Raw genomic sequence first — 144,179 nt, forward strand, 5'->3', positions numbered from 1 at the left:
AGCAAAGGATGGGGCTCTTAATAAAAAGAGATATCACCCATGTGATAAAGAAAGTCTTAGCACCATACCTGGATGGGACCATATGTGGCCAGTCTTCTCCCACTTTACTCCAATATTCCTTTCACATTTTTGGTATTATGATTCTTTATCTTATTTATGAATACTTTATAAATACTTAATTTTTCTCTTTTCTTCATATAATCTCTCCTGGTGCTTTTATGAGACCCACCCCTCTCTGACATTAGCCAGAACCACCTAAATGTTCTGCGAGTTGAGGGTATTTAGCAGCAATTACTTCTTTAAAAACATTGCTGTTGTTTCCTACAAACACATTTCTAAATTCCTCTGTATCCTACTGCATCATCTCCTTCGATGATTGTATTAGCACAGAGAGGATGCCTCTAAATATTTTTCAAGTCTAAGGTATCCAAAATAGTCCTTTGATTTTTATCCAAACATATTCACCAGTCTTGATCTGTAGGGAACAGTCAGCTCACTGCTGCTCCACAGATGTGAAAGAACAAGTTATGCCAGAGAAATCTCCATGCTAGTCCATATGGAGCTAAATGTAAACATAAAGTCTATGTTTCATAACATCTCCTTCCAATCACATGACGAACTTGGATCTGGATGTAACATGTGAGCAGCAAGCATTGAACAAATCCTGATGGCCTGTTTGGCAGTCATCATTCTGGATAAAGTTTGGGAGGGAAAACAGGCCATGAGGAAGCTGTACTGTGTCAGAGCTTAGCCCACCCCTTAATCAAGGCCCATGCCAAGCCATGCAACCGCTTTCAAAGAGTGAGCCTGGTCCTGCAAAGAATCTGGAATATCTTGATTTGGAATGTATTCATGCCTCTGCACTAGGTACGTTTTTATCAGTATGACTGAGGATGAAACCATGTTAAAGGTGAGATAAATCCTAAGATTTATGGTTTTCCCACAGCCTTTTGGAGCCACCAACTGTAGTCACCATATTATCTGATCAGACCAGGAACTAACAGTGAGTTAAAGGAATGGGGCAACATATAATTTTTGAAATAGCTTTCTTTTGTAGAAGTGTAGGAAACACTGTGAAGAGAAAGAAAAACTTTACATGGTAAATGCCAGCCACTTCCCTGTAAACGCATTTTGTGTGTATTTGAGTGTCTTTTACAGAAAAGGACTCTTCCAGCTAGCATGGCTGCATGACAGACTACCCAATAAAGCAACAATCATATCATTAGGCTCATCCATTCTGTGAGTCAGGAATTTGGAAAGAGCAGAGTGAGACATTGTGTTTCTTTGATACTTGGGACTTCAACTTTGAATCTCCAAAGGCTGGGGGTGACTTGATGGCCGGGAGCTTAAATCATCAACAGGCTCACTTACTCACCTGTCTGGTGGCTAATGTGAGCTCTCAACAGGCTTATTGGCCTGAAGCACCTACACAGGTGCCCTTCATGTGGCTGCTTGTTGGGCTTTCTCACAGCATAGTGGTTGTGTTCCAAGAACAGGTACCCAAAAAGATCCAGGCAGAACCTGTATCACTTCTTATGAACTAGCATTGGAAGTCACCTTGCTTTACTTTGGTCAAAGTCACAAGCCACATTTAAGGAGAAGAAATGTAGAATCCCACTTCTCAATGGGAGGAGGGTAGAAGTCTCGCTGTAAGAGTATGTGAGATAGAAAATATTTTTCTGTGATCTTTGGAAAATGCAATTTGTCATAAAAATTATCACAGATCTCTGAATCAGACTTTTTGCCATTTGGTTGATTTACTTCTCTTAAGATTGGGACTGCTTTATTGTAGCATGACATGTCTCATTCTGAAGATAGGATCTTTATTTCTACATGTTAAATTGTTTTGGAGGACATAGTTACAATTCTAAAAAAAATACATACTGGATGTAAGAAGGTGGATCTTAATGGAAGAAGAGAAGAGCCTATTTTGAGTAGGAGCAAAGAGGAAGTTGACTTATTTCTATGGCTCAAAAATGAAAACCTCCATGATTTTTCTGGACCTGTGGCCCATCAACCTTATCTTGAATTAAGTGGAAAAGCATAGGTAAGATGAAGAGGTCAGGTTGAAAACTGCTTTGACTGCCCTGCTGCTAATGGTTGAAAGAAGAATACTTCATGATCAAAGCAATTATAAAACTAGAAATGGGTCCATTTGTGCCCATCTGTTCCATTCTCTGATTAGCGTGGATATTTCATAGAAACTGGACAAATAAATCATGAGAGGTTGCCTAGTGACCCTGGGCAAGTCTATGGCTACTGCCCATTTGAAGATATTCCTTAATGCCCCAAGTTTCTAATGACTTTGAATTTGGGGTTCCTGAGTACAGGCTTTGGTCTCATTTGCATCTTTTTCCATCTTCCCCTACTCTACTGATAATTCTAAAGCTCCTCACCTTTCTGTGAACTTTATTAAAATGAATGTGCAAGAGTGAGCTGGGCCCCTTTCCTGAGTTGCCCTCTCCTCTTTCAGCTGCCTTGGAGATGAGACAATGGGTTAATTGAGGTAGCTACCTGTATTTGGGCCCTGTACAAACCTATCTCTGTGTTGTTTTTGGAGAGTAGTCTAAGCAAACTGCCTCCAAAATATTTTTTCAGAAACTTTTGCCAATATTGCAATTTTCCACCAAAGCTTTTGAGGAAAAAAGAAAGCCTTAGTGGATTGTTTATAAAAAAGCAAAAGTAATGCACCAGGCCCTTTATATATTGTATTTTATAATATGCTTATTTATTATGTGTTATGTGGAGATAATTTATAATTATGCAATAATTATACTTTTTCTCTTCTCCCATTAAGATATACCCTCTAACATCTAATGTGTACCTTGTGAAATCTTAATGCCTATGTTCCAATGCAATAGAGGTGTAAGAAGTAAGGGTCCTAGGGGCGCCTGGGTGGCTCAGTTGGTTAGGTGACCAACTTTGGCTCAGGTCATGATCTCACAGTTTGTGAGTTCAAGCCCCACGTTGGGCTTTGTCCTGACAGCTCAGAGCCTAGAGCCTGCGTTGGGTTCTGTGTCTCCTCCTCTCTCTGCCCCTCCCCTGCTCACATTCTGTGTCTCTCTGTCTCTCAATAATAAATAAACATTAAAAAAATTTTAATAAAGAAGTAAGCATCCTATCTCCATAGTGGGACATGTCATGCTACAGTAAAGCAATCCCAGTCTTTATTTATTTCTATACATGCCATAAGGAGAGGTGAATAACATGCTCCTCCATGATAGCATTAAAGTTACTTCAAGGAGAAACTGTTTGGCAAGGAAAACTAACTTCTTCCTTGTCCCATAGAACAACTATTTTAAGGCATTCATTTATGGACATTGGATGATGTCTTTGCTTTCTTTCATCTTTAATGAAGGGTGAACAGTTGGATTGGGGTCTTGAGGACATAAATACTTCTATTGTTAGAGCAGAGTTTTTAAGATTTAGGGTATATCAAAATCACTCCAGTGCTTATTAAAATGCACATTGCCTCCAGGGAGCCCACACTCAGAACCACTGCTCTTCAGCTTTACTCTCAAAGTGTGCAGTGTGGGCCAGCAGCATTAGTAATAACCTGGGAGCTTATTGAAACACAAAACCCCAGGCTGTAGTCTAGACACAGAAAATCAGAATCTCTAGTTTAACAAGATCCCCAAGTGATCTGCATACACATTTAAGATGGAGAAGGAGAAACACTCTGCTAGAATAGTAGTTTGTAGCCATTCTCTGCTATTATTATTTATAAGTGTAATACAAGCCCTTGATCATACCTAATGTTAAAATTAATTTCCAGATGGGGCGCCTGGGTGGCTCAGTTGGTTAAGCGTCTGACTTCTGCTTGGGTCATGATCTTGTGGTTTGTGGGTTCGAGCCCTACACAGCTCAGAGCCTGGAGCCTGCTTTGGATTCTGTGTCTCCCTCCCACTCTGCCCCTCCCCTGCTCCCACTCTGTCTTTTTCTCTCTCTCAAAAGTAAATAAACATAAAAAATTTTTAAATAAAAATTTAAAAATGTAATTTCCAGGCAATTTCAATTGCTCTCCTCTTTTTTTTTTCTTAAAGATTATGTACTGTTTAAAAATAATCTCTAAAGCTAATGTGGGGCTTAAACTCATGAACCTGAGATCAAGAGTCACATGCTCTTCCAACTGAGTCAGCCAGGTGCCCCTCAATTATACCCCTCTTAAAAAGGCAAAGCAAGTCTGTTCTTAAGCTACAAATTTAATGACACTATTATATGGATAACTATTCTAATTTTCAAAAATAATTGTTCTAATATTATGACAAATATTATGACTGGTAGTCATTTCCAATACCAGAGTCAAAACCTATAAGAGGTCCAAAGCTTTTTTTGTCCCAAATAAGAATTGGAAAATGAGTATGGATAGTACTGATTTATAAGTTGTACTCAGAATAAGAATTTACAAAAATAAATGGTCAATAAGTAAATCTCAGAAATATCTGGACAGAAGAGTATGAGTTCTATGTAGATCACATCAATCTAATCATGGAGAAAGTGAGCATCATTATCCTTACTTCTCCATTAGATGGAATGACCAATAATGTGACATGGCTAACTTAGCTTAAAATACCAAAATCATTATCATCCTCATCGTCGTCATCATCATCATCATCATCATCATCATCAAGGTTTAGTTTCCTGAGACAATTTGGAATTATTAGTCAAAATCTAAAAAGCTTTTAATCAAAATTCTTTTGCCTGAATATGATCTGGAATTTTAAGGAGAGTTTCAGTATAAATTCAACACAACTGATATATATATAAAATCAATATTAACTAGACAAGGTAGCATATAATTCTAAAATTATTGCTTTAGGAACTAAAAAGAACATTATTTGATTGCATTGACTTTACTGGATTTAATATATTTAGAAGACTTCTGATTCCAGATGGCTGCTGGACTCTCATGTATATTCCTTCTTTCACATATCCCATTAATATTATAAAAATAAGTTATTAAATAAAAGTTTTAGGAAATAGAGACTCTGAAATATCTAAGAAGTTGAGAAAAATTTATACAATGCATGTGAAATCAGATGACAAGCAATATCTCATAGGACTAAAAATCTGCAATCCCATATAGATTTTAAAAGTGCATTTTCCTAGAAAAATCCCATGGAGGGGATTCAAGAATAGATCTGAGATAGCAAAGACAGAGCAGAAGAGAAAGTGCTGAGGGACAATTGGACCACAGACTCCATTCTGCTATGGAAGTTTTTCTTTCTAGTAGAAAATTAAGAGAACCATTCTCTAAGTCAAGTTTCTCTGTACTAACATTTCTCAGCTTTTATGTCCATGTGAATCAGCTGAAGGTTTGTGGAAAGAGAACGTCTGATTGACTAGGTGCAGAGTGATGCTAGGGGTTGGGACTTTCTAAGAATTTTCCAGGTGATGTTGATGCTGCTCACCAAGGTCTGTACCACAAAGATGTACACCAGCAACAACCAAGTAGAAATTATAATAGAAAAAAAATGCCATTCAGAATAACAAAGCTCCAGAGTGTCTGGAATAAGTCTAAAAATAATTTTTAAAAAGAGATATTTAAAACTTTCACTTTAGTATTGTAAAAGAAAATTTGCATAAATGGAGACAGAGCAAAACATGCTGATGTGTGGGACAAGGGAAAAAGTGCTAATTTTGTTGATAAGACCCTATACCTCTGCACTCAATGACTTAAATCTCTCATCTGGGCTGAAAAATGCTCTAAATGGTTCTTTGGTGCTATTAAAACAAAGCAACAGAAAACCCTTAGGGGAAAGAGGGGAAATTTAAGAAATAATTTCCCCATAATTTAAATTAGAATATAATTTCTTCCAGGCTATATGGGTTATGTGACATGATAGTGTTCTGAAAAACTTAAGCATTTCCACCTTACATGTAACTTTCTGGATGCTAATTATCAACAATCAGTGGGTATCTCAAGAACACAGACATGGTGCTTAGCAGTATGGAAAAACACTGACTCCGATTCAAAGGATGAACATTTGCGGAATTCACAAAATATTTGTGAAAGGGCTCTCATTCCTCTTCTCAGCAACCTATCTGTATCTGGCACTGAAGACTGAAAAAATTAACTCTACAAGTTCAGAAAGTAGACCAACTTTCAAGTGTTCTGAATAAAAATATGGAAAGCCAAGGGGAAGAAGGTAATATCGGAAGAGAAGCATGACCAAGAGCCATGACCAGAAGCCATGAAAATCTTCTATGGTGTTATGAATTGAAAGTTTATCTCCCTCCCAAGCTCATAGACTGACATCCTAAACCTAGTATGACGGTATTAGGAGGTGGGCCTTTGGGAGATAATTAGGCCGTGAAGTTAGAATCCCCATGAATGGGACTAATGCCTTTATAAAATGGATCCTAGAGAGTTCTCTTATCCTCTTTCCAGCATTGGGAGGTACAGCAGGAAGTAGACATTCTGAAACCTGCTGGAGGGTACTCACCAGTATCTGACCAGGCTGGCACCCTGATCTTGAACTCCTGGTCTCCAGAACCAGGAGAAATAAATTTTTTTGTAGCAGCCTGAACTAAGAAGTATGGGGTTCCTACCTTCCTATTCCCTCAGAGGCTCTGAAGGAATTGGCATCTGGTCATATTTTTGTTTGGATCCTCCTTATTTTTATATCCATAAGCTCCACGTAAAGCAAAGGATTCACCATGAATAGAAGCTATGTTAGCTTGGAAGGACTGTGCTATAAAATCAACATGTTGTCAGCCACTTCTTCTCTACTAATCCATGCCTTCAGTTTATTATAAGTCTAAAACTCAAAGGAAACTTCTTCCAACCTAATTACTGTGATCACAGGAAACCTTTAGAATGGTACTGTATAATTTACAAAGCACTCTTGTGCTGCGTGTGTGTGTGTGTTTTCATTTGATTCATAAAGGCAAAGTCTTTGGAGTTATCTTACGAAATACTGAGGAGGGGAAGTGAGACATTGAAATAGGGACACTACCTTTTTTTCAAGGAACTCATTCATTGAAGTAGGAAAGGCAAGTACTGCATTAGTGTCTTTGGCAACTGACTTCTGCTCTTTGAACTGGTCTCTCTGTTGCATTTGTATTACTTACTATCCCCTTTCACCCTCACACTCTTCACCCCCTATTGCTGAGATTATCTCCTCCAAGGACTCCTACCTCAGTTCTCTCTTCTGGCTCGTATCCTGTATGTGGATTTGTGTGTGTGACTCACTTTTCTTTGCCCAGGATGAAATGTTAGTGTTGCCCAGGTCATCACAGAAATATTTCATGATCCAGTATTCCAAAGAATGGTCAGATTAAAGATTTATATACTTTTGTCTTAAATCCATAAAAATGCATGTTGATGGTTGGAAAAGAGGTGGTTGTTAATGTCTTGACTTGGGCCTCTGTACCTCAGTTTCCTCAAATAGTGATGCAAATAATATTACTTCATATGGATGCTGTAAGGATTATAGAAGTATTCACTAGGTACTTAAAAGAGTTCATAGTTTGTAAAGAGTGTGTGTAAGTAGTCACAATTATTGTAGAGCATAAAAGACTGAACTCAGAACTGTCATAGGTAGAATAGGTCAGCTGCAATGTCAAATTCACAAAGAAAGGGGGAAAAACATCAAGTTTAATGAGCCCTACAAGCAGCAGTTACAGAAGGACTGGTCATAGGGACAGAATTTGAGAAATACAAATAACAGAGTGACCTTATCTACTTCATTGGTACGAGACTAATACGTCTGACAGCATACCTTTAACTATGAAGCATACTGTTAGACACAACCAGCCTTTCAAACACTAAGGCAGAATTCAGTTCTTAATCAAGCTTATTCATGCCTAGAGGCTTTCTACAGACAGTCTAGTTCTTCCCATAGAAAGTCCAGGAATTTATTTTCAAAGCAGGTGTCCAGCTTCTGCTAATCATTTTACAGTGACTAGACTATAACCTCTAAAAGAAAATAAAACACCGTGGGCTTAATGTCAGCTGCCACACAAATGTTTTCTTCATGTTCCAATGACAAGTTATTGCACCTCGTCCCATCATATAATACACAGCTGCTATGGGAATAGATGTGTGAATTCCCAAGGAGAAGCTGAGAACAAGGACATGAGGTGTTGTGTAATAATAGTAGGTGGACAAGACATCTTAAGGACAAATCATTGAAGAAATTTTTTAGGGTATCAGAAGTTACATTATATTGTAACATGCCATCCTTATATGTCTGGTTCTCTTCCCTCAAATTCATCCATAGTAGTGATGTTAAGCGGGAAGATATATGGAGCCCTTTCCTCTCCTCCAATATATGCATCACAATATATCCAAAATAGCAGGCCATCCCTGTGTGGAAATAGGTTTAACAAGAAATGCATTTTCTTTTTGGTTTGATGACCACTTATATCAAAATGCTAAAATGACTTTTTTGTGTTTATGTCTAGTTAAAATTTATAGGGCAGTTGGTCTAAGTTAGAAAGTCCTACAAATTTAATGAGTATATTTATAAAATGTACATATTGGGACAGTCTTTTATGGGAATGAGGACTGGTCAAAAAGTGGCCCCATGTAAACTTGAAGAGGAGTGGAGTTTGGGAACTTACTCCCATGCCTGTTCAAGACTAGGGAGAGGTCACAGCAAAACCAAGGCTATAAAATGTTTTTCTTATTTCCAGGAATGCACGGGAGCCTTCATTTTTGTAAGTGAGCTACTAAGAGCCAGCATGTATTTGCTTTTTTACTTACCTTTTTTTCTTTCAAAATACTTGATTGTCAGCCTTCCCTGATTTTATCTCTTTTTTATTCATCTGGCTTGTAGAGGAAAAAAAAGGTCTTTTTTTTAAATTTTTTTTTTAACGTTTATTTATTTTTGGGACAGAGAGAGACAGAGCATGAATGGGGGAGGGGCAGAGAGAGAGGGAGACACAGAATCGGAAGCAGGCTCCAGGCTCTGAGCCATCAGCCCAGAGCCCGACACAGGGCTCGAACTCACGAACCGTGAGATCGTGACCTGAGCCGAAGTCGGTCGCTCAACCGACTGAGCCACCCAGGCGCCCCGAAAAGATCTTTTTAAAAAAAGTCATTTGATACCTACATTACCAAAAGAATGCTGTATTTGACTTCAAGCATTCTATAAAATCTGTTAATTTTTGTGGAAATAACATTTCAGAATTAGGAGACAATATAAAGGAGACCAAATAATAGATTTGAGCTATGCATTTGATGAAACAGGTACACCCCACTCATTTTCATAGGTGAGGCTTTGCCCCTATACCACCTTAAAAATGGCTCACTATATATGCTAGAAGCCAAGACAGAAAATATGGTTACAAGAAATAGACAAAAAAAGAGAGTTTGTGGCATCAAGACCCTTACCCAAGAGAGGAAAAAAATTAAATTTTGAAATTGCATATACTACTGTTATTATATTAATGTTAATATTTATATATGAACAATAGCCATAGGTAAACTATAGAAGCAATAATTAATAGGTTTTCTGAATTAGAAAATTAATTATTGCTATTGCAATTTTAATAGGCAATGACACTTCTGATTCTTTTTTAAAATGTTTATTTACTTATTTTGAGAGATAGATAGATAGATAGAGAGAGAGAGATAGCAGGGGAGGAGCAGAGGGAGAGGGAGAGACAGAATCCCAAGCAGGCTCCATGCCATCAGCACAGAGCCCAACGCAGGGCTCAATCTCATGAACTATGAGATCATGACCTGAGCTGAAATCAAGAGTTAGGTTTAACAGACTGAGCCACCCAGGCACCCCAACATTTCTGATTCTAAACTGAACAGAAATAATGCTTAGACAGAATATCACCAACTGAGCTATAGATATAATGTTTTAAAATTTCTGTCTGAATTTTTTCTGAAGAACCTGCTAAGGGAAAATAATGTTATCAATACTATTATATTGGTATAAATATAATTATTATATACCTATAATATTAATACTTGTACCGATTATATCATGTTCATATTTTAGTCATTCCTATGGGGAAGGGAATTGGGAGAGTAAATGATAGGTAGCTACAGAACCAACTGAAGACTGAAGAAGGCATTTCCAAGGTAATTTGGTCTATTCACACTGAAATGGATTTGGGGGAAAATGAACTGTGAATAAACCAGTTTGTCCATTGGAAAGTCATTGAGATTTACATCCTTCCATGAGCCAGATTCTCTGTCCTTACCTAATCAAACTGTATACAGAAAAACACAAGAAAATTCATTCCCTCAGAGACCATTGGTTCCACCTTGAATGTGATTGCTGTGAACTTCCTGCGACACTGTCAGTCTTCCAGGGACATACTTAATCTCTGCTCGAGATTTTACCTGACTTTATTCTGACTTTCTAGGAAATGCTCTGCTTTTACTCTTTGAACAAACCAGTAAATCTCAGATAATACCATGGGACTCAGATTGACAAATTACACAGTGTTCCTTATGATAAGTGTAGTCTTAACGCCCATCACCTGTTTTACCCATCCCCCACCTACTTCCCCTCTGGTAACCACCAGTTCTTTTTTTTTTTTAACTTGTTTTATTTTTTATTTTTTTAAATTTACATCCAAATTAGTTAGTATATATTGCAACAATGATTTCAGGAGTAGATTCCTTAGTGCCCCTTACCCATTTAGCCCATCCCCCCTTTCCACAACCCTTCCCATAACCCTCAGTTTGTTCTCCATAGTTATGAGTCTCTTCTGTTTTGCTCCTCTCCCTGTTTGTATATTATTTTTGTTTCCCTTCCCTTATGTTCATCTCTTTTGTCTCTTTTGACATCTCAGAAGTCATATGATTTTTATCTTTCTCTGACTAATTTCACTTAGCATAATACCCTCCAGTTCCATCCATGTTGTTGCAAATTGCAAGATTTCATTCTTTTTGATTGCTGAGTAATAATACTCCATTGTATATATATACAGCATCTTCTTTATCCATTCATCCCTCGATGGACATTTGGGCTCTTTCCATACTTTGGCTATTGTTGATAGGGCTACTATAAACATGGGGGTGCATGTGTCCCTTCGAAACAGCACACCTGTATCCCTTGAATAAATGCCTAGTAGTGAAATTGCTGGGTCACAGGGTAGTTCTATTTTTAGTTTTTTGAGGAACCTCCATACTGTTTTCCAGAGTGGCTGCACCAGCTTGCATTGCCACCAACAATGCAAAAGAGATCCTCTTTCTCTGCATCCTTGCCAACATCTGTTGTTGCCTGAGTTGTTAATGTTAGCCATTCTGACAGGTGTAACATGGTATCTCATTGTGGTTTTGATTTGTATTTCCCTGATGATGAGTGATGTTGAGCATTTTTTCATGAGTCAGTTGCCCATCTGGATGTCTTCTTTGGAGAAGTGTCTATTCATGTCTTTTGCCCATCTCTTCACTGGATTATTTGTTTTTTGGGTGTTGAGTTTGATAAGTTCTTTATAGATTTTGGATACTAACCTTTTATCTGATATGTTGTTTGCAAATATCTTCTCCCATTCCATTGGTTGCCTTTTAGCTTTGCTGATTGTTTCCTTCGCTGTGCAGAAGCTTTTTATTTTGATGAGGTCCCAGTAGTTCATTTTTGCTTTTGTTTCCCTTGCCTCCAGAGATGTGTTGAGTAAGAAGTTGCTGCGGCCAAGATCAAAGAGGTTTTTGTCTGGTTTCTCCTCGAGGATTTTGATGGCTTCCTGTATTACATTTAGGTCTTTCATCCATTTTGAGTTTATTTTTGTGTATGTTGTAAGAAACTGGTTCAGGTTCATTCTTCTGCATGTCCCTGTCCAGTTTTCCCAGCACCACTTGCTAAAGAGACTGTCTTTATTCCATTGGATATTCTTTTCTGCTCTGTGTAAGATTAGTTAGCCATACGTTTGTGGGTCCATTTCTGGGTTCTCTATTCTGTTCCATTGATCTGAGTGTCTGTTCTCGTGCCAGTACCATACTGTCTTGATGATTACAGCTTTGTAGTACAGCTTGAAGTCTGGGATTGTGATATGTCCTACTTTGGTTTTCTTTTTCAAGATCGCTTTCAAGATCTTTTTCAAGATCGGGGTCTTTCTGGTTCCATACAAATTTTAGGATTCTTTGTTCTAGCTCTGTGAAGAATGCTGGTGTTATTTTGATAGGGACTGCATTGAATATGTAGATTGCTTTGGGTAGTATCAACATTTTAACAATATTTGTTCTTCCTATCCAGGAACATGGAATCTTTTTCCATTTTTTGTGTGTCTTCTTCAATTTCTTTCATAAGCTTTCTATAGTTTTCAGTGTATAGATTTTTCACCTCTTTGGTTAGATTTATTCCGAGGTATTTTATGGTTTTTTTGTGCAGCTATAAATGGGATCGATTCCTTGATTTCTCTGTCGCTTCATTGTTAGTGTATAGGAATGCAACCAATTTCTGTGCGTTGACTTTATATCCTGCAAATTTGCTGAATTTATGAATAAATTCTAGCAGTTTTTTGGTGGACTCCTTTGGGTTTTCCATATAGACTATCATGTCATCTGCAAAGAGTGAAAATTTGACCTCCTCCTGGCCGATTTGGATGCCTTTTATTTCTTTCTGTTGTCCGACTGCAGAGGCTAAGACTTCCAATACTATGTTGAATGACAGTGGTGAGAGTGGACATCACTGTCTTGTTCCTGACCTTTGGGGGAAACCTCTCAGTCTTTCCCCATTGAGAATGATATTAGCGTTGGGTCATTCATATATGGCTTTTATGATCTCAAGTTATGCTCCTTCTATCCCTACTTTCTTGAGGGTTTTTATCAAGAAAGAATGCTGTATTTTGTCAAATGCTTTCTCTGCATCTATTGAGAGAATCATGTGGTTCTTGTCCTTTCTTTTATTAATGTGATGAATCACATTAATTGTTTCACAGATATTGAACCAGCCCTGCTTCCCAGGTATAAATCCCACTTGGTTGTGGTGAATAATTTTTTTAATGTATTGTTGGATCCAGTTGGCTAATATCTTGTTGAGGATTTTTCCATCCATATTCATCAGGGAAATTGGTCTATAGTTCTCCTGCTTAGTGGGGTCTCTGTCTGGTTTTGGAATCAGGGTAATGCTGGCTTCATAGAAAGAGTTTGGAAGTTTTCCTTCCATTTCTATTTTTTGGAACACCTTCAAGAGGATAGATGTTAACTCTTCCTTAAATGTTTGGTAGAATTCCCCCTGGAAACCTATCTGGCTCTGGACTCTTGTTTTTTGGCAGATTTTTGATTACTAATTCAATTGCCTTACTGGCTATGGGTCTGTTCAAATTTTCTATTTCTTCCTGTTTCAGTTTTGGTAGTGTATATGTTTCTAGAAATTTGTCCATTTCTTCCAGATTGCACATTTTATTGACATATAATTGCTCATAATATTCTCTTATTATTGTTTGTATTTCTGCTGTGTTGGTTGTGATCTTTCATTCTTGATTTTATTTATTTGGGTCCTTTCCTTTTTCTTTTTGATCAAACTGGCTAGTGGTTTATCAATTTTGTTAATTCTTTCTAAGAACCAGCTTCTGGTTTCATTAATCTGTTCTATTGTTTTGTTTTTTTTTTTTTTGGTTTCGGTAGCATTAATTTCTGCTCTAATATTTATTATTTCCTGCCTTCTGCTGATTTGAGGTTTTATTTGCTATTCTTTTTCCAGCTCCTTGAGGTATAAGGTTAGGTTGTGTATCTGAAATCTTTCTTCCTTCTTTAGGAAGGCCTGGATTGCTATATACTTTCCTCTTATGACCGCCTTTGCTGCCTTCCAGAGGTCTTGGTTTGTGGTGTTATCATTTTCATTGACTTCCATATACTTTTTAATTTCCTCTTTAACTTCTTGGTTAGCCTATTCATCCTTTAGTAGGATGTTCTTCAGTCTCCCAAGTATTTGTTACCTTTCCAAATTTTTTCTTGTGGTTGATTTCGAGTTTCATAGCATTGTGGCCTGAAAATATGCACGGTATGATCTCGATCTTAGGGCTGATTTGTGTCCCAGTATATGGTCTATTCTGGAGAACGTTCCATGTGCACTGGAGAAGAATGTATATTCTGCTGCTTTAGGATGAAATGTTCTGAATATATCTGTTAAATCCATCTGGTCCTGTGTGTCAAAGCCATTGTTTCCTTGTTGATTTTTGATTAGATGATCTGTCCATTGCTGTGAGCGGGGTGTTGAAGTCTCCTACTATTATGGTATTACTATCAATGAGTTTCTTTATGTTTGTGATTAATTGATTTATGTATTTGGGTGCTCTCACATTTGGCACATCATTGTTTACAATTGTTAGGTCTTCTTGGTGGATAGACCCCTTGATTATGATATAATGCCCTTCTGCATCTCTTGATACAGTCTTTATTTTAAAGTCTAGGTTGTCTGATATAAGTATGGCTACTCGGGCTTTCTTTTGTTGACCATTAGCATGATAGATGGTTCTCCATCCCCTTATTTTCAACCTGAAGGTTTCTTTAGGTCTAAAGTGGGTCTGTTGTAAACAGCATATAGATGGGTCTTGTTTTCTTATCCATTCTGTTACCCTATGTCTTTTGATTGGAGCATTGAGTCCACTGACGTTTTGAGTGAGTACTGAAAGATAGGAATTTATTGTCATGATGCTTGTAGAGTTGGAGTTTCCGGTGGTGTTCTCTGGTCCTTTCTAATCTTTGTTCCTTTTGGTATTTATATATATATATATTTATATATATTTATATATATTTATATGTAATATAAATATATACATTATAAATAATAAATATATAATATATTTATAATTATATTTATAAATTATATTTATAATATATAATTACATATTTATATATAAATATATAAAAATATATAAATATATATAATTATATTATATATAATATATATAATTATATATAATATATAAATTATTATATTTACATATTATATTTATAATATATAAATATATAATATATATATATAATTTGTATATATGTATATATATATTTATATATATATTTATGTACATATATAAAGGACTGCGGCTTTGACCTGTTCTTCCCCTCTGCAAGAGGGTCTCACCGAGCAATGGCCAAAAGTTGGCCGCACCCAGGAATGCTTGCAGGACCCTGCTGCTGCCGGTGCCCCAAGACTGCGGCCAGGTGCCAGCCCACCCCAGAAAAAGTTCAAGAGATGGATAGTGTGTGTGTGTGTGTGTGTGTGTGTGTGTGTGTATACATATATATTACATATATATATATTTTTTCATCTTTTCTCCCCTCAGAGAGTCCCCCTTAAAATTTCTTGCAGGGCTGGTTTAGTGGTCACAAATTCCTTTAATTTTTGTTTGCCTGGGAAGCTTTTATCTCTCCTTCTATTTTGAATGACAGCCTTGCTGGATAAAGAATTCTTGGCTGCATATTTTTCTGATTCAGCACATTGAATATATCCTGCCACTCCTTGCTGGCCTGCCAAGTTTCTGTGGATAGGTCTGCTGCAATCCTGATCTGTCTTTCCTTGTAGGTTAGGGACTTTATCCCTTGCTGCTTTCATGATTCTCTCCTTACCTGAGTACTTTGTGAATTTGACTATGATATGCCTTGTGGATGGTCGGTTTTTGTTGAATCTAATGGGGGTCCTCTGTGCTTCCTGGATTTTGATGTCTGTGTCTTTCCCCAGGTTAAAGTTTTCTGTTATGATTTGCTCACATAACCCTTCTACCCCTATTTCTCTCTCTTCCTTTTCTGGAACCCCTATAATTCTGATGTTGTTCCTTTTTTATGAGTCACTGATTTCTCTAATTCTTAAACCATGCTCTTTTGCCTTAATCTCTCTCTTTTTTTCTGTTTCATTATTCTGTATAAGTTTGTCCCCTATATTGCTGATTCTCTGTTCTCCCTCATCCATCCTTGCCGCTGATGCATCCATCCGTGATTGTGGCTCAGTTATAGAATTTTTAATTTCATTCTATTTTTTACTTCTTTTATCTCTGTAGAAAGGGATTCTAATCTGTTTTCGACTCCAGCTAGTATTTTTATTATCGTGATTCTAAATTCTGGTTCAGACATCTTGCTTGTATTTGTGTTGGTTAAATCCCTAGCTGTTGTTTCTTCGTGCTCTTTCTTTTGGGGTGAATTCCTTCGTTTTGTCATTTTGAAGTCAGAAAAGGAATTAATGAGGTAGAAAAAGTAAAATTAAAAATATTAAAATTAAAAAAATATTAAAATTAAAAAATTAAACACACAAACAGACACACACACAAAATCTAGTAAGTGATGCTTGATCCTAGGTGTGTTTTGGTCTGGGTTTGAAAGTGGTTAGAGAAAAAAAGGGGGAAAAAAAAGGAAAACATTTGAGGATTTGAAAAAATGAATACACTGAAGTAGATTAAATGAGATGATGGGAGTAAAATAGAATTTGAAAAAGTTTACACAAAAGTGAAGAATATAGTAGAAAAAAATTAAAGAAAAATATTTTAATAAAAATTAAATATAAAAATGAATTTTTTCTCTTTCTGTATTCAAGAAAAAGAAAAGAAAAAGAAAAATAGAGAAAATAAGGAAATTGTTTGAAAATTTGAAAAAGTGAATACACTGTAGTAGACTAAAATAAAATGATGAAAGTAAAATCGAATTTGAAAAAATTTACATAAAAGCAAAAAATATAGTAGAAAATATAAAGAAAAATATTTTTAATAAAAATTGAAAATAAAAATGGATTTTTTCTCTTTCTGTATTCAAGAAAAAGAAGACTAGTGTAAAAGAGAAAAAAAAAGAAAATTGAATAGATGGACCTGCTAACAGATTGAAATAGGACTGAAATTACTTCATTTTCCCCTAGAAGTCAGACTATGTAGTGCTTTATAGCCCATAAACTAAGTAGGCGGTGAGACTTCTGTTCTTAAAGAGCGAGGTTGGCCCAGTTGGGCAGGGCTCAGTGTAATGGCTCCGTTCTTCACTAGATGGCGCTGCTAGCCTACTGGGGTGGATTGTTGTGGCGCTCATAGGTGCGTATGTGCATGCACGGGAGTGGTGAAAATGGTGAAAATTGCATCACCCAGCTACCCAGTCTCTAGTATCAGAACTCTGTTCTCCCTGATCAGCAATCGCACACCCGTCCTCTCTGTCTTCAGCTTTGTTTAACTCCCCGCTTCTTCACTGTCCATGACCAAGCCCCAGGCAGTACCTCTCTCCCAAGTTTTGTCTCAGATGTGGCTGTTTTCCCTGGCCCCTTTCTTCTGAAGGATTGCGGCTTTGACCCATTCCACCCTTCTGCAAGAGGGTCTCACCGAGCAATGGCCAAATGTCGGCTGTACCCAGGAATGCTTGCCGGACCCTGCTGCCGCCAGTGCACCGAGACTGCGGCCAGGTGCCAGCCCGCCCCAGAAAAAGTTCGCGAGATAGTGTAGCAGCAGCTTTTCAGGGATTATGGAAAATCACAGCACACATCTGGCACCAGGCTTCACCCTTAACGACTTTGTTCCAGCACCAGTGAATGTGGCCGTTTTCTGGGGTCTGCTGGGACCAGGTGGCTTCAACAGTCTCTACCAAATATCCTTCCAGCAGTGGAGCTGCTTTTCCCCATGTGACCCAAGAACCTCCTGGACCCCACTCTGTTCCTGGGGATTCACGCTTCCCACCAGAGCACTGCCAAGTATCGAGCTGCAGAGTTGCAGACTTTGTGCTCCCCTTGATTACAGTCGTAATGGAATTTAAACCCTCTCCTTTCTCCCTTTTCAGTTTAGTCCCTGTGGCTGTTTCCAATTTTCCACTTTCTCTCCAGCTGCTTTTGGGGAGGGGTGCTTTTCCCATATTCTCCCTCCCCCTTACCCCCAGTTTCCATCCTCTCTCCGCCTGCAAAAGCGGCTCCCTGCCTGCTGCCGGCTTCTCTCTCCCCAAGTTCACCTCTCCGCACCATGTACCTGCTGAATTCTGTGGTTCAGATTGTGCAGATTGTTGTTGTTAATCCTCCAGTCGGTTTTCTAGGTGTGTAGGATGGTTTAGTGTTGGTCTGGCTGTTTTTCATGGACATGAGACACAAAACACTTCCATGCTGTTCCGCCATCTTGACTCCTCCTCCCCCACCAGTTTGTTCTGTATAGCTAACAATCTGATGATTTGGTTTGCCTTTTTTTTTCATTTTTTCCCCCTTGAATTACACACATGAGTGAAATCATATGGTATTTGCCTTTTTCTGACATTTTTCACTTAGTATTATACTGACTAGATCCATCTATGTTGTTGTAAATGGCAAGATTTCATTCTTTTTTATGGCTGAGTAATATTCCATTATATATATATATGTGTGTGTGTGTGTGTGTGTGTGTGTATGTCTTATATGTATGTGTGTATACATATATTTACACATGTATGTGAATATAGATATATATACACATGTATGTGTATACACACACACATACATACCACATCTTTATCCATTCATCTATCAATGAACACTTGGGGCTACTTCCATAATTTGGCTATCATAATGCTACAATAAACATAGGGGTGCATATATATTTTCAAATTAGTGTTTTTTGTATTCTTGGGATCAATAGCCAGTATGGAATTACTGGATCATATGGCAGTTTTACTTTTAATATTTTGAGGAACGTGCATATTGTTTTCCACTATGGCTCCACAAGGTTGCATTCCCACCAATAGTGCATGAGGGTTCCTTTTTCTCCATATCCTCACAAACACTTTTTGTTTCTTGTGTTTTTTTTAATTTTAGCCATTCTAACAGGTAGGAAGTGGTATCTCATTGTAGTTTTGATTTGTATTTCCCTGATTGTCAATGATGTTGAGCATCTTTTCATGTGTTTTTTGGCCATTTGTATGTCTTCTTTGGAGAAATGTCTATGTTCTCTGCACGCTTTTTTTTTTTTACTTGAGAGAGTGGGAGGGGGGAGATAAAGAGGGAGGGAGGGAGGGAGAGAAAGAGAGAGAAAGAGACAGAATTTTAAGCAGGCTCCATGCTCAGTGCAGAGCTCAATGTGGGACTCGATCCCACAACCCTAGGATAGTGACCTGAGCCGAAATCAAGATTTGGACAATCAACTGACTGAACCATCCAGGTGCCCCTCCTCTATGCAGTTTTTAATTGTTTTAATTAGATTATTTTTTGGTGTTGAGTTGTATAAATTCTTTACATATTTTGGATACTAACCCTTCATTAGATATGTCATTTCCAAATATCTTTTCCCATTCAGTAAGTTATCTTTTAGTTTTGTTGATTATTTCCTTTGCTGTGAAGAACGTTTTTATTTTGTTATAGTCCAAATAGTTTATATTTGCTTTTGTTTCCCTTGCCTCAGAAGACATATCTGGAAAATGTTGCTACCGCTGATGTCACAGTCTCTACCAAATGTCCTTTGGTAGAGAACACAGCCTGTGTTCTCTTCTTTTTTTTTAAGTTGATTTATTTTATTTATTTTTCTTTGGAGCAGGGAAGGGGCAGAGAGAGATGGAGAGAGAGAATCCCAAGCAGGCTCTGTGCTGTCAGCACTGAGCCTGATATGGGGGCTCAAACTCACAGAACTGTGAGATCATGACCTGAGCCAGAATCAAGAGTTGCACACTTAACTGACTGAGCCACGCATTCTTATTTTTGTGCTAGAAAGTGGTCAGGTTTCATTCTTTGTATATAGTTGTCCAGTTTTCCCAACACCGTTTGTTAAAGAGACTATTTTTCTGATTGATATTCTTGCCTCCTTTCTTAAAGATTAATCGACCACATAATCTTGGGTTTATTTGTGGGCTCTTTGTTTTGTTCTTTTGATCTATGTGTCTGTTTTTCTGCCAGTACCATACTGTTTTTAGTCCTCCAGCTTTGTAGTATATCATAAAATCTGGGATTGTGATACCACCAGTTTTGTTCTTCCTTTTCAAGAATACTTTGGCTATTTGGGTGTTTTGTGGTTCCATTCAAATGTTAGGACTATTTGTTCTAGTTCTGTGAAAAATACTGTTGGTATTTTGATAGGGATTGCATTAATTCTGTAGATTGATATGGGTGGTGTGGACATTTTAACAATATTTGTTCTTCCAATCCATGAGCATGGAATATCTTCCCATTTGTTTGCATCATCTTCAATTTCTTTCATCACTGGTTTATAGTTTTCAGAGTGCATGTCTTTCACCTCCTTGATGAAGTTTGTTCCTAAATATTTTATTATTTTTGGTACAATAATAAAGGAGATTGTTTTCCTAATTTCTCTTTCTGCTGCTTTATTATTATTGTATAGATATGCAGTGGATTTCTATGTATTGATTTTTGTATCCTAAAACCTTATTGAATACATTTATCAGTTCTAGTAATTTTTTTGTGGAGTCTTTTAAGTTTTCTATATATAGTATAATGTCATCTGCAAACAGTGAAAGTTTTACTTCTTCCTTACTGATATGGATGCCTTTTATTTCTTATTCTTATCTGATTGCTATAGTTACAATTTTCAGTACTATGTTGAACAAGAGTGGTGAGACTGGACATCCTTGTCTTGTTCCTGATCTTAGGGGCAAAGCTTTCAGTTTTTAACCACGGAGTATGATGATAGCTGTGGTTTTTCATATATGGCCTTTTTATGTTAGGTCTCTTCACTAAACCTACTTTGTTGAGGGTTTTTATCATGACTGGATGTTGTACTTTGTCAGATGCCTTTTCTGCATCTATTGAAATGATCATAGGGTTTTTATCCTTTCTTTTATTGATGTGATGTATCACATTGATTGATTTGTGAACATTGAACTACTCTTGTATCCCTGGAATAAATCCCACTTAAAAGTGGTGAATGATTTTTTTTAGTGTATTGTTGGGTTCAGTTTGCTATTATTTTATTGAGGGCTTTTGGATCTATATTCATCAGAGATGTTGGCCTGTAGTTCTCTTATTTTGTAGTGTCTGTATCTTATTTTGATATCAAGGTAAGGCTGGTATCATAGAATGAATTTGGAAGTTTTCCTCCCTCTTCTACTTTTTGGAATAATTTGAGAAGAATAGGTATTAACTCTTCTTTAAACGTTAGGTAGAATTTGCCTGTGAAGCTGTCTGGTCTTGGACTTCTATTTGTTGGGAATTTTTTTTTATTGATTCCATTTCATTGTTGGAAATCACTCTGTCCAAACTTTCTATTCCTTCCTGATTCATTTTTGAAGAGTTATGTTTCTAGGAATTTATCCATTTATTCTAGGTTGTCCAATTTGTTGGCATAATTTTTTCATAATATTTTCTTACAATCTGTTGTGTTTCTGTGATGTTGATTGTTATTTATCCTCTTTCATTTCTGATTTGTTTATTTGAGTCTTCTCTGTCTCTTTCTTTCTTTTGATGAATTTGGCTAAAAGTTTATCAATTTTGTTAATGTTTTCAAAGAAACAGTTCCTGATTTCATTGATGTATTGTTTTTTGTTTGTTGTTTTAGTTTTGTATTTCTGCTCTACTTTTTATTATTTCCTTCCTTCTACTAATATTGGGTTTTGTTTGTCCTTGTTTTTCTAGCTCCTTTAGGTATAAGGTTAGGTGGTTTATTGGAGATTTTTTTTTTTTTTTTGCCTCTGTAGGTAGGCCTGTATTGCTATAAACTTTCTCTCAGAAAAGTTTTGCTCCATTCCAAAAATTTGAACCATTATATTTTCATTTTTCTTCATGTATTTTTTAATTTCCTCTTTGATGTATTGATTGACCCATTAATTATTTAGTAGCATATTACATAACCTCCACATATTTGTGTTCTTTCCAGACTTTTTCTTGTGGTTGATTTCTAGTTTCATGCCTTGTGGTCAGGAAAGATGCATGGTATGATTTTAATCTTTTTGAATTTGTTGACACTTGTTTTGTGGCCTAATATGTGGTCTATTCTGGAGAATGTTCCATATGCACTTGAAAAGAATGTGTATTGTGCTGTTTTATGATCTAAATATATCTGTTAGATCCATCTGGTCCAATGTGTCATTCAAAGCCACTGTGTCTTTGTTTTCCGTTTGGATCATCTATCCTTTGATGTAAGTGGACTGTTAAAATCCCCTACTTCTGTTGTATTGCTATCACTTACTTCCTTTATGTTCCTTTACCTGCTTTATGTATTTGGGTGCTATCATGTTAGGTGCATAAATATTTATAATTGTTATACCTTCGTGTTGGATTATTCCCTTTATGAAACATAGTGTCCTCCTTTGTCTCTTGTTACAGTCTGTCTTAAAGTCTATTTTTTCTTATATAAGTATTGCTACCTTGGCTTTCTTCTCACTTCCATTTGCATGATACATTCTTTTCCATCCCTTCACTTTCAATCTTCATGTGTCTTTAGGTCTAAAATGATTCTCTTGTAGGTAGCATATAGATGGGTCTTTTTTGTACACTCTGTCACCCTATGTCTTTTGATTAGAACATTTAGTCCATTCACATTCAAAGTAATTATTATAGGTATGTACTTATTGCCATTTTGTTACTTTTTTGTGGTTGTTTTTGTAGTTCTTCTCTCTTCCTCTCTTCTCTTCATCTCTTCTCTCATGATTTGTTGACTTTCTTTAGTGATGTACTTGGATTCCTTTCTCTTTATTTTATGCATATCTATTACTGGTTTTTGATTTGTGATTGCCATTAGGCTTATATGTAACAACTTACGTATATAGCAGCCTATATTAAGTTGATAGTCACTTAAATTTGAACCCATTCTTTATTCCTCTCCCCTCCACATTTTAGGTATAAGGTGTCATACTTTACATCCTTTTATTTTGTAAATCCCTTAACTGATTTTTATAGATATACTTAATTTTACTGCTGTTGTGCTTCCTACTTTTCTTATTCCTGCTTGTGGTCTTTCTTTTCTACTCAGAACCCCCTTGATATACTTGTTACAGGGCTGGTTTAGTGGTCATGAATTCCTTTAATTTTTGTTTGTCTGGGAAACTCTTTACCTCTCCTTCTATTCTGAATGATAGTGGTGCTAGATAGAGTATTCTTGGCTGCAGGTTTTTTTTTTCTTTCAGTACTTTGAATATATCATGCCACTCCCTTCTCGCCTGCAAAGTTTCTGCTGCAAAATCAGTTAATAGCATTGTGGGGGTTCTCTCTTGCTACTTTTACACTTTATCATTGCTCTTTTCCATTTTAATTACTATATGTTTTAGTGTGAACCTCCTTGGGTTGATTTTGTTGGGGGCACTTTGTGCCTCCTGGATCTGGATTTCTGTTTCCTTCTACAGATTAGGGAAGTTTTCAACTATTATTTCAAGTAAATTTTATGCCCCCCTTTTATTTTTCTGGGATTCCTATAATGCAAATGTCATTACACTTGATAGTGTCACCAAGTTCCCTGTGTCTATTTTTGCTTTTTATTCTCATTTTTTTCTCAATCTTGTTCAGCTTGATTACTTTCCATTACTTTGTCCTCCAGGCCACTGATCCATTCATTTGCTTCCACTAGTCTACTGTTTCCTCTGGTGTATTTTTAGTTTCAGTTTTGAGTTCTTCATCTCTGATTGGTTCTTTTTTAAGTTCTCTATCTCTTTGTTAATGGTCTCATTGAGGTCCTCCACTCTTTTCTCAAGCCCAGTGAGTATCGTTATGACCATTAATTTAAATTCTCTACCAAGCATATTATTTATCTCTATTTTGTTTAGCTGTCTTGTGGTTTTTCCTGTTTTTGGTTTGTTTTTGTTTTTTTTTTTCCATTTGGGATATATTCCTCTGTCTTTTATTTTGTCTCTCTGTTTCTGTTTCTATGTATTAGGAAAGATGGCTGTGTTTCCTGCTCTTGAAAGTAGTGGTCTTATGAAGAAGAGGTCCTATAATGCCCTGCAGTGCAATGTCCCCTGTTCATAAGAACCCAATGCATCAGGGTGTTTCCTATGTATGTTGCATGTGTCCTGCTTTTGTGGCTAAGCTGGGTTTGCCTTCAATCCAGTCTTCTGCAATGGTTCTTTTTGCCTGTTGTAGAGTTTGGTCCCTGTGTTGTTAGCGGGCCAGTTTGGGACCACCTTGGTCTTGAGTCAAGACCATGTGTTTGCCAGAGATACAGTAGCACCAACCTGTAGGTCACTTTCCCTGTGTTGTCCACTACAAAGTTTTTGTTGGTGGGCAGGGCCTTCAGTGAAACCAAATGTCTGCTCCAGCCCACTGCTGGGCTGCAAACTGGTCTTCTCCTCTCCCTGAGGCAGGAGTCACTTTGGAGTGGTGCTGGCCTGTCTTGGGATTGCTTGTACACTGCCAGGCTTGTGACACCACTTTGGATGTGCTCTGGCCCAGGGAATATTGGAGGGAGTGGATCCACAGAAGTGCACAGGGGCAGAGTGTATAGTGTTAGCACAGTCTACACTGGTCCACTGCAGAAGGAGACCTACAGTAACACAAAACTGAGGTCAGCCATGTTGGAGGGGTAGATCCACAGAAGCACTCAGGGCCAGGATGTGTGGTGTTAGCTATTGTTTGCACTGGTCTGCTGTGGGAGGAGACTTGGAACTGAACCCTCACTGGAGGAGATATGTCTACAGGAGAACACAGGGGCAGGGTGCACTGTTAGCAAGGTAGGTGGAGACTGTTGGCACTGCACTGGTTCCCACAGGTATCCATGTGTCTAGGTCGGGAGGGCAGGGAAGGGAAATGATGATTGCCAACTCCTTTGTTCCTGGAGAAGTCTCCCCACAATCTGTGCCTCTCTCTGTAACATGCTCTGAGATTCGTAAGCAAATTTCCCTCTCGTATACCCCAGGCATTTTTCAAAGTGCTACTTCTATGCTGTATCTCAGCGGGGCTGTTTCTTGTTTCTGAGAGTGGGACTCAGTTTCCTCTCACCCTCCTGGCTCTCCCAGAGTTGAGCCTGCTGATTTTTAAAGTTCCAAGTGTTAAGCCCTACTGTGTATAAGAACTCATGAAATTCAGTCCCTCTGGTTTTCAAAGCCAAATGTTATATGGGGATTTGTCTTCCATGTGAGGGTGCTTGGCATGAAGGTCTATTTCTCTCCCCTCTCCTTGCCTGAGGTGTCCCTCCTTCCCAGGACAGTCCCACAGCTCCATTTATCTCCTGACCACCTCTCAATCCTTCCACCCTCTTCTTCTTCTCTATATTTAGCTGCAGAGTCTGTTCTGGCAGGACTTGGGTCATTTTCTGGGTTATTCACACTGATGTGGGTGTTATCTAGATATATCTGTGGGACACGGACACAGTGAGCTTAGGGTCCTATTTTGCCATCTTCCCCAGAGGTCTCCCAAGGACTTCGCTGTTTTCGAATCATCAGGGACAAAGAAATTTTGAGTTGGAAAGAACTATTCACTTCAGTTCTACTTAATTAAACAATTATTGTGTACCACCTGTATGTCAGAAAAATCTTCTAGGTTCTTGGAATGTGGGAATAATCAAGCAGACATGATCCATCACGGATTTAAAAATGTACATCAACTTAAATATTATGTTCAATATTCTCATTATTTTACACAGAGAACTAGAATTCAGATAGCTTAACTATCTTTTTATAATTCTCTATCAAGTGCTTTTATTGGCTATCATTAGGAAATAATTGTCTCAAGTGGGAAAGAAAACCAGAAATCAAAACCTATCAATCAGAGATCCAGATATATTGCAGGATAAAAGAACTTTGAACTTGCTAGATCCCACTCTCTGGTAGTTAGGCTAATGGGCTCACAAAGATGTTTACATCCCTAATCCCATGAACCTGTGATTGTGTCACCTTACATGACAAAAGGGATTTTATACATGTGATTAAATTAAGGCACTTGAGATGGGAAGATTAGTCTGGGGGATCTGAGTTGGCCCAATGTAATCACAGAGGGTCTAATAAGAGGGAGGCGTGGGAGAAATGGACTGAGGACAACTATCTCTACTGAGGTGTGGCCCTGCATACTTGCTGTGGGTCTTTATTTCATCATCTGAGAAAAAAAAAATTAAAAAAACCTCATGGCCTTTAAGATCTCCAGAAGTCAAATAACTACTATTTCTTAACTTGGAACCCATGGAAAGAGGCCTGGAGACATGGATGGGGAAAAAAATCTTTATTTTTACTAAACTCTAATTGAAATATAACATTTCCTTCAATTATGAATGTAAGTAATAGACTATAATGGTAACAGCAGAAACTGTTACTTAGTCATCAATAGAAACCACAGATATTTTTCTATTACATTACAGTTATGACAGATGTCTTTCAATATCATTTACACTCTTCACTACTTTAAAATTATGATAGTAATTAGATGCACCACTGGATCCTTATTATACAATGTGGGTAATACAAAAATATATTACTTTATCACCAACTTATGTTTTTAAATTTTTATGACTATCTTTCAAAATTTTGTTTTTCAGTGTGTGGGCGTGTGTGTGTGTGTATAATATAATATATACATAATATATACATATATATGTATTATATATATATTAAAATCCTTATATATATCCTTATATATAAAATCCATATATATATAGATAGATATAGATATATTAAAATCCTTTTCTGAGAAACATTTTATAGGCTCCATCACAATGCCCAAAAGATTCATTGCAAGAAAACTAATGACAAACCCTTGATATAATTTGTGCCTCATAACATGATATGATATAAATAAAACAGGTATCCTTCTAACACACTTTTAAATAATGAAACAGAGAAAAGGAAAGTAAAATCTCATTTAATGTCATATACATTAACCCTCAGACCTCTTTTAAGTTTTCTCACACATCCACCTGAGCGTCTCTGACACCAGGTGCCAAACTGGTACCTTGTCACATGTCTTTAAAGTCCCACTTTGTTTTTGAATTATACTAATCTATACATCTCAAAAACTTGAGGAACAGACTTTAAATAAATACCTTGAGAACCAGGCTATGCCAAATTTCTGTACTTCCTCAGTTGCACTGGCTTCAAAGTCAATTAATGATTTGTATAATCCCACAGAATAAGCTTACCTCTCAGTTAACGATGAGGGAGAAAGGGAAACAGCAAAGTCTAACGTACGCAATACAACAATTGAAAAAGAAAGCTTTGAAATAGGATACAATCCTCTGAACAGCTTCCCACAGTGTATTTGTTCCTATCATACTATATGGTTTGAGGGAACTTTGAAGTCCACATTTAAAACTGCAACTGTTTGAATGTGGTGCAACAAGATATTCTATGAAATTAGGGTAGATGGATGCATTAGTCTCATGGATACCCAATGATAGATGAACCATGTATGCTTGCGAGTTCAGAATTAGTTCATATGAGCCTCCAAAATGTTATCTGTTCATCCAGAACTTATCCACACAATCTGAATTTCTTCACCATCCAAAATCCAGCTGACATTCATGTGAGGATTTACTTTCCCATGAGATCTCTCTTTCTACTCTCAGCCAGAAATACTCCACACACTTTCTCAAGGTCACACAGCTGACAGGTCCCAAATGGACTGGAAAACAAAAACAGATGCAAAAGTAAATAGCAGTAAATTCAATATGGAATCTAGTTGTGGAGGATTAACTTTCTACGTGAATACTGCAGGTCTCTGTTAACATCTGTGAGGGATGGCTACAGGTGTGATTACTTTAATGTGCTAGTACTAGAGAATAATAAGGCCTTACTCATTTTCATTGCATTGTCTAAAATCTAGAGTCTACCATGAAATAGCAAAATGGGAGAGGTAGAGCAGTAAGAAGAAAGAGCTGCAAAAGTGATTCAGGTCTAAGGATGTAAATCTAGAAGGAAAGATTCAGAGAACAAGGAAGAAGGAAAAAAAAAAGAGGGTAGCTGAGAAACATGATACATTAGAATAAATGAAATAAACAAAGATGAAAAAATATCCCAGGCAAGGATAGAGATCAACTGTGGTTCACTTACTCTGAGATCAAAACCAAAGGAAAACATTGTAGCTGATCTGAGAAAAATACTTACTTTCAGCTTGCTCAGTTTCAAGGGGAATTACTATGGGAAAGTGTGTAATCTCCTTTCTGAAAATCTTGATTGAAATATTATTCTCTAACATCATTCCAGTGTCTCTGTCTTGATTTAATAAGAAGAGGGACAATAAGATATTGTCAAACTCTTTTCCTGTTAATGAATCCTGATATTCTCTGCATTATCCTATGATGAGACTAAATGCAGTCATCAAGAAACTGCTTATAGAAATTGTCATGTTCAAAGAGGTACTCTACTGAGAAGTTATGATATTTAATGGGTATCCCCACTAGTGATGGCTGGAAACTTTTGGACCAGGAAAGGGAGAAAGTGGCCCCCCAAATCATATCTCAGATCCACGTTCGAATTTGCTGAAGTTCTCCATAACTTTTAGTTTTAATATAAAATGTGATATACCCTCCATATCCCTGCCTTATTGAGAGACTTTAAAGATGACATCGGAGTTGTGATATAGCAGTGATAGTTAATGTTCTTCTGTTACCCAAATATCTATGAGCTTCTTCATATTTCATAGCCCCCATTGCTCTTCCATTGGGCCATGTGGCTGATACTGGTCAAAAAGACCTATGAGTAATTTTGTATCCTTTGGGCAAATACCTAGTAATGCAACTGCTGAGTCTAGGGTAGTTCTATTTTTAACATTTTGAGGAACCTCCGTACTGTCTTCCACAATGGCTGCACCAGTTTGCATTTCCACTATCAGTGTAAGAGGGTTCTTCTTTCTCTGCATCCTCACCAAAACCTTGTTGTTTCCTGCGTTGTTAATTAACCAGGTGTTTACAGTGGCATTAACAATAGCCAAATTATGGAAAGAGCCCAAATGTCCATCCACTGATGAATGGATAAAGAAAATGTGGTATCTATATTCAATAAAATATTATTCACCTATAAAAAGGAATGAAATCTTGCCATTTGCAATGCCGTGGATGGAGGTAGAGAGTATTATGTTAAGCAAAATCAAGGAGCTGCTGTTTTTTCGGATCATGGGAACTTGAAATCACCTATCAGTCAAAGCCCTACACTGATTATACCAACCACAGAGATTTTTTTTGTAATTTTTAAAAATTAAAAAAAATCACATTATACATTTAAATACAAGAAAGGGGTCCATATGAAAACACACACAAACACACACAATATACATATAGATTCCTAAATTTACCTAGTATTAAGGAAATCGTTAATACTGTTTTTAGCATTTTTTCTATTTATGGGTTGTATAACCTCATTTACACACAGAATTAGGGTGTATGTGTGTACACACAATCATTAGTTAGGGATTCTATTACTTTATATAACAATCATTTGTATAGGCCTTACTATGGAACTAAAAGAATGGATTTTTTTTGGCCATAATAGAAAAAAATATTTAAGCTTTCTGAGCCTTATTTTTCTGGAATAAATAATATTCAGGGAACTGGGAAGCACTAAGACTCTGCTTAAACAAACTAACATGCACATAAGAGTTTTATAAACAAAGCACTCACCACCACCACTTTAGCTCTTTGCCTCCCAATTTCTTGAGGTGGATATCTTTATTATCACTTTATAACAGATAAAATAAAGCTTGAGCAGCAAGAAAAAAATGAAATTAGAACTTAAACTTAGATCTCCATCCTTTATTTATGGTGTACATCCACCAAGCACGAAAATGTTTCCTTATCATGTCATCTGGATCCTAATGGAAGGTCAGGGAGGGTTCCAATAGAGATAAGGTAAATAGAGGAAAGCTCAAATGAAGCTTAATGAATTGACTCTTTGAGGATACAGTGTGGTTAAAGGAAACCACAGGGGTGATGAAGCACCCAGGAGCTTGAAAGAGCAGAGAAGGCTTGACAACCATTTGACATGAAGGGACAAAGGAGGAAAGCGGTCATAGGGACCCAGCAAAAGCCCTTAGCTGTAACGAGGACTGTCCTATATCACTTGTGGTCTTCAATAAGAGAATGACAACCACTAACCTGTGTTTTCTTCTCATTTAAGAGTCCTTGCTTGTGGATTCCATTGACCAAACCCAACTAAGGCCAGGAAGCAAGGAAACCTGGTTTATGCAGTCTATTTAGGGCACAGACTAAGGGTGGAGAAAGAGGGACAGTGGACCTGGAAAGGCAAAGAGAGATTATCCTGCCCATGTGCCAATCACTTCTACAGGTGGAGAAGCCACTTGGACACACCTGTATTGGGAAGAAACTTAAAATGCTGTTAAAAATGGAATTGAGTCAGTGATAAAGTACCATTTCCTAGGCAAGGGGTTTTCCCATGTTAGTCAGAAAGAGAACACTTCTGAATGTGCGTAGGTGTGCTTTCTGGTGAGGACAGAGATATGAGTCAAGAAAAACAGCTGAATAAAAGAAAAATGATTAAGGAGGAGGTAAGGGATTGAAGCAGAGTTTGGTTGCATGATGTGAGAAAGACAGACTAGTGGCTGCCACCATCATAATAGAATGACCTCTGGAGATAAGACCTAGTTAATAATCAGTGCACAAACAAATTTTACTTTAATTGTTATTCACAGGTTTCCAGAAAAAAAAAAAAAAGTCTATCTATTAACCATAATAGAGCATCTGGCTTTTTAAATGATAATGAATTCTGAGTGAATGAAATGAATGAATACAGTTAAGATAGAAGTGGGCAAAAATTCTGTTACTCACATTGGCTCTTTTCTCTTTTTCTTTAATACAGCCCTATTCTATTTGCAAGAGTATATAATGAGATCAAAGATCTTGTTTTAAAAAGCAGAAACAGACCCATAAACTGAGAGAACAAACTGATGGTTGCCAGAGGGGAGGGGGTGGGAAGATGGGCAAAATGTGTGAAGGGAAGAGGGAGGTACAGGCTCCCAGTTATGGAATGGTTAAGCTGCAGAGATGAAAGGTACAGCAAAGGGAATATAGTCAATGGTATTGTAATAGCCTTGTATGGTGACACATGGTAGCTGCACTTGCGAGCGTAACATCACTATGTTGTACGTCTAAAACCAGTGTAACATTTTGCATCAATTATACTTCAATTAAAAAAACAACCTTTGAGGGCAAAAAGTCATTCTCTTTCCTTCTAGTGAAAAACAAATCTTGTTAGAGAGAAAGAGAGACTGAAAGAGACAGGGATATCCCTTCAGCAAAAATCTGGGGAATATAAAGATGAATACAATCTTTCACTCAGTTGCCTACCTGCAAACTACAGGCAGAAAATCTGACAAATTACTTGATCATTTAAGCACCTTCAGAACAGAATCAATTTGAACTAAGCCAATATTTCCAGACTAGGGCTAGTTCTGGGTTCTTAGCCCTTTGCCTTTAAAAACTAACCACTATACCTCTTTGTTACATCAAAAATAAATCACCATACATGCTTGCAAGTTCTGTGTTAGTTCAGATGTTAGCCCAAACATTTATTTACCTGTTTGTCCAAATCATGTTAAAATGATCAGAATTTTGTCAGCTATCTCAAATCCCCCAGACTAACCAACACATCATACCTTCTTCCGAATGCTGATGGGCATTCTCCTAATAAGTGATCCTGGTGGCTTTAGTTGTAGTTGTGATCCTCCTCTTCTTCCTCCTCCTTCTTTTTCTTTCTTTTCTTATCTTTTATTTCTTCCTTCCTTCCTTTTCTTTTTTTTTTCTTTTTTCTTTTTCTTTTCTTTTTGAGGTAAAACTCTGGAAAGGTACAACTTTCAAGAGTTTAGTTTAACCAGAGAGCTTTCCTTCTCATGTCAATGTCTTTAGCCATCCTCTGCAAGGAAGAAAGTATTTTGAATCACGGTACACTCAGAAGAGCCATGGATGGAAGAGTTAGAAAGGAAGTGCTGAAAACTAGTCCCATTCCCCAGTTTGGTTAATGGTTTGTTGAATGTTCTAGCAGCAGCCTCTGCAAGGCAGACTTTACAACCCAGAAGTAAGTAAGGTTCGGCCTTTAGACATAGTTACTTGGCACAAAGAGTGTTTTAAAAGAATTGCAACTTGGTCAATTACTCTAAAAATTGGGCAGCTTCCTATCAAACCCTCATTGCCAGCTTTTCTTAATAAGTTGGTAGATTTTGCAGAAGTGGACCAGCATCCCTGGGAGAAATTTAGGTTGCTGAACCTTATTTTTAATGTTTTAATGTTTATTTTTGAGACAGAGAGAGAGAGAGAGAGAGCACAAAGGGGGAAGGGCAGTGGGGTGGGGGGCGGGACACAGATTCTGAAGCAAGCTCCAGGCTCTGAGTTGTCAGCACAGAGCCCAATGTGGGGATCTCCATGAACCGTGAGATCATGACCTGAGCTGAAGCTGGATGCTTAATCGACTGAGCCACCCAGGCGCCCCTGCTGTACTTTTTAGGTGGTTCATGTTCTCTACTATAGTCTCAGCCCTTCAATATTAATGGCTTATTCTGTTCATGTTCAGTTCAATTTCCTGCCTGATACCTAATGACAGTTGATTTTGTCGACAGGGATTAGTTTGTTAAAATGTGTGGTGTGTAGTGTATCATAATCACATATTATATTATGGACACACTCATACTTTTAGGGAATCCATACAGGGTTCTGCATAGAGAATCTACACCAGAGTTCTATAAGATTCCAATTAAGACTTAAGTAAACAAATTGCAGTGTTGCCCAACAATTTCAATGACCTACACAGGAAAAGGCAGGCACAGTGGCCTCAGTTATTGTTATTTTTTAATTTTTATTTTTTACTAATACTTGTTTGGTTCAGTATACCACTGAAGTAATCTGAACATGGAGTTCCCTTTGAAACCAATGGATGATCCAAGGACAGATGAATTTATGTGTGAAATGGGCCAGTTTTTCTCTGTGTAAGTGGTATTACCAAATAATGTTTTCTGTTCCCAAATAATTGCTACCCAATTAAGCATCAAGCTGACAATAGCCATTTGGCTGTCATTTGCTTTCCAGAATCATCTGGCACTGTGTTTGTTCATTGTGTCTGGGTGTTCCTGTCACCCTGACATCAAGGCCAGCCCTAAAGTTGCACAACACAAATTGAGGAAGTAAAAGAACCTCTACTTAAATTAGTCCATTCAGATTTCTCCTTAACCATTCTGGCTTTTTGTTAGGATTTTCCATGGCCTGGGATCTCTTTGCTTGGACTTGACCACTGACCAGGATTGTATGACTGCCCTGAAAAATAAATTTAGTTTCTCTATCAGTAGCCACATTATAGGCTATCAAGAGTTCTTAACCTTTTTTGGTGCCATGGCCCCATGCCATTGGTTAAAGCCTATGTAACTATCTTAGGATAATTTTTTAATGAGTGAAATGAAGTACAAAGAATTACAAAGGAAACAATTATACTGAAATGTAGTCATCAGGATAGTAAAATGTGATATATATGCTTATTTATGAGTTCATTGAATATAAGCATTTTAAATATATTATCATAACTATCATAATTTCAAGGTCTGGGTGTGCTGAAGTAATGCTGAGATAGCTGCAGCAACCTTTCTATGGTTTGACAGAATCAGGGGTCCTCTTAATATGCACTTTGCTACCTATGTTAAAATAATTGAAGGATGTGCTTAAGTTTCAGTTAGATTCTAGTGAAAATAAGGCTGTAATTTTTTTTCTATTCAGGTTCGTAGAAACCTTAAATTCCTTTCACAGACCCTTTTGAGGTCCATGAACCCCAGGTTAACAATAGTCCAGTCTAGGCTAATGCTGTAAAAATTAAACACCTCTGCTGTACAAGTTCATTTTGGTGAGAACAGAAGACGGATGTGGGGTAATTTTGGAAAACAGCTCAATCCACTGAGCCATGTAGGGGATTAAAACATACGTTAAATATATTAAACTATATTATTAAACTATAATATTGAGCATCCTGTTATCTATATAGGCAAGACAAAGAACTACTTAAACCTGTCATTTCCCAGTTAGTTGACTGATCTTCCTTCCACTGAACTGGCCAATGTCTTGGTCTCAAAGAAATAGAAGCCTGGCTTCCTAAATAGGGCTCACCGACTGGCTTACAGAATAAGCGTTAACCTAGCAACAGGTTGAACAAGGCTCCATCTGTCCAGCAAGCAGTCTTCATGTGTTCACAAACAGCTGACACACTGTAGTGACATCGATGTACATTAGTGCTCTTCACCTGATTTGGGAGACAATTATGAACAGGAACTGCAGTTGGTCATTCCCTCTAGCCTTGCTTGCCCTTCACAAATCTGCCATGTCTGAGCTTTCTCTTAGCTACTTCCAGACGAATCATGACAGACATGGGATAAGGTGAAGCGGCAGGGAGAACCCTGGTAGGAGAGCAGTATGTTTATGTTTTGTTTTGTTTTGTTTTGTTTTGTTTTGAGAGAGCACTCATGAGCGAGTGGGGACGGGCAGAGAGAAAGAGAGAATTCCACACTGTCAGCGTGGAGCCTGACATGGGGCTTGATCCCACAAACTGGGAGATCATGACCTGAGCTGAAACCAAGTCAGGCGTTCAACCAACTGAGCCACCCATGTGTCCCAGAGAGCAGTACTTTTTATTTTGCTTATGACCCATACAAATAAATTGTATACTATTTAATAGCCCATAAAAGAATTAGAAACCCTTATGGAAAAGAAGAAACCTAAATAGGTGTTTTTGAGTAAGATTCTTTCAAACAAAACATTTTTAGAACAGTTACTCACCATATCGCAGCATTCAATAAATGTTTATTTTTTTTTTCAATAATAACAACAACTTGTTAAAATGCTGTCCAACCAATCTGAAAGCTGAGCCCAGGAGGAAGGGGATGCTTGTCATTGCCTTCTCTCCTTTCCAGCCACCACAAATATTATGCTCTTGCTATTTTGTTTAACTTGGGCCAAATTCACTTCATAGAGTAACAGGGAGAGAGAGTTGGGTCCATTAAGAATAAACTTCAAAAACCCTCTGGCTTTGGGGCTTTCTTGTGTTATTCCACCTCAAACCCAGAGGATATGAAAGATGGGAAGATTAGTGAGGGTTTTGCCCTGGCTGTTCTTTTACTGAATGGCTTCAGAAATGCCAATTGAAATAATTATCAAGCCATTATGATGATTTGCATTAAAAATGGTAACTTAAGCAAGCAGTCCCTGGGCTTGGAGGAGGGTAGCATTTAATGTTATAAAAGGCCCATTGAAGCCATACTAACTTTCTGGCTTTAGGAGGATTACCGCACAGTAGTTCACAAAAAGGTTATTCTTCCAGCTCTATTTATACTCACAGTACTTACAGTGCATGCTCCCAGCGCACCCATTCCTGGTATTGATTTGTGCCTGTGCCCAAATTATCATCTGGCACAGACAAGGCAGCAGCTTCTGGAGATGATGATGCAATGCTTGGAGCATGGAAGAACAAAGAAAGGGCCTCTTATCAACACTTCCCTTTGCTGTTTAAGTGAAAATACCAGAGTACTGGTACCATTTCCTACTCCCTACCCCCTCAACTGTCTCATCAAAGCCAACAGCTTACCCTGGATCCCCTTTCAGAGACTACTTAAAAGTACAAGGCAGGATATTATGAGGTCTAATTCTCATCACACTCACCACTTTTCTCAGTGAAGGAGGTAGTTACCTTATAAAAGATGCCATCTTTGTTTTGTAAACATCACAGACCCTAAAGGGTTTGGCGGAAGAGAGGAGGGTATAGTATCTGACAACTGCCAGTGCTAGAGGTGACAGTTTTGAAAGTGATAGGGGGAGGGACACAACCCATATGCAGGACCATGAAGCCCTGGAAGCCATCTCACAGGTGACAGTGTTCAAGACATGCTACTCCAAAATATTATACCTTGGAATACTGACTATTTCAAGCTGAAAGAATCTGAGAAATGGCATGTGCAGAAACGACTTTCTGACCTTCCCCTGAAGCAGGTCATAAAACCCTCATGTGAGTAGTACCCTCCCTATATCGAGAGGAGAAGGGCACCCTTATCTCTGAAGACAAAGGGACACAGAGAGAGATCAGAATTAACAGGCCTTGCCAAATTTCCCCATTTACTACACTCAGCTCAGACTCTTGGCCCTATCTTATCTTTTCATGACTTACCACTCTTCTTAGAATCTACCATAAAAACAGGTTTAACTGTTTATTTGGGTCTTCATTTCCTTATGAAGCCTCCCATGTCATGTAAAACTTACATTAAATAAGTCTGTATGCTTTTCTCCTGTTAATCTGCCTTTGTCAGTTCAATTTTCAGACCTAGCCAGGGACCCTAAGAAGGCCGAGGAGAACTTTCTCCTCCCCTACACAGGCCATGCCTTAAAAATTTGTTGAAGGTAACCAAAGTTATACCATGGAGCAATTCAACCTAATTGGCACCACTGAGTTCTCAAACTTTAGTGTGCCCCAGTTTGCCCAAGGAGATGGATAATAATTTGGATTTATACACTCATCCCCAAATAATCTGATTTAACAAATCTGTTGTGGACCCAGAGATCTGTACTTTTAATAAAGCACAAGGGTAATTCTGATGTGTGTAGAAGAATGAAGATTACCCCAAGGGTTAGCTGGAATACAATATTTTTTGGACATTTCATAACAAACCGAAAGAAAATTCACAAATTGGAAGTGTACAGCTCCACGAATTCTCACAAAACAAACCTTTCTGCTACCTAGCGACCATATAAAGAAGAATATTATGAGCACCTCAGAAGCCCTTTATGCTCATTTCTAGTAACTGCCCCCACCCAGGGGTATCCTGACTTCTTCTAATACCATATATACCTCTGACCTGTTTCTGAACCTCATTATAAATGAAAACATAAAGGACTTTTTACATCTTCTTTTGTTCAACATTATATTTGTGAAATTTATCCACAAGTTGGGTGTAGTTACAATTCATCACTTCTTGTCTTAAAATATATATTTTCTCAATATTTGCTTTTTTATAGGTAGGTCTTGCAGTGGTGAGCACTTGAGAGCTTTTTAAACTATTATTTTAAAAATTTTTGATATTGTTATCTTTTGGTATTAAGGCCTCGCAGAGCAGTCCACACAGGTTGGAAGAAAAGAAGATGGAAAATGACTAATGATCAAAATCATAATTCCAGGGTCACCTGTGTGGCTCAGTTGGTTAAGCATCCAACTCTTGATTTCAGCTCAGGTTGTGATCTCACAGTTCATGAGTTTAAGTGCCGCATTGGGCTCTATACTGACAGTGAGGAGCCTGCTTGGGATTTTCTCTCTCTCTTTCTCTCTGCCTCTCCCTGCTTACACTCATGCCTGCTCTCTCTCAAAAATAAATAAAACACTTAAAACAACTAATAATTCCATGATCACCCATACTAGAATACAATGGTAAATAAGTGAATCATTTTATATTATTCTGAGACTTATGTTGTTAGAAATACATTATGTACCAGATAGATTTTAAATTTCTTTGACATTTATCAGCCATTTTCTGCATAGTGATGTCTACTATTCTCAGTAATCGCACCAAAACACTTAAGATGAACCAATATGCAATGTGAACATGTGTACCTGCTGGGTGACAGGGACAGATCCCCTTGTCAGACTCAACGTGACATTTTTCTTCAATGGTTTGGGCTTTCACAATGATCCTCTGTCGGATTCTCCCAGAAACAGTCCCTGAACCAAGTGATTTATTAATGAAGAGCTCCCAAGAGAAGCCAGAAAGAGATCGAGGTGAAAAGGACAGGGAAGGGGAAGAAGCCAAGTAACTGCTTGATATTTCAGACACAGCTTAAGACCCTGGAGAACTCTGGAGGGTAAATAACATCTCAAGTACTTCTGTTTTCCAAACCAGTGAGGCAATTCCTTTGCCCATGAGCAGTCATCTGAAGAGCAAGCAGCAAAAGCTGAGAGAACAGGTTTATAGAACTGGTCAAAGAAATGCAAGAGAATTTCAGCAGGACACCGAATTATCTCATTATTTAATCATGGTTATCATTTCAATAGTAATAGCTAAACAAAAGTATCTTTATAATTTCACCAGGATACCAGAGAGCAGAAATCCATTTTAGAATTCACACAAAATAAGGGCGCCTGGGTGGCTCAGTCAATTGAGCGTCTGACTTCAGTTCAGGTCATGATCTCACAGTTCATGAGTTCCAGCCATGCATTGGGCTCTGTGCTGACAGTGCTAAAACTGCTTGGCATTCCCTCTCTCTCTGTCTCTTTGCCCCTCCCCTGTTTGCACTCACTCATTCTCTCTCTCCCTCCCTCTCCCTTCAAAATAAATAAATAAGCTTAAAAAATTCACACAAAATATGGATGAATCAGCCATGATGTAATCTAATACCCCAGAAGCAAAGCTAATGTTACAGGGAATCTGCCATGTACTATATAACATTGCATGCCATGGCATTTCTTGGAATTAAATTACAAAGGATTCAAATATTAGAAAAAGAACAAATCTATCAAGAAAGAGGAAGCAAGAAAGAATTTAGCCAACTGGGGGTGGGGGGAGGGATGAGAACTCAGCGGTTTTATGTCCTATTTCAGTCCTTTAGTTGGATCTTCAATTTTTGGAGAAATGAGAAGCATGTGAAGTTCATAGGACTCAATGCACCCTGATGCCATTCCTGTTTCCACCCCACCCCAGATCCTCTTCTTGACTTGTCAGTTGGTCTCACCTGGTGATGAAGTTTAAGTTGCAAGTAGGAGCGTTGGACAAGCTACTTCACTTCTCAACCTTAATGTGTTCATCAGTGCTAAGGAGGTAGTAAAACTTAATTCCCAGGAATTATAGTTAGAAGAGTAAGGAAAGTACATAGCAAAATATTTGGCTCATGGTGGGTATTCAATAAGGTAGCAACTATTAATATTGGTAAAATTGTCAAAAACCTTAATTTATGGGGCCAATGCTCCAGTTACCATGCTAGATAATAAAGCACACCATCACTTAGTGATGTGAAATAATCATTTCATTATGCTCATGGATTCTGTGGGTTAGGAATTCAGACAGCACAGAGGAGATGGCTTTCTCTGCCCCGTAATATCAGATACTTTAGCTAAGAACACGAGATTGCTTGAAATGATTCAAGAACTGGGGCAGGAATCTTCTGGAGGCAACTTCACTCACATATCTGGCAGTAGATGCTGCCTGTTATCTGGCATGTCAGTTGGATCAAATCACATAACCTCTCCCTGTGGTCTGGGTTCCCTCAGAGCACAGTAAGTTCAGGACAGTCAGACTTGCTACATGGCATTCAAGACTCCAAAGGAGAGCATCCCAGCTAAGCAGGCTCAAGGTGGATCACCTTTGTGATCAAGCCTCACAAGTCATACAGTCACTTATAGCTCCACTCAGTTACCAGTGAGTTACAGACTCACCCAGATTAAATCGAAGAGGACACAAACTCCACCTCACAAAAGAAGACATGTCAAATTATATGAAGCTATTATTTTTTTAACCACCAGAGCCATAATAAACTAAAAGATACTCTCTAGGTTCTCTATAGTGGTGCCTATACAAATAATGCTTATTGTATAATTTTAGGCTATACCTAAACATTTTCTAACAATCCAAGGCACTCAAAGGAATTCAATGGCATCCAGACTCAGTATTCTGGCAGATAACTCCACTTTTACCTAGTTCTCCCGACTTAAATATAAACTTGGCCACAGGGCACTTTGCTCATTGATAGGATCTTGCCTAATGTATAGAATTTTAGCTTTTTCCACTAATTTTCAGCAAGAAAAGGTCTATAGCACACAGAATTTCTAAGTGAAAAGTATGCTTCAAAAAGTCTGAATTTCTGTGAAAAAGAATAAAAACTAGATTTTTAGCATTTTCCACACTGCATTCCATGGGAAAAAAAAATACTTTCTGATAACACTGTAATAGTTGCTCCTTGAAAAACATATGCATGTCAAATAGATTTAAAAAGTTATGAAAGGGGGCGCCTGGGTGGCGCAGTCGGTTAAGCCTCCGACTTCAGCCAGGTCACGATCTCGCGGTCCGTGAGTTCGGGCCCCGCGTCGGGCTCTGGGCTGATGGCTCGGAGCCTGGAGCCTGTTTCCGATTCTGTGTCTCCCTCTCTCTCTGCCCCTCCCCCTTTCATGCTCTGTCTCTCTCTGTCCCAAAAATAAATAAAAAACATTGAAAAAAAAATTAAAAAAAAAAAAAAAGTTATGAAAGTAAATCATACAAGGCTAAATTGGATTTTCTATTGCAGGGCGTTTCAGAATCTCTGCTTTGGTAATGGCACCAGGAAACTCCACGTGCTACGTAGATATAGTTTGCAGCTTGTTTCAAATTTACTTAATGATATACAAAGTTATTATCTAACAGAATATGCTTTGTGAAGTGTAAGATGAGACAGTTGCTATGGATCATAAAAGAGTTGACCAAACAGAGAAGGGGGAAGGGTATTCCAAGTAGCAAAGCTGTATCATTAGCCCCACCCCCACCCCCACATGTCTAATGAGATCAAAGCTACTAATTGTGTAACAAGTTACTTGGTTGGTAAGGCTGACACAACGGGAAGCTTGCCGTGGTATCTTTTTTAAGGGCATTTGTAGGTATAGGAATGTGTATGCTTCCTCATTCTTTACTGGCAAAATCAGTAGGATTTATAAAATAAATAAAGCCCACTTTATATCATTCAGCTCCCCACAGGTTTTTACCCCATGTTGAGTCTGTTTTTCTGTTTTCTGAGCCTCATCCCCTTTTCATTCCTTCTCTTTCCGATATATTAATGAGTAAGAGGTAATTAAGGTAGTACAACACTTAGGAACTTCAACTACCAAATGGTACACATCATTTCATAGATTGCTGACAAGCACATTGATTATTGAACAACAACAATCAAAACCAAACAAAACAGTGGGCTTCCTAGGAGAAAAACAGGTTCACGCTCATAATTTGGTAAGAATGCTTCACAGTTGAACTACAAAAACACAAGGGTTGAGAATAGTGCTGGGAAAAAAATGGAGGAATGTTTTGTTTTGTTTTTCACTTTCATTTTACACAACTATGTCTTGGCCCAATTTCTTATGGTGTGTGTGTGTGTCTCACAGTGCAAATTAAAAATAGAAAACAAAATTATTCAGTTAAATATCAGTCCATAATATCCCAGTACTTGAAGGGATCTTAGTAGACTGCAAAAATGGCCAAGACTTCACCCCTCCTTATAATCATGTTTTTGTCATGTAAACTTTTAGGGCCCTCCCAACACAAATCTGGTGGCAGCCATGTAACTTGATTTGACCACTGAAATGTTCACAAATACGACACAAGAGGAGTCTGGAAAAGTACTTGTGAAGTTGGGATTGCTTTCTCTCTCTCTCTCTTTTGCCTCTGTCATCACCCAGGCAAATCTGCTTAAGGATGAGAGATATGAGGGGCAGACCTGAGTCATCTCAGTCCCCTCAGCCAAAACCAGCCTAGATTAGCTGACAGCCAGTGATCCCCAGACACAAGTGCCCCCAGCCAAGATCAGCAGTACTGTTGTTCTGTGTGTGAACAATACATACCACTGAGCTTTGTGTGGTAACTTATTCTTCATTAATGAGGTAATAGATAACTGATGCAGGATATTTAAAGTAATTCTGACTAGCCCTCTTTTTAAACACAGATTTAGTCAATTAAGTAAATTTTCCTTGAAGATTGTAATTGACTTCCAGGTCTTTGTCTAAATAGCTGTGCAGCTATGGACAAGTCACAACCTCTTCCTGTTTTGTCATCCTCTGTAAAATCAGGTACCTTCCTTAATTACTTCTGATTGATCATCTAAAGCATCATCTAAAATATCTACTATTATGGTAAATTTTGGTTTATTTATTTTTGATTTCCAAAAATTTTTTTGAGACAAAGATAGAGAATAAGCGGGGGAGGGGCAGAAAGAGGGAGACAGAATCCCAAACAGGCTCTGCAATGTCAGTGCAGAGCCCAATGTGGGGCTTGAACTCATGAACCATGAGATCATGACCTGAGCCAAAATCAAGAGTCAGATGCTTAACAACTGAGCCACCCAGGTGCCCCTGTTATGGTAAATTTTGACCAGCTAGAAAACTTTGATAAAAAGTCAGCTGTGAAAAGCCCTAGGCTGGGAATCTCTGAGGGCAAGAAATGTACTGTTTGGTATATAACATGTTCTCAGCAGCAAATAAATAAGTGAAAAACTGCTTGTCAAATTTTCCAGATCCTAAGTGTTAGGACTTTAACGGAGGCTGTTATTAGCATATAGATAGCTAAAGCTTTACCATATAAAAATAAAAGGAGAAAATAGACAGCCAAGCCACCTGGAAGATCATTTTGTGGTAGAGAAATATGGAAGAATGTGGAAGGATTGGTAACACACATAAATACAACCTTCTTGAGAGAATTAACACTGATGGAAATACCTATAAAAGGGTTGGGTGGAATGCAAATTACAATAAACACTACATTGTTGTGATTTTAATACCAGATTTAAAGAAAATAATTCTTTTATGAGATGAAACAGTTACAATTTTAGCAGAACAGTAAAGGTGTCTGGCATGCACACTATATTCTTCTGGTACTTTATACCCAGTGACACCATATTGGTACAATCTTAATATTTACTCTTATGAAACTTGCTCTTTTATACTTAATATATGGCACGGAAGCATTTTTTATAAGAGAACACATAAATCTACTTCATTCCTTTTAACTGTTGACGGGTATTTTGTAGTAAGAATCGACCATTCTTTCACTTGTTCATTACTTAGGGACAATTTATTAAACATCTGTTAGGTGCCAGGTATGATTCTGGATGCTAGGAATAAAAAAGCAGACATTCCATCTTCAAGAGTTTATTATTGGTCTCCCCCTTCTCCCCAAAGTAAACACTCAGTATAATTTCTGATAATGGCAATTGTTATGAAGCTATAAAAGATGGGCTAGGGACCCACAGGTAGGTGGAAAGATGCTCAGCATTATGAAGCATCAATGAATGTAAATCAAAACCACAGGGGCACCTGGGTGGCTCAGTCAGGTTGATTTCGGCTCAGGTCATGATCTCACGGTCCATGAGATTGAGCCCTGCGTCTGGCTCTTCCCTGACAGTTCAGAGCCTGCCTGCCATTCTCTCTCTCCTTCTCTCTCTACCCCAACCCCGCTTGTGCATGCTCTCTCTCTCTCTTGCTCTCAGTCTCTCTTTCTCTCTCTCACACACGCACACATACACACAAATATAAATAAATAAATACACATTTAAAAATAAAACCAAACCACGAGATATCACCTCACACCTTTTAGAATAGCTATTATCTAAAAGACAAGAAGTAACAAGTGCTGGCAAAGATGTGGAAAAAAGAGAACCCTCATGCTCAGTAGACAGGAATATAAATTGGTACAGCCAGTATGGAAAACAGTATGGAAATTCCATAAAAAATTAAAAATAAAAATACAATATGATTCAGCAGTTCCATTTCTGGGTATTTATCCAAAGAAAATGAAAACACTAACTTGAAAAAAATATCTGAACCCCCATGTTCACTGCAGCATTATTTACAATACCCAAGAGATAGAAACAACCTAAGTGTCAACAGATGAATAGATAAATAAAATGTGATATATATGTATATTATTTATTATTCAGCCATAGAAAGATATATATAGCCATAAAGAAGAATGAAATCTTGCCATTTGTGACAACCTAGATAATGGACCTCAAAGGCATTATGCTAAGTGAAATAAGTCAGACGAGGAAGTATCATATGATCTCATTTATATGTGGGATCTAAAAAAAACAAAAAACAACAACAAAAACATGCTGGTGAATACAGAGAACAGATGGGTAGTTGCCAAAGATAGGGGGTGGGGAATGAGTGAAATAGGTGGAAAAAGACAAAAGGTACAATGTACCATATGGCAGCTATAGTTGATAATACCGTAATTGTATATTTGAAAGTTGCTGAGGGTAGATCTTAAAAGCTCTCATCACACGAAAATAAATTCTGTCACTCTGTATGGTGATGGATGTTAACTAGATTTATTGTGGTGATCGTTTCACAATATTTACAAATATTGCATCATGTACACTTTAATAGAATGTCGTATGTAGGTTATATCTCAATAATAGCAATAAGAAAACTGGTCCAGCGAACAGGAGGTTTACAGGATTTGTTGGGCTATTTGGTAAAGGTGCTTAGGAGTGGCTGGATGAGGATGACATTTGAGCAAGACATGAATGATCTAATGGAGAGTGAGATACAACAGTCTCAAGGCAAGGCACTGCTGACTGTGGCAACGACTAATCTGAGCTCCCCACAACATGCCAGGCACTAAGTGCTGTGTATTAGCTCCTGTAATCCTCACCATGTCTCTGTGGACGAGGTACTGCCCCTACTATCAGCATCATCCCCTCTTTTCAAATGAGGAAACAGAAGCTTAGCCAGGTAACCATCCTGGCCCCACAAGTGAGTGAGGGAGTGACACTGAAACCCCAGAAGCCTGGTTTCGACTCAGTACTCTTAACCCTTACTGTGTACTGCCTCCAGCTCTAAGTGAGGTCCAACCTAGCCTGGTCAGGGCCAGTGTGACTGGACCACAGTTAGCAACAGGGACTCCCTCTAAGAAGGAAAATTCTTTTAATTTATAAAAAAAAATCACCCAAAACACTTAACCTCCACTTTATACTTCACTCCCCCGCTCTTGACTTGTAATGATTCCATGCTGACAGACTGGCAACCCTCCTTGACAGAAATCAAAAGAGCTATTTTATTTTAAAGAAACTGATCTTTCCTCAGCATCTCAGGATGCCTGCCAGTTTATCAAATGCAGTGGGTACGATTTAAACCACCAGGTGGGATGTTAGGTGGTAAGAAGCTTATTCTTATTCATCACCCAAGTTGCTGTTCCCAGAAAAGGATCTATAAATACATTGATTTTCAACCGTATTTAAATCTAGGTGGTAGGGAAATATTACCGAAACTTCAGTAGTCCTTGATCCAAAGCATTGCCACTACATTTGCAAGTGGCCTGAGGCTGAAAGTGCAAGCTTCCCAATCCCCAGAAACTGTTAAGCAGTGCCTCTTCTAGAAGATACTACAATAATTTTCATTATTCATTCTTCTGGGATGAGTCTGCATGAGGTTCAGAGGAGGAAAAAAGACATTTTGCTAATATGTGAGCCACTATCTAGGAAACAAGAACCACCCCATCACCAAGTCATTTAGGAGCCCCATTTGGAATCGGAAGACTGCAGTTTAGAATCATAATGTGCCAAATGACCTCCCCAGGCCCTCGGTAGGGAGTGGTATTCCTTCTTCTGATGTTGATGCAATTTCAAGCTTCTATATGGAGAGAATTATTTTCCCTCAAAACATGATAAATATCTCTGCTGATAGCATTTCCGTGACAAATTCCTTCCAGAATTTCTGCCTTCCTCATTTTTTAGACCTCTACTGGTTTGGTCTCTTAAATAATTTTGCTTCCACTGTCTTTATGACAAGCATATTACAAAAATACATCATTTCACTGTGTTAAACAATGCTGCAGTGCATATTTTTGAAAACCCTTTTTTGTATTTTTGGAAATGTTTCTTATGAATGGGTCAAGGAGTGTGCACATTATTTTTTAATTTAATCATGCCAAATTCCCTTTCATAAAGACTTTACTGACTTCTAGTCATATCATTATAAAATACTTCATATTTATCCAGACAGTGATCAAAAATATGCACACAATTATTACCAAGTATTCGTGCAGTTGCATAGTTTTTCATATCCATATTAGCCATTTATAGTTCTTTTGTAAATTACTTGTACATGTTTTGCTCAGTTATTAGAGAACTCTTCTACAAAACCAATAAGGCATTATGCTTTAATTAGGAAATAATTGACTATATTTTAATTCCTTGTGTGGTTATTAATGTATCAATATTTTCTATGTTTTCTAAAGACAGCCTCTTTTTTTTTTTTATATTTTCCTAGAAGAATCATTGATCATTGAAAACACTTATTTGGTGTTAGTGAGCTAATAAGAATCCTGGGTACTAGCAACCTAGGCTATGCTAAAAGTATTGGTTTTAAGAATATGCTGTTCTATGTGTACAGGATCTGTTTAAGCCCAACTGTTAAAAATTTTGAAGTTGGTCTCAGTCTTTCTGTGTTCCTAGGTTGTTTACTCTTACAAAAGAAACAAAACAAAAAACAAAACAAAGAACAATTTCCTGTTTCTAAATAAAAAAAAAAAATTGGGCTTTAAAAGACATTTGGACATCAAATAGCCCTTACAAAACATTTTGATGAGTTAAGTGTAAACGATTCTGAAACATATGGATTAAATTTCCCTAGGAATCACTTGAGTTTAAAAATTGAGAGAAAAACACTCAACCAAACTAGGTTTGGGGTTTGCCAACTCCAAGGCATTTGGTAAATAGTTCAAGACAAATGACAAATCCCAAACTGGCCCTCCCTTAATAAGAGGATGTGTGCAAGCCCCTTGAGAAGATTCACTCTGCCTTATCTCCTCCTGTAATAGACACAAGTTATCACAGACTTCTCTAATTCTAGCTATTACATCTGGAATTATGTCTGGCTCTAAAAGATATTGTTAATGACAATAAAGATTAGTTAAATAAAATTTATAATAATTATTATTACTTTTTATAAACAGTATTCAGGATCATCTTCTTTTACCACTAAGCCTATCACTATTTTTTTTTAAGTATAATTAAATGTTCTGGGCTGAAATTTACTAATTTCAGTGAAATACAAACTGTACACCATCTGGTCTCTTGGGACAGTCCTAAATCTGATTGAAAAGTCTTTCTTGGGGCACCTGAGTGGCTCAGTCAGTTAAGCTTCTGACTTCGGCTTAAGTCATGATCTCACAGTTCGTGAGTTCGAGCCCCACATCGGGCTCTGTGCTGACAGCTCGGAGCCTGGAACCTGCTTCAGATTCTGTGTCTCCCTCTCTCTGACCCTCCCTCGTTCTTGCTCTTTCTCTTTCTCTGTCTCAAAAATAAATAAACATTTTATTTGTTTAAAAAAAAAGACTTTTCTTTTAAAAAAAATAGATCAGATCTAAATCTCATTAATTTGAACATCTCTCCAGCTTCAACCCTGGATCACTTATTTGGACACTTGTCATTATACTTTGTAGAAAAGTGAAAGATGAACTAGATCTTCTAGTGTTGACTCTCGAGGAGTAAACAAATTCTTTTCCATCTGCATAGACTCTTCCAGACCAATATATCAGTATCAGAACTCAAGACATAAGATGTACACAAGGCTTAGTATGTTCAGGATATTCTTGGAAACTGATTTAGTATACAAGATGGGACTCTGTGAAATAAGACAGGAAGGCACTTATTAATTTTTATTTTAAGGGGTTTAAGAGTAGGACTGTAACATAACCCAAAGGCAGATGTCTTCAGGGTTAGTCACTAGGGATGGCCAAGCAGATAGTTTGGAGGGTCATTATTTGTAATAAAATAGTTTTTCTTTAGTATTGAATCAACCCACGTGAGCCTTTCCTCCAAATATATTTTATAAATGACACATTTCATAAATATTTTAGAGAACCTGCTTGAAGCTTTTATATTAAGGTTTTCTTGCTTCAAACTCATCATGTCTAAAACAAAATCCCTTATATTTTTGTCCAAATCAATACCACTTCTTTCCCTCTGAACCACCTTCTTCCTCCAAGGTACACGGGGCAGTGGAAAGGACACAGAATGTAGGATCAGAGCACTGAGTCTGTATGCTGGCTCTGACCATTTATGTTCTACACCCTTGGACAAATTATGACTTCTCTGATTCTCATTTTCTACTTCTGAAAAATAAAAAACAGAAGCAACAAGTACAGCCTAAAAAGTGAAACACAGATGTTATCCTCATGCTTATGTTTATTCTCCAATTCTGGTAATAACATTCCTATTCTCCAGCGGCCTAAACTTCAATCATTGCCTTTTTTTTTTTTTTTTAATTTGCATCCTTCCCCTCCTTCAGGCCATAGTAGATTGCCTTGGTTACCTCTTCTTAATTCATCCTGCATACCACCTCAAGATATATCTTATGTAATATTAATAGATTTATTGATTATATTACTAATTTCCAAAGCATAATCTTGGAGGAGGATGACGTCTACTTTTAAACCTTTCTTGACTCCTTGTGATTTCAAATCCTGTAGACTGATCATCTTGACCAGAGATGAGAGTAACAGGCGTATTTCTGGGAGGCCTAAAAACGCTAAATTCTAAACTGCTGAAATTTGAACAATAGACTTACTATAACATATGCTTATTTTACATATATATATATGTATATATATATATATATATATATACTTATATATTATTTATAAAATATATTATTTTTAAAATATATATACATACAAATATAATATTATTTATAAAATAAGAATAAGGGGTCCTTAATGCTTTCCAAAGGAACTTGGAGCAATGACAATTGATTGAACTGCTTAAACATCTTTACCAATTGTCAAAACAGCCAATACTCATGATATGTACCAGGTATTATTTTAAATTCTGGGTATAAGTTAGTGAGCATTGCTTCCATGGAGCTAACAGTATAGAAGACTGAAAAACATTAATCCAACAACCATGTGAGTAAATGCAAATTACAAATGAGATATGTAACATCAATATGTTAAAGATATTCACAGGGGAATGTGATGTAGTCAGGGAGATCAGACAAGTTTTAGAACAAGTAATGACTGAGATGAGTAATATAACAATAGCAGAAATAAAACGATACATTGGGTTTGGGAGAGGGAGGTGAGAATAAAGCATCCCAGACAGAGGGAAAAACAAGCGCAAAGGGCCTGTGGTAGTCAGAATGGGAAGCTGGAGGAACCATAAAAAGTTGACTATAGTTGGAGCACAAAGAGTGACATAAACTGTGGTATTAAAAAGGCTGGAGAAGAAATCTGGGGCTTATCTCTATGAAGATTCAGTTCTAGGTAACAGAAACCACTTTAGTAGGTTAAAAAGAAGGCACTTATTAGATGGGCTTAATCAGTTGCCAGAATTTCTGGAAGGCAGGGAGCCAAAACTGAATGCCACAGTTGAGAGAGACCCAGCAAGGGGAAATTTCACAGAAAAACCCCCGTGTTCCGCCCCCCCCCCCCCCCCACCGATTGCTTAATATCCAGACAGCCAGAAGCTGGACATCAGAACCTCTAGTATAGCTGGTTAATCACCTGGTGTAGCAGAAGAATTGCACAACCTTACAACATTCCTGTGCACCTTCAAATACCATGAGGAAGGATGTATCTATAAACCAGTAACATGACGACCCGGGAAACGCTGGTTGGGAATTCTACCTACGCTGGGAAGGCAGGATTGACAAAAGGAAAAATAATTCTAATGGAAAAAGAGAAGGTGTTCAAAAGGCTTAGGCCATTAAAAAATGACCAATGTCAGGGGCGCCTAGATGGCTCAGTCAGTTAAGCATTTGACTTTGGCTAGCTTATAATGTCACTGCTCATGAGTTTGAGCCCTGCGTCGGGCTCTGTGCTGACAGCTCAGAGCCTGGAGCCTGCTTTGGATTCTGTGTCTGTCTCTCTACCCCACCCCTACTCATGCTCTGTCTGTCTGTCTGTCTCTCTGTCTCTTCTCTAATATAAAACAAAAAACATTTAAAATTTTTAAAAATAATACAAAATAATTTAAAAAATGACAGGTGTCAGAGAGATGAGGTCTGGTGTGAGATACATATTTGTGAATCACTGATGCTACTGTAATTAGAGCTGAGGACATGGATGCAGATACACAGTGAGATGACAGATGGAAGAGGGAGATGGGAGAATATGCTTTCTGTGGACATTTGACAAGCACTGCATAAGGTGCCTTGAGTAATTAGCTCATAGTCAACTTTGAGCTTCCAAATAGATAGCTTCCAAATAGATAATTATGACATAGTATAACAAAGTCACAAAAACATCTTGTATAGAATACTATAGAGTAATGGACAGCATTGCTCAGGCAGAGTACTCACAGAAGAAAGGAAACAAGTCTGTCTCTCCTCTTCCTCATTTTTCCAGCTGCCAACTCAAGATCAGCCTTGAGGTCTTGCATCAGCGCTTCACTCTCAACATGTTCAAAATTGTGCTTATTATCCATTTTCCTCCTTGCCTCTCATCTATTCCTTTTTCTGCATTTACCGTCACTATCAACTATCCAAGTCATTGTGCAAGTTGAAATCTGTAAGTCACACTTGGCGTCTCTTCCTCACATCTAGTCAGTCAACAGGGATTTAAAATTCCATCACAGAAGTATCTCCCAAATTGGGCATCTCCCCTAAGCACCAAATCTCTCCTTCCTCTAATCTCCTTCCTCTGATCTCTCCTTCCTCCTTAACTCTCCTTTAGACTTCCTCTAAAGTCCACAAACTTTTTTTTTTTTCTGTAAAGGGCAAAACAGTAAATATTTTCAGCTTTGTGAGCCATAGGTTCTTGTCATAAGTATTCAACTCTGAGGCTGTTTTGTGAAAGCAGGCACAGCAACCTATAAACAGATGGGTGTGGTTGTGTTCAATAAAGCTATTTTTCAAGTTTGCTGACCCCTGCTGACTCTAGAAAAAACATCAGAGTCATTGTCCAAAAAACAAATCAACTTACACGCCTTTATTGTTCCGTTTCCTTCAGAAGAAAATCTTGTATGCTTTTGCCTCTTGAAAAGAGCATTATGATTTGTTCCTAAGCTTATGCTGCTTTCATCGCCTGCTTCCCCCTCATTGTATGCAGTCTTTTCTATCATTTGTATGTTTCTGAGCCTTTGTACATACATTTTCTGCCTTTTTATTGCTTTCCTGGCAAATCCTACTCATATTTCTAGACCCCACTCAAATGTGAGTGCCCTCTGCTTAGCAGTGCTCCCCATTATACTTGTCCAGGATTCCCTACCAAGCTCTGTTGTAGCTTTGTTATATTATGTTCTGATTATCTGCTTGGAAGCTGTTTCTCACACTTGAATGAGCCATTTACTCACTTAATGCAGCACTTGTCAAATGTCTACTAGAAGAAGAGATGATAAATACAAAATGTTAAATGAAGGAATAAGTGAGAGTGGCCTGAGAGGGGAGAAAAAGAGTACAATGGTTTTTGTTTTTAATTTGGGTAGTATAAAATAAGCGGGGGGAGAGAGATTTTATTCTCACAATCACTATATAAAACTAGCTGTAATAAGCTCAGTTTTTAAAATATAATTATCTCAGTTTCCAAGCTTAAATAATAAACATGTAGAGAAATATGGAAATTGAGACTAGTGCCCCAACTCTGGATTCCTACAGTGTTTATTTCACTCTGCCCACTTTGGTGCACAGCTACAATTCTGCCTAGCACATTTCTATTTTAAAATAGTGCTGTTGTGGCAAGAAAACCTTAAATCATAGAAAGAAATCTGGAGTGTTGGAAATTCTAGCAGTATGGATGAGACAGTTTGCAAAGAAGGGTCCATCTCACACTTCCCTTGAAATCATTTCAAGCAGGTAATTCAGAGTGAGCTGCACTTGGTGCCATCTTTGTGAGGGTTATGTGAGGCTATTATTCACACCCTCCTTCTCTGGTACACAGCAAACCCTAACCTGGCTTTAGACAAGGGAGCGTGGACAGTTTAAGAGAACGCATGCTACAAGCCAGAACAGTTTAATGCTCAAGAGCAGTGAGCAGTTGTTGGGGGGGGGGGGGGGCGGGCATCAGACTCATCTTCTTGAGCCTTGGGCACTTCTGTGTTTCCTGGGTCTGACACCTGGCTAGGTCACCTCAGAGTTGTCAGCACTGCAGAAATACTTGGAAAGAAGACAGGAGGAGAACCTGGGAATTTAACACGATATTATCAAATGGTTACATATCTGGACATTGAGGGCAAAGTTTCTTTCAGTGGATTGTTTTTAGACTGTCTTTTCTCTCATACAAAACACATTGTGTCATTGGACACAATGGGTGGCCGATCCCCTTCAGAGGTCCTGTGCTGTTCCTCTAATGGCTGTCCAGATCAGCTGCTAAAGGCTCATGGCTCCCCTCTTCTCTAGAGGATTGTCCTCAGCTGAGCAGGAGCTCAGCTCCCCTTTGCAGGGGAGATTATATGCATGACTTCCCTGCTCCCTTGCCCCAAGTGGGGCCAGCGCTGAGGTACAATTGATACTCCAGAGCTCCCTGTGGGATCAGACTGAAGCCAGATTCCACGTTAGGGTCTTTGCTCAGTTCCCTTCCCTGACCTGCTTCCTTCACTCCTTTTTCCCTGAGGATGCTTCTTTAATGAATCACATGCACCTGAATCTCAGTCTCAGGCTTCTTCACTTCTAGAACACCTGGAAGAACAGGGATAATAAGGAGAACCTAGTCAATAGGGAAAATTTATGAGGAACTGCAGGTAGCATGTTAAGAAATGAAATATCATTTATGTCTTTAAACACATCTATCAATATCAAATGCTATTAAATGCTCAATATTTGGACTTTAAAATGAAACAATGGATTTCTAAAATTAAAAATATTATATCAAGGGGCTCCTGGGTGCCTCACTTGGTTAAGTATCCAACACTTGATTTCGGCTCAGGTCATGATCTCACCATTGGTGGGATTGAGCCCCATGTCGTGCTCTGTGCTGACAGTGCAGAGCCTGCCTGGTAATTTCTATCTCCCTCTCTCTCTCTGCCCTTTCCTGCTAGTGCTTGCTCGCTCTCTCCCCCTCAAAATAAAATTAAAAAAATAAAAAAAGTATATAAAAATGCAGCACACACACACTAACGAAATCATGAAGATTTAGAATATTCTGGAACTCTTTCTTCTTTCCTTCTTTTCCTCTTATTTTAAAACTTGCAATAGCTAGAGCACTGGCTACTCCCAAAAGAGGCAAAATCTCAACTCAATTTCATCCTCCCAGGAACTTTAAAGGACTCAGTTATCCGGCTTCTTATTAATTACAAAATGTTGTAGCATGAAATAATTTTTAAAGGACCTGGTCTATCTTTTTGCATTGAAAGAGTCCCTGTAAGTAAAGAGAGAAACGATTTCTATCCAAACTTTTGGTCTACTCAGAACTAATGGAGTTTCTTTGTTTCTCCACAAAACCTTTCGCCCTCAGACCAGCTGCTAAAGTTGAACGCCACAAATGACTCTTTCAAAGTGATTCTGAAGAGCGATTCTGATTCCATATGCTGGAATCCAAATTTCTTCAACTTTACACACAAGATCAGAGCTCCACATCTTAATAGCCATATAACTCCATAAAGAATTATCCTTGATTTCTCTGATAGATCATCACTGCAGAAGGAACTAAAAAAGGCTCCATGAAAGCATTCCACCTGTATTGCTGGCAGATGACTTATAAATGTCGCACAGACACGGGCCTACTACTGGCTCAGAGAAGAAGCATTAAATAAACGGCTGAACATCTGCTGGTAAATACACAGCAAACAAAAAATGCAATCCAGTGCCAAACATGTGCACAGTGTGGGCCTCATCTCTGCTCATAAACCAAGCAATGTGTTCTGCTAATCATTAGCAGAGTTATTGATTTTAGATGTGTATCACACAGCTATAATTTTGTCAGAGAGTAGACCACATAAGTTGTTCTTTTTCTGGTTGTTTCATTTTGTCTTATTCCAAGAGTCCGTAAATTGACGACCGGGACAAAAATTATAATTGACATCATCTGTGGGAAATATTTCATAAAACAACAGGCCCAGATGTAGGATTAAAGCCATGTGGTAGTAAAATACCCCACTGAAAAAGGGCCAGGTTCCATGATTTCTTACGAAAACAGATGTGCTCCTACTCCCCTCTGCTTGTTTTTCAATGCCTTTTTTTTTTTACTCCAAATAATTCCTCCCCCCAAACTTTTTTTTTCCCTCTCTCTTTGCGATTGCACTGGAGAGAGTTCATAAATGGATTACAGATGCAGGCTTGTACTTCAAAATCCTAACTGTCACAGTCTCTGAAATAAAAGAAATGAAACATTTGGGGAAATTATATTGAACTATGGGAAAGGTAATGCAGATTATGCAAACATGTCTGCTTGTCGTGTATCTAGCATCTTTGGGCATGAACATATGATTTCCTGGACAATGAAGACTGAAGCCTAGGGAGTAGGAAGTATGTCCAAGATGCAGCTAGAAGGGTGATTCCTTCTGAAAGCTTCCTGTTCCGATGGGGAAGTTTTTACCTTTGGGGTTGAGATGAGCTGGTGGAAGGCCTCACATGTTCTTCCTATCTTCCCTGAGGTGAGATTTCTGGAAAAAGAGACGGTGCAGAAAAAGCAAGAACCCATCATATCTGAACCCACCATATGTACTGGTTCAAGTGCCTTTTAGCTACATTATTGCTCTACAGTTTCCCCTTTGGAAATGTTGGGAACCACAGGAGTGGGGTCCTGTGGCACAAACACAGGCTATGTTGTTTGAAGACTAATCTATAAGTGCTGTGAAGAACTACACACAACTTTCTACCAAAGACTTTAGTGTCATATGGAATCCACTGTAGTATCACTGATTATAATTAATTAACTAAGCATTTATACTGGCTTCCCAGCCTCGACCTCCAGTAATGTGCCAAGATGGTGTAGTGTTAGGAGGCTATAATACAGTGTAGAGGAAACTAAATTACCATCATCACTGCTGAGATTTCAACAGAATATCTACACTTAACATCCCTTTCAACTCCTCAAATACTGAAGCAAACAAAAAGTACATAAATTTGCTTAGAACCAAGAGAGACCGTGTCCAATTTTCCTGTATTATTTCTTTAATCCATCTTTTTAGGGTTGAATGAACACTAGAACTCAAAATACCAGCTGGACTCCAGAAGACCAGGGCTAAATAATAACCCAAGATCATTTTTAGAATCTTCTCTTCTGCCAGTTCCTCATATACCCAGCTTACTACTACACTAGTGTTTGGGTTCTAACTATATTGAGTGAAATGCTGCTGGACACCTCTGAGTTTGTGTTGAGAGTAAATGTTTTTACTTCTTGATTTTATTGTGATATAATAATGTATAATATTAAAAAGCCAGTTTTATGCCATTCTAAGCATTTGAAAGTAAGCCATTCGGTGGCATTAATTATATATATTCACAATGTTGTGTAAGCACATTGCCACTATCTGAAGCTTTTCTACCATCCCAAACAGAAACTCTCTCCCATTAAAGCCATAACTCCCCATTTTCCCCTCTTTCCATCTTCTAGTAACCTTTAATCTACTTTATGGCTCCATGAATTTGCCTATTCTAGATAGTTCATGCAAATGAATTTTTTTCCGGCTTATTTAACTTTGCATGGTTCATCCAAGTTGTAGCCTGTGTCAGAGATTTCAGTTCTTCTTATGTCTGAATAATATTCCCTGTATAGATATACCACTTTTGTTTACTCATTCATCTGTTGATGAACACAGGAGCCACCTTCTGGCTATCTTGAATAATGCTGCAACATTGGCACACAGGTACCTGTTTCAGTCCCTGTTTTCAATTCTTGTAGATATATACTTAGGAGTGGAATTGTTGGGTTATATGGTAATTCTATATTTAACTTTTTTAAAAAAAGTAATGTTCATTTATTTTTGAGAGAGAGAGAGAGAGAGAGAGAATGTGAGTGGGGGAGGAGAAGGAAGAGAGGGAGACATAGAATCCGAAGGAGGCTCCAGGCTCTGAGCTGTTAGCACAGAGCCCAACACAGGGCTCAAACTCACGTACTGTGAGATCATGACCTAAACCGAATTCGTACACTTAGCTGACTGATCCACCCAGACACCCCTATTTAACTTTTTGAAGAACTGTCAAATATGTTTTCCACAGAAGCTGGACCATTTTCCACAGAAGCCCACCATCAGTGTACAAGGTTCCCAATTTCTCTACACCTTTGCCAACATTTGTTATTTCCCCCAAATTTGTATAACCTTCCTACTGGGTGTGAAGTGGTATCTCATTGTGGATTTCATTTGTATTTCCCTGATGAGTAATGAGGTTGAGCATCTTCTCATATGCTTGTTGGGTATTTGTAAATCTTCTTTGGAAACATGTTTATTCAAGCCCTTGCTTCATTTTTTGAGTTGTTTTTTTGTTGAGTTGTAGGAGTTATTGATTTTATTCTAGATATGAAGTGTTTTTCAAGTATATAACTTGCAAATATTTTCTCTCATCCTGTTTTCACTTTCTTGACAATATCCTTTGATGCACAGAACTTTTAAATTTTGATGAAGTCCAATTTATTTATTTTTCTTTTTGGAATCATAGGTAAGAATTCATTGCCAAATCCAAGGTCATGAATACTTACCCTTTTTTACCTCTAAGACTTTTATGACTTTGGTCTTATTTATAGGTTGCTAATGTCTTTTGGATTAATTTTTGTATATGGTGTAAGGTAAGAGTCCAAGTTCATTTTTTTTGTAAGTGAATATCCAGGTGTCTGCTGATAGTGCATTTTGATTCAGGTCTCAAATCAGGACCTTAGGATCAAATTTATGGTATCAGGATTAAAGCTGCTATGTCTTTAAGGAGTTCTTTATTAACCAGCTGGGCTGTATTGACAGACCCTATTTGATGCAAAATTATTTAATTCAATACCTACTCCATTCAAACATGCAGTTTTACTTATTTTCTCTCAAAAGATTACTAGAGAACATTGTAGTTATTGAACCACATCCACAAAGTGTTTCTGTAGTCACAAATGGTTGATTATTGGGGAGTTAGAAAATGAGAAAGGTATTTGTAAGGAAGAGAGAAAATAACCTGTTAGTGACTATATAGGGAAATGGTCACCTCTGTGGGGCCACTGGTTGGGACCTCAGTAGCAGAGCAGGAGAGATTCAGGAGAAGTTCTAGGGGGGAAAGCACTTCCATGTGTCAGCCACCTCCAATTCTTATTTCATAAGAAGAATATATAAAATTAGACCTGACATGAACTGCTGAAAAGCTGGCCTGTTCAGTAAGGAAGGACAGCTGAAGGGGGGAGATAGCTAAGCACATAAGCCACTGAATCCCTACTAATCAACAATTTAGGAGGAAAATTACAGCCTTGGGTGGGAGGATGGAGAGAGGAATCTCACCTGACCTGAGAGGAAGATGAAGAGAAAGGCCACACCTCAGTGACACTGTTCATATCATGTCTATATTTCTGATGTAGCACTGAAGCATCAAATCAAGAAACCAAGGTGGGAACCACATGGACTAGAAAAATGCTTTCCAAGGATCATTCCAGGAATATGGGTTAGCAAATCTTGAATGGCAAGACTGACCCAAACCATATCTGATGTTAGGATTGGGCCTTCCCTGCAATTGGCTCAGAATCACAAGTGCTTGAGCCTGAACATAAAGGGAGGCAGGTCTGGTGGCCCTGTTGGGCTGGCATAGCAGAAACACACAAAGGAGGGTTCAGCCCTGATAGAAAGAAGAAACACCTTGATCCCTGCAGCCATAGTGACTCTTTACCCCATTTCTCTGTGGAAAGGGAAGTCAGGTAAGAGCTTTTATTTATGAAGTAGCGTGACATTACATTTATAACTTCTGTTTTCCTAGAGTTAGGGATTTCAAAAATGAAGTAACAAGAGTGTAAAAACAAAACTAAGAATTAAAACCAGCATAGAATTTGGTGGCAGTTTATTTCATGAAAATATCCGTAGAAGGAAGTTTCAAATTCTATCTGTAGTCTCATGGTCATCCCACATAGAGATCTATTATGTCAGTCTTATAGAAAAAAAAAAAAAAATTTGAGCAACAAAGAATCAAGGAATCCCATGATGTGACTCTCTTAGACATAGGATTCTGATATCCTAGGATGTATTCTTCCAGTCCATTCTGTATCTGAATCAGGCAGTTAACTATTCTGGGAAAAATTAAAAGTGTTAGAAATAAAAGAAAAATTGATGGAGTTGTCAGAAAGAGAAAGATTTTCCAGGACAAGAAGTGGCTAAACTACTATCTTTGCATCAAACCTTAATGTTCCATTTACTTAGATTGGACCCTCCTTGAAGCTTCCTTGTCAGCTTCAGATTTTCACTAAGGGATTAGTGGATATAGAAATATAGGAGAAAAAGTTATCACTTCTGAAAGCTTAGAGTATTATGTTTGTCATCAGCTTTTAAATGTAAATAAAAGTATGTTTTTATTTTCAGTGCTTGAGGGCTGCATTTGATGAGGCATTCTGATGAAATACATTCATATTTCATTTGCCATCTATAGGAACAAACTGTGTCAAATACATTTGTGTGTTACTAGGACTTCAATATAGGCCCTCATTTAAAAACCAAATGGCAAATTAAAAAAAAAAAAGTGAAAGAAGCAGCGTTACTTTTGTGTTTGCTCCTTCAAAATGTTATGGGAAGTGACCTCAGAGGAAACATTTTTATTTTCTCTTCATCATTGGCTAAGATGATAAATATGGTTGTAAGAATTGTTGAGCCCTGAAACATAGCTCCTCTGTCCCCTGCTCTCCATGTTCACATGTGCAGCAGAATAAGACAAGATTTACTTGCTTGGAATGCTGTTTTCATCTTACTACTTCCCAATTCAAAACTCTTAATTGCCTCCCTATTGGTCATTGGAGAATGGCATTGAATAATACATTTCCAGACCTCAAAGAGATTTTAAAATCTACCTAACTCAGTGTCCCTTCCCTTCAAAAAAAAAAAAAAAAAAAAAGGAGAAACCAATGTCCAGAGTGACTAAGTGAAGTAATATAATCACAGGGTTAGTTGCTGAAGGATCCATGTCCACAACTGGCTCTGGCTTCCATTCCCATGCTCTTTGTGGAACTGTATCACTGCCAGCTCTGCACGGCCCCCCAGTGTTTCTTTTCAGCTTCAGTGAAGGTGCTTATGGCCTCTAAATTGCCCTCCTTAAATTCTTCAGATGTCCCACAGGCCGGAGATACCCTCATTTTCTTTCTCTACTTGAGATTAGGCTGCATTTCCTAGGAATTCTTCCTGAGCAACAGCAGGCTCAAACCGTTAATAGTTCTACTCATTTGTCATATTTCCTTATGTACTTACTTGTTTGTCTATCACTTTGATTTATATTTAAAAGCTTATGATGAACAGAACACTCTAAGCTTTCAGAAGTGATGACTTTTTTCTTATATATCTCTTTATCCACTAAGCACTCCATCATGTTATTTGAAAATTTATTATTGCACTGATGTTTGCCAAAGGACACAAATGGATGGATAATATTGTGGATTTCTCATATTGCATAGATATAAGAAATCTCAAAAGTCTGTAAAATGCAAAGTTATGATACAGACAATGTCACTCTATCTTCTGGACTGAAGTTAAGATGATTCTGGACTAAAAATTAAGGAATTTTTAAACAAAAAGTTGCAATGGGTATAAGTAAAGAGCACTTTTAAGGGGAAGGATCTGAGATTGAAAGGTTAAGAGACTCAGCCAGGATCTAATTTGTCAGGTAGCATAACTGAAAAAGAAATCCAAGGCTTTTTGGTCTTTCTGTTTTTTCTCCCAACATTCAAACTTCTTTTTCTTAAATCATGTCTGCATTTTTTTTTTTTTACCGAAGTGTAGCTGACACACAATGTTACATTAGTTTCAAGTGTACAACACAGTGAACTCTATATGGGGTTTTTTTGTGTGTTTTTTTTAAATGTTTTATTAATGTTTGAGAGAGAGAGAATATGAGCCAGGGAGGGGCAATGAGAAAGGGAGACAGAATCTGAAGCAGGCTCCACGTTGTCAGTGCAAAGCCCAGTGTGGGGCTTGAACCCACAAACCGTGAGATCGTGACCTGAGCTGAAGTCAGACGCTCAACTGACTGGGCCACCCAGGTGCCCCTAGTGAAGCCTATATGTTATGCTGTCCTCACCACAAGTGTAGCTACTACCATCTGTTACTGTACGACACTACTACAATATCATTTATTATATTCCCTATGCTGTACCTTTTCTTCCTGTGACTTATTCATTGCGTAACTGGAAGCTGGTATCTCCCACTCTCCTTCACCCATTTTGCCCAAATCCCACCCCCCTCTTCTCTGGCAACCATCAGTTTGTTCTCTGTATTTGCAGGTCTGTTTCTGCTTTTTTTTTTTTTTTATTCATTTGTTTTGTTATTTAGATTCCACATATAAGTGAAATCATATGGTACCAAACTTACTTTTATATGTTCTTCTTTGACAGAATTAGGATCAGAGTATCCTTTTGAAACCCAGTGTTTGTGTGGCAATGGTTCACTCTCACTATACGTTCCGTTGATACCTCTCCAGTGTCCTCTATTTGAACTGAGGTTGTACACACAGATTCCAAATGAATGGCGATTTCACTAGTTTCACTGGTTTGGCCAAAGTTCTTAGCACCAGTCTTGCTCTTTTATCTGGCACTATGGTTCAGTTCCTATCGTTACCTAAGAGGAAAATCCCATCGTTACCTAAGATGAAAATCAGCTGCACACATATTGCATATTTTCAGCAGACTATTTATATGAACTAGAGCCAACGTACACATTAAAATCTCTTTATAAATTGTCCACTGCCTTATTCAACAAAGTGGCTCCATCTCTGGGGAAAAAAAGAGAATAAATTTTACAGGAGAATAGGAAATGTTGGTGACCAAATGAATTCCACAGCAGAGAGAACTGGGAGAGTGACAAGTCTGTAAAATGGCTTTTAAAGTAAGTTTTATCAAGGGAAGGAACAGTAGCACATTCTTATCAGGAAAAGGGAAGAATGTATAGAGGAATTCATTGGAGTATCCGTAGAGTTTTGACAAAAGGAAAGAATTTAGCTCTTTAATGGAATATATACATTCCAGTAAGATAATCTGAGCATGGCTTCCTCAAGGTTTAGCTGGGATTGGTTTACTAATATTTCTCCCATGATCCACGTGATTTTCACATCACTACATTATTCAGTGATCACATGGGAACGAGCTGAACCCTGAGGAAAGAGGCCGAGACATGTTATACAGTGAAGATCTGTTGGGAGATATTAACTACTCTGCTTTTCTTCACTTCCTGTTTGCATGCAACCAACAACAACTTGAGCTGCTGGACATTACCTTCAATTGCCCCAAAGAGAAGCAAAGGGAAAAAAATATCAGTCTCTCAGTAGATCAACCAGGTTCCCAGCAGAAAACATACTATTTGAACAGAGTCTTGTGATGAACCTAACTCAGAGGTCTGGGTAGGACTCAGGAGACCAACAAGGAATGTGAAAGCACCAGGAACTGTGAGGAGGCTGAATGAGCTCCAGACTTATTACTCTGTTATGCAGGAGTAAGTGGGGCTACTGGTACCCAGAAAGTGTGGTGACCACGAGTAGTGAATGGAGTCACTGCTAGAATTGTAGCCTGGCAGGGAGTAAGTAAGCAAGGAAGATATGTACCCTAATATCTTTCTCTTATGAACTTCTAGTCTTGTAAAGATGCATTCCATAGCTAAACCCAGTGAGAAGTCAGAGGGCTTGGAAGCACAGGTGTTGTAATTTGTAGAGGACAATTTTCTGTGCTGAAGACCAGCAGAGATAATTTGTCAGGAGTGGCAAATGGAGAATAAATAGCACACCTGGCTTTTAGGTTCTACAGCTTCTAAAAATTCAGGCTTCAGCTTCTGGGAAAATGGAATAAATATATTTTCCCTATTCCTCCCACTAAGTACAATTTTAAAGCCTGGACATCTCTCTCTCTCTCTCTCTCTCTCTCTCTCTAAACTAGGGAACTCAGGACACAAGAAATTGCAAATTTTCTTAGCCAAGCTCTTGTATAATAGTCTTTACATATCAAGTAAAAATACTTAACCAAGGAAGAAAGGCAACATCACATAGAAGCTTGTATAACTGACATATTTGTAATTCTGAATTTATTGAGACATAAATTTAAAATGATTTTTTTCTCCCAATCTCTGCATGCTAATAATCAACCCCTTGAACATATCCTATACCTTTCTGGTCAAGATAAATAATTGAAAAGTCAGCTTAATTTAATTTAAAACTTTGGTCTAATGTTTTATTTACATCCGTTCTACCCTTCCAGGATGATAGAGCTTGTGGAGATAGAGTGAACAGATACTGTGATCTGTGTTACCACTTCTCTTTCCAATACAGAACTTTGGAGTAAAGGAGAGAGTAGTCTAACTTTTCATTCTTCTTCCCTCTCTTCCATCTTGGAACAATCCCTCTGGTGTGGGAGGGGAAATAGAAGACAACATATACCTAGAAAGGGGTAGCCACACCTTACTTTCCACCTCTGCAGGTGATCAATGCCAGTATCTACCTCTACAGATTAGATTGGGTATCTCTTAGCTGCATTGGTAGCTTCCTTGGTAATCTTATGGTTTATACCTTGCCCCTCACCTTTTATTTTTCACACAGAGTCATAAGAACTATAGAAATCCTTTTCTATGCCATCCGGGGTCTGGTGTGTGAGTTGGCTTGGGAGGGAGTCTTCTTCTCAAGCACAACACACATGATCATTCCTCATCTGTCTGCTTATGGATAACTACACAATACTTTAGGTTTTTAGAGATCTAAAAATGAGACACAGGCACACATCTTTGTGTTATATACCCCCTGAAAACTGCCAGGTTACTTATGCCAAACTCTCCCTAGAATTTTTTCACTATAAATCATTCTAATGGCAATACCAGAATATACCAGTATAGGAAATCAATCTGAAGAGAGGGAGGCCAGTTAATGAAGATGTGCTCTACTTCTAGAGTGATCCTTCTAAAGCCCTCTCTTATTTGTTTTTGACGGAATTTGGCGAGAAAATGCTATTCTTGCATAAACATTGACCTCCTTGCAACTCTAACACCTTTACCTCCCTTCTTCAGTAAGTGGATTTCAGTGAAGAAGAAGGAGATTGGAGAAGGAACAAAAAGGTAGGGTACTGGAGTAAAAGCTGGGATAGCAGGGCAGATACAGCTGCTTCTTAGTAAGATCTAACGAACATGCCTAATACCAATTATTCATGGATCTTTTTAGAAAGTGAAATATTTAATGGCTCTCTTATTTCAGCTTTGGAACCTAGGTACCAATTCATTCTACAGTGAAAGTTCCAGTTAATTTATTTTCATACTAGATGTATCCAAGTTTTAGAAGCAGAAAACATGATTGTATACTCCTATTCCATTATCCCTCCCTCCAATTCGTTACCTCTTCCCAACCCAAGAAAACCTCTATTCTTCTATAATCTCACCCTATGTTCTGAATTGCCTTTGTGCATTCATTTTGGAGCTAATCCATCATATATTCCTTAAAGGTCAAAGTTTTTGTGACACTTGTGGATGATGTCAGATGACTTCACAGGACCTTGATTCAAAAAGTATGCTTCTTTGGGACACTTGAGTGGCTCAGTGGGTTAAGTATCTGACTCTTGGTTTTGTCTCAGGTCATGACCTCATGGTTTCATGGGTTCAAACCCCGTGTTTGGCTCTGTGCTGGCAGAGTGGATCCTGCTTGGTATTCTCTCTCTCCCTCTCTCTCTGCCCCTCCCTGATTCATGCTGTCTCTCTCTCAAAATAAATAAATAAACTTAAAAATTTAAAAAAATTGTTTAAAAGTATACTTCTTTGAGTGAATGGATAGGAATCAACTCAATCTTAAATAAAGGTCTTACCAAAAAATGGTAAGGGAATGATCTGCAAACTGCTATCTTTGGTTGTAATTTTTCTTCTCTTTTCTTTTTCTTGGTGGGGGGAGGCATTTTCTCTTCAAATAGTTCTCTGTCATATTTTCTCCTCTCCTTCTAGGACTCTAATTATATTGTCATGATTGGAATAGAAAAGAGGGAAGGAACTATTCATTATAACTCACAAGTCGTTTATGCTCTTTTTCTGTATTTTCTATTTTATGCTTTCTTGAATTATTAATTTTACTTACTTTAAAATCCTTGTCAGTTAATGGTTAATTTCTGAATCTTCCTTAGATTTGTTTCTAGTTTTTCCTTTGATTTTTGGTCATAAGTTATTATTAATTTGTTCAAAAATATAGAGGAAAAGGTGAATAATATGAAAATAAGGAGGGAGTATTTTACATGAGTATCAGAATCCAGTGGAATTGAAATTCTAGTTGATGTGTCAAAATGTAAGATGTAGCTAAGATGTAGCAAAGCTTGAAATGCATATATTAGAAAATTCACATTTCAAAAGCTTGAAGACAAAAACAACAAACAACTCAACAAATTAAAATAGAAGGTGATGATTAAGGGAATAGTAGAAATCTGTTATATGTATATGTGTATATACACACATCCATAAAACCAAATACTAAACAAAACTAATGAATCCAAAAGTTGTTTGTCTGGAAAGATGAAGAATACTAATAAACCTCTAAAAAGACTGATGATGAGAGAGAGTGAGAAAGGTAACAGAAACTATTAATGTCAGAACTGAAAAGAGGGACATCATTACAGGTCTTTTAGGCAACAAAAACATAATTAAAGTATATAAATAATTTTATGACAATCAAGATGAAGTAGGAAAATTCCTTGAAGAACACAAATTACTAAAACTTACACAATAAAAAAGGGAAAACAACCCTGAATGTGCCTATAACTAAATATTTAAGAAGTAGACTCTGTTATCCCAAACCTCATAAAAAGAAACTCCAGGTCCAGATGGATTGACTGGTAAACTTTTCCAAACATTTAAGGAAGAAATAATATCACTCTTTTACAAATACTTTGAGAGAAAAGAAAAAACACTTCCCAAGTCATTTTAAGATGTCAGCGTAATCTTGATACTAAAACCTGGCAAAGACATTACAAGAAAAAAAGTTACAGATCAATCTTTCCTAAACATTGCTAGACAAGATTACCATAGATACAAATATCAGTATCTCAAATCCAGTTGTAGATATGCAGGACCTGATGTCCAGCATTCACCTATCAAACTGTAGTTAACATTCAAAAATCATGCTATTTTATTGCCAAATTAACAAAAAAAAAATAGGGAAATCACTTAATATTTTTAGGAATATGGCAAAAGCATTTGTAAAATTCAACTACTCATTCACAAATTTAAATAGCTTCCTGAAATCTAAGAGTGGAACACAATTTCCTTAATGTGATAAAAGATACAGATGAAATATTTAAAGCATTTTCTGTAAGTTAGGGGACAAAGATTACTACTGTCACCACTATATGTTACTAACTTTATACTACTTGGAGTATCCAATGAAATAAGGTAGATAGACAGATAGATAGATAGGAAAGGAAATACACAAATATTATTTATAAAAGAGATATTTATGCATATACAAATATTAAATTATTTATAAATTATTAGATTAACAAATTTATCAAGGTCACTGGATATAAGACCAATATGTGAGAAATAATTATATTTATATACCAACAACAGAAATAGAAAACGAATTTTTAAAGGACACCATTTACAACAGCACCAAAAAAATATCAGTTTCTAGGAATAAGTCTAATGAAAGGTGAATATAAAATCTGCACTAAAAGCTATAAAATATTATTGAGAAAAACTGAAGAAACTCTAAATAAGTGAAGGAATTTACAGATAAATTTTGTCATTTGGCATCATAAAAATGTCAGTTCTCTCCAGATTATCTAGAAATTTAGTACAATCTGATAAAAATCTGGATTTTTGGTGGAAATTAAAAAGCGGACTCAAAAATTCATGTGGAAATGTACAAAATGAACTAGAATATGTAAGACTAATACTGAAGAACAGTGAAGCCGAAGGATTTACTGCACCAGATATTTATACTTGTTTTACTATGGTAATTAAGGCAGTGTGATAATTCCAACCAAGACAGTAAAATAGAATAGTGATGGAAAAAACAGAATCCAGAAATGGACCCACATGTATATAATCACTCAATTACGTCAAAGATGGTGTTACAGTGCACTTGGGAAAGAAGCTCTTTTCAACGAAGGGTGCTGGATCAACAGTCTATCCAGATGAGAAAAAAAAAATCAATCTTGACTTCTACCTCATGTCCTACACACAAAACAATTCTAGATTGATTATAAAAGTAAATATAAAAGGTAAAAAATAGTAACACTCTTAGAAGAAAACAGGAGAAAGAGTCCATGATTTTGGTGTAGGCAAATTTTCTTCAGTGGGACAAAAAAGCACTTAACCATAAAAGAAATCACTGATAAAGTTTAGTCTATTGAAAAGAAAAATCTTCTATTTATTAAATCAGAACTGAGAGATTCAAAAAGCAGGCTACAGATATGTAGATGATACTTCAATGCATATATATTTTTTATTTATTTTGAGAGAGAGAGAAAGAGCGCACACAAATGGGAGGGGGGCAGAGGGAGAGGGAGGGAGAGAGAGTCCCATGGTGACAGCAGGCAGCCCAGCACAGGACTCATCCTACGAACCATGAGATGGTGACCAGAGCCGAAATCAAGAGTCAGACACTCAACCGACTGAGCCACCCAGGTGCCCCATAAATGCATATATTTTATAAAAGGTTTAGATGTAGGGGCACATGGGTGGCTCAGTCAGTTAAGTGTCCGACTTCAGCTCAGATCATGATCTCAATGGCTTGTGGGTTCAAGCCCCGTGTCAGGTTCTGTGATGACAGCTCAGAGCCTGGAGCCTGCTTTGGATTCCGTGTCTTTCTCTCTCTCTCTCCCCTTCCCTACTCATGCTCGCTCTCTCTCTCTCTCTCAAAAATAAACAAACATTAAAAAATTTAAAAAGGTTTAGATCTAGAATATATGAAATACTCCTATAAATCAGTAAGAAAAAGACAGGCAGTACGTTGCACAAAATGGGCAAAATCCTTGAAATAAAATAAGTTTTCTAAATGGTCAATAAACATGTGAAAAGTTATTCAACACCATTAGTCATAATATAAATGGGAATGAAATCTAACATGTACCAACCAGCATGGTAAAATGAAAAAGAAAATATAAAAATGTAGATATGAAGTAACTGGACTTTGATCCACTGAACATGGGTATAAAATTGCACAGCCATCTTGCAAAACTATTTTTCAGTGCTTAATTAAATATGAACATATGTATACCCTACAACCTGGCAATATCACTTCTAGCCAGATACAAAAAACAGGAATGTATATATAATCACTAAAAGACAGATATTGACATGTTCATACCTACATTATTGATAATAGCTACAAAATGTCAACAACCAAGTGTTAAATACCAAAACTGTGGTATATTTCTACAATAAAATAGAAATGAAGTGAATAAATCTCAAAACATAATGTTGAGTTAAAAAATCTAAGTACAAAAGAACTTGTACTTTGGTTTCCATTTATAAAAGTTAAAAAAACAAAAACAAAAACAAAAACACCTAAGCTCTGCTCTTAAATAAGGGTGGTTGTTAACTTTGGGAAGAAGAAGGGGTATAGAGCCTGGAAGGGAGAGCCAGGTGGGGTCATGTGGTTCCGGTTTCTTGTTCTACATGATGGATATACAAGGGAGTCTGTAATAGTTCATTAGTCTACACACTGGAGTATAGGTAGGAGGGATACGTAGGAATCAGATTGTCTGAAGTTTTCTTAAGGATTTGGATTTTAACCCTGAGAGCAAGGGGTAGCAAATAAAGACACTATAGAAGATAGTGTGGTATAATCTGATTTGCAGGTCAGATAACTTCTTCTACTCCTCTGAATGGGATGAAGCTGAAAGCAGATGGGTTAAAGTGGGGTGTAGGTGGTAGAAATGGAAAGAAATTGAAAGATTTGGGATCTATTTGGAAGGTAACCTTGCTGATATATTAGATATAGGGGTAAGCTTGATGGAGTTGCCGAAGATAAGTCCCAGACTGCTGACTAGTAGAAAGAGGAGTCTGGGGATTTCATTCACAGAGAGGGAACACTGAAATTTGACCTACGTTTGAAGAGACAACATGAATTTCCTTGGGCATGTGTTCAGTTCAAGATGCCTGTCAGACATAAAAGCAGAAGTATCCCCAGGTCAGTTGTGTTTAAAAATGTGGAGCTCAGATAAATCTGACAATAAGAATGAAATCTAACATAATTTGGTGCTTTTTTATTTGCCAAGGACTATTTTCTGTGCTTTACATATCTGAATGTATTTATTCTGCACCAGAACTCCATGTCATTGATGTTATTATTAGCCTAATTTTCCAGATGAGGGAACAGAGGTACAGAGAAGTTACCTAACCTGCACATAGTACCTGATGGTATTCAGACACATGTTGTCTGGCTCAAGAGGCTGTGCCCTGAATCACTAATTTTTTTTTTAATGTTTATTTATTTTTGAGACAGAGAGAGAGACAGAGCATGAACGGGGGAGGGTCAGAAAGAGAGGGAGACACAGAATCGGAAGCAGGCTCCAGGCTCTGAGCTGTCAGCACAGAGCCCGACGCGGGGCTTGAACTCACGGACCGTGAGATCATGACCCGAGCCGAAGTCGGACGCTTAACCGACTGAGCCACCCAGGCGCCCCCTGAATCACTAATTTAATGAATATTTCAATCACTCAAAAGTACAGAAAATTCATTTTTGCCTAATAGCAAATCCTGACCCAATATGACATCATAATTTTTTTTCCTTAAATTCAATACATGGGAACACTGTCCCTTAAAGCATTCCATTCTCTGCACCTCAAAGTGTGCATATCTCTTCTCTCAGAAGAGAATGGGCCTCTGCCATGGGCTGTGCTTTTTTTGTTTCTTTCCTTTCCTTTCCTTTTCCTTCCCTTTTCCTTCCCTTCCCTCCCCTCCCCTCCTCTCCTTTCCTTTTCTTTTCTACAACTCTTGTTCTGGTCCTGTCTGAATATTATCAAAACAGATTCCATCAATATGAGATTCATTTCTAGTCCCCCCTCCTGTTTTTTGTTTTTTGTTTTGCAATGCTATGCATTTGTTCCATTTTGAACACTTCCAATCTGTAATTTCAATAGGATTTGGAGACGTTAACAAGCTTTCTGAACAAGCTTTAAACCACCTTAATGCTTTAAGATTTCATGACGAAGAATTAGAAGTTGTGCTCCAATGCCATTATTCTGAATGACTCTAATGTCTGGACACTAAATCCAAAGTTTTTGTAATAGCAGAAAAAAAAGCCCCACAAAAACTAATACTTATGTCCTTACTGGGTGGGGAAAGATTGATTTCTAAAAATCAGACCTAAGTACTGCAAGTTATTTTTTTTTTTTTATGATTCCTGTTTTACATCCCGTTTTAGATTGGTGCTCATCATCCTTCCCCCATGCTCATTTCCACTTGGAGCCATGGCAAAATGAGAGGACAAAAAAGTACATCAGGTCATCGAAGTGGCAGATTCCTCATAATTGTTAGAGTAAATATCCATGTAGTTTCACAAAATTACAATTCCACATGATATCTAAGATGAAGATTGTTGTTCTTATGTTTGTTTTAATGCTTTTTCTGTGAAGCAGTAAGCTGGAATTCATCAAAATCCTCATTTGATGAAAGAAGAGACTTAATGTATTTATATTACGAAGAGACCCAAACAACGATTCCAAATAGCAGAGAAGGTAGAAGTGGAATCCAAAGCTTCATGAGTTTTCAGTGGTCACTGCATTTCCCGTTCATAATCTGGCTGTGAATCTCCTAAACTAGCCTAGGAGAGAAAACTTGACCAAGGGCTTCCCAATTTGTTGCTGCATTAATTTGGGTTTCCAAAGGAGCAGATCTTCAGACAAACATCTGAGTGAAAATCATTTAATTTGAAGGTCCAGTAACACATGAATAGGAGAGTTGGGAAGTGATACAAAAAAGAGAAGGCAGTGAATAAAAGATGTGTTATGAAGCTACCTATCAGAGTAGTAACAACAGCATACTCTGCAGGGAAACTCTCCCCTTTCATCAAGAGGTGAGGTAAATAGAGTGTTTACATATTCACTTTTAGTCATTGATTTATGACTGCATGGGATCTTGACAACAAGAATGGATGTTAATATCCTGGCACTTCTGGTCTGCCACTTCCATAGACAGAGCAACCTTTACGGTTACAGAAGAGAAAAACGATTACACACACAGAGATACAGATACTGTTAGCTGGAAACTAGCTGAAGCACACTGAAAGATCTAAGCGATACAAGCTGGTCACCTACAATAATGTCTCTAGAGTTACCAAGACTTCTCTTATAAATTTAAGCCCTGTTTGGAAAATTGAAGAAATAGCCCAAATCCAGAATCCAAATACTGTTATAAACCATTTGACTTTTCCCCAGACTCTTACAGACTCCTAGAACCAAAATTCTTGCTTAGGTACTACCTTGAAAATACAAGTATGTTTTGAAAAATACTCTAAAATACTCAAAATACAAGAGCTGTCTACATTCATAAAGCACAGCCTCGAAGTCTAGTGTGGGTTGCTCTTATTCTTTCAACAAATTGACTAAGGGCTTGTTAAATGTCAGACACTAGAAAATGCTGGGGTACAGCAATTAATAAGACAAATGAACAGGGCACAAGTATTAACACCTTATAAAAGGGAAGTATAGGGGATGATATAAAATGAACAACCTTTCTGGTTTTATTTTTAGAATGTAGAGTTGAGGTACTAACTTGAATGTAGAACTGTAGTAAGTTATGTAGTTTTAATAATTAGCTTTCTTTGCTGCCTTTCAGTCTCTAGTTAGTTAGTCCCCTCTCTGCTGGAGGATTTTTCACAGACCACACTTGTAGGTCTTGGTTTGAGATATGATGGAAGAAGACTCTACTTCAGTCGTATTTGCATGTCATGTTAATACAAATACATAGGCTGAGCAAAATTAGCAATACTAATTACTGGAATTTTCAAACTGAAAAATTGTAAGTGTAAAACTATTGAAGTAGTCACTTTTATCATGCTGAAATTGTAAAGTTGTCACAAAATTTTCTATGGTCTTCAAAAGTCTTAACTTCAGAGTGCATCTCCCAAACTCTTTAGCAATGTAATCTCAATTGACCTTGAGGATGCATCTCTCACCATTTCCTAAATAAGTTACTGTTCTTATCAAACTGGTGCACCATGGCTACCAAACATTCATTTTACAGCTGTTCCCACCACGCACCTCCCAGGTTAAGTCAAAAAAATGCCCTTTCTTCTTCAGTGTTCAGCTTGTCACCTCTCTCAAATAGAACTTACTCTCGTTCAAATGTTTCTAAAATCATTATTGTATCTTTCATTTGTTACAGTAAGTATAGTGTTATAGTAAGTGTATCTTTCATTTGTTATATATATTATTACACATGACATTTATTTACATACACAGGCACACACAGCAGCAGTTAAATCCTACATTTCTTTATAATCCTGTTGCATTTGGCAATACCTGACAGACCCTAAAGATAATTATTGTTGTTATTACTATTGTTATTACCTGAGTGATTAGAATAAAAATACTGAATAACAATTGCAGTAGATGTTAAGGCTATGCTTTGTGGATGTGGATAGCTAATAAGCAGTTCTTAGGCTACATGTCTTTTCAAGTGGGTCCTTTGGAATATTTGCCCAAACTTAGTGCTTATTACTGATGAATGTGACAAAATTCCATTAAATTTGATTCAGGTGATTGGCAGAAGGAGAGCTCTTGAGTGCTCTTTTAAATCCAGCTTGCAGTTTAAGAAATTAGAATCTTTTGCCATCTGAAGACACAAGGTTTTGCTTATCCCATTATCCAAGTTTAAATTTTTTCTGTTCAGATGTGCTACCTCATATTACAAATCTGCTCAATTTCCTGCAATATTCAGTCTGCCTGTAGATCTCTCAGAAATCCCAAACCTATAAAATTATTCAAAACAAGGTTTTCTAAGAAAAAAAAAGTCCCCTCACTTTACATGGAAAAATAAGTTGTTTTCATTTGCATCTACCCTCTGATTGGAATCTCTGGACCGTATTGAGATCTTGGAGACAACTTTTTCAAAGGCAGAAGCTGCTCCTCGTTTTCTTAGGAATTTCTGTTCCCCTTAGATTTGCTACTTAATGGCTGCCATTTTGGATTAGATCCCACAGGCACTGTTTCTGTTATCAAAAGATAGGCTAAATTAGGAAAAAAGAAAGGCTACAATTTAACTGTGTATCTTGCACGGATAATAGCTGAAGCAGATCCTCTTTCTGCATTCAAAATAAAGACCACTAGTCATTCATTTCAACTTGACTTGAGGCTTTTCAAACTTCTATTTTAATCTGAAACACATTTCTAAACGTTACTGATATTCCATTCGTGTTTTGAATTCTATAAACGGTTTCAAAACCTTAAAACTGCTGTGAAGCATTGCTTCTTCTGTGGTGCACATCTGAAATGCTGGCAGGGGTCAGAGGAATGATTTCATGGGTTTGTTTTTTTTTTTTTTTTTTTTTTTGCAAGAGTTCAAGGGAGATTTCGCTCTTAAATATCTAAAATATTGGGAGATTTTAGTTAGCCTGAATCAAGTCAGTGAACATGACCTAAAATGATAGTCAAGGTTTCTGTAATATCCTGATGAGGAAAATATAATACAGTATATTTTAAATTCTTTATTGAAATCACATCACAAAATATTTTATTATATATTATGAATAATGGAATTTTAAATAGAATCTGTAAAGGCCTGTGCAGTATTTCACGTGAATATGCCACTGACATCACAACCTCAAATTTGAAATAGTTAACAATCCTCACCTAAATTATTTCTTCTAAAATAAAACAATACATACGTCTGACTTCGGCTCAGGTCATGATCTCGCAGTCTGTGAGTTTGAGCCCCACATCGGGCTCTGTGCTGACAGCTCAGAGCCTGAAGCCTGCTTCGGATTCTGTGTCTCCCTCTCTCTCTGCCCCTCCCCCACTCACCTCTGTCTCTCTCTCCTTCAAAAATAAATAAACATTAAAAAAATTTTTAAATAAAACAATACATGTGTGTGTGTGTCTGTGTGTATTTATGATGCCAGTATCCTTTCAATTACTCAGGCTGAGAATGTTTAAGTTACATTTTATTTCCTTTATCATCCTTGGGCCCCATTCCAATCGGCCTCAAGATTCTAGCCTCTCTCTATATATATTTTTTAAATGTTTATTTATTTATTTTGTGGGGCAGAGAGAGAGAGAGAGAGAGAGAACCCCAAGCAGGCTCTGTGGTGTCAGTGCAGAGCCTAACACAGGGCTTGATCCTACCAACTATGAGATCACGACCTAGGCCAAGACCAAGAGTTAGATGCTTAACTGACTGAGCCACCCAGATGCCCCTCAAAATTCTAGTCTATATTAATGTGCACATTATTTTTCTCTAATTTATTCTCTCTTCCACTGAAATAGTTTAAGCATTCATTTATCTCCTAAAAATTAAAATATTTGTTTTTGTGATTAGGCTGGAAAAATAATCCATATGCCTCCTTGAATATTTGGAAAACACAGAAAAGAAGCAAACAGAACTATGTGTCCTCCACAACAAGAAACAAAACACAGGCATTTTGAGTTTTTATTTAGATTCCAGTTAGTTAACATACAACATTATATTAGTTTCAGGTGTACAATATGGTGATTCAACATTTCCATGCAACACCCGGTGCTCATTACAAGAAGTGTACTCCCTTAATCCCCATCACCTATTTAACCCACTCCCCTGCCCATCTCCCCTCTGGTAATCATCAGTCTGTTCTCTGTAGTTAAGTCTGTTTCTTAGTTTGCATCTCTCTCTTTTTCCCCCCTTTGCTTGTTAGTTTTGTTTCTTAAATTCCACAGACTAGTGCAATCATAGTGCAATCTGTCTTTCTCTGACTTATTTCACTTAGTTTAATACTCTGTAAGCTCCATCGACATTGTCATGAATGGCAAGAATTCATTCTTTTCTATGGCTGAGTAATACTCCATTTGTGTGTGTGTGTGTGTGTGCGCGTGCACTCACGTACACATCTTCTTTATCCATTCATCAGTCGATGAACCCTTGGGCTGTTTTCATAATTTGGCTATTATTGATAATGCTGCTGTAAACATTGGGGTGCATGTATCCCTTTGAGTTAGTAGTGTTTTTTGTTTTAATGTTTGAGAGAGAGTATGAACACGCATGTGCAGAAGCAGGGGGAGGGGCAGAGAGAGAAGAGGAAAGACAGAATCGCAAGCCAGCTCCACACTGTTGCCATCAGCTCAGAGCCCAATGTGGGGCTCAGCTCAAGCTCAAAAACCTGTAAGATCATGACTGAGCCAAAATCAAGAGTCAGATACGAACTGAGCCACCCAGGCAACCCTGAATTAGTATTTTTGTATTCTTTGGGTTCATACCTAGTAGTGCAATTGCTGGATTGTAGGGTCATTCTATTTTTAACTTTCTGAGAACCTCCATACTGTTTTCCAAAGTGGCTGCACCAGTTTGCATTCCCATCAACAGTGCAAGAGGATTCCTTTTTCTCCACATCCTCGCCAACACTTGCTGTTTCTTGTGTTGTTGATTTTTGCCATTCTTACAGCTGTGAGGTGATCTCTCGCTGTAGTTTTGATTTGTATTTCCCTGATGATCAGTGATGTTGAGCATCTTTTCATGTGCCTGTTGGCCATCTGTATGTCTTGTTTGGATAAATGTCTGTTCATGTCTTCTGCCCATTTTTAAATTGTGTTTTATTATCCTCTTGTCTCGGTTATGCACATTTATATTTGTAATGATTGCATAGTATTACATACTGTGGGTGTGTCAACATTTATTTAACCATTCTCCTATTATAAGACATGTAGACTGTTTCCAATTATCCCCTATTGCCCATGTTACCAAAATGCACAATATTATATGTACAAATTTTTCCACATCTTTATGTCTTATATCTAGACTACTTACAGTAGGTTACTTTGGTAACAGAATATTCTATTCTCGTACTTTAAACTTCTCTTTTTGTTCCTTTCAAAGAAAATATTCAGACATCTAAAAATTATTTTGGTGTATAATTTGAGGGTTATTTTTAGGAGTTTTTTTTTCTTCCATTATTTATCGTATAATACATTACCTTGTGACTTGTTCTTTGTGATTTTTTTTTATATTATGCATGTATATGTTGCAGGTCTTTTTTATGAGTATGTATTTGACTTTGTTGATCTGCTTACAATTGCACAAAAACAATTCTTCCTTGACTTACAATGGGATTACATCACGATAAACCCATTGTAAATTGAAAAGATCATTAGTCAAAAATGCATTTGATGCACCTAACCTAGTGAACATCATAGCTTAGTCAAGGCAAACTTCAGAGTGTTGAGAACACTTACATTAGTCTGCAGTTGTGTACAATCATCTAGTACAAAGCCTATCGTATAATAAAGCCTATCATGTAATGTACTGAATACTATACCGTAAGTGAAAGACAGAATGGCTGTATGGGTACGGAATGGTTGTAAGTGTGACGGTTGTTTACTCTTGTGATCACATGGCTGACTGAAAGCTGCAGCTCACTGACACTGCCCAGCATTATGAAAGAGTATCATACTATATATCACTGGCCCAAGAAAAGATCAAAATGCAAAGGACAAAGGTACAAAGTGAATGTGTATCACTTTTGTACCACCGCAAAATCCAAAAATTGTTAAGTTGAATCATCATAAGTTGAGAACTGTCTGTACAGCACCATTTTGTTGATATTTACTAGGAATATGTTTTAGTGTTTGCTGGGGAAAGTACTCATTAATATTCTTTATTTTTCTTATTCACTCTTATTTACTCTTTGAGATTTTTTTTTAATTTGAGAAAAAGAGAAAAAATGCGTGAGTCGGGGAGAGGGGTAAGGGGAGACAGAGAGAAACCCAAGCAGGCTCCACACTCAGTGCAGAGCCTGAAACAGAGCTCATTCCCACAACCCTGGGATCATGACCTGAGCTGAAATCAAGAGTTGGATGCTTAACTGATTGAGCCACCCAGGCACCACTCTCCTTGAGATTATTTTGGCTTCATTCTGTCAAGTTCATATGTAAGAGGAAAAACTCTTATTAGGAACTGATTTTTTTTTTTTTTTGGAAAATAGACTTTATATTTTAGAGCAAGTTTTAGATTTACAACAAAATTGAGCAGAAAATACAGAGTTCCCATGTACTCCCTGCCCTCACACATTGATAGCCTCCTCCATTATCAATATCCCCCACCAGAGTGATACATTTGTTATAGTTGATAAACTCACATTCACACATTATTATCACCCAAACTCTGTAGTTTACATTAGGGTTAACTCTTAGTGTTGTACACTCTATGGATGTTGAAAAATGTATAATGACATGTATCCATCATTATAGTTTTATACAGAGTATTTTCACTGGTCTAAAAATCCTCTGTGTTCTGCCTGTTCATCCCTCCCTTTCTCCAACCCCTAGAAACCGCTCTTTTTACTGTCTCCATAGTTTGCCTTTTCCACAATGCCATACAGTTAGAATCGTACAGTATTGTAGCCTTTTAAGATCAGTTTCTTTCTTAGTAATGTGCACTTAAATTTCCTCCATGTCTTTTAATGGCTTGATAGCTCATTTCTTTCTAGTGCTTTGTAATATTCAATTGTTTGAATATACCAGAATTTATCCATTCACCCACTGAAAGACATCTTTGTTGCTTCTAAGTTTTGGCAATTATGAAGCTTCTGTGAACATCAATGTGCAGGTTTTTGTGTTTACAGAACTTTTCAAATAATTTGGGTTAGATACCTAGGAATACAATTGCTTGATTGTATGGGCAGACTATGGTTAGCTTGTAAAACTAGTGCTATATTGTTTTAAGTGGCGGTATCATTTTGCATTTCCAGAAGAAATGATGAGAGTTCCTGAAAGTCCATGTCCTTGCCAGCAATTTGGTGCTACTACAGTTTGGGGATTTTAGCTATTCTAATAGATAAATAATAATATCTCATTGCTGTTTCGATTTGTAATGTCCTAATGGCATAGGACACTGAGAATCTTTTCATATATTATTTGCTTTCTGTATGTATTTTTAAGTGAGTTGTTCATTCAGATCTTTTGCTTATTTTTACACTGAGTTGTCTGTTTTATTATTACTGAATTTTAAGAGTTATTTGTATCTTTTGATATTTCTTTTATGGGATATGTGTTTTGCAACTACTGTCTCCCAATCTGTAGCTTCTCTCTTCATTCTCATAATGGTGTCTTTCACAAGGCAAGTCCCCCCCCCCCCCAGGTTTTTTGACTTTAATGATGTTCACCTTATCATATTTTCTTTAATGGATCAGGCTTTTAGTGTTGTATCTAAGAACTCATCACCAAAACCCAAGGTCATACTAATATTATTTTATTTTCTAGAGGTTTTATGGTTTTGCATTTTACACTTAGGTCTAGGATCCATTTTGAGTTAATTTTATGTCTATATTCATTTATTTCTGAATATGAATGCCCAGGTGTTCCAGTACCATTTGTTGAAAAGACTGTCCTTTCTTTAAAGAATCACCCTTGATCCTTTGTCAAAGGGCACTTAACTGTATTTGTGGGGTCTATTTCTGAGGTCTCCATTCTGTTCCATTTACTACTTTTATATTCTTTGGCCAATGCCATACTGTATTGATTATTGTATGTTTACAGTAAGTTATAAAGTTGGGTAGCAATGGTCCTTTCACATTGATCTTGATTTTTTTTTTGTTTGCTATTCAGACTCTCATTGGATTGGATGATGCCCACCTGCTTTACTGAGCAGATTAATACATTCTAATCTCACACAGAAACACCCTCACAGATATACCCAGAAATAATTTTTAATCTGGGATCCTTGTAGTTAGTCAAGTTGACACCTAAAATTAACCATCATAGAGATAAAGCAACTAGTTTCTCATCTGTACGTATGATGTTAACTATGGGTTTTATGGTTTTATGAAGTTGCTTTTATCAAGATCCAGATGTTCTTCCCTATTCTTAGTTTGTTAAGAGTTTTATCATGAATGTGTGCTGGACTATTTAAAACACTTTTCTGCATCTACTGATAGAATCATAGATTTTTCTTTATTCTCTTTATGTGATAAATTATATTACTTGATTTTCTAATATTGAATCAGTCTTGTATCACTTACATAAATCCCACTTAGTCATGGCAAATAATTCTATTAATACATTGTTGGGTTCAGTTCATCAATATTTGCTAAGAATTTTTGCATCCATGTTCATGACAGATACTGGTGTTTTGCTTTCCTCTAGTGCTTTGTCTGGTTTAACCTCACAAATGAGTTAGGAAATATATTCTCTTTCCTTTTATTTTCTGGAAAATATTGCAGAATTTTTGGTGTATTTCTTTTTTTAAAGAAATTTTTATGTTTATTTATTTTTGAGAGAGAGAAAGAGAGAGCATGAGTGAGGGAAGGACAGAGAGAGAGAGGGGGAGAGAGGATCCAAAGCAGGCTCTGCACTGACAGCAGAAAGCCTGACGCAGGGCTTCAGCTCATGGACTGTGGAATCATCACCTGAGCTAGAGTCAGACACGTAACTGACTGAGCCAGATAGGTGGTGTAATTTCTTAAATGTCTTGTAGAATTCACCAGTGAACTTATCTAAGCCTAGTGATTTCTGTTTTAGAAAGTCATTACCTATTCAAAAATTTTAATGTATATGAGACAATTCATATTGTTTCCCCTTTTTTGAGTTTTGTCAGATAGTGTTTTTCAAGGAATTGGTTCATTTTATCTAGGTTTTCAAATTTGTGGACATATAGGCATTCATAATCTTTTATTAACTTTTTTATATTCATGGGTTCAGTGGTTATGGCCCCTTTTTCATTTCTGATATTAGTAATTTCTGTCTTCTTTATTTTTTTCATAGTTAGCCTGGATAGAGGTTCATCAATTACTGAACTTTGAAAGGAACAAATCTTTGCTTTTGTTGATTTCTCTATTGTTTTCCTGGTTTCAATTTAATTGAATGCCACTCTAATGTTTCTTCTCTGTTTTCTTCTGCTTGCTTTAAGTTTATATTGCTTTTTGTTCTTTTTTTTTTTTTTTTTTAGTTTCCTAAATTGGAAACTTACTGATTTTAGATCTTTCTTCTTTTCTAATATATTTTCAGTACTATGCATTTCCCTCTTAGAACTGCTTTGACTGTATCCTCCAAATTTTGATAAACTGTATCCTCATTTAATTTTATTATAATTATTTCTTCAGACAACTTAATTGACCCATGTGTTATTTAGAAGTATTTTATTTTCAGGTATTTTAGGACTTTTCAGTATTTTTATGTTATTTATTTCTAGTTTAATTCCACTCTGGTCTGAGAACATAATTTATTTGATTTCTATCCTTTTAAATTAATTGAGGTGTGTTTTATGGCTCAGAACGTGGTATATCTTATAAAATGTTTCATGTGAGCTTGAGAAGAATTTGATGTGTATTATGCTGTTAGTGATGAAGTATTCTATAAATGTCCATTAGATATATTTGTGGACATATATAGTAAAAGACAATGGAAGCTATAATATGCCAATAAATAGTATATAGTTTGTTATAATATACAGTAACAGTGAAGGATATTTTAAAGGAACTTAGGGCAAGAAGGAAAATTTATGGGTCTCACAGTGTTTTTTGAAGAAAGTACTAAGAAACTAGGCTATTAGACTTCTGTGTGAAATATACTTTGCTAAGGATATTATGAAAACACAAAGAAGGTATACTTTACAGGCCTAATGACATTCAAAATAAGATCTACTTTATAAGCAATAAATGACAAGGAAAAGAAGGTAGGGAGAGTGTTTCAGTCTAAGAGAAGAGCGTCTGGGCAAATTCTTAAGCAACAACAAGCATGGTAAAGTTAAGAAGCTGGAAGGAGATTCCTGGTGTGGAGAGGGCAGTAGATAGAAGCAAGGCTAGAGAAGAGATCTGGAACTGAGTCAGTCTAAATATAATAAAAAGATATTTACAGGTTTAAATGTAGGAGTGACATGTTAGGACAAGAATAATGGCAGCAGTGAATGTGGACCTCTTATCCTATTGCTTTGAAACATTTCTCTGTGGCCTTTGTGGTAGTTTAATCTTTTCCACAAGTCACTGCAGCACTGTGTCCCATGCTTCATGTTCTGCAGTGTGGCCTTGTCCCTCCCTTATCAAAGGTAGAGTCTTCTTCCCTCCAGTTGAATTTGGGTTGGCCTTAGTGACTTGCTTGACCAACAGAATATGACAGAGTAATTTCTTGGCCTTCAAGGTTAGGTCATAAGAAGCTTCGTGGCCTCCCCCTGGGTCTCTTAGAATGCTTGCTATTGATACATTTCCTCTCAGAGCCCATGTCTTGCTGACAGAATCCCAAACTACATGGAGAGGTGTCTGACACCCCTAGTGACAGGTTAGTTTTAGCTGAAATCCTGATTGACCTACAACTGCCAGACATTCTTAGTACCTAGTCCAGTTGAACCTTCAGATGAATGCAGTCCGTGCTGACTGCACTGCATAAGAGACTCTATGAAAGAACTGTCCAACTGAACCCAGTTAGCCCTCGGAAATCTGAAGGATATTAATCAAGTATTATTTTAAGCCACTAAGGCTTGAGATGCTTTGTTCCATAGTAATAACAACAAAAAAAATGTCTTCAACATTTGCTATAGGCAGGTCTTAACCCTTCCTATCCAAATATACTTCCTATACCTCTTTTCTGTTGCTGATCAACTGTAACTGACTTCATTTGGCCACATGATTCTTCTCCTTAAACTTTCAACCTTAAACTTTCTCTCAAGATAGTTTGTTCTTTTCCCCTACTAGACAGTAAAAAGAAAAATTCACTTCTGAGAAAACAGTATTGAAAAGAGTGAATTTATTAATCATGTGTTCTTGCTGGGTATCTTTTGTTCTCAGAATAATGTATTTGATTTTTTTTTTCAACGTTTTTTATTTATTTTTGGGACAGAGAGAGACAGAGCATGAACGGGGGAGGGGCAGAGAGAGAGGGAGACACAGAATCGGAAACAGGCTCCAGGCTCCGAGCCATCAGCCCAGAGCCTGACGCGGGGCTCGAACTCACGGACCGTGAGATCGTGACCTGGCTGAAGTCGGACGCTTAACCGACTGCGCCACCCAGGCGCCCCTGATTATTTTTTTTAAATTACTTTTAATGCTCATTATGAGACAGGAGTAAGCTTAATTAGAGACACAAAGATAAGTACAGGAACTCAAACTAGGAATGAACTAAATTACAATAAAAACAACATCTTTGAAGCTTAATATTCCACAAGTTTAGGCCAATTTCTTTATTTACTTGATTTTCCATTTAACATTCCAATTTGAGAGAAATGCTGAACTGTATCCAATATGGATTACATATTCTTCATCTAATTATAACTTGGTATCTAACATTACTGTCAAAATTTAATGCTAGGGGATTTTTTTGTGGTTAAATTAAAAACACAGAAATTGTGAAGTTCTGAGGAAAAGAGGAGCTTATAAAATGAAAGCCAAAATTTGCATAACAATTGCATATACATGTACACAGTAATTACACCATGTTTATTCCTATGCATTTTTCACTGTCTAGGCAAAGCTTAAGACTTTATTGATTTCTAAGAAACTGGAATTAATTGATAATATAATATTAAATACTGAAAAATGAATTTGTTCATGAATATTTAGTACTCTAGAGACTGGGAGGATAAAATAATTACTAAGATATCATCTGTACACTTGAAAAACATCTGGTCCTGGGTGGGAGACAGACATATTAAGCAATAATGTGCTATGGCAAAACCAAGTGCTAAGCCAAGCTCAAAGGTTAAGGGGCACATAGAAAAGAAAATAACCAGCTCTACCTTGGGAATAAATGGGGATGGGTGGAGCATGAGCTACATTCAATTAAGTATAAAAAAGGGGGAAAAGGCATTCCAGGAAAGGGAACTAACCAGGCAAAGACAAAGAGTTACAAATGTGTCTATGGTGTTAGGACAAAGCTGAGAAATTAGGTTCACCTGAAACTTACACTGTGTGGAATCATGGGAGTGGTCAGAGATGAGTCTGTGAAGGTAAGCTTGAGGCCAATCAGGGGACACTGTTCAACATGTGAAGGAGTCTGAGTTAACTGTAGTTAACTGTAGTTAATTAGGATCCAAAAGAACATTTCCTTAGCATAAAAGTGGTAGAAACGGATTGCTGTTTTAAAATCATAATTCTAGGACTATTAAGGAGGAAGAGACCAGTCCCAGAAGTATATGTGAGTGAATGGTACACTGAAATCTTTTCCAATTCCAATTTCACTCTCAATTCCCTAGAAGACTATTTCATGCCATCTTTTTTTTTCTCCTCTAATTTTTAATACTGATCAACTTTCCTAGATGACAATTTTGCCTGTTACTGAACAGAGAAAAACAGAGCATTCTGAATAGAGAAGTTCCACAATATCTGTCCTCCACCTACACTTGCACCCATGCCTTCTCCCATCTCTTCCATCTCAGGACAAACTATCCATACTCCTAGCAAAGGCCAAAACTTCTACTTGTGCACTAGATTCTATCTTATGTGCCCTACTCAAATGCTTTTCTCTTATTTAAGCATAATCAAATTATCCTGTTACCAGCTCTTTTCTACCAACACAAAATGCTCATTTCTCCCATTTTAAGATACAAACATCCTTTGAGTGCACTTCTTTATTTTCCTATTTCCCCTAACAACAAAGTTCCTCAAAAAAATTGTCTATACTCAAAAGTCTCCAATTTCTCTCTTCTCTTTCATCAAACCACCCAAGCAGGTTTTCTGCCATTCCACTGAAATGAAACTCTCTTAGCTCTGTCATATTTTACCCTCTATCCTCATTTTACTTTTCAGCATCACATCAGTTGATCATTCATTGATACTGGAGTCACTTTCTTAACTTGTGTTCTGAGACTCCAGTCTCTCATTGGCAGATCCTTTTTAGGTTTTCTTTATCTAACCTGGCCTTTGACATTTAGAATCTTTTGTGATTCGGTCCTTGAACATTTTCTCTTTCCTATTTATGACCACTGTCTTGGTGTTAGATTTACTGCCATTAGACTAAATGATATCTATATACTAAAGACATCTAAATTCCTATCTGTCCAGGACAAAAGAACCACAAATCCAACAACCTACTCAATAGCTCCACCTAGAAATCTAAGAGTAATCTCAAACTTAGGTACAAGATTAGGACTCTTGATCTCCCCTACTGAAACCTATCTAGTCACATCTTCCCTCATCTCACTTATTGACAACTCCATCTCGTTTCTCAGACCCCAAACTAAACTAAAATTGTTAATAATCTAAACTTCTCACTTACTTCAATAGTCCATAATACAGCTCATCTGCAAATAGTAGTGACTTTACCTTCAAAATATACACATAATCTGACCACTATCACCACCTTCATTGTGAACACACTGGTGTTACAACAAATTAGTCCAATCCACCCTCATCTCTGGCGAAAATTATTGCAGTTTTCTAACCAGCCTCGTTGCTTTGGATGTTAGCCCCCCAAAAGCTCTTCTCAAAAAAGCAATTGGGGTTTTACAGTTAAAACATAGATCATATCTCATCTCTACTCAAAAATCTTATCTCATTCCAGGTAGACACTAAAGTTCGTAGAATAGCCAGCAAAGCCCTGTATGCTGAGATTTTCCCTCCAACCCATTGCCACTTAGACCTCATATTCTCTTACATTGTTTCTTTAAAATCTTTTTCATCTCTATTGGCCCTTTACCTGTTCCTTAAACTTTCCATATGTGCTCTTGCCTTTAGACCTTTGCCTTGATGTTCCTTTTACCTTGAATCTGTTTCTACAGGTATCCACAAGGTTCCCATACCTTCTTTAGGACTTTAATCAGAGCTCATTTTCTCAAAGAAATTTTGAGTAATCCTCTCTAAAATTGTGACTCCTACCTGTTGACCCTTTTAAAATCTTTTCCTGGTTTACTTATGTTAATAATACTTATAACCACCCAATGTTCTACTTATATTACTTATTTTATATCACTAAATGTTTATTTACCCACCCATCCTCATAAATGCAATGTAAACTCCAGGAAGGCAGTAATTTTCATCTGTTTTGATTATTGCTTTGTTCCCATAACTTGATTGGTTTCCAGACAAATGGTCATTCAATAAATACCTGCTTAATGAATTAAAAAATATGCAACTGCAAAAGAATAATAAACACAGATGACAGGTTGAGAAAAATAAAACATATATGTTGTGGAGAAGAGATTAATTTTACTACTTTTGAAGAGATCTTATAAATTGCTAAGGCAAAGACCATATACCAGTAGAAAAATAAACACATGTAGCCTTAAAACAGAAAAAAAAACCAAAATCATGAGTAATTAAAATATACGAAGTAAAACAATTACACACAATATTTATACTTGCAAAGATTTAAAAGAAATACAAGTCTATGGTAGATGAAAGTAAGAACTGAGAATTCTGTTTAACTGAAAAGAGAAAATATAAATGAGTTCAAATAGGGGAAATTGAAAACATGCATAACAATCTTAATAAGGGTATACCTTTCTTTTTTTTCAAAACTTTTTAATGATTATTTATTTTAGAGAGAGAGAGACAGTGCAAACAGTGGAGGGGCAGACAGAGAAGGAGACATGCAATCTGAAGCAGGCTCCAGGCACCAACCTGTCTGCCCAGAGCCTGATGCGGGGCTCAAAATCATGAACCATGAGATCATGACCTGAGCCAAAGTTGGAGCCTCAACCAACTGAGCCACCCAAATGCCCCAAGGGTATACCTTTCAATGTAGAAAACCACTTCTTGGAAGTTCTTTAGTTCTCCTTCATTCACTAATATGCAAAGTATGTGGGCAGAATGGAGAGCAAAAACAAAAGTTCTCTTCCCCTATCAAATTTAATGTTGTTACAGAAAATAATATAAATTATAACTGGAACACTTTTAGAAAAGAAACACATTTATACATGGTGCTGTAAGCATTTATGAATAGGTATCTGATCTACTTTAGAGGTCAGGAAGAACTTTCAAAAATAAATTATTTTTCACCTCATATCATTTGATAAGTAGCATTAGAAGTCCAAGCAAGAGACGAGGGTGATTAGATACACGTTGTGGACTATTTATTGTCAGGCACTGTGCCAAGCACTGGGGCAAAATTATGAATAAAGCAGTTAAGGCTTCAGCCCTCATGGTACCTACATTTATTGGGGGTAATTGTGGTTTGGGTAGGAGACAGCTGTTGAGATTACAAGAAGAATGTAGATTTGAGATATATTTTTGGATCATTATACAAAGGGCTTGATAAGAAATTTGACTCTGTCAGTAAAGGAAAGGCAGCAATCCTAGATCACCTTAATGATTTTAAATTACCCCTAGGTGACGGTATGCCATTTACTGGGATAGGAAGACAGGTGTTAGTGGAGGGGGATAGCAATGGTTCTATTTCAGATGTATCAATTTTGTACTGTTTCTGAGACATCAATACCAGTTGACAAGAGCCATTTTTCTAAGAGTCTAAAGCTAAGAAAAGAAGACTAGTTTGGTTGTGTGAATCTGGAAGATGCTTAAAGAGGTAACACTTAGAAAACCTAAGGAAAACATGGGAACAGAAAAGTGAAGGAAACCTTAGAGAAGTGAAGAGAAGAGAGCATGAGAGACAGGGAGGGAAAAGAGTAGAGAAGCAAAGGAGAAGAAAAAGGAAAATTCAAGATGAAGGGAATTAATAAGGCTCCGGATACATTAATACACTTGGAGTCTGGCCAGCAGACACAGTAAAGGAGAGGGAGAAGAGGAGTGGCCAAAAAAGAGATGGGGTAATGAGATTCAAAGTTTGGCTGCTAGAACTGACCTTCAATAGAGAAGTGGAACAGTGTGGGAGAGCACCTTCTTTATTTTCAGAGAAGCAAAGACAGGCCAGGAGAGAGAGAGAGAGAGAGAGAGTGAGAGAGAGTGTGTGTGTATGTGTGTGTGTGTGTGTGTGTGTGTGTAAGTTTCTCGCTGGCAGTGGAGGTTGGAGGGATTACCTTCTGATGGCTATTGTATTCTCTATGAACTGTGAGGTTCAGTCATCTGCTGAGAGTCTGGAGGGAAGTGGGGAAAGATTTGATGGTTCAAGGAGGCTGAAGATTTAAAATAATCAGTGTGTAGAGGGGATAAAGTATTGCCAAATAGAAGAGTTTGAGAGCCTATGTGATATAACTATGAATATTTTGTGAAATCAACTTTTCTGTCATGATTTTCACTAGCAGACCTCATCTGCAACCAAGAAGGAACAGAAATAAAATAAGCTATGCTGGATTTGGGGCACTTGAATGTGATGAAGAATACAGAGTACCAAACAAGGGATTTAATTTGTTGACAAGAATTATATTGAATTATGAGCTATGCATACAAAGAATTACATAATCAACTTTGTTCATAAGATGAAAAATGAAAATTCTGTAGAAAGATTCATCAATAAGGGATTACACATACTTAGATATACAGTATGAAAGATGATCAAACAGCAATTTCAAATGATGATGATCTCTTTGTTTACTGACATGGAAATACATCCAACGTATATGGTTAGGTATGAAATTCAGGCTACTAAGGTACATATAAAGAATTATTTCATTTCTATTTAAAAACAATTCTTTGATACCAAGTGTTGGCAAGGAAGTAGAGCAACTGGGACTCTCATGTCCTGCCAGGGAAAGTGTAAATTATTATAGTAATTTTGGAAACTCATTGTCAGTGTTTATTAAAAAAAAAAAAAAAAAAAAAAAAAAATATATATATATATATATATATATATATATATATATATATATATATACACACTCCTAGAATCCAGCTAGCAATTCTCCTCAGTATATAACAAACAGATACAGGTTCCTAAGCTCTGCATAAAGCATGCACTAAACTTTCATGGCCCTAAACACGAAACAGTCCAATGACAAAATGGTTAAAAAAACTGTGGCACATTATATAATGCAAATATATATCAATGAGAAGAAACAAATTACAATGAGAAGTAACACTATGAGTATATCTTATGAGCATAATCTTCTACATTAGCCAACATGAAAGAATACATAATGTGTGATTCCATCCATATAATATTCAGAAACAGGAAAAACTTCTCAGTGGTGTTAGGAATTGGAAAATTTACCTTTGGTAGAGAAAGGTAGTTATGGGAGAAATGCTGGAGTTCAAAACTGTTCTGTCTCTAGTTTCAAAAATGCTTATGTGTTCACTTTCTGTATCATGCTATGCTTTAATAACGATTACATAAAGATAGTCCTCACATAAAAAAATCTGCAAAGAAATATATCCATAGGTTAACAGCTGTGTAATCTGTATGATAAGTTTATTGGTGATTTCTATATTTTCTTTATACATTTTGTTCCACGTGGATTTTTATATTACAAGTGTATTACTTTTATATGCAGAAAAACAATGAAGCCCTTTGCTTTTTTTCTAAATGTGCTAAATGTGGTTTGAAGAATAGCCACTCTAAAAGTATGTAGTTCATTTTTCATATTCAGAAAAAAAAAAACACTTTACCTCTTCAAATACTTCTAGGATACTGAAAAAGAAAATTAATATCAATTCTTATTATTTCAGTCTGTTGTCAACATTAGACCTTAATAATTTAATTTCTAACACATTTAAAGTTTAGTCTAATACTAAAACAAATTGTTTGCCTATTTCTGGCATTAATTTTTTAAATAGGGCAGGTCCATCTATTAAAACTGAGTTAATCTCCTTAAATTCTTTACTGTGAACTCATTTTTAAGACACCTACTTATATTTCACCTCTAATGGAATGGGAGAGGATACTGCAGAAAATACTCAATTATTGTTAATCCCCTTCTTTCCCATGCAAGTCATATCAATCTTAAGTTTTTTTTCCTCCATAGTGCAAGGGTCTATTTAACGAAATGCATGTGGTTAAGTTTGTTGCTCTAATAAAGTTCAAGAGGATGGAGTTAAATTAGTACAGGGTAATTACTTATAATTAGATATTCTTAATGGAAACTGAATAAGTCCTAAGTTATTCTAAAAACTTGCTTGCTTAAATGTGCTGTTCCATTGGCAACTCCTCTATGCCCTCCCCACATGGAAAGAAGAAAACTGCTTTCCAGTTTTCAAGGCAGAATTCCATTTGCCATAGAAAATACTCCAAGGCACACTCTGAGAAAGTTTCTAAACAGTTATTGTTCGTTAAACTAAAGAACAGCTAACTAAAACCTTGAAATTTAGACTATGCAGATACCTATCCCTTACAAAAAAAGGGTGGAAAACAGGAGTCCACACTACAGAAATATGACAATACTTTAAAGGGCAGTGAGGATGGAGGGCGAGGTAGAGGACATACAATCTCTGAGGATCAAGTGTGATTATCTGTTGTCTACTGAGTTAGACACCTGGTTGTGAAGCTGTCTTGAAAACTCATCAGGTGTCTATCCATATTTGCTGCTGGGCAAAAAAACTGCCTCTGGGTAATGGCCAGCTACATGAGGGTACCTTGTGAACCCCAGAGCTCTACAAGCAATGTGGTGTTCAGCAGGCCATGCCAAGGGGACCACATCTGTTTTCAGTTGGAGATGTCTTCACACCAAAGAAGTGGAAGAGATAGCCAAAGACACAAGCAGCCAGCACTCCTATAAAATCACCAGGACTTCGATTTTTATCTTTCTCTCATCAAAACAGCAGAGAGGTTAACTTCTCCAATTGACAGATGTGTAAAAGCCTAGTGCAAAAAGAAGCCTGACATGCTTTATGAAACTCCATGGCAGAAGAATGTTTTCTTCCCTGCCATGTGAAAAATGTAAGTTTAAATGACTTCCACATGGGGAATTTTGGTTACTCCACGTGAGACCCTGACTTTTGTCTTCTACATGCTTTTGCTCTCCAAATTAGATTTGTTCATTTGCTTAAACCTGTGTGTGTGTGTGTGTGTGTGTGTGAGAGAGAGAGAGAGAGAGAGAGAGAGAGAATTCTAAATAATAGGCTCCTCCTGGTCCCAATGCAATGAAACTTTTGATCAGTAACTCAAACTCAGGCAAAAGTAAGTTTCGTCAGAATAGAACATCTAGGGATCTTATCTAACCTGAAAAGTTGAGACTGCATTTTAGTTAAATATCTTGTAAGTGTTTCCCTGACATTATGGAGCAGGGACATGAGAGAAAGAAAAGAGATATTAAATAATACTACCATGACTTAGCCATGCCTATTCACTGGGCCACAGTGAATTTTCTTTTTGGCTTACTACATAGATTGAGTTTGTGGTACTTGCACTGTTTCTTAAGGAAAAATCAAATTTCCAATCAAATCCTAATGTATCTTTAAATTATGCATAAATAAATTACAGAAACCAGTGAGTGAAGTGAAGAAGGTGTGAAAACACTATTGTAACATTAATTGAATACAAGGCATATGTACTATCTTCAGTTCCGAAATAGGTATCAATCTTCTCCTTTTGCAGAGGAGGTCACTGACTAGAGACTTTAAATAATTTTTCCAAGTTAATACAGATAATAAGTGATGGAAGAAGTTCAAATTATGACCTTATTTCAAAGCCCACTTTCTTTCCTTACATCATCTCTAGAGATACCTAGATCCTAGGATAATAAAGCCTTATGTTTTAAAAACATGGCTACAAATTCTTTGACACTTCTGTCAAAAGGAGGGGTCTTTATTTCCTCTCCTTGAGTATGGCTCTACCTCAGTGATGCATTTGTAACCAATAGGCTACAGTGGAAGTAACTCTATATAGTTTGTAAGTAGGCCAAAGAAGACCCTCTGGCTGCACCCAGTTCTTACTGGGTGCCTGCTCACTACTCTGATATTACCATGTTGGAAATGACAGAGGCAGGTGTCCTGGTTGATAGTCTGTCTAGCCAAGCACAAAGCCAGTAGCCAAAGTCAATTGCCAGTCATATTACTGAGCCATCTTAAATGTTCAATCCAGTTGAGCTTTGAGATGACTGCATCCCTAGGAGACAACTAAATTCAACTACACGAGATCCTATGAAAGAGTAGCCTAGTCAAGACGTTTCTAAATCCATGAACCATAAAATTGTTAGCAAAATAAAGCAATTGCCATTTTATGCTGCTGAATTTTGGGATAATTGTTACACAGCAACAGTAATTAAAACACAATTCAGAAACAGGCAATGAAGCATCAGCAAGAGATATGGGAGGTGGTTCTTTTGGTTTTTGATTCATCTTCACTGGTTCATAAGCAGAATTCAAGTACAGCACAGGGGATAGGAACATGGACATTAGAGGCAGACAAACCTGGCTATATTTCATCATGGCCAATTACTAGTTCTAGTATGGCTTAAGGTACTTAAATTTTCTAAGACTCATCTGTGTAATGAAGGTGATAATAGCATATTAGAGAAATAGTCTGCTTCTCTGTTCTAGAGAAACAGAACCAATAGGAAAGATGTGTGTGTGTACACACACATATATAACTAATATATTACTATAGTTATGTATGATTTTATTTTAAGGAAAGATTTATTATAAGAAATTGGCTCATGCAGTTATGGAGACTGAGAAGTCCTAAGATCTGCAGCTGGCAAGGTGGAAACACAAGAGAGCCAAAGATGTAGATTTATTTCCAGCCCAAGTCTGAAGGTCTTAGAATAAGAGAGCCAATGGTATAAGTTCCAGTCCGAAAGCTGACAGGCTCCACACTCAAGAGTTTTTGTTTCAGTTTGGGTCTGAAGGCAGGAAAAGACCAATACTAATGTTCCAGCTCAAGTAATCAGGCAGGAAAAATCTCATCTTCTTATGCCCTCCTTTTTATTCTTGTAGGGTCTCCAATTGATTGGATGAGAGCACCCACATTAGGGAGGACAATATACAGGTCCAAATATCAATTCCAAAAGAACCTTTACAGTCATACCCAGAGTAATGTTTGACAAAAATCTTAGCACATCACAGCCTGGTAAAGTTGACAAATAAAATTAACCATCACAAGTCCACACTTTATAACTGGATACCCATATGCATCTCCTTAAATGATACTTAATCTCCAAATAGATAATAACAAAGTCATAATTCCACTTAACATGATACAACTATCCTGAATACAACTGAAAACATTCTAACTCTTTCTCTACAAAAGGAGATAAAATTTTTGAGTGATGTTTACTCTTCTTCTTGATACCCCCAAGACTTAAATACAATAATTTAAAATTAACAATATTTGAATATTATGATATCAAGTCAGTACATTTTGAGATGCCTGGGTGGCTCAGTTGGTTAAGCATCTGACTCTTGGTTTCAGCTCAGGTCATGAACTCACAGTTCATGGTTCAAGCCCTGCTTCAGGCTCTGTGCTGACAGTGTGGACCCTGCTTGGGAATCTCTGCCTCTCCCCCCACTCACATGTGTGCTCTCCCTCTCTCAAAATAAATAAACTTTACAAAATAAAGTCAATGCATCTTACGTTACATGATAAGGAATAAGAGAGGGAAGAAAACAAAGACATAAAACTATGTATTCATATTCACACAAACATTCATAATAAAGTAAGTAGGAAATACTCATGACAATTGCAGTCCTGATTTCTGTAATTAGTTATTTGGTCACTTAAAAAAACATTTTTAATGTTTGTTTATTTTTGAGAGAGACAAAACACAAGCAGGGGAGGGGCAGATAGAGAGAGGGAGACACAGAATCTGAAACAGGCTTCAGGCTCCCAGCTGTCAGCACAGAGCCCAATATGGGGCTTGAACTCAGGAATGGTTAAGATCATGACTTGAGCCTAAGTGGAAACTTAGCCGACTGAACCACCCAGGTGACCCTGGCCACTTTTTTTTTATGACTATCTTCTTCTATTACCAACTCTGGATTCCTCTGTCTTCTGAAAACATATAAAATGGTACTGAGCCTAGTCAGGTGACCCAGACTTTCATTTCAGAAGGGTCTGGCACTATTAGTGGTCCTGCCAGGATTAGGTGTCATACTCTTCCACTGACTGTAATCACGTGGCATCTTAATACTAATAGATACATTAAAGTATTTCTTGTATTTCAGACATAATCTTTATCTTTGTTGTGAAGTAGTAGTCCAATCGGCCCTTGGCGATCAGAGTCCATTAACCCAACCAGCACAGTAATTCCCTTCCTTGCTTTTTGGTTCAGAAACAGGAGATACCCAAAATGACCTGGAGGCAATCTTAACCTTGACTTTGATGGAATGACTGTTGTGTCTCCTTGTGGAAGCATTCCTTCCTTTGGATCTAAGACCTAAAGGCCAGCAGAGCATATGGTCATTGCAACAGGAAGCAAAAATTTTACTAGTGAGTCACTAGAGGGATATGGTGGGTAGTTCCACTCCCATCTCCACCTCTGATGCCTGGACCTATGAATCCTGGCTTTCAGAGAAATAGCACCACATAATGGATCTGATACAGAGCATATACAGCCTTCTGAAGAACCCTGCTGTGGTCCAGCAAAGTACTGCCACCACTTGCATTGTACCTGAGTCTTCAAAGGGCCATTTCACCATTTTATTAAGCTACCTGCTTCAGAATGGTGGACACATGGAAAGGCCTGTAAATTCTATGAGCAGGGGCCCATTGCTACATGTTATTTTCTGTGAAGTTCCTTAATCAGAAGCAATGCTCTATGGAATAGCATGATGGTGGGTAAGGCATCTTAAGTCCACATATGGCAGAAACTTTGCTTGCAGGGAAGGCAAATTCATATCCAGAGCATCTATTCCAATAAGAGCAAAATGCTGCCCTTCCATGATGGATGTGGTCCAATGTAATCAACGTGCCACCAGGTTACTGGCTGAGCACCCTGGGAAATAATGCCATATTGTCATATCCCAGACTCAATATTGGTCTTTGCTGCTGGCAATCTGAGCACTCAGCAATGGCTTTAATCAGGTTGGCTTTAGTGAGTAGAAGTTCGTACTACTGATTCCAAGCATTCTCTTCATCTCTGCCACCATCACCCTTTGTTCATTAACTCTTTGGGCAGTAACAGGAGTATCTGGGGAAAGAAGCTGACTGGTATCCACACAAGACATTTTATTCACTTAATTAAAATAGTCCTGTGTTGAGGTCACCCCTTGATGAGCATTCTCATGCAAAACATTTTTTTCCCATTCTGAAAGAACTATCCACTAACTCTCCCAAATTTCCTTATCACCAATTTTCTAATCATGTTCCTTCCAAATCTCTGACATACAGACAAACCATTGGCCACCACCCATGAATTTGTATATAATCACGTGTCTGACATGTCTTTCTCCAAGCAAAGTGAACATTAAGGTTCATTGGGATGATCTCCCTTCATATCTGTCTGTCAGGGATGTCCCAGGAAGGGACAGATATCCATTTTCTGGCATAAACATCTATAAACCAGGCTCAAGTCTTCTCTTCCTCTGTCAAATGATCTTAGGGAACTTCCCATGAAGCCAAAAGCACAGTCTGGGAGAGAGGAGTTAGTGTAACAAGAGTGAGGACTGTGGGCATTTGGGCCACTTATTCAAATAACTTACTTGTACCTTAAAGGCCTACTCTGGCACCATTTCCTATATATCCCCTCTGCTTGATGGTGTGGCGCAACTGTGCTGCGAGGTCAGATAACACCCAGTTCGTGACAGGCAGGACAGGTTATGTGGAAACTTGGTGACCCATAAAGTCTCTGTTAGGGCCCTGCAGCAGGCCAAGAGCTAGTCTCAAAAGGAGAGTAGGTTTTTTTTGCAGAGGATGGTAGTGCTTTGCTCCAACAACCTAAGGGGCCATTGCTGTGATTCATCTGTAGGGGCCTGCCAAAGGCTCCAAACAACCCCCCTATTACAAGTGACACATCAAATGCCATTGGAACTGCTGGATCTTATGGCCCAAGTGGCAGAAAGTTTGCCTGGAAGCCTGGACCTATTACAGAGTATTCTCCTATTCTGAGCCCCACTCAAAACTATGCTTTTTGGGTCACTTAGCAAATGGGTTGGAGTAAAACACTCAAGTGAGGAATAAGTGGCGTCCAAAAACCAAAGCAGCCCACTAGGCATTGTGCCTCCTTCTTGGTTGTAGGAGGGGCCAGATGTGGCAACTATCTTGTCTTTCCCCTTAGAAGGCCTATCTTGACATGCCCCACAGCACTGGAACCCTAGAAATTTCACTGATGTACAAGGCCTCTGAATTTCTGTCGTATTTATTTCCCACCCTCTGACATGCAGATGTATTACTAATAAATCTAGAACAGTTGTTACTTCTTGCTCACTAGGTCCTGTAATGTCATCAATATAATGGATTGGTGTGGTATCTTGTGGAAGGAAAAGGCAATCAATATTCCTTTGAGCTAAATTATGACATAGATCTCAAGAATTGATATACTTCTGAGATAGGAAAACGATGATGTATTGCTGGCCTTGGCAGCTGAGAGCAAAATGGCCTCTAGTGACCCTTATAGACAGGGATGGAGAAAAGGGCATTTTCCAGATCAGTAGCTGCATACCAGGTAGCAGAGGATGTGTTAATTTGTTCAAATGATGTAACCACATCTGGAACAGCTGAAATTGTAGTCACTACCTGGTTAAGCTTTATGACAACTCACTGTCATTCTCCAAAATCCAGCTGCCTTCTGCATAGACCAAATAGGCAAGTTGAAGAGGGAGGCAGTGAGAATCACTACACCTACATCGTTCAAGTCCTTGATGGTGGCAGTAATCTCTGCAGTCCCTCCAAGAACACAGTATTGTTTCTGTTTTGCTATTTTCCTAGGTAGAGGTGGTTCTAGTATTTTTCACTTGGCCTTTCCCATAATAGCCCTCACTTCACTGGTGAGGGAACCACTCTGGTGATTCTGGCAGCTGCTGAGTATGGCTATTCCAGTTGTGCATTCCAGAACTGGGGACATAACCACAGGATGTGTTCCCACTGGGCCCATTGTGAGACAAGCTTCACCTAAATCTCCATTGATCATCTGATTTCCAGAAACCCCTACTCTGACTAGTGGGCCACAGTGATATTTTGGGTGTTCTGGAATTAGTTCAGAGGCAGTGGCCAGCAGTCCCTGAAAATTCTGATTATTTGTGTTTCACCCATGGACAGCTGCCCTGGTAAAAGGCCATAGGTCCCTTTGGGGCAGTCTGGGAGAAAGATTAACAGCATAAATTTTGGCAGTGTACTGGGATCCTTCCTCAAGGGGACCCAGCTTCCTCTTCATTCAAGAGGTTCTGGTTCTATAAACTGGCTCAAATATGGGAACTGATGGAGAGGCTGTGACTTTCTGTTTTTATGATTCAAGTTAGACTTTTGTTCATTGACCTAAAACATTCTTGTTTATACAGATCAAGTAAGAATTTAATAGACTTCCTACCTATTTCACTTTTAGGAACACAATGATTAGCCAGAGCCATAGGTCTGCATGGGTCAGAGTATTCTGATTGCTGCTTTGACTCTGTTGTTCATTATGGTAACCATGTCCATCTTGCCCTTGATGGTTACATGCTGCCACCTGGCCCCTGCTACTATGGGATCTAATTACTTTCACTGCATTTAGGTTCCCTAATTCAGTAACTGCAATTCCCACTGTAAGATGTGACCTACAGATAAGAGTGAGCACAGAGCTCTTCAAGGATAAGGATGACTAGGTCTAAAGTGAGAATTCACACAAATTTTAAAACCTGAATCACATAACTAGTTTCTCAGCATAGTGAGTGTAAACTTACTTGTGCCTTCTCCTAGCAAGAATGACATCATGGATCTGATAGTGACACATATGTACTAATGGGTAGATTTCCAAGTGCGTCTGGTATCAACAGTGATAGCATTGATTAGGAACATGCACACAGACATCCTTATTATAGCTTTTAAAGCCTTTGTGTTAAAGCTATGCCCCAGCATTTATGCACATATGTTGTTCTGTGTTGTCATAACATAACCATGCTCATGTGATTATTTTTCAGCTTTAAATTGTGTACTATTTTAGTCATTTCGGGGCACTATAATAGTACTATAGATAGACTGGGTGGCTTATTAACAACAGACATTTTTTTTCTCACATCTCTGGAGACTGGAAATCCAGGATCAGGGTGCCTGCATGGTTAGATTTTGCTGAGGATCCATTTTTGTAGGTTGCAGACTGCTAACGTCTCCTTGTATCTTCACATGATGATGGAAGAAGAGAGGGCTATTTGGGGTCCCTTTTAAGAGGGCACTAACCCTACTCATAAGGGCTTCATCCTCTTGACTTAATTACTTCTCCAAATTCCCACCTCTTAATACCATCACACTGGTGGTTAGGATGTCAATGTGTGAATTCAGGGGAGACACATTCAGTCCATAACATGCACTGAAGCCTTAAGTGCACATATCATGAATGTACAGCTCATTTAATCTTACAGGCAGATAAAAAATGTTCATGTAATTTTAATAATTATTTTCTTACTGCTTCACAAATATAGTTCTTAATCCCTAGAATTAGAGCAAACAGCCATTCTACAGTAAAGAGTGCCAGGATCGAGGTTAGATTATCAGGGTTAACTTGTCAACTCTACCATTGCCCAACCTCTCTGTGAATGACTTTTCTCATCTATAAAATTGTTATAATAATATACCTGCCTCATAGATATATTAAATGAGTTAATACATGCAAAGAGCTTAAAATGTGGCCCATAAGAAGCTCTCAATAAATATAAGCCTTTTTTAATGCTTATTTCATTTCCCCTTATAGTACCTATTACCCACCAGATGGTGCCTGAAGTGAAGTGCTTGCTGAATGAATAGGAAGGAAAAATTAGAGACCTTTACCTAACAGAATATAATGTTTCAATGAAGTTACACCATTCAGAGAAAGCAATTTGTCCTTGTTTATATGGAAGACAAACAAGGAGCTGGACTTTGACTTCAAGCTGTGTGAATAGAAGATGGCATTGCTTCCGTGACCCACATTCACAGCGAATAAGACCAGAGAAAAACAGCTTTTAGGAGCCCAACAGGAATTGTCACCTAAGACTCGCTGTTTGACCAAACAGCCACTCCATTCTTTTCTTCTACACAGCCTTTCCTTACACATTTCAGCTGTTTGGCAATATGACTCTCCTGAGATTGAGAAACAGTGTGTCAGGTTCCATTGATCCTTAACATAACACAGGGGTGGTGGCCACAGTATACCAGAAAGGGTGCTTTCATTGATCTGGAGCACTCTGTTTCCATCACAGGGAAGAATCTTCTCAGAACCAAAGTGCTAGAGGACAGATGGCCAAGTAAAATCTTGGGCAAGATGGGGTCACCACATAACCAGAGAGTCTTAATTTACTATAAGAGTAAAGCTCACAAAACAAGACCATCACTAAAAATTTACCAGAAAAAAGGCCAACTTTTCTGCTTCATTTGTTAAGTGTTTACAAAACACTCAAAGCTAATTCTCTCATTGATTTAAACAAATCATAACAACTTCTTCCATGCCAAATAGAGAAATCTGCAATTTACTGAGCTATTTTTAACTAGAAATGTTCCCTTCTGAAATCTCTGGAGTTAAGAATCCAGTAGACAAAAGTATATTAAACAAGGATCATGTGAATTATGAAGTGTATGAAAAGGATAATTTGCTGATGTGTTGACATTATGTGAGTACTATACCCAGTCAGAAGTTCTTCTGTGTACTTTGTTATTAAAGATTATTCTAGAATTAGTCTTTTCATATATAAATGATGAATGAGCACTTAATTCTGTAATTTTTTTTCATTTTCATACTCCATTAAGCCACTATGCTATTTCAGAAAAAAAAACAGGCAAACAAAATATTTAATAGGCCTATTTTTTAGTTCCCCTCACTAAACAGGTGTTCATTCTGTGAGATCATAAAATTGAAATCATGATATAAATTACATCATTATTTAGCACTGAATACCGGCCAGAGGGCACTACAGAGATTCATACAGTCACTGGTGGACATGTGATACAAATTACCTGTCATGACTCTCCAGAACTGAAATGTAATGAAAGAGAACAAGAAAAATCTTAGAATTAAGTGCAAATGCTCCTGAATTTTAATACTGTTAGTTGCTTTTTCTAGGATGTGGGTTTTCAACTTCTCTCTGAAGCTTAGATTAGATACAGTCATGTTCTTGTTTATTGAACCTAGTGCATTTGCCACAGTTAGACAGTCCCCAAGCCTCTCAATGGCAAACTACCTCATTTTCTGGCAGAAAGCAAAGCATAAGGATTGAAGCAATAGACTTTACATAAAGTACGCTCTGTACTTCCTCCCTAGGGTAAGAATAGTTTCCATCTCAGACTCATTCCAAAACCTTTCATGATTTTGATGACAGTAGCAGTTAAAAATTATTTCACATGTACCAAAATGCGCAACCATAAATCTCAAGTTTCTTTTCACAGCTTTGAAAATCTTAATTTACCAATTGAGAAATTTACTTAGTGGGAGTATTTGGGAACTAAGAAGGTACATTTGGATGTGCCTTTTCTGCCAGACTGAATTCATTTCTAGAAGTACCACTGCATTATGTGGGATAATAGTGAAAAAAACATTGGCAATAGAACTCCCTTGAATTTGTAAAACAAAGTGTGTGTGTGTGTGTGTGTGTGTGTGTGTGTGTGTGTGTGAGAGAGAGAGAGAGAGAGAGAGAGACAGACAGACAGACAGAAAGACAGAGAGAGAAATAAGCTTATGAGAAATAAAGTAGTTTAGAGTTACACACTTTTTCACTTGCATATACGAAAACATAATTGTCTGAAAAGAAAAAAGAAAGATTAAACATGCAACTGATAGGGACATTTTCACAATAAGGGGGATAATAATATAGAAGTGTAAAAAGGAGCCAGTTGTGTGCTAGACTCCTTCATTTATATTTCTTTTATTTAATTCTTAGAACAAACTGCAATTTAAAAATGAGGAAACCAGGGTTGTCATCAGTTCAGTAATTAAGACTCACAGTCTCACAGTGAGTAGTTAAGTGAAAGCACAGGTTTGAAATATATATATTTGTAGACTCTGGTGGCAGAGTATGAACTAGGAAAAGAATAGTTACACACTGCTAAGGAGGCTATGGTGGAGTGGTGCCAGGTTAACAACACCCTGACAGAGAGGTGCACTCACAGGGTCTGCTGCTCACCTACAGAGAACTCAGCTGGCTTTGTCCTTGCATGAAGGGAGCTATGCTGGTATTTCAACCTGAGGGAGTCGAGGTTGGTGGTGGGGGGAGTCATTTGATGATATATCTATCAACACAGAAAAACCACAGGTGGGGAAGAGGTGAAGGTGATCCTTTATAATATCTTCCAGTTTCACACATTTATAACTTTCTGATTTCTCCTCATACTTAAATTACCTGTCTTTATCATCCACATCAGTCATGATGAAAAACCAGGGAAGATTCCCAGGATTCTCTGTACTTGGACTTCTCTTGGTTTTGAAGTGAAGGCTAGACTAGAGTGGGAGTGGGTCCAAGCTTACATCCCTCTCTGACTTTGGTGTCTCTAGTACAGGAGGACTTTACACAGCTCAGCTTGAAAACAGTATAGGATCCAAAAAAGCTTAAGGACCTCTATTATAGGTAGTTTTAACTATAGGGCAAATCAGCTAGATATTAATGCATTTCTACTTGTTCTTTTTAGAATATTTTATTTTATTTTTTGATTTATTTTATTTAACTCAGTCTGTTAGGTTGAAGATAATCTTGAATTTAGAATTTTCCCTTGAACTCAAAATCCCTCTGTAATCGAGGTGAGTATCTTAAGGTCTCTTTTTGACCATTGTGTTGCCATTAAGCAGATGTTTATTTTGTTCCCAGTTACTTGCAAAAGAAAAATGAATCTCCTAGCCTCACTCAGGTCATCCCACTGGTCACATCTTTAGAAACAGACAGTTATCAAAATATCCTCTGGCACATCTGACTCATCACAACCAAATCAGGGCTGTTGAAAATTCAAGCTTTATCAAACACACATAATGCATAAAATGATTATGTTGTCTTACCTGTTGTATGAAATACATAAAATGTATAAAAAAAGAATACATGTAATTTCCAGTAAGCATTTATTCCATACATTTTACACACCAGGAACTATGTTAGATTCTAGTAGTGCTAATAGAATCTAAAGAGCTTCTGAGGAGGAGTGCCCAGGTGGCTCAGTCGAGTAAGCGCCCAACTTCAACTCAGGTCATGATCTCATGGTTTGTGGGTTTGAGCCCCGCATCAGGCTCTGTGCTGACATCTCAGAACCTGGAGCATGCTTTGGATTCTGTGTCTCCCTTTCTGACCCTCCCCTGCTCACATTGTCTCTCTCTCTGTCCCTTCCCCAAAAATAAACATTAAAAAATAAAGTGCTTATGAAGAAAAAATACATATAAACAGAAAAACTATAAGGAACTAAAGATATTTACCTATTAATTTAATGTTATTGAGCCTGTACTGTATATTCTAGGCACTATTCTTGGGAGATAGCAGAAAAGAATGGGTAAAGTCCCTCCCCACATGCAGTTTACAATATAAGGGGAAGAAATAGACTGTAAGCAAATGAATAAAGCACAATTCAATATTAGGCAGAGCTCTGAGCTATAATAAAATATTTATAAATGAGAGCAATGGATGCAGGAAGACCTGTGTTAGAACTTACACAGAAGTCCTTGCTATAATTCTGATTTCAATTAAAATTTCAATTTTAAATTAAATTTTAATAGAGATCTTGAATTGTAATGGAGATATGAATGAAGTACTATAAACAAACAAATAAGGAAGTTTCTGTTTTGGTCCGGGAGAAATATCAGAAGCTTTGTTGAAGAAATAATACATAATCATAATAACAAGTGAAGAATGAAAATCAAAGCAACAGAGAATGAGTAGGCCAACACTTAATATGGTGAGAAGGACTACTCTCCTTAAATCTAAAGGTGCATCGGGGGTGCCTGGGTGGCTCAGTCGGTTAAGTGTCCGACTTCGGCTCAGGTCATGATCTCAGGGTTTGCGAGTTCGAGCCCCACATTGGGCTCTGTGCTGACAGCTCAGAGCCTGAAGCCTGCTTTGGATTCTGTATCTCCCTTTCTCTCTGCCCCTCCCCTGCTTGCACTCTGTCTCTCTCTCTCAAAAATAAACAAACATTAGAAGATTTTAAGAAAGTTAAAAAAAATAAAGGCGCATCAAATATAGTTTGAGAAAACTTCACAGATGAAAACAGATTTGGTAGTAAGAGATGAGAGATTGGTCAACACAAAAACTTAGGCATCTTTCATTGAAGATGCAGATGTCACAAAGATGCAGTATGAAATGCTGATTAGGTGGGATTTTCTGGTAGGTCTGTTATTTCTTTCAAGCTAAAGCTGAGTCCTCAGGGACAATGTCTTCCCCAGAACTTATTCCCATGGATGTGGAGGAAGTCTCCTCCGCACTTGTAAGAACTGCAATTGCACCATTTAAGAATTTGAAATTAGGGTTCTTCATTGTGTGTACATGTACTGTCTACATCAGTACTATCCCAAGTTCTTATTAAAATGAAAATTTTTGTGTCTCACTTCAGACTAATGAATCAGAATTTCTGAGGGAAACCAGAAAGTCTAAACTTTCAACAGAACTGAAGATGAGGAAGAACCAATCTTAATAAGAGAGATCTTTCCAGGTAGAATGAACAGCAGATCTACAAAGCTTCTGAGTTGGCAGGTTCTGAGGACTAAAAAGTTCATTTTGGTTAAAATATAGTAATCAAAAGGGAGAGTGATGCAAGATAAGAGCAAGAAATAGGTTGAACAAATCAACAGTGTCTTCTTAGCCATGGCATAGAATTTTACGTGTGTGTGTGTGTGTGTGTGTGTGTGTGAAGTGTTATGTGAAGTCATTGGCAGATTCAAAATATAAAAGGGTCATTTTCAAAGGCAATGACACCATTAGAGTTTATAAAGGTTTTCAGATGGTTTCTAAAGGGTTTTCAGAGACCCTTAAGATGCATAAATCCCTTTGCATTAATGTTTTTATATTTTCTAGGTTAATACTCAGCAGTGTAATTACTGGATATTATGGTAGTCCTATTTTTAAATATTTGAGGAAACTCCATACTATTTTCCAGAGTGGCTGTACCAGTTTGCACTCCCATCAACAGTGCATGTGGGTGCCTTTTTCTCCACATCCTCACCACTTGTTGCTCTTTGTGTTGTTGATTTTAGCCATCCTGGCAGGTGTGAAGTGATATCTCATTGTAGTTTTGATTTGAATTTCCCTGATGGTAAGTGATAATGAACATCTTTTCAACTGTCTGTTGGTCAACTAGATGTCTCCTTTGGAGAAATGTCTTTTCATGTCTTCAGCCCTTATTTATTTTTTTGCCTAGTTTTAAATTACATTGATTTTTGGGTGTTCAGTTTTATAAGTTTTTATATGTTTTGGATACTAACCTTTCAGTAGTATGTCATTTGCAAATATCTTCTTCCACTCCAAAGGTTTCCTTTTAGTTTTGTTGACTGTATCCTTTGCTGTACAGAAGCTTTTTTATTTTGATGCAGTGCCAGTAGTTTATTTTTCTTTTTGTTTCCCTTGCCTCAGGACACATATGTAGAAAAAGGTTGATAGGGCCTTACTGCCTATGTTCTCCTCCAAGATTTTTATGGGTTAAGGTCTCATATTTAGATCTTTAATCCATTTTGGATTTATTTTTGTGTATGGTGTAAGAAAGTGGTCCAGTTTCTTTCTTTTGCATGTAGCTGTCCAGTTTTCCCAACACTATTTGTAGAAGATACTGCCCTTTTCTTATTGGATATTCCTTATTGTTTTGTTGAAAATTAATTGACCACATAGCTGTGGGTTTATTTCTGAGTTTTTTATTCTCTTCCATTGATCAATGCGTCTGTTTTTGTGCCAGTACCATACTGTTTTGATCACTACAGGTTTGTAATACAACTTGAAGTCCGGAACTGTGAATCCTCCAGATTTGCTTTTCTTTTCAACAATTGCTTTGTCTATTTGGAATCTTTTGTGGTTCCACACAAATTGCTTGTTCTAGTTCTGTGAAAAATGCTGTTGGTATTTTTATAGGGATTGCTCTGGGTAGTATAAACATTTTAATAATATTTGTTCTTCCAATCCATGAGCATGGAATGTCTTTCCATTTCTCTGTGTCATCTTCAACTTCTTTCATCACCATTTTACAGTTTTCAGAATACAGGTCTTTCATCACTTTGGTTAGGTTTATTCCTAGGTATCTTATTATTTTCTTGCAATTTTTAAATGGGATTATTTTCTTAAATTCTTTTTCTGCTGCTTAATTATTGGTGTATAGAAATGCAACAAATTTCTGCACATTGCTTTTGTACCCTGTGGCTTTACTGAATTCATTTATCAGTACTAGCAGTTTTTTGGTGGAGTTTTCAGGTTTTCTATATACAGTATCATGTCATCTGCAGATAGTCTTACTTCTTCCTTGCCAATTCAGATGCCTTTTGTTTCTTTTTGTTGTCTATTTGCTGTGGCTAGGACCTTCAATACTAGTACTAGTACTGTTTCATGGGGAAAGGCTCTCAGTTTTTCACCATTGAGTATGATGTTCCCTGTGGGCTTTTAATATATGGCCTTTATTATGTTGAGGTGTATTCTCTTGAAATCTGTTTTGTTTAGGGTTTTTATGATGAATAGATGTTGTACTTTCTCAAATGCTTTTTCTGCATCTACTGAAATGATCACATGGTTCTTATCCTTTCTCTTATTAATGTGATGTATCACATCGATTGATTTGTGAATATTGAACAATGCTTGCAACCCAGGAATAAATCTCACATGATTGTGGTGAGTGATTTTTTCTGCAATTGTCTTCAGGATTTTTGTATCTCTGTTCATCAGGGATACTGGCCTGTAGGTCTCTTTTTTTAGTGGTGTCTTTATCATGTTTTAGTATTAGGATAATCCTGGCCTCATAGAATTAATTTGGATTTTTTTCCCTATTTTTTGGACTAGTTTGAGAAGAATAAGTATTAACTCTTCTTTAAATGTTTGGTAGAATTCATCTGTGAAACCATCTGGTCTTGGTCTTTTGTTTGTTGATAGTTTTTTGATAACTGATTAAATTCCTTTGCTGGTTATTAGTCTGTTCAAATTTTCTATTTCTTCCTATTTCAGTTTTGGTAGATTATACGTTTCTAGGAATTTATCCATATCTTCTAGGTTGTCCAATTTGTTGGCATATAGTTTTTCATAATATTCTCTTATAATTGTTTGTATTTCTGTGGTGTTGGCTTACATTTCTCCTCTCTGATTTGTGATTTTATTTGAGTCTTTTCTCTTTTTATTTCTTGAAGTCTGTTTAGAGGTGTATAAATTTTATTGTTTTGTTGTTTTTTTTTTCAAAGAACCAGAGAAAACGGATGTCAATACAAGTTCCGGTAATCTTAGAGGACTCCATGAAGGAAGTATAATTTGTACTGGGATATAGGATGAGAAGCATTTAGATGGGTATAAAGGAGAAGGAATAACATTTTAGAAGTCATGGATAATTTAATTGAGTGGAATTTATAATATGGGAAGGAAGCCAACTTTTGGTGAGGAATTATCTGATGGGGTCACATTTCAGAGGGTTTTGAAAGCCAGCCTAAGGTATTTATATTTTTATTGCTAGGAGTTAGGAAGAGTTAGAACTTTTGAATCATTAAGTGTTGTAAAAAATATTAAATATTTTCCCCAGCATCACTCTGGTAGGAAACGGTAGAGTCAGGGTTCAAACCCAGGAGCTCTGGCTCTAAAGCCTATCATTTTAGCCTCTAACATTGAATTTCCAGCAGGTCCACTGAATGGTAAGTCCATTTGAGCAAAAGTGGTTTAATAGACAATCTGAAAATATGGATGATAGGTTTCCTTGCAATGGCTTACACCTGGGAGAACATGAAAGCTTAGACATGGATATTTTGGAAACTATGCACCAAGCAAGTTACATATCTATATCCTGGTCATATTTGAGGAAGCTCCATGAGCTCACTGTGTTCACAGACCTGACATTGAAGGAATTCATCCAGTTGAAATAAAAAAAAAAAAAAAAACAGAAGCTACAGAATTAGCACCAAAAGACAGAAATGTAACCAAGCCCAGAGCTTTCCTGCCAAGAATAAAGGGTTATGGAAAACTCATCTCCTGCTTGTCTGGTCTAGTAAAACCTGACTGAATTATTAGAGAAAGGTAAAAAATTAGAATAAAAAGATCCATTTGTAGGATTCCTACCAAGGGAACTTTTTCTTGGATTGAACCAAATAGCAAAGAAGTGAGGTACAGCTGATTCCAAAACAGTAGACAAGTTATGAAACCACTTGGATAATTATGGCTGGCCACTGCAGTTCCATGTGGATCATAAACTGAAGTATACTCCTGCTAAATGCACAGAGAGTTCCCTAGTTTGTCAGACTATGCTCATATTTCTGCTGTAGTGATTGGAGACAAAACAGAACGAGAGCCTCAGTAATAGTTTAAAATTTGTTTAGCTTGCTAATTCTTTCCTCCTTTTTCTTCTCATCAGAAAAATAAACTTTATTACACTCAAAGAAACAAAATGGGCCAAGTTATTAATATAAAGTCCAGGCCATCCACATTGGTCAATACTAATCTCAAACTGTGTTGACCATGTGTGAAACAAATGCATATAAGAAAGAGAGAGTTTGAGAACCACTAGTTTAGGACTCATTGTTTATTCTGAAGATATTTTTTCTCTTTGTATTTAAATAAACCATATTTGTTACAAAACAGATTAATGAAAACATTTTCTAGTAACTTGGTATTAAGAATTGTGTAGTGAGGACTTTATTTCTTCTTTGTCTAAAATTCTCACTAAAATAAAACTGGATTATTTTTAAATAGCAAATATGTGAAAATCCTTGAAAACAAAAAAAGGTACTATCAGCAGATCATAATTTTCAGCAACTTCTTTTTCTTTAAAAGCAGCAAGGAGCAAAGAGAAAGGGAGAGAGGATCATAAACACAGGCTCTGCCCTCTCAGCACAGAGCCTGACGTGAGGGTCGATCTCATGAACCAAGAGATCATGACCTGAGCCAAAATCAAGAGTTGGATGCTTAACTAAGTCACCCATGTACCCCATAATTCTAACCAATTTCTTATTTCATGTCCCTCCCCATATATTCAGAGTGACTGCCATTAATGTTTTATTCCCAAGTCAGAGAGACTCAACTCCCAACTATTATATCCTTTAAAAATGCAGGGTCTTATCTTGGGCATTGGTCTTGGTAAAGAAGGCAAGCAGAGCCTGAATAAATGTTACTATAAAAGAGAATAAATAAAACAATAGGATTTGGGGGGAGGGGATTTAAATTATTAATGTATTTAATCAAAAGGCTAAATAATATAATGGACAACATTAGAAGATAATTAATAATTTAGAAGAATAAATCAGTTAAGTCCCATAAAATGAAGGGTGACAAGATGAATCACTGGCAAATAGGAGAAAAAAACTTCACAGAATTGGAAGGTATGCATAACAAACATAGCATCTAATAGGAATTCAGGAAGCAAACAAAATAGCAGAAAAATAAAACAGAGAAGGAAGGGCCGTGTCAGACACTGTGAACTTTGGATTATACCCTACTTTCAAGCTAAGAAGTTAGCCTGCCATGGTTTTATGAATGCTGGCAGAAGACACAAGTCTCCAGGGTCAGAGATAAAAGCCTTTGATGCTCATGGCACAGCAAGCAGCATGAGCATATTTGCATCATTTCTCCTTTTCCCCAAATCCTACAGGGTGACACAGATGGGTCCAGATGGATCCCTGTTAATGAAGAACCTGAGGTTAAGTAACCCATATCTCTTATAAAGGCAGTAAGTATGCAGGTCTCTTATGCTGGAAAGACACTATCCCTGCCTTCCTAAGCTGTATGCAAACTTGCTTTTTGTTCTGAAAGGAGACACTATCTTCACATTCTAGGTTTGTTATAAAAGATAGTATGCAACAAATGGCAGTGTTCCTGTTCATAAAATGTACAGAAAAGTGAGAGACCCACGGGAAATGTTCTTCCAATTGAGATGAAATAATCAAAGATATGCTAGAAAAAAATTTCCATAACATGAAGTAAACATCAAAGCTTCAGCCAAGAAGGACCACCAAGAAATTATTAGGAAAACTGGTAACATTTCTGGGTTCCAAGAATAGAGAATCCTTAACACCCCTCATTTGTGTCGGAAACTTGTGCTGGAAAGTTCTATCGTCAACTTAGTTAAGGGGGAAACCATATATCCCAGAGTATCTTTTTCTGTTTGATAGTACAGTTTGGAGTTAACCAAAAAAAAAAAAAAAAAAAAAAAAAAAAGGAACTCGCAAAAGATTAGGGAGATAGAGGCAAGGCATCAACCATTACTCTGTGAAGACGGCCATGATTAGGGGGGGTGACAGATGCAAAGTTGTTTGAAAGTCCAGTTTACCTTCAATCTATTCTCAAAGTTCAATTCTTCTTCACTCCTGCAATTCCTACTAATTAACAGCTATTCCATTCGCATCACCAAACTCTTGCCTTCAGATTAGAAAAAGCAAGGATTTCTTGTAGCCTTCTCAACCAGCTTCCCTTTCATTATACCAGTTGCTGTCTGGATGTACATGGCTTATTAGACACAATGGTTGGTGATTCTATGATCTTCCGATTACTCCTTTCAACCTTTCAATTCTTCTTTTTAAATTTTTTAATGTTTATTTACTTTTGAGAGAAAGAGACAGACAGACAGACAGAAGCATGAGCAGGGTAGGGGCAGAGAGAGGGAGAGACAGAATCCAAAGCAAGCTCCAGGCTCTGAGCTGTCATCACAGAGCCTGACATGGGGCTCGAACTCACAGACCATGAAATCATGACCTGAGCTGAAGTCAGACACTCAACTAACTGAGCCATGCAGGTGTCCCTCAGCCTTTCAATTCTTTAGCTTCCCCACAAATATTTAACATCAAATTCTTTAATAATGCTCTTCTCTCATGACTTGTAGTACTTTTGCTTTCCTCATTGAGCCCTGACTAATAAAATTATAAAGGTTTGGAACCTTACAGTCTACAGTTAGTAGTTCTTCATAATGACTGCAGCTCAGTTTCAAGTAATCTTAGTCTCAGAAATCTGATTAAGATGATCCTTGTGACTAATATTCTTAGGGATCTAGCAGGAAGTCACCAACAAAAACTACAAAACCTAATTTAAATTCCTTCTAGGGAGTGAACACCATCTGTCATCTGAGGTCTCAAATTATTTTGCAGACCCGTTTTCAAATCTCCTCACAATAAAAAGTTAATCACATGAAGAGATATGCTAACATGGAAGAAAGACAACACTCAAAAGAAAAAGACCCATAGAGGCTTAAGATTTTGCAGTTATCAGGCACAGACTTTAACAGAACTATGCTTATTATGTTGAATTATATAAAAACAAGATTAAAATTTCAAGTAAGAACTTACACTTTAAATGAAACCAAATGAAAAGTATAGAATTTAAAAATACAATAACTAAAAGGAAGAACTAAATAGGTAAAAAACAATAATTAGACATGCATGAAGACAGAAATAGTAAAATGTACAATAAGTAAAAAAAAATTTACAGAAGGAATCACAGAGAGACAAAAAGATACAAAATACAGAAGATTAAATGATACAGAAGATACCACAAGAAATGCCAACTACTTAGAATTGGAGTCCTAGGATGGTGAAAGAAGAAAATAAGTAGACACAATGTAAGGGGAGATAATGGTTGAGAATTTTATAATACCATTGAAAGATATTAAGTCATAGATTCAAGAATCAGAATGAACAATGAGCAGGATAAGTAAGAAAGAAAATCTGTAGGCCCATCATAGATAATTAGAAGATAATTATGAAATACCAAAATAAATTAGAGAAAAAAGACAAATTACCTTCAAAGGCACAGATAAAAATCTCACTTCTCAACAGAAAAACTAAAACCAAAAAAAAAAAAAAAATGGAATTCCATTTAACTGTGTTGCAAAAAAAAAAAAAAAAAAAAAAAACCCTACAATGCTAAAATTATGTACCCAGAAAGTATCTTTCAAAAATGAAAGTGAAATAAAGACATTTTTTGCTCCAACTAAACTTAAAGAGTTGTCACCAGCATATTCCCCTAAAGGAAATAATAAATGGTACTACTCTTCAGCCAGAAAAAAAAAAATGATCCCAGGTGCGAGTTTTACAATATAGGACATTATGAAGAGCAATGGAAAAGATAAAAATCAATATTAGAAAATAGTAACAATCCTTTATAGAATATGTAGAGAATTAAAACATATTAAAACATTGCAAGTATCAGAAAAGGGGTAAATGGAGAGTGAGATTTATAACATCCTTGAAGTATTCTTGGAAAGCAATAAAATTATTAATATCATACTTTGACTACCAAAACTGAAAAACAAGAAAAAGAAAATTTGAACATACCCATAACCAGTAATGAAATTGAACAGTAATCAAAAATCTCCCAACAAACAAGAGTCTAAGGCTGGATGCCTTTACAGGGGAATTCTATCAAACATTTAAAGAAGAGTTAACACCTATTCTTTTGAAATTGTTCCAAAAAATAGAAATGGAAAGAAAACTTCCAAATTCATTCTATATGGCCAGCATTACCTTGATTCTAAAACCAGACAAAGAACCCACTAAAAAGAAGAACTACAGACCAATTTCCCTGATGAACATGGATGCCAAAATTTTCAACAAGGTACTAGCAAACCGAATCCAACAATACATTAAAAGAACTATTCACCATAATCAGTGGGATTTATTCCTGGGATACAGGGCTGATTCAATATCCACAAATCAATCAATATGTTACATCACATTAAAAAAGGAAAGGACAAGAACCACATGATCCTATCAATAGACGCAGAGAAAGCATTTGACAAAATACAGCATCCTTTCTTGACAAAAACTCTCAAGAAAGTAGGGATAGAAGAAACATATCTCAAGATCATAAAGGCCATAGACCCATAGCTAATATCATCCTCAATATGGAAAAACTGAGAGCTTTCCCCCTAAGATCAGAAACACGACAGGGATGCCCACTCTTTCCACTGTTATTCAACATAGTGTTGGGTGTTCTAGCCTCAGCAATCAGAAATAAAAGGCATCCAAATCAGCAAGGAAGAAGTCAAACTTTCACTTTTCACAGGCAACAGGATATTCTATGGGGAAAATCCAAAAGACCCCACCAAGATGCTGAGAGCCGGAGGGAAGATGGCGGCGTAGGAGGACGCTGGGCTCACCGCGCGTCCTGCTGATCACTTAGATTCCACCTACACCTGCCTAATAACCCAGAAAACCACCAGAGGATTAGCAGAACAGAGTCTCCGGAGCCAAGCACAGACGAGAGGCCCACGGAAGAGGGTAGGAAGGGCGGCGAGGCGGTGCGCGCTCCACGGACTGGCGGGAGGGAGACGGGGCGGAGGGGCGGCTCGCCGGCCAAGCAGAGCCCCCGAGTCTGGCTGGCAAAAGCGGAGGGGCCGGACGGACTGTGTTCCGACAGCAAGTGCAACTTAGCCTCTGGGAGGTCATAAGTTAACAGCTCTGCTCAGAAAGCGGGAAGGCTGGAGGACAAAGGGAGGGAGAGTTGCTGAGCCCCCGGACGACAGAGCTCAGCTTGGCGGGGAACAAAGGCGCTCGCCAGCGCCATCTCCCCCACCCATCCCCCAGCCAAAATCCCAAAGGGAACCAATTCCTGCCAGGGAACTTGCTCGCTCTGGGCAAACACCCAACTCTGTGCTTCTGCGGAGCCAAACCTCCGGCAGCGGATCTGACTCCCTCCCGCTGCCACAGGGCCCCTCCTGAAGTGGATCACCTAAGGAGAAGCGAGCTAAGCCTACCCCTCCTGCCCCCGTGCACCTTGCCTACCCACCCCAGCTAATACGCCAGATCCCCAGCACCACAAGCCTGGCAGTGTGCAAGTAGCCCAGACGGGCCACGCCAACCCACAGTGAATCCTGCCCCTAGGAGAGGGGAAGAGAAGGCACACACCAGTCTGACTGTGGCCCCAGCGGTGGGCTGGGGGCAGACATCAGGTTGGACTGCGGCCCCGCCCACCAACTCCAGTTATACACCACAGCACAGGGGAAGTGCCCTGCAGGTCCTTACCACTCCAGGGACTATCCAAAATGACCAAACGGAAGAATTCCCCTCAGAAGAATCTCCAGGAAATAACAACAGCCAATGAGCTGATCAAAAAGGATTTAAATAATATAACAGAAAGTAAATTTAGAATAATAGTCATAAAATTAATCGCTGGGCTTGAAAACAGTATACAGGACAGCAGAGAATCACTTGCTACAGAGATCAAGGGACTAAGGAACAGTCACGAGGAGCTGAAAAGCGCTTTAAAACGAAATGCAAAACAAAATGGAAACCACGACAGCTCGGATTGAAGAGGCAGAGGAGAGAATAGGTGAACTAGAAGATAAAGTTATGGAAAAAGAGGAAGCTGAGAGAAAGAGATAAAAAAATCCAGGAGTATGAGGGGAAAATTAGAGAACTAAGTGATACACTAAAAAGAAATAATATATGCATAATTGGTATCCCAGAGGAGGAAGAGAGAGGGAAAGGTGCTGAAGGGGTACTTGAAGAAATTATAGCTGAGAACTTCCCTGAACTGGGGAAGGAAAAAGGCATTGAAATCCAAGAGGCACAGAGAACTCCCTTCAGACGTAACTTGAATCGATCTTCTGCATGACATATCATAGTGAAACTGGCAAAATACAACGATAAAGAGAAAATTCTGAAAGCAGCAAGGGATAAACGTGCCCTCACATATAAAGGGAGACCTATAAGACTCGTGACTGATCTCTCTTTTGAAACTTGGCAGGCCAGAAAGGCTTGGCACGATATCTTCAGTGTGCTAAACAGAAAAATATGCAGCCGAGAATCCTTTATCCAGCAAGTCTGTCATTTAGAATAGAAGGAGAGATAAAGGTCTTCCCAAACAAACAAAAACTGAAGGAATTTGTCACCACTAAACCAGCCCTACAAGAGATCCTAAGGGGGATCCTGTGAGACAAAGTACCAGAGACATCACTACAAGCATAAAACATACAGACATCACAATGACTCTAAACCCGTATCTTTCTATAATAACACTGAATGTAAATGGATTAAATGCGCCAAGCAAAAGACATAGGGTATCAGAATGGATAAAAAAACAAGACCCATCTATTTGCTGTCTACAAGAGACTCATTTTAGATCTGAGGACACCTTTAGATTGAGAGTGAGGGGATGGAGAACTAATTATCATGCTACTGGAAGCCAAAAGAAAGCTGGAGTAGCCATACTTATATCAGACAAACTAGACTTTAAATTAAAGGCTGTAACAAGAGATGAACAAGGGCATTATATAATAGTCACAGGGTCTATCCATCAGGAAGAGCTAACAATTATAAATGTCTGTGCGCTGAATACCAGAGCCCCCAAATATATAAAACAATTACTCATAAACATAAGCAACCTTATTGATAAGAATGTGGTCATTGCAGGGGACTTTAACACCCCACTTACAGAAATGGATAGATCATCTAGACACACAGTCAATAAAGAAACAAGGGCCCTGAATGATACATTGGATCAGATGGACTTGACAGATATATTTAGAACTCTGCATCCCAAAGCAACAGAATATACTTTCTTCTCGAGTGCACATGGAACATTCTCCAAGATAGATCATATACTGGGTCACAAAACAGCCCTTCATAAGTTCACAAGAATTGAAATTATACCATGCATACTTTCAGACCACAATGCTATGAAGCTTGAAATCAACCACAGGAAAAAGTCTGGAAAACCTCCAAAAGCATGGAGGTTAAAGAATACCCTACTAACGAATGAGTGGGTCAACCAGGCAATTAGAGAAGAAATTAAAAAATATATGGAAACAAACGAAAATGAAAATACAACAATCCAAACGCTTTGGGACGCAGCGAAGGCAGTCCTGAGAGGAAAATACATTGCAATCCAGGCCTATCTCAAGAAACAAGAAAAATCCCAAATACAAAATCTAACAGCACACCTAAAGGAAATAGAAGCAGAACAGCAAAGGCAGCCTAAACCCAGCAGAAGAAGAGAAATAATAAAGATCAGAGCAGAAATAAACAATATAGAATCTAAAAAAACGGTAGAGCAGATCAACGAAACCAAGAGTTGGTTTTTTGAAAAAATAAACAAAATTGACAAACCTCTAGCCAGGCTTCTCAAAAAGAAAAGGGAGATGACCCAAATAGATAAAATCATGAATGAAAATGGAATTATTACAACCAATCCCTCAGAGATACAAACAATTATCAGGGAATACTATGAAAAATTATATGCCAACAAATTGGACAACCCGGAAGAAATGGACAAATTCCTAAACACCCACACTCTTCCAAAACTCAATCAGGAGGAAATAGAAAGCTTGAACAGACCCATCACCAGCGAAGAAATTGAATCGGTTATCAAAAATCTCCCAACAAATAAGAGTCCAGGACCAGATGGCTTCCCAGGGGAGTTCTACCAGACGTTTAAAGCAGAGATAATACCTATCCTTCTCAAGCTATTCCAAGAAATAGAAAGGGAAGGAAAACTTCCAGACTCATTCTATGAAGCCAGTATTACTTTGATTCCTAAACCAGACAGAGACCCAGTAAAAAAAGAGAACTACAGGCCAATATCCCTGATGAATATGGATGCAAAAATTCTCAATAAGATACTAGCAAATCGAATTCAACGGCATATAAAAAGAATTATTCACCATGATCAAGTGGGATTCATTCCCGGGATGCAGGGCTGGTTCAACATTCGCAAATCAATCAACGTGATACATCACATTAACAAAAAAAAGAGAAGAACCATATGATCCTGTCAATCGATGCAGAAAAGGCCTTTGACAAAATCCAGCACCCTTTCTTAATAAAAACCCTTGAGAAAGTTGGGATAGAAGGAACATACTTAAAGATCATAAAAGCCATTTATGAAAAGCCCACAGCTAACATCATCCTCAACGGGTAAAAAATGAGAGCTTTTTCGCTGAGATCAGGAACACGACAGAGATGCCCACTCTCACCGCTGTTGTTTAACATAGTGCTGGAAGTTCTAGCATCAGCAATCAGACAACAAAAGGAAATCAAAGGCATCAAAATTGGCAAAGATGAAGTCAAGCTTTCGCTTTTTGCAGATGACATGATATCATACATGGAAAATCCAATAGACTCCACCAAAAGTCTGCTAGAACTGATACATGAATTCAGCAAAGTTGTAGGATACAAAATCAATGTGCAGAAATCAGTTGCATTCTTATATACTAACAATGAAGCAACAGAAAGACAAATAAAGAAACTGATCCCATTCACAATTGCACCAAGAAGCATAAAATAGGAATAAATCTAACCAAAGATGTAAAAGATCTGTATGCTGAAAACTATAGAAAGCTTATGAAGGTAATTGAAGAAGACTTAAAGAAATGGAAAGACATTCCCTGCTCATGGATTGGAAGAATAAATATTGTCAAAATGTCAATACTACCCAAAGCTATCTACACATTCAATGCAATCCCAATCAAAATTGCACCAGCATTCTTCTCGAAACTAGAACAAGCAATCCTAAAATTCATATGGAACCACAAAAGGCCCCGAATAGCCAAAGTAATTTTGAAGAAGAAGACCAAAGCAGGAGGCATCACAATCCCAAACTTTAGCCTCTACTACAAAGCTGTCATCATCAAGACAGCATGGTATTGGCACAAAAACAGACACATAGACCAATGGAATAGAATAGAAACCCCAGAACTAGACCCACAAATGTATGGCCAACTCATCTTTGACAAAGCAGGAAAGAACATCCAATGGAAAAAAGACAGTCTCTTTAACAAATGGTGCTGGGAGAACTGGACAGCAACATGTAGAAGGTTGAAACTAGACCACTTTCTCACACCATTCACAAAAATAAACTCAAAATGGATAAAGGACCTGAATGTGAGACAGGAAACCATCAAAACCTTAGAGGAGAAAGCAGGAAAAGACCTCTCTGACCTTAGCCATAGCAATCTCTTACTCGGCACATCCCCAAAGGCAAGGGAATTAAAAGCAAAAGTGAATTACTGGGACCTTATGAAGATAAAAAGCTTCTGCACAGCAAAGGAAACAACCAACAAAACGAAAAGGCAACCAACAGTTTGGGAAAAGATATTTGCAAATGACATATTGGACAAAGGGCTAGTATCCAAAATCTATAAAGAGCTCACCAAACTCCACACCCGAAAAACAAATAACCCAGTGAAGAAATGGGCAGAAAACATGAATAGACACTTCTCTAAAGAAGACATCCGGATGGCCAACAGGCACATGAAAAGATGTTCAACGTCGCTCCTTATCAGGGAAATAGAAATCAAAACCACACTCAGATATCACCTCACGCCAGTCAGAGTGGCCAAAATGAACAAATCAGGAGACTATAGATGCTGGAGAGGATGTGGAGAAACGGGAACCCTCTTGCACTGTTGGTGGGAATGCAAATTGGTGCAGCAGCTCTGGAAAGCAGTGTGGAGGTTCCTCAGAAAATTAAAAATAGACCTACCCTAGGACCCAGCAATAGCACTGCTAGGAATTTACCCAAGGGATGCAGGAGTACTGATGCATAGGGGCACTTGTACCCCAATGTTTATAGCAGCACTCTCAACAATAGCCAAATTATGGAAAGAGCCTAAATGTCCATCAACTGATGAATGGATAAAGAAATTGTGGTTTATATACACAATGGAGTACTACGTGGCAATGAGAAAGAATGAAATATGGCCTTTTGTAGCAACATGGATGGAACTGGAGAGTGTGATGCTAAGTGAAATAAGCCATACAGAGAAAGACAGATACCATATGGTTTGACTCTTATGTGGATCCTGAGAAACTTAACAGAAACCCATGGGGGAGGGGAAGGAAAAAAAAAAAAAAAGAGGTTAGAGTGGGAGAGAGCCAAAGCATAAGAGACTGTTAAAAACTGAGAACAAACTGAGGGTTGATGGGGGGTGGGAGGGATGGGAGGGTGGGTGATGGGTATTGAGGAGGGCACCTTTTGGGATGAGCACTGGGTGTTGTATGGAAACCAATTTGACAATAAATTTCATGAAAAAAAATAAAATTACATTTTGTTAGTAAAAAAAAAAAAAAAAAAGACCCCACCAAAAATCTGCTAGAACTGATCCATGAATTCAGCAAAGTTGCAGGATATAAAATCAATGCACAGAAATCAGTTGCATTCCTATACACCAATAATGAAGCAACAGAAAGAAAAATCAAGGAATTGACCCCATTTACAATTGCACCAAAACCATAAAATACCTAGGAATAAGCATAACCAAAGAGGTGAAAAATTTATACACTGAAAACTATAGAAAGCTTATGAAAGAAATTGAAGAAGACATAAAGAAATGGGAAAATATTCCATGCCCATGGATTGGAAGAATATTGTTAAAATGTCCGTACTACTCAAAGCAATATACACATTCAATGCAATTCCTATAACAATAACACCAGCATTCTTCACAGAGCTAGAACAAACAATCCTAAAATAGCCAATGTAATGTTGAAAAAGAAAACCAAATTGGGGACATTACAATTCTGGACTTCAAGCTGTATTATAAAGCTGTAATCATCAAGACAGTATGGTACAGACACAAACACAGACACATAGATCAATGGGACAGAATAGAAAACCCAGAAATTGACCCACAAATGTATGACCAACTAATCTTCGACAAAGCAGGAAAGAATATCCAATGGAAAAAAGACAGTCTCTTCAGCATATAGTGTTGGGAAAACTGGACAACAGCATGCAAAAGAATGAACCTGGACCACTTTCTTACACCATACACAAAAATAAATTCATAATGGATGAAAGACTTAAATGTAAGACAGAAAACCATCAAAATCCTAGAGGAGAAAACAGGCAACAACCTATTTGACCTCAGCCACAGGAACTTCTTACATGACATGTCTCTGGAGGCAAGAGAAACAAAAGCAAAAATGAACTACTGGGACCTCATCAAGATAAAAAGCTTCTGCACAGCAAACAGTCAGCCAAACTAAAACTCAACCAATGGAATGGGAGAAAATATTTGCAAATGACATATCAGATAAAAGGTTAGTATCCAAAATCTACAAAGAACTTATCAAACTCAACACCCAAAAAAACAAATAATCCAGTGACGAAATGAGCAAAAGACATGAATAGACACTTGTCCAAAAAAGGCATCCAGATGGCTAACATCCACATGGCTCACACAATGAGATACCACTTCCACCTGTCAGAATGGCTAAAATTAAAAACTCAGGAAACAACAGATGTTGGTGAGGATGTGGAAAAAGAGGAACTCTTTTGCTTTTGCACTGGTGGTGGGGATGCAAACTAGCACAGCCACTATGGAAAGCAGTATGGAGGTTTCTCAAAAAAATTAAAAATAGAACTACCCTACAACCTAGCAATTGCACTACTAGTTATTTATCCAAAGGATACAGGAGTGCTGTTTTGAAGGGACACATGTACCCCAGTGTTTAGAGCAGCACTATCAACAATAGCCAAAATATGGAAAGAGCCTAATGTCCACTGACTGATGAATGGATAAAGAAGATGTAATATTTCGTTATACATATATAACGAAATATTACTCATTGATCAAGAATAATGAAATCTTACCATTTGCAACAACATGGGTGGAACTATAGTGGATTATGCTAAGTGAAATAAGTCAGTCAAAGACTGACTTATAAGATAGCATCTCACATGTGTCAGAATGGCTAAAATTAACAACAAAGGAAAACAACAGATGTTGGCGAGGATGCAGAGAAAGGGGAACCCTCTTACACTGTTGGTAGGAATGCAAACTTGTGCAGCCACTCTGGAAAATAGTTCCTCAAAAAATTAAAAATAAAACTACCCTACAGTTAGCAATTTCATTACTAGGATACCCAAAGGATACAAAGTACTGATTCAAAGGGACACATACAACCCGATGCTTACAGCAGCATTATCAACAATAGCCAAATTATGGAAAGAGCCTAAATGTCCATCAGTTGATGAATGCATAAAGAAGATGTGGTGTGTATATATAATGGAATATTACTCACCCATCAAAATAATGAAATCTTGCCATTTGCAATGATGTGGATGGAGCTAGAGTGTATTATGCTAAGCAAAATAAATCAGCCAAAAGACAAATACCATATGATTTCACTCGTATGTGGAATTTAAGAAACAAAGCAGATGAGCACAGGAGGGGACAGAAGAGAGAGAAGCCAACCATAAGAGATTCTTAACTATAAAGAAAAAAGTGAGGGTTGATAGAGGGAGGTGGGTGGAGAATGGACTAAATGGGTGATGGGCATTACAGAAGGAACTTGTTAGGATAAGTACTAGGTATTGTATGTAAGTGATGAGTCACTGAATTCTATTCCTGAAACCAATAATATTACCCTATATGTTAACTAACTAGAATTTAAATAAAAACTTGAAAAAATAAAAATAAAACATAATACTAAAATTGAAAGGCAAATGCTTTAATACTATTTATAAATGAATATATCTAAAATCTAGGAAAACAAAAAGCTGCAATTTAAAGGACAGAAAAGTCTGGTATAGCTTTATTAATATCAAAAATGAAGAATAAGTCATTAAGGAGAAAGCCTTCCTGGAGTTTTAGAGGGCACAGCAAAATGAGAAAAGGCTGAATTCAGGAGGAAAATGTAAAAAATAAATCTGCATACATCTAATAATATGGCTTCAAATATATAAAACATCTGAAGAACTTCAGGGAGGGAAAATAAAGCTGCAATGATACAGCTTGATTGTAACACATCTCTGCCAATAAATAAGAGATCAAAAAAGATTAAAAATTCATCATTCATTTCTCCTCATCTCCTAAATACTCAATTATAAGTTATGTATGTCCTTCAGTATATGTAAAATATATGGTTTTCTGTGTGCAGTTATTATTAAATTATTTGATAAAGAATTATGTGCACTTCCATTTCCAGAATTACGATAGGCTAGCTTATTCAGACCAATCTTCCTGTACAAGTCAACCAAACGTTTAAATAGAGCTGATAGTTCAGTAAAGGATTGCCAGTCCAGCATCCAATTTAAAGTCAGAATACAAAAGCATTCTGGGAGTTTTGCCTGAAATCTGAGTAACTTGATCATTGTTTTATAATACCTAACAGGGACCATGAGACAGAAATCAAAGCCCCTAGGTGTGGACTCTCTGGGAACTTTGTTCTTATAAATCTGGGAACTAAAAGAGCTGTACCCCTAGGTTAAGTAAAAGTCAGAAATAAACCTACCCCAGGATTACCTCCATCCCTACCATGCCAGAAATCTACAATGGGTCTGTTGGACAAAAAGGAAATATCCCTGAAGAACCATAATTGCAAGTTGTGCTCCCTGGGTTTGCAAACCTAAATTTACATCATCTTTGTGATTCACAATACCCCTATATTACAAATTTAAATTGGTCCCAGAGCAGACACCTGGCAGAAGCAAATGCAGGACCTCTTGAAGAAATGCACTCTCATCCCAGGCCTCAAAGAATTCCCAGCTGGCATTTTCCAAGGAGAATAAGCTCACAATGAAACAATAGCTCATGAGGGAAAAGGCACTATGAGTAAAAACCCACAGAATCCACAGGGAACAAATAATTACCATCCCTAAACTAAAAACTGTACTTTTCTCTGAAATTCTTTCCAAGAACAACAACAACAAAAAATTAGATGGCTGGATTCAGATTTGTGAAGAGTCAAAGAGAAGTTACCAAATAGGCTCACTTAGCATACTCCATTTGCAATCAGTATTGACATTTGGGGGTTTTGTTTGTTTTTTTCCTTTTGGCAGCAAATAGAAAAGAATATGCCATGGAAATCAAAGTGCCAGTTAACTGAAACGACAAGCGTATCTCAATTTTCTTCAGACAAGTTGTTGATTCTTAAATTTTTTGTCATCATATATAAGTTACTTTTCAGGGATGAGTGAAATATCTAATAAATACATAGAAATCTGTAGTGAGGATATTAGGAGAGGTTAAAAACCAAAACTAAATGTGATCAAGTGAAATACACAAATAGTAAAAATATATAATAAAAATCATAAAAATACAACACTTTCCTTTGCAGATCCATTTTAGTAGCATTTTAAGGTTTCAAACTCTTGTGCTATGGCTTAGATGTCTCCTAGGTCATTACTGATAGAATGCTGCGGTCCTAACATAAATGGTTATTCTTACATTGTTTGTCAGAACTCCTGAAGTGATTATGTTCAATGCCTTGTTTCAGAAAAGAAGGTCCAGCCAAAAACACAATTCCTTCCTCCTTTTTTTCCCATCTTTCTCCTTCCTAATTCAGTTTAGTTCAGTTCAGCAAACTTAGTTTGAAAGCCTTTCATATACCAAACAATATAACACAAGTTATATTTAAACTTTTCTTGTTTTTTGCCAGCTAATGGTCAGGTGGGAAAAAATAACATCATTTCTTACATCGTCAAATATGGATTTCTTTTTCTACATTTAAGTGGTTTATCTAACTATGGCTTTGTGTCTGGTGTTCACCATTGTTTTGGAGACAATCCCTCTATGCCCATAAGTTATTATTGCTATCTTATTTATGCATCTTGTTTTTACTGTTGGTCAATGTAAATGTCTACATAATAAAGGAAGCTTGGGACAATGTATAAAAGCAATGGAGTAGATTTCTGTTAGGGCTGAGAATCTTTCTGCTGCAAGGGAGGGAAACCTCAAACTCAGTCTCAACAGAATATATATTGGCCTAAATAACTAATACATCTAGGAGTTAGGTGGATGTAATTAGAACTTTAATCAGCAGATCTGATGTCTCTCTCATTTGTTTTTTCTTTGTCCACATGTGAGTGCTGCCCCATGCAGTAGAAAAAAATGGACCCCAGAATTGCCAAGTAACATCATTCTTGGCAGACAGATCTCCAAAGTAAAAAAAAAAATCCTTCTCCCAAGAATACATCAAAAGTTATGTAGTTAGTGTGTATTAACCCAACTTGGACCATATGTCTTTCTCTGCTCATCACTATGGCTTTGATTGGCCAGACACGGGCATATGCCCATTCCAGAAATGAACAGTAAGATAAGTCCTATATGAACCAAAGAAAGAGAAAGTGAAAGAAAAGTGATTCCCCTAAAGGAAGAAACTAGCCCTGCCCCAGAAGAAGAGAGGCTGGCAGTTAAAAATCATCAATATTTATACCAATTATAATCTAGTTCATTTCATATGGACTCTTCAGCTGCCAATGTTTAATATCTGGAAGAGATACTATATTATACAGTAAATAATTAGTTCATTTGGACATACTTACCATGTGAATTAGTAAATCAGCATGTGTTTTATAACAACGAACTTATAACTATCTTTATCACTTTGACTTCTGCAGAATTCACAAGATGAATTTCTCTAACTAATTGGAAATTCTCTTTGTGAAAAATGTGCTATAGATAGCCATCAGAATACAAAGCAGGATAATTCCTTACACCTACTTCAGAGCTGTCCTAGGAAAAAAGTAAGCAAACAACATTCGTTACATTTTTTTCATGTTTAGTCATTTCTGAGAGAGACAGAGTGAAAGTGGGGAGGAGGAGCGACAGGGAGACACAGAATCTGAAGGTTCTGAGCTCTCAGCACAGCGCCCAACAAGGGGCTCGAACCTACTAACCTTAAGATCATGACCTGAGCTGAAGTCAGATGCTCAACTGATTGAGCCACCCAGGTGCCCCTCCTTACATTTTTATAAGTGAACAGTAAGAACAATTTTACATCACAAGAGAATGAAGGAAAATGTGCCAGATTACTATCTGTTTAGGTGAGGAGGCAGGCCCTAATATCACAGTACATTTAAATAACATAGGTCACATTTTGCATATCATGAGACTAGCATTAAACAGAAGAAAATCTTGTGGACCCCTGTGTACAATTTCCCCCAGACTATGTTTTTGTTTTTTGGGTTTTCCCCCCTTTCTTCAAGAACTTTGTGCTCTGGCCGTGGTGCTGAATGTTTGAGGGCCACACTTTGGGCAGCCTGAGCAGACTTGAAGAATGCAGGTTCATATTATAGATTCAGAGCCACAGTGGATACTTACTTTTTGAAGGAAAGAAGTATTACATTCTCTGACTTTGTTAAAGAAAAGGAGGAGTTGTGACAAAGGATAAGGCAGAGACTTTAGCCCAAAGGAATATTACATTACTAACTCAATTAGAGAACATTTATCATTGTCTTCCTGTAAACCTATGATTAATATTTCTTACTTAGTACCTCACAGAATCATGAATTAGTTTGGAGAAAAAATTAATTCTAGGAACTACATGCATTAGTGATAAACAAGACTCTCACTACCTTGATGAGTCAAATAATAATAATAATTTCTTTACTAGGATATAAGTTCCATGAGGGCAGTGTTTTGTTTTTGTTGGTTTTTTTGTTTGTTTCTTTTGTGTTCCCCTATTATATCCCTAGAGTGTCAAACTGCACCTCACACACAGCACTAAAAATTTCTTTTTATTTATTTATTTATTTTTAATTTTTTTTAACGTTTATTTATTTTTGAGACAGAGAGAGACAGAGCATGAATGGGGGAGGGTCAGAGAGAGAGGGAGACACAGAATCTGAAACAGGCTCCAGGCTCTGAGCTGTCAGCATAGAGCCCGACGTGGGGCTCAAACTCACGGACCCTGAGATCATGACCTGAGCCGAAGTCGGCCGCTTAACCAACTGAGCCACCCAGGCGCCCCTAAAAGTTTCTTTTTAAATTAAAAAAAAACATTTCTTCAACTTTCTCTCTCTGATATTCAACAATTTACTATCCTGCCTCATTTACTTTATAGTAAACTGTAGCTGGACCATCACAAGATATGTGATGATTAAGTGACCTAAAACACATGAAGTATGTTAGAGTCTCATGAAATTGTCACTAAAGAATGACTTATCATTCAATAAAACAAAAAAAGAGAAGTTACTCAAATATGAAATACATTTCCAAGATCAAGACTTCTCAAAATAGGTACACCTGGGTGGCTGATTCTTGATTTAAGTTCAGGTCATGATTTCACAGTGGTTTATGAGATCAAGCCCCGCATCAGGCTCTGTGCTGACATTATGAAGCTTGCTTGGGATTCTCTCTGTGCACCTCTCTCTCCCTCTCTCTCCTTCTGAAAATAAAAAAGCAAACATAAAAAAGACTTCTTTAAATAAAAATATCTTTCTTAATATTTAGTTTTTAATTCATTCAGAGTCCCAAATTCCAAAAGATGAAAACATCAATGCGTAACATCATTAACATTATGAAACTGACTGCTATGCCCATTCATTCAACCCTACTCTAAAGGTATTGAGGGAAAAACATGGGTCTCAACTTTTATACATATATTCACCATAACCTGCACTATGAGGCAATAGGAACAATACCTTAGAGAAAATTTAAAATAAATTTTGAGAGCTACCAGCTAAGACAGAAACACCTGAAATAATTCACCTAGATATTAAATAGCGTAGAAACCATGGAAAGAATAGTAAGAAAAGAATGATGCCAGAAGAAATCACAGTGTTAAAACAAATTAAATGTTAGTTAAAATCATTTTCATGGAAAAATGTTGGTAACAAAATTTTTTGGTATATTCAACACATATTTATCCATGCCTGAATGACTACATCCAAAAATAATAACTTGTTAATGTGGTTTCATGTAACATGAAAAATTATATATATTTTATATCTGTAAGATTTTTTTAAATGTTTATTTTTGAGAGAGCAAGAGACAGAACACAAGTAGAGGAGAGACAGAGAGAGAGAGGGAGTCACAGAATCAAGGCAGGCTCCAAGCTCTGAGCTGTCAGCGTAGAACCCGACATGGGCTCGAACCCATGAACTGTGAGATCATGATCTGAGCTGAAGTCAGATGCTTAACTGACTGAGCCACCCAGGTGCCCCTGTAAGATCTATTTTGAAATTTAGTTACTGCTTAAAGGAAATTTCCATCTATAATGTTACCAAATTATTCAGCAGTTCTAGATTTAGTATATTTTATTTCACTTGAAAACACATTAGTTATATTTTTCTATTATAAGAAAGACTATGTTTAAGCTCTACTTTATATAGAGTAACAGGAAGTTTTACACACACACACACACACACACACACACACACGACCCATACACTTTTTATCCACCCTCCACCACCCTTTCATAACTGTAGTACCATAGCAACACCATGAAATTGTTACTGGTATAACCCACAGACCCTTTTCATATTTTACCAGTTACACAGCCTTTCACGTGTGTGTGTGTGTGTGTGTGTGTGTGTGTGTGTGTGTGTAGTTCTATGCAATTTTATTAAATGTATAGCTTTAGGAACTACTACCACAACCAAGATTTGTCACGTTATAATTTTAAAGCCACTCATATACCCCCTCTAAAGCTCTATCCTCTAGAAACCACTAATCTGTTTTCCATCCCTATAACTAAATTATTTCAAGAATATTATATACATTAGTTCATACACTACGTAAACTTTTATGATTGACTTTTTTCAGCCAATCTAATTATATGACAATCCCAAGTTATGTGTGTAATAAGAGCTGTTATTCTATTGTTAAGCAATATTCTATTTCATGGTATAAATATGCCATCATTTGTGTAACCATTCTCTCAAAGAAATTTGGGTTGTTTCAGGTTTTTGGTCTATTACAAATAAAGTTGGTAAGAACATTCATGCACAAGTTTTATGAGAGTGTAAATATTAGTTTTTTGTTTAAAGACTTTTTTTAAAGAATAATTTTAGATTCAAAGCAAAATTGAGCAGAAAGTACAAGATCTTCCTTATACTCCCTACCTTCACAAATGTATATTCTCCTCCATTACTGACATTTTCCATTAGCAAGAGACATTTCTAACAATTGATAAACCTACACTGATACATCATAATAACCTAAAGTCTATAGTTTACATTATGGCTCACTCTTGGTGTTGTAAATTCTATGGGTTTGGACAAATGTAGAAATGACATATATACATCATTATATTTTCACTGCCTTAAAATCCTCTATTTTCCACCTATTCATTCCTCTCCACCAACCCCAGAAAATCACTGATCTTTTTACTGTCTCCTTGGTTTTTGCCTTTTCCAGAATGTTATATAGTTGAAATCATACAGCATGTAGCCTTTTCAGATTGGCTTCTTTCACTTAGTAACATACAGTTAAGTTTCCTCTATGTCTTTCATAGCTTAATAACACATACTTCCTTTTAGCCCCCAAATAACATTTTACTATCTGGGTGTACCATGGTTCACTTATCCCTTCACCTACTGAAGGACAATTTGGTGGCTTCCAAGTTTCAGCAATTATGAATAAAGCTGCTATAAACATCAATGTGCAGGTTCTTGTGTGGACATAAGTTTGTATCCAGTGTCATTGCTGGTTCATATGGTAAGAGTATGTTTTGTTTTTTTAAGAAACCACCAAACTGTCTTCCAAAGTGTCTGTACCATTTTGCATTCACATCAGCAATAAATGAGAATTCCTGTTGCTCCACATCCTTGCCAGCATTTGGTAGTGTAACCCCAGATTTTGGCCATTGTAATGGGTGTGCAGTGAATGGTATCCCACTGTTTAAATTTTATTTCTCTGATGACATATGGTAGTGACCATCTTTGCATATGCTTATTTGACATCTGTATAATCTTTTTTAGTGAGGTATCAGTTAAGGTCTTTGGCTGATTTTTAAATCAAGTTGTTTGTTTTCTTATGGTTGAATTTCAAGAACTTTTTTTATATTTTGGCTAACAGTCCTTTACCAGATGTGCCTTTTAAAAATATTTCCTCCCAGTCTGTGGCTTGTCTGCTTATTCTCTTGACATTGTCTTTTGCAGAGCACAAGTTTTTAATTTTACTGAAATGCAGCTTATCAATTATTTCTTTCATGGATTGTGTTTCAGTGTTGTATCTAAAAGGTCATTGCCATCCATAAGTTCATTTAGGTTTTCTATGCTGTTTTCTAGGAGTTTTATCATTTTGCGTTTTGCATTTAGTCCTAGTGTGTATTCTGAGATAGTTATTGTGAAAGGTTCTGTATCTACACTGATTTTTTTTTGTATCTGGATGTCTAGTTGTTCTAGAACCATTTGTTATAAAGACTGTCCTTGCTCTATTGTATTGCCTTTGCTCCTTTGTAAAAGATCAGCTGATTGTATTTATGTGGGTCTATTTCTCGGTTCTATTCTGTCCATTGATCTGTTTATCTATTCTTTCACTAATACCAGAACGTTTTGATTACTGTAGCTTTATTGTAAAGCTATAAAGGTAGTATCAGCCCTTTAGCTTTATTCTTCTCCTCAGTATTGTGTTGGCCTTCCTGGGTCTTTTGCTTCTCCACTTAAACTTTATAATAAGTTTTTCCATATCCACAAAATAACTTGCTAGGATTTGGATTGGGATTGCATTGAAACTTGGATCAAATTGAGAAAATCTGACAATACTCAGTCCTCCCATCCATGAATATACAATATCTGCCCATTTATTTGGGTCTTTTTTAATTTCATTCATCAAAATTTTTAAATGTTCTCCATATACAAGCTGTACATGTTTTGTTAGATTTATACCTACATTTCATTTATGGGGGGGTGCTAATGTAAATGGTATTGTATTTTCAATTTCAAATTCCAGTTGTTTGTGGCTATTGGCTAAACATCACTTTTCATTTCTCAAAGATAAATACCCCAGATTAAAATATTGGGCTGGGGGCGCCTGGGTGGCGCAGTCGGTTAAGCGTCCGACTTCAGCCAGGTCACGATCTCGCGGTCTGTGAGTTCGAGCCCCGCGTCAGGCTCTGGGCTGATGGCTCAGAGCCTGGAGCCTGTTTCTGATTCTGTGTCTCCCTCTCTCTCTGCCCCTCCCCCGTTCATGCTCTGTCTCTCTCTGTCCCAAAAATAAATAAAAAAAAAAAAAAAAAAAAAAACGTTGAAAAAAAAATTAAAAAAAAAAAAAAAAAAAATATTGGGCTGTATGAAAAGTGCATTTTTAGTTTTAAAAGAAAATCCCAAGCTAATCTCCACCCTGGTTGTTCCATTTTACATTCCCACTAACAATGAGATCCAGTTTTTCTACATCCTTACTAGTTTTGATATTTAATTTTTTTTAATTTTAGCCATTGTGACAGATGTGTAACAATATACTGGTGTTCTTTAAATTTGCATTTTTCTAATGGACAGTTATGTTGAGTACCTTTCATGTGCTTATTGGAAATATGTATATCTTCTTTGATTAAAAGTCTAGTCATCATTAACCCACATTATACACTATTGGGCTGTTTGTTTTTTAATTGTTGTGTTTTGAGAGTCATTTATGTATTCCAGATACAAGATTTTTGTCAGATATGTGCTTTGCAAACACTTTCTCCAAGTCTGTAGCTTCTCTTTTTATTCCCTAGACAGGGTTTTCACAGAGCAGAAATTTTTAGAGAGGTTTAATACATCAATTTTCCTTTTATGGATCATGCCTATATTTGGATTATTACCTATATAACTGTTTAGGACATATAGTGTGTACGTATAGTGGCGTTCACTGGTAGGTTGTTTAGAGTGCCATGATGGGCAGAGAATTTTTTGGAAAGGCTTAATTAAATGTCCGTAGTAGTCATGCAACTAAGTTTTTTTGTTTCTTGAGTCAATTTCTGACAGATACATTTTTCACAGAAATTAAATCTTGTCCTCCAAATTGTCAGAGAATTTGATGAGGTTATTAGTTCAATCTTCTAGTTTTCTTTTTATTTATGCTGTATTATTAAAAGTTTTGTATGTTTGTGCTTTCTCTTTTTACAGTTCACTTTGCCAGGTTTCTATGCATTTCATTAATCTTTTTAAAAAATTTAGTATTTTACATGCTTCTTTCATATTTCATTAATTTTTGCTCTCATATTTATTATATCCTTTCTCCTATTTGAGGATTTGTTCTATTCTTTCCACCTTTTTAAGTAACTAATGCTTAACCTTCCTTCTTTTGACCATAAAAATGTAAGGCTACATATTTCCTTTGAAACATTCTGTTGACTTCCAGAGGGATGTGTGTGTGTGTGTGTGTGTGTGCGTGTGTGTGTGTGTGTGTGTTAAACTAATAGACTATAGTTTCTGGAAGTTGTCTTGGGTTTGCAGATAAATTGAACACACAGTACAGAGAATTCCCGTATATTCCCTTTCCCCCAACAAAGTTTCTATTATTAATATCTTGCATTAGATAACATACATTTGTTACAACTTATGAGCCAATATTAATATATAATTTTTAGCTGATGCTCATAGTTTACATTAGGTTTTAAATCCTACCAGATTCTTCTCTCGAAGAAAACCCTAATCTCCAAGGCTGTGGAATTCACCAGAGTGCAATTCTGAAACATATTCCCATTTGGGGAAGGAAATTCTGCCCCAGCCATAGCATTTGTTTCATATAAGAGAAAAAATTTTTAAACCCCAAATCATTTGTCAAGGAAACAGACTGGGAACACTGTAGTCCGAGAAAGGATTAGAGGGCATGGGAAAGTGCAGAAACACTTGTGAATACAGTGCCCCCAAGTCTGAGAATCATAAGACCAAAAATGCTCCTCCCATACACCCTACCCACACTTCAAAAAACCTCTAGTATAACTGAATCACAACTAAAATTGCTGGAAGACACAGATTATCTCTTTGGAGAAGTAAAAAGAGAAGCCTGAAAACCAAGAGAAAGGACAACAGCAAGGAAATAGAAAGAATTTGAAGCCTCTGTTACCTATAGCGACAACAAACATTAAACACAATCTAATTTCTATTACAAGATACCACATGTCCCTCTTAAAAAAAAATCACAAGCCATGCCAAAAGAGCAAGAAAAAAGATCCATTCTGAAGAGACAAAATAAACATCAGAATTAGATTTAGATATGACACAGATGTTGGAATTATCAGACAGAGAATTTAAATAGCTATGATTATATGTTAAGAGTTCTAGTGGAAAAGTAGACATCATGCAAGGCCAGATGTGTTATGTTACCAGAGAAATGGAAGGTCTAAGAAAGAATCAAAATGATATGCTAAAAATAAATTTAACAAAAACATAGTAGAAATAAAGAATGTCTTTGACAGGATCATCTCAGTAGACTCAATAGAGCTAAGAATAGATCAGCAGCATCTTTCCAAACTAAAATGCATGGAGTAAAAAAAAAAAAAATGTCAAACAAACAAACAAACAAAGAAAAGAACATCTAAGAACTATGAGACAGTATCAAAGATATAATATACACATAATTAGAATACTGAAAGGAGAGGAAAAAGAGAACAGGGCAAAAGAAATATTTGAAGTAATAATGTCCACAAACTTTCCAAAATTAATGACAGACACCAACCTGTAAATCCAAGGAGATATAGAACACCAAAGAGACAAATATTGAGAAAGAAAAACACCTAGGGATGTCATGTTTAAACTGTGGAAGACTAAATTTAAAAAAAGAGTATTTTGAAGGAAGCCAGAGAGAGAGAAGGAAATACTCTATGAAGTCAAATACATGACAGAAGTGTCACAGGGATGGGAGGGAGAAATTAAGATTACACTCTTCTAAAATCCTATACCACACCTGAACAGTATAATGGTATCTGAAAGTGAATATAGATTAAAAAATCTATATTGTAAACCTGAGAGAAACCACTAAAAATATTTTTTTAAATATGACCAAGAGAGAAAATAAAAACTGCTTCATATAAAAGGCTCAATAAAAAAGAGAAGGCAGAAAATAAAAGAATGAAAGGAAGAAAGGGCATGAATAAAAAGTAGCTACGCATATGTAACAATTTAAACCACCACCAGCAATAGTCATTTAAAATGTGTATTTCTTAAATACACCAGTTAAAAGACAGAGATTGTCATATTAGTTAATAAAGAAAAAAAATCCAATTTAATGCCATCTACAAGAAACTCCCATTAAATATGAAGATTCAGTTTAAAGGTAAAGGAATGGGGAGGGCCTGCGTGGCTCAGTTGGTTAAGCGTCCATCTTGATTTAAGCTCAGGCCATGATCTCACAGGTTTGTGGGATCAAGCCCCGTGCTGACAGCACAGCGCCTGCCTGGGATTATCTCTCTCCGCCCCTCCCCTGCTTACACTCTCTCTCTCAAAATCAATAAATAAACACTTAAAAGAAGAAAAGGAATGAGAAACATACTATACTAATAATAAAAGAAAGATGAAGTAGCTATGTTAAATTCAAAGTATACTTCTAAAAAGGAAAATTATCAGGAATAAGACTATTATATAATGACAAAGGAGGCAATGCTCTAAGAAGACATAACAATCCTAAACATTCATGTATCTAACAATAAAGTGATAAAACATGTGAGACAAAACATGATATAACTGAAAGGAGATATATAAAGAAATCCACTATTAGAGCTGGAGATTTCAATATCCTTTTGTCAGTAACTGATAAATTAAGCAGAAGACCAGTAAGGATATAGATGATTTGAACACTATCAATGAACTTGACCTAGCTGACAGTTACAGAATATTCTATCTGACAGCAGCAGAAAACACACTTTTCTCATGAACACATAAAACTTTTGCCAATGAAGATCACTTTCTGGCCCATAAAACTTACATTACAAATTTTAAAAATAAAAATCATATAAAGTATGTTCTTACACCATATAGAAATAAACTATAAGTAAACAAAAGAGCTGGAAAATTCCAAAATATTTGGAAATCAAACAACACACTTGTAAATAACTCATGTGCCTGATAGGAAGTCTTGAGTAAAGTTTTAAAATATTTTGAATTAAATAAAGATGAAAACACAACTTACCAAAATTTGTGGCATGCAACTATAGCAGTACTTAGAGGGAAATTAATAACATTAAAAACATCCCTCTAAGCACTACAGGAAGAAAAGCCAAACATTAATTAAGCTAAGCTTCTACATTAAGAATATAGGGAAGGAAGAAAATTTAAGAAAGTACATAATAAAACTTAGAATTGAGTACATGAAAAAAATAGAGAAAAATCAATAAAACCAAAAGCTGGATCTTTTGGAAGATATAAATGGATAAAATAATAATAAAATTGATAAAATCTGGCCAGGACATCAATGAAAAAAAAAAGACACAAATTAGCAATATCTGAATTGAAAGAAGGATCATCACTGCTGATTCCATGGACATTAAAAAGAGTAATAAGGGAATATTATGAACACTTTTATATCCACATATTTGATAGAATAAATAGACCAAAACTTTGAAGAACACAAACTACAAAAACTTTTCAAGGATAAATAAACTTAATATCTCTACATCTACTAAAGAAATTTAATTACCAGTTATGAAACTCTCCAAAAAGAAAATACTAGGTCAAGATGGCTTCACTAGTGAATTCCATCTTACAGTTAATAAAGAAAAAAAAATTTTACACAATTTCTTTAAAAAAAATAAATGCTGACAAATACATTTCATGTGTTTCTAAAATGTGTTCTCACATATTCTAACATCATAACCAGATAAAGTCATTTCAAAAAATGGAAATTACCCACATGTCTCCATGAAGACAAATGAAAAATCCCTTAACAAATACTAAAAAATAAGATCCAGCAATATACAAAAACAATACAGTAAGTCCAAGTGTGGTTCATTCGAGGAATGCAAGGCTGCTTCAACATTCATAAGTTATTCAATGCAGTATAACACAATAACACACTGAATAAGAAAAAATGATTACATCTACAGATGCAGAAAGCACATTTGACAAAATTCAACACCTGTTCATGATTAAAAAAAATTCTCAACAAACTAGGAATTGCAGGGAACATTCTGAACTTAAAGGGTATATATAAAACATCTGCAGCTATTATCATATGTAATGGTGGGAGACTGAATGCTTTCCCCCTAATGTGTTCCCTAAGACTGGGAACAAGACAAAGATGGTCCTCTCTAACCGCTCCCATTCAAACATCATACTAGAAGTCCTACTAGTTCTATAGTACAAGGGAAGGAAATAAAAGGTATACAGCCGAAAAGGAAGAGACAAAACTGTCTGTACTCACAGAAAACGTTATTGTCTACATAGAAAATCCCGAGAATTTACACAAAGAACCTCCCAGAACCAGTAAATGACTAGAGCAAGTTGGCAGCAGACAAGGCCCATACACAAAAGTTAATTCCATTTCTGAATACCAGCAATCAATCACTGACGTTTAAAATGCAAAAACAAATACTATTTATAACATAAAAAATGAAATAAATTTGCAAATCACACATGTGAGAACATATTTGTATCCTGAATGCATAAAGAACTCTTACAACTTGATGCTAAAGAGATTAATGACCCAAATTTTAAAATGAGCAAAAGATCTCAATAGACATTTGTCTAAAGAAGGTATACAAATATCTAATACAGCATGCAAAGTGCTCAATATCATGAATCATCAGAGAAGCACAAATCAAAACAACAATGAGACACCACTTCATATTGACTCAGATGAGTATAATATAAAGATGGACAATAACAAGGGTTCACAAGCATGTAGAGAAACTGGAATCCTCATACACTGCCCCATGCATATAAAATGAGGAGTCACTTTGCAAAAGTTTGGCAATTCTTCATAAAGTGAAACACAGAGTTACCATATAACACAAGTAATTCAATTCATAGGTATATACCCAAGGGGTTTAAAAAAACATAGGTCCACACAAAAACTTGTACACCAAAGTTTAGAGCAGCATTAGTCACATTAGCCAAAAAGTGGAAATAACCCAAATACCCATTAACTGATGAATGGATAAACAAAATGTTTTATAAAGTAGTATATAAATGCAAAGGAGTAATATTTGGCAATAAAAATAAGTGAATTATTAATATATGCTACAACATGGATGAATTTTGAAAACATTATGTATGTGTGAAATCCAATATAAGCACGTCTATAGAGACAGAAAGCAGATTAGTGGTTGTCTAAGACCTAAGTGAGGAAAATAAGAGAGTGACTAGCAATGGTTACAGGGTTTCTTTTTGAGGTCACAAAAATCTTCTAAAGTTGATTGTGGCAATGACTGCAAAACTGTGTAAAATACTACAAAACACAGAAATTGAGCTTCAAGTTGGTGAATTCTATATATCTTAATAAAAGGTTTTTTTTAAGTATTTAGGGAAAAAATCTAACAAAATGGGCACACAAAATGTATGTAAAAATCACAAAACATGGACAAAAATTAATCAAAGAATATATAAGTTAATGATGAGATATTTTGTTTTTATGATCTGGAAAACATGATATTATTAAGATATCAATTCTTCCTAGCTTAATCTACAAAATTAGAGTGATCCTGATTAAAATCCAAGACTCTTTTTTGAGAAAATTGACAAACTGATTCTAAAATTTATATGGAAATTCCAAGAGTGTAAACTAGCCTATACAATAATGAAAAACACAGTTGGAGGACTCACATTACCCAATATTGAGACTCTAATTAAGATAACATAGTATTGGCAGAAGATGAGACACATTGATGAATGGAATAGAATACAGACCAGAAGCAGAACCACACAAATATAGTAAACTATTTTTTGACAAGTGTGCAAAGAACAATTCAATGGATAAGGAATAGTTTTTTCAAAAATTGTACTAGGGCAATTGGTCAGCCATATGAAAAAAATAAAAAAGGAACCTAGACTCACACTTCACACTTTACGCAAAAATAAACTCAAAATGAATCTAAATTCTAAATGTAAAATGCCAAATGATAAAATTTGTAGAAGAAAACACAAGATAAAACCTGAGAGATCTTCGTTTTGGTGATGAGTTTTTTATATACAGCAACAAAACATAACCCATGAAAGAAAAAATCAATAAGGTAGATTTTATTGAAATTAAAACTTTTGCTCGATGCAAGACAATGCTAAGACAAGCCACAGTTTGTGAGAAATATTTGCAAAATACTTATCTGCTAAAGGGCTTGTTCTACAATACACAGAGAACACTTAAAACTCAGTCATAAGAAAACAATTTAAAAATGGGCAAAAGACCTGAATGGGTGCATCACCAAAAAAACGATACACAGATAGCAAGTAGCATGTGAAAGATGCTTAACATCATTTGTCACTAAGGATGCACAAATTAAAATGAAATCGCTCTTAGAATGTATCTCTTACTCCTTAGAGACACACCTCTTGGAATGGCTAACATTGAGGGGAAAAGTTGATAGTACCAAACCTTGGTGAGAAAGTGAAGCAACAGGAATTCTCATTCATTGGTGGATAGAATGAAAAATGGGACAACCCCTTTGGAAGACAGTTTGACAGTTTCTATAAAACTAAACATAATTTTACCATATACTCCAGCAGTTGTACACTTAGGTATTCATCCAATTGATTGAAAACATATGCCCGTGCAAAAACCTGCACACAATGTTTACTAAAGCTTATATGACCACAGTAATGCTAACAATAGGGGAAACTGGGTGTAGGCTGGATGGAGGTTCTTCTATATTCTTAAGCCTTTTCTGTAAATCTACTATTTTAAATTTATTAAAGTTTTAACAAAAAATTTTTAAATAACAAAATTATTAATTTAGAAAAAATTTATTCTTATACTTCTTAAATCTTGGCACCAGACAGACACAATTGGTTTTGAAGTGTGGAAAAAAGGTTGGGGCCAGCTCATTAGGAAGAAGCCTATATTTCTCACTGATATAAGCTTCTCTTCTAACATGTCCTTTGTACTTGTTCAAGTTACCTGCCAGTGAAAGATTTGTTTTGCTGTTGTTCAGGAATAAGTATAGCCACAAATCTGCCCACTAGATGTGATGTGTTGTTCAATAATTTATTTTTGCATATCTTAGGTCAGCCTGTCATTGCATCAACAAGCCTGGGAGGCTCCAGACTCACTACTATGAATATGATTCCAGCCCAATACAAACTAGGCTTTACAAAATATGAGAATGCATTCATGTAATAAACACATATAAAGTGCTTACTATTTGCCAAAATTTCTTCAACAATTTACATATACTAAATTATTAGAATCCTTATGAAATCTTTCTGGGGTAGGTGTTAATATTATCTACATGTTAGTATTAACTAAATACTAGTACATCCATTCTCTATTTAAATGTTACCTATATTTTTTAATAAAGGTTCATGGACACAGAAAGAGTTCAGTTCACTTGTCCAAGCGCAGGTAGTTTGCTTCCCAAATCCCTCTCCTTATCAGGCTGCTATGATACTCCTTAATTTGAGGCAGTTCCTTTGCAAACTCAACCTTTTGCCTTGCTGTCTTTGAGCACTTTTTCTGGTGATAATGACTTTTCAGTGCCAGCAAATTTAAACTCCTGAAAATTAAGTTAGAAATGTATTGACTAACTTAGTAGAAACCACATTATTAGAACTCACAACCTCAAGGAAATATAAATGGATCTAAATAAGCTTTTAAAAGAGCAAAGCAGCCGCAACAACCTAAAAGTTAAGGGTTGTCATGAAGGAGCATTCACTCACCAAGTCAGAGACACTCATAGGAATCTGAGAACAGCAGCCTCCAATATTTAGATGGTTTGTAAATAGCTAGATGGCTCCATGTGACATACTGAAATGATATTATAAATGATATGATACATTTTAAAGTATTAAGGCAGGACTGCTTTGTTCCCACTCAGTAACTACATTAGCTATTGTTTATTGATAAGTTCCTAACTTTCGTATTGTGAGTAGTAGGAGAGCAGGAGAGCAAAAAATCAATTAAACATCTGCTGTGATATTGTGATTCATAATAACAAATATATTTGTTTCTGGCACAGAGCTCCTAAAACCCTTGGAATTTCCTAAGTGTGGATAGTAATAAACGTGTCTTTTGTTATGTTAATGAGGTGACTTTTGGACATAACTTAAGGATGGAGGCTGGTTGCCAGGGGAGCCAACCATCCACGTAATTAGGGTGTTGGAATTTTCAGTCCCACCCCCTGACCTCATGGGAGGAGAGAGGGGCTTTGCGTTCAATCACCAATGGCCAGTTATCTAATCAATCTCATCTATGTAATGACTTTTCCATAAAAACCCAAAAGATCTGCCTTTATCAAAACATTGTAATTATGGGTTTTTACAATTTTTAGATAATGTGTTTTCCGTTTCATTTGCTGAAAAGATCTTCCTTTTAAAATTATACTGAAATCTGATTGTTTCATATTATTTACCTACTGCAATATGTGGAAGTATGTTAAGTTTTAAAATAATTTGAGAATGGTGATGAACTAGTCACTAACTAGCAGTTAGTGGTCATCTTTTACATATTTTTTCACTTTATTTTTAGAATAATTTTATTCATATGCATTTCAAATATACATCAGCGGAGCATATAACAGATACCTTTGTATGCAAAATCCAGCACATGGTAATATTTTGCCAGATTTGCTTCAGATCTTTTTTCTTTTTTAAGAAATCAAATAATCTTTCTTGTCATATCATCCCCAGAGCTTACTACAATCCTGACTGGGGCATGTCATTCCCTGCATGTTTTTATACTACTGACATATGCACATACTCATGAAGAATGGGAATTGTTTTGTAGAATTTAGATTTTTGCATGCATGGTTTTGCACTTACTGTATCATTTACTATTTTATATTAACATTTTCAAATGTATCGACATTAATATTTAGTTTTAAAAGTAATTTTATCTACCCTATAATGTTCCATTATATAAAGAAATCATAATCCACATTTCCATTCTTCAACAGACAGAAAATTAGGCTGCTTCCTGTTTATTAAAATAAAAATCATTATTGAAAGGAATGTTTTTTAAAAATCGATGTACATGTTCCTTTGAATATGTAAGATTTTTCTATTTTTGTAACTACAACATTGTTAAAAATTGTTCTCCAAAATGAGTGCACTGTTATATATTCTTACCAGAAATGCTCAAGTTTTTTATTGTGTGGCAAGAGATATGATGCTATTTATCAAGTCCCATTTCCTTTTCCTCCTGAGCATAAAACTTGACTCCATTTCCTATCTTCCTTGCAGTAAGGTGTTGCCAATGACCTGAGCCCTGGTGACATGTGAACAGAAGAGATGTGTAGTCCTTTAAAGTTGCTGTGACCAAGAAGTGAGACTTCCCATGGTCTCTTTCCCGTCTTCCAGCTGCACTGAGAGTTCTCTAAGGACTCTGAACAGAGCTGAGCTACAAGAAGAGAGGGATTGGGCTTCCTGAATGACCTCATCAGAGGCTGTATGACCAGGAACATATCCCCAGGACTGGGACATGAACAGTAAATGAACTTTCATTGTATTAAGCCACTGAGATTATAAATTTCTGATTCAACTGAGATTGCTACCCATTACCTATCACTGATACGTTACATAAACATTTCCTTCCATCCTCACTTCCTTTTAAGTTATCTGACTTATAATATTTTATGTGTTTTAACTTTTATAAGGTAGTTATACAGATCTTAGCAGTGTGCCAAGTTGTATAAATCTGTACTAATCAGGTTAAGTAGTACTTCCCGGGTTTATTGGCATTTGTTTTTCTCCTTCTTAGACTTACCCATTCACCTCTTGTCCATTTTCTATCAGGCTATTAATTTTTTCCTATTGTTTTCAAGGACTACCTTCTTTATTTTGGCTATTGCCAGAGTGTACTGGCATCAGAGCACTTGTAAGAATTAATTTATCCCTTTGCATGCCACATGCAACTTCTTCCTATCTGCTCAACCATCTCTCTGTACATGGAGTCTCTTACTATGATTTCCTAATACCTCTCAATGAGTGTTTGTACATTCCCTAGGAACACAATCTGACATCTCTCTCTCCCTCCCTCCCTTTCCCTGTGTGTGTGTGTTTGTATGTGTGTGTGAAAGAGAGAGAAAGAGAGAGAAAGAGAGAGAGAGAGAGAGAGAGAGAGAGATCAACTGATTGGGATTTACTAAGAAGAGTGCACTGAGGAGAAACCTATAGGGAAATAAGGAAAACAGAAAAAAGAGAAAGAACATGTACAGGTAGCTGGCTCAGCTGAAGTCTAACTTCAGCCTAATCCCACTGGGAGCTTTAGAATGTGAGGGGCACCACAGGCTTGGCTAAACCTTGAGGCGAGAGGATAGAGCTTTTGCACCCTTCGTTACTTGGTCATTGACTACCAGCCATCTTTTCTGGAAGGAGTGTAACTTTTTAAGCATTGTTGGGTACATTGGCTCCCAGTGGCCAAGGGGAAGTTTTGAAAAGACATGACAGCTGTCAACCATGAACAGCAAATTCTCAAGAGTAGCTGGGAGATAAGTGTACTAGAAGGTAATGGAATCTTGATCAGGCACCAACAGTATCTACAATAGTATGATACATTTTTGTGTCACTGTAAGACAGTAAGAATCAAGATACGATGTAGCCAAGTGTCTGGTTCCTTTCTTTGGGCTTTGCTCTAAGTATTCAGAACTACCATACTTAAATGCATTTTTAAAAGACACATGTTTAAGAAAACATTCAAAGACAAATGTTTATTTAAACACTCTTGCATCTTTCATTTCCATTTCTCTATTTGGCTTTTACTGTATTTCATGCCCTGGATATATCTGGAACTACAGCTATGAAGTAGAAAGGACTCATACCAACTCAAGAAGCAGCTGCTCCCTGGCTTCCTGCAAGGTCAAGGTAGGCCACACTGCAGGTCCCCACCTTGGCCCAGGACTTTCCATACTGATCTTTGAATCACCAAAAAGAAGCCAGAGTCCTACTTTTTGGGCTATTTCATCAGATGTGACAAAATCCTTACTCTGCAGAAAGAAGAGAGGCATTCTGATATACAGAAGCCTGGAGCCAGAGTGGGATATGAATGTGTTTCTATTAGATCTAAGTTCTGTGACTTGAGGCACTGGAAGTTACCAGCTGGGTGAAGTGCAGGAAATAGTTCTGATTGATATTCTGTCCTCCAAACATTTTTTTTAATGTCTATTCATTTTTGAGAGACAGAGCATGAGCGGGGAAGGGGCAAAGAGAGGGAAACACAGAATCCGAAGCAAGTTCCAGGCTCTGAGCTGTCAGCACAGAGCCCGACACGGGGCTTGAACTCACAAACTGTGAGATCCTGACCTGAGCAGAAGTCGGACGCTCAACCGACTGAGCCACCCAGGTGCCCCTGTCCTCCAAACTTTTTAAAGCTGGACTTCAAAATATGAGTTCATCATGTAAGTCTTTTGAGAACTAGCCTCTCTTCAAGAGATCACTAAAATACAGCACTCCTTTCTTCCTTTCAGCAACAAATAACAACTATGAGCATTCTCCCATCTGCCTGTGACTACAAAGTAAAAGTTTTTGTTTGCAAAAAAAAAAAGAAAAGGTTATAAGAAAAATAAAATGCCAAGTCTATACCTTCACACTCAGACAGAAAAAAAACTATAAAAGTAAGCCATGTATTTGCTCATTTTCTTAATCAACCTGTATTATTCATATCCTCCTGAAATCCCTGAAACACCATGGTAGGCTTCCTTTGCACAAGCAATAATTTCTAATAGTCCCCACATAATGAGGACCAGAAGCCAATATTCCATGCATAAATTCTGTGACATGAAATAGTGTTCATAAATTACTACACTGCTAATTAATACTAATTAAGTGCCAAAAGCATTTTAATTTTCAGGCATTTTTTTCTGGGTTACATTTTCTTCATTCTGTATTGTGAAACAAATTTGAATGAGCCCACTTTAGCTTCCTAATTTACACACTGCAGAAATCTCTCCATTGTTCTTAAATATAGTACACACTATTTACAGAAGAGGAAAATAATAATAAAGACACAAACTATACATTTTTGTTTAATCAATTTCACCTTAATTCTTTTGGCTTGTCATTTCACATCAAGATTCTAATATACCAGTTTAATGAACTCGAAGCCAGGTGAACTTTGAGCTGTGACCGGAGATAAAACTTAATGATTTTCTATTTCAGGAAAACCTTTACTTAGGGTAGGAGAGATTAGTGAAATATGCTTTTTTGAGGACATAAAGCTATAGCATAGCATTTATAAGAACAGAATCTAGATCCCAGCTTCCTAAATTCAAATTCCCACCACCACTGTATGATCTTAGAAAAGTACTTAGTACTTAGTCTCTCTGTGCCTCAGTTCTCTGGTTTTAAAATGAGATTAATCATAGCATCTAACTCATAAGGCTACCAAGAGGATTAATAAAAGTGAAACACTCAGAGTAGTGCCTAAAAATGTTAATACTCAGTAAATGTTCTTTCCTCATTACTGTCTTTGTTAGATGCACTGCAGGCTCCCATTGGACCATCTGTGTTGGTTTTGTGACATTTTCCTTATGACAAAAATCATTGCTACCACTTCAAGATGAAGAGAGAACAGGTTAGCATAATTGTGCCATTTCCTCATTTTCTACCCAGCTCACAGGTCAATGCATTCTGCCTTCTTTTTGTGGTTCTATTAAAACCTGCCTTCCTCTGAGGATCACTAATCTCTCCTCCATTTCTATAATCTTTTCATTTCAAGATTGTTATGTAAATAGAATCATAGAGTATGTAACCCTTTGAGATTAGCTTTTACATTCAGCATAATTCACTGAGCATCCATCCACGCAATTGTGTGTATCAATGGTTTGTTTGTTTGTTTGTTTATTGCTGAGTAGTACCCCCATGCCATGTATGGACCACAGTTTGCTCAACTTTTCACCAACTGAAGAACATGTATGCTCTTTCCACTCTGGGCCATTATGAACAAAGCTGCTATGAGTCTTTATGTCAACGTAAGTTTGAATTTCTGTGAGATAAATGTCCAACAATATAATGCTGGATCATACAGTAAATACATGCTTAGTTTTGTAAGCAACAGCCATACTCTCTTCCAGGTTAGCCGTACAATTTTATATTTCTACCAGTGACATATGAGTGATCCCGTTTCTCTGCATCCTCACCAGCATTTGGTGTTATCACTATTTTTTTTATTTTGTCTTTTCTAATAGTATACACTGATACCTCATTGTGGTTTCAATTTGCATTCTCCAAATGGTTGATGGTATCTTTTCATGTGTTTATTTGCCATCTGCACATTCTCTGGCAAAATGTTCAGGATTGTTTTTCTTTAAAATTGAGCTTTGAGAGTTCTTTATATACCCTCTATACTAGTCCTTTGTCAGATAGGTGGTTTGCAAATATTTTCTCCTGGTTTCTAGCTTGTCTCTAAATTCTCTGAAGAGGGTCTTTCAAAGAAGAGAAGTTTTTTGGGGAGGGAAGATAAATTGATGAGATACAATTTATCTATATCTGATATACATCAGAAAATCCTAGGCATCAAAAAACAAAAATTGGAAAAAATAGCATCCCATTATAATACATATTTTACCAAAAACTGCACAAAAACATGTTTCTGGTTAATTGAAGTCAAATGAATTCACATTATCTAAACATAGTTCAAGAAACAGAAATTAAGTTTAGTTTTGCTCATCTATTTTTAATAAAAGTGTAGTTAATACTTCCTGCTTTCCAACCACAGTTGGAATCCTAGAGAATTTTTTAGAGAAGAGAAGCTAGTGATTTGAAGAACACCCAACTTTATCAGATAGCCAACTTCATATACCAAGCTGTGACATGACAGCCAGGATTTAAAGGGAAGCTATTCTTCATGCATCTCAGACTCGAAACAAGCAGGCAGGAAGGGCAGGCAAACTGGAGGTAAGACTAAAAAAGGAGTCACTCTCAAGACTTCTTAAAACTCCACGACTCCCTGAAGTTGGAGTGTCCCCCACTTACATTGGTCAGAAATCCCCAAACTTGATTTGTGCTCAACCATGAAATAAAAACTTCCAATATTAATAGTCTTACAGACTTCTATACCACACTTCTACACCTGGCTAGCTCTTACATTTACCTTTAGATAGAACCCCTTTCTTATGAGTGGGAGAAGAAATGAGTGGCAGAAGCATAATACCCAGATCCTGGAAGTAAAATATACTTTGTTAAGAGCAAAGGTTTAAAAATCAAGCTCTCTTTTTGAATCCTACTCCTGCCAGTCACTTGTTCTGTGTGCAGAGAATATTAACATATCTAAGGTTCTCACTTGTAAAATGGGGATAATTATACTCACATGGTAGTAATGGGTTTTTTTTAAGTTTATTTATTTATTTTGAGAGAGAGATAAAGTATGAGTAGGGGAGGAGCAAAAAGAGACAGCAGAGAGCAAGAATCCCCAGTAGGCTTCATACCAGTGGAGCCCAGTGCGGGGCTTAAACCCAGAAACCGTGAGATGGTGACCTGAGCCAAAGTCAGACACTTACCTGACTGAGCCACCTAGGCACCCCCTGATAGTGATGTTTTGATCCTTAAGTGAGAAAATGCATCCACAGGCCCTGGCATATTTTAAGGACTCATGAAATTATAGTTATTTTATTATAGCCAAGGTACCTATGCCCCATCAACAGGTGATCAGGAGTACATCACCTATTAACCCCACCTAAGGAATGAGCCAAATAGTGAGGGTGCCAAGATAATTTGCCTGCCTTCAAAATTTGGGTGCTCTTCTAAAACCAAGCTAGCCCTATCAGATTTGCAAGTTGAACTGTCATCCAAGAACATGGCTTGAAATACCTGCATAAATGGAAAATGGAAGAGAGAAGTTCAAGTAGTAAATATAATAAACAGAAGGTAGATAGACCATAATTCCATTTCTGGTTAACTTGAAAATGTGAAATTATCCTTATTTAGAGTTGGTCATAATAGCAGTTGCCACCCACAGTTTATGTCCAAGATGTTATTTCTATTTCCAAGTAAACAGGCCAAGAAAATATTCAAGAGTGTCATGATGAAAGCTCTTACACTATTCACAGAAATAATTTGAGGTTAATGGTCTCATACAATGGTCCCCATTAGACCAGTATCTCTGTGAGAAGATCAGCCACATTAAATTAGTTTAAGTGTTCAGGAGCATGGGCTACTGTTTTAAGTTGGGTTCTACAAAAGCAGAGCCTCTTAGGGATTCTGGTACTCTCAGAAAAAGGGGACTACAAGAAGCAGAATGGGGCAGAAGGAGAAACTAAGCAAGGATGCGGTCTCAACTGGAGTTGAACTTTAGCCTGATCCCACAGAGCTCACTGGACTATGAACTGCACCATAGACTTGGGACCTTCTTTAAGCATGGGTCAAGCCTTTGGTACTCTGTGGCCATGGTTATTAGATGAGGGCTGTTCTCATATTGTGAGCAGAAGACACAGTTAGATGAATGATAATTCTCTGGAGAAGGAGGCAGTCTTAAGTTGATAGCTGTCAATACCCATGACAAGTAGGGGTTGGTTGTTCCTGCCCCTAACAGGGGTCTGGACCAGTAAGGGAGGTAGGTATTCCTATCAGAAACAAAAAATATCCTTGTCCCTTATTAAGGGATGTATTGGCTTAATAGGAAGGCAAACATTAAAAAGGAGATACAGAATAAAAGTGTCTAAATCATGCCAAAAACAATCTATGGTTATAGTCTTAAACTTTGGGAAGGGTCTATGGATATCTGAAAGACTGTGATAAATGTTAGAGCCCTGCTTTCAAGAAAATGCGCAAGTGTGTCTATAAATATTTGCACAGTTTCAGTGGTTCTTGGATCCCCTGATGATGCTTACTTACAGACTGAATTATAAATTTCTGCTTTGAACCACCTGATCTTGTACTGGCCTTGACACCAGCATTAGAATGGTGACCAGAGTCCTGAAGAATGAAGGAAGCCAGTGGAGAAGCAAGATACAGACCTGGGTTACCAGGACAATTGAAAGACAACAGTTGAAAGAAATCAGTCATAGCCCATAATGAGAAGTTCACCAGACTGGTTATCTCAAGAGACACATGGGATAGGAAAGTGATTTCAGGAGCAATAGTCTCTAGATCGTATCCCCTGCAATGTGTTTTTGCATAGCTGTCCACATTCTGCTCACACATAATGGGGACATTCCCACCTTTCTAGTAATAAGTGATAATGGCAGTTCTTAACAGCACTGCAAGCAGCCACTGCGGTGAGCACAAAGTGGAATTGTTGTCATATTCATTATACTTTGAGAGGTCTCTTTCATTACCCTGACTCTTCAGTATGTAAAAACAATGAAATCCAACAAAGTCCCCATGACTCATCTTCTTTCCATTTTTCCCAACAGATACTGCCAAAATTTTAGGAATGGACGCCACCCAGAGGCTACTCCAAAATCCAGTTCTTGTGGGGAGAGGGATGTTGAGGGACATAACTGAGGAGTAGGTGTTGAGTAGGATATGAAATGGATCATTGTTTTGAGATGTTTAGTGACAATTTCCTGTAGTTGTTCCAGTTAACAGATTTTTTTATTAACATATGACATAAATACATAAAGATGTACATATTATAAACTCAGTGAATTTTTTCTAACTCAGCATACCTGTGTGTAACTGCTCCAGAATCGAGAAACAGAATTTTACCTGCCATCCTAAAGCCCGTTTTGTGGTCACAGTTATATCTGATAACCTTTTTGAAGTAGGGTACAGCTGATCTAGAGTTAATTCCACAGAAGGTACTCTTTTTGTAACTAATTCATTCTGACTCTACCCTACTATCTCTGAAAGCTTTTCCTGATAGCTATCCTTCAATCTGAGTGATGTATGAGTCTCACAATGATACCTCATGATAAGAAGTTTCTCACCTTCACTTCCAATGAATTCTTTGTTATTTTAGCTTCTCAGCATCTGGAACTCTGGCCACTAAAATATCCTTCATGAGAAACAAGGACACATTTCATCCTGACCTCTATTTTAAGGATCAGTTAAG

This window comes from Panthera leo, chromosome A3, assembly GCF_018350215.1.
Source record: "Panthera leo isolate Ple1 chromosome A3, P.leo_Ple1_pat1.1, whole genome shotgun sequence".
NCBI classification, from domain to species: domain Eukaryota; kingdom Metazoa; phylum Chordata; class Mammalia; order Carnivora; family Felidae; genus Panthera; species Panthera leo.